Source organism: Bubalus bubalis, chromosome 6, assembly GCF_019923935.1.
Source record: "Bubalus bubalis isolate 160015118507 breed Murrah chromosome 6, NDDB_SH_1, whole genome shotgun sequence".
In the NCBI taxonomy this organism is placed as follows: domain Eukaryota; kingdom Metazoa; phylum Chordata; class Mammalia; order Artiodactyla; family Bovidae; genus Bubalus; species Bubalus bubalis.
In genome coordinates this window covers 76,722,019-76,866,197 of record NC_059162.1, presented here as the reverse complement: position 1 = coordinate 76,866,197, position 144,179 = coordinate 76,722,019, and the positions used below count along the sequence as shown (strand labels likewise).

The window sequence follows — 144,179 nt, the reverse complement described above, 5'->3', positions numbered from 1 at the left end:
ATAATGAAGGACAGGGAGGCCTGGTATGCTGCAGTTCATGGGGTCATAGAGAGTCAGACATGACTTTGTGACTGAACAACAACAAAAAGAGGTATGCTCATGAACAGGGGGAAAAATCTGGTGTGGTGAAGAGTGAGACGAAAACAAGCAGGCAGAGTGAAGCTTGGGGTGAAGCTAACACCTAAAGCACACATTTCCAAGGTCTGCACACTTTCTACATGTGAAAGGTAGCATGGAAGCTGGGTTGTTAATGTAAAGAGAGACACTTGATCAGTTACACAATCAATTCCACTCTCCGTGAGATAAAAACAAAGTAAGAACGTGGGCTCTGGAGCTGGACTTCTCAGATTCACCTTGACTCCGGTCTTACTAGCTTTGGGACCTTGAGTAAATCACCGTGTGCTTCAGCCCTCTTGCCTATAAACAGGATAATAACAATAATATTCTAGAATACCTACCACATGGTATTGGGAAGATTAGAAAAGTTGATGTTTATAAAGCACCTAAAACAGTATACAGTAGCTAGCTGTATATGTTATATGAGCATTTGCCAAACAGACAGGCTGAAAGAGTTGCTCAGAGAAAACACTGCTTTTCCTAGCAGTGTCTCTCAGTGGTGTGGGATTGAGTTACCTAGGTTAGAGGCTCAGGGGAAATTCAGCATTCATTAACCCCAACCTGCTTGTACTAGAGTGCAGGAGACTGTAACCAGAGAGTGGAAATCTAGTGGCCAAATTTGCATAGCTAAGCCAAGTCACTGGCTCCTGTCTGCTGCTCTTACCAACACTCCACGACTAGAGCTGGCCTAGGGAGGAGATGCAAAGGATGGGCCTACAGTCTCTGCACCCAGCATGTCTCCAGGTTCCAAGATCCTGCCTTCCCCCAACGGTCTTCTTACTTTCCAAACACCTGTTTCTCTGTAAGTACAGAAAGCAAAGAATGAAGGAAATCAAGTGAAAGTGATTCATAAACTCAAACACTCAAGGAACATACAAATTCAAAATGGATTTCCTTTAAATACATCTCTAACTTTGGGTAGGAGGAGGAATGGCTAGGTAGAGGATAAAGGCTTTGGGAAGGATTTAAAATGTAATTGTCTGAGCTGGAAAAGTTCCACCACTTTCTGGTGAGACTGCACAGAAAGCTAAAGAGCCTCCATGCCTCTTTTTTTCCCTCATCTGTACCACAAGGATGATAATCATTGCTCATGGGATTGCTGTGAAGACTAAATGAAACAACATAATGTGTCCAGCACCATGCCTGGCACAGAGTCAGGAGCCAATAAATATGATCAGGTATTAGCAACCTACCAAAAGAGAGAGATTTTTCCTTTACTCTCCGAAAACAGGAGGCTATGTGTTATTCTACCCTAGAAAGATGTTATTTTGGTGTCTTTCTCCTCCACGAATCCAATTATCTAGTGGAGGGGAATGGGGGGTGGGGTGGGGGGACGGGCATGGACCTTGGAAAGAAAGGATTTGAAAGCCTAGTCACTGTCACTCTAGGCCCATGAGAAGCAGCACAAGGCAGCTTGGATGTGGCATTGAACCCAACTCAGTCACTCACTGTAGTGAGTTCTTGAGCGTGTTCTCTTCCCTCTCTGACCCTTAGACAAATATCTGTTCACTGTCCAGAATGTAATACCCATCACGGTTTGCTACTGCTAGAGTGCTGATTACTAAATAAGAAACTCTGAAAAACTGAACAAGAAATCTAGGAAGATAGGATGAATCTCCCACTGGTGACAGTTCAGAAAGACTGGCAGCAAAGGACTTTGCAAGATGCATGCTTATAAACACATTCTCCTTTTACAAGGAACATTATGAAAGTCTATACAGTTCAGTCATAATAAGAAATATTGGAAAACTAAAAAAAAAATATATATATATATATATACCCTTAAAAATTCAATAACTCAATAGCTCCACTCTACTCAAACCTGTCTTGGGACAGAAAAGGCTTGTATAATTGCAGATTTTAATTTTCAAAGGTACTGTGACCTGTATATGTGTGGGTGGCAGCTGCTGAGAGTTGCAGGCTCTTCGCACACACACAGGGTTGTGGGTGGCCAGACGGCTATTGTCTGAGAAGCAAGACGAGACTAGGGGCATCAACCATGAGCCAGCTAGTGCCTCTAATATGTCATTCAACACCCCCTGCTCTGTGTTAGGGAACCCTTTTCCCCCCTCCTGCATTCTTGCCACTCCACAAAACAGGAATCTCTGCCCTCTTTGGGGTATTGGAAGTGTCAACTACAAACTGGCACTTGCCAAGAGCATCTGCTGGTAACTGAACAACAACATGGAGAAGGCAATGGCACCCCACTCCAGTACTCTTGCCTGGAAAATCCCATGGATAGAGAAGCCTGGTAGGCTGCAGTCCACGGGGTCGCGAAGAGTCGGGCCCTGTGCTCCGGCAGCTGTTGACCTTCAACACCCCCTGAGGGAGTTCAGGGTGGAGTGAAGCACTCTGTGCTCCAGGGAATCTGGTGGAACAGGTCTTTAGATAGTTAGATATTTTCAGGAACTGATTTCATAATCCTAATCCTTACATCTCTTCATATCTAAAGTGAAGTGAAGTCACTCAGTCATGTCCGACTCTTCAGGACCCCATGGACTGCAGCCTACCAGGCTCCTCCGTCCATGCGATTTTCCAGGCAAGAGTACTGGAGTGGGGTGCCATTGCCTTCTCTGGTTCATATCTAGGAAAGCATTAAATCCCTTCATGGTGACATCAGCTCCATGAGACTAGTAGAAAACCTGTGAAGTAAGTGCTTGATTGCACTGAACTCCCCCTTCACCAAAATCCTATATAATGACCTTCCCCCACTCTTTGGAGCAGTTTCTCAGAGCTATCTGAGGTGCTGTCTCCCGGGCTGCAGTCCTCATTGTGCCCCAATAAAATTTACCTTGCAACCCTCCATTGTGCATCTTTTTTAGTCGACAGAAGTTAGCTTGCGCCCATCTTCCTCCCCCTCCTTTACTTCTTCCCGGGGTGAGGGGCTGGGGGAGGACCTCTCTTTTTGGTGAAGCTGGACTCTCTGTTAGGCTGGCTGCATGTTAGATACAGACTTTTTTTTTTTACTTCTGCTTTCCTGTAGGAAGGAAGAACAGTTGGATCCGAGTCCACAGTCGAGGGGGATGTGTCCTCCAGAATTCATTGGTTCAAGGTAAGTTGCCCACTCTCGTGTGTCTGAGCTATATTCCCATTTCTACCCACATGCAGGTTCAGACTCGGTCAGGGTCATGCCATTTTGAAGGTCACTTGGTTGTAGGTCCAGCTGAAGTGCTCCAACATGAGTACCAATAAAGTTGCTCTTTTCATCTCTGTGCTGTGCTTAGTCCCTCAGTCATGTCCAGCTCTCTGAGACCCCATGGATGGTAGCCCGTCAGGCTCCTCTGTCCATTGGGGATTCTCCAAGCAAGAATAATAGAGTGGGTAGCTATTCCCTTCTCCAGGAGATCTTCCCAACCCAGGGATTGAACCCAGGTCTCCTACATTTCAGGTGGGTTCTTTACTGTCTGAGCCATCAGAGAAGCCCAAGAATTCTGGATTGGGTATCCTATCCCTTTCTAGGGGAACTTCCCCACTCAGGAACTGAGCTGGGATCTCCTGCATTGCAGGTGGACTCTTTACCAGCTGACTGACTATAAATATGACTATTTTTAAATTGTTCCATAACCAGGTAAGTCCTCCTACCCAAAAGAGCTGGAAAGAGCCTCAAAATGATATGGCTCAAGACTCTATTGCCCACCTAAAAAAACTCTAGAACTCAAAGTCCTCCTGTCAGCTTGCCCTCCCAGACTCCACTGAGGCTGGCAGCATAAAGACGTGTGCTCAGTCCCTGGCTTGGCCCTGCCACCTGAAGCACTGCCTTAGCCCTGCAGAGCTGGGTGAGCCTATCCTGCATAGGACCTCACTATGTCTCAGCATCCTTCACGAAATTGTTCTGTGCTTATTCTTTTCACTCACTCAGAAGCACCGGAGTCTTCCTTCTCTTGGCCCTGCTCAGACCCCTTTGCGTTGCTGTGAAACTGTCACCAGGGTCTCAGGGTGTGACACTGTTCTGGATCTGACCCCTGTGAATTGGAACCTGCATGAAGGTCTCCTGCTCTGCTATCCGGTGAACTTTCTGCCCACACCAGGTGAGTGCTTGCTGTGAATTATAGTTGGACTTTCTCTTAATAGTGGAATCTATTAAGTTGAACAATAGTGTTATCTCATCGTGTGATTCAGAGATGGTTGCCAGGGAAACCACTGGGAATATGTTTAATTTGTAAATCCTATAATTGCCCTAAATTAGAGTAATTCGTGCTCTTGCTTCAAATGCATTTGGACTGAACCAGCTAGGAAGCAGGTGAGGAAGAGAGATTGCTCACAGGTGAGCTCCCATGGCAATCTGTTCATACTCCTTATATACTGGTTTTTCCTCCCCTTTGCTGAAAAAGGTACAGGGATTAGAGAGGAGGCCAGCAGGTGTCCTTCCAGCGGACTCAGAAAACTAGAAAACCCAAGAAGGGGTCTCTCCCTCCTTATGTATTCAGGTGGTCATAGCAGAGGGACTGGGGGCAACACTGGTAGCAATGGAGAGAGATAAGAGAACATCTGCAAAGACTTACTTTAAAATGGATTCGGAGGCCTAACACTATCGTTCAAAGGGGGCTGCTAACTCCAAGTAAAGAGAATCAAACTACTCGGAAAGTTTTATCTTCAGCAAAAACAGGGTGGTCTAAATGAAAGACCCTGGTGTTAAGACTTGGAAGAGGTCCTGGCATTCTCCCTGCCCAGCCTCTTCTTGATCCACATCTGTATTCAGAGAGTGACCCACACTTTGCTCTTGAACACTTCCAATTGATGAGGCACTCACTCCTTGCCAAGACAGCCAGTTTAGTTTTTAAACAGCCCTGATTGTTAGGAAATCTGCCTTATATTGAGTCAAAAAAGGGGTGCGGGATGGGTGGCACACTCCCTGATTGATGCAGTCGACTGGCTAAGCTCCCAGAGGCTTGTTTATAAGCTCAGAAGCATCCTTCCTCTGTCACAGATGCTCATCACCAACAAGCCACACTGGCACTGGGGCCCAGGAGAATCCATACAGCTGGGGACTCCTACCTTCAGATGGAGGGGAGCAGCAGCAGGGACAAAAACAGAATGTTCCTTGATACAGTGCTTGATTAAGAACAAAGCGAACAGCCACTCTCTCTAGGGCCTAGCGATGTTTATCTCATCATGATAAAAAACCAAAATCAAAGCACAGACCCTGATGCCCGGCGTAAATGTCATGAAACTCTTCTCTATACAATAGCAGGATCAATAGAGGATGACTCAGCGCTTCAGATGTCACTAAGTCTGGGTGGATCATCGTGCTCTCTTCTGGAAACACTATAGTTCTGTGAACATGGCTGACGGTGACATTAGCTCGTGGCTGCTGTATCCCAGTGGTGACTCATGCTGGAGTCTGCAGTCACTGAGAACCCCCCAGCTGCATCTCCTTTGTTGGTGCAACATTACATAGCCCCCACCCCAGCTCTCTTGGGACCGTGGATGTCCAGGGCTTCTAGATCCTTGTCTGTACCTGTTGTCAAGTTTATGAGTTCACCTTCAGCATTTTAAAATTCAGGATCACAGGGATAGTCTCCTGGCTCTTTGGCACCTCTCCTGGTTTTCTAGTTCCCAGGAGATCACTGCCTGTGGATAATTGATCTCATCAGCATGTTCCTATTCTCCTCAGCTCTAATTTATCCAGACCAGTGTGTTTAATGAAATTAAATGTCTAATCTGCCCTTTATCAGTGTCTAGTCTAATTCCTTGACCAAAAAGTTGGAGGGGCTGAGGGGTCCTGCTCCTTCTCTGATCTATTGAAGCATCATACTTTATCTGATAATATTTATCTTACCCATGTGAGAGATAATGGTTTAGGATTTTGGAAAAAGACTTCCAACATGAGTGTTTTGTATTTTGCATAGCCCTTTCACATTATTTAGTACCGATTGTTTTTGTGCTAATTGTTTTAACAACTTCCGGGTCTATAAAAAAGGACACATGTTAAATTATTACTCACTCTTATGGAAAGTCTAGTTTTCTGTGTCACAAATTCATAACCAAGGTTTGCCTCACTGGAGAGAAAGAACCCAGGTAGAAGTAACTGGTCATGAATGGCAACTTTGCAAATTTCAAACTATGGAATGATGGCAGATATCCCTGTCAAAGGAGCCCTGGGCTCTCTAGAAAGTCCAAATCCCAGATAAGAAAGAATCCTAGTTTTCTCTCAGAATTCTGTTCAAGAATTACTAAGAAACTAGCTACAATGTAAAACTGGGAAATTATACTCATTAGAATGTGGGGGGTGTAGGTAACCTCAGACTTAAGAGCAAGGAGTTGGAATATATCTGATTTAGGAAGCAGGGGTGGGAAAACAGGACTGGGTTCCGAGGCTACATCTATGGGAAATCTATCAGTAGTACACATAGGAAGTCAGAGGAATGCACAGACATTCAGTAGGAAAGAGGGAAAGGATCCTTCTATAAACTGTGTGTGTGGCTTTTCCACCTCAGTTGTGCATCTTTGGTTAACACCTTACTGCTCAGAGTCTCAGGTTCCTCATCTTTTAAAAGGAGTCTTCAGTTCAGTTCAGTCGCTCAGTCGTGTCCAACGCTTTGTGACCCCATGAATCGCAGCATGCCAGGCCTCCCTGTCCATCACCAACTCCCGGAGTTCACTCAGACTCACGTCCATAGAGTCAGTGATGCCATCCAGCCATCTCATCCTCTGTCGTCCCCTTCTCCTCCTGCCCCCAATCCCTCCCAGTGTCAGAGTCTTTTCCAGTGAGTCAACTCTTCACATGAGGTGGCCAAAGTACTGGAGTTTCAGCTTCAGCATCATTTCTTTCAAAGAAATCCCAGTCCCCTATAATGAAAAGGACATATTTTTTGGGTGTTAGTTCTAAAAGGTCTTGTAGGTCTTCATAGAACCGTTCAACTTCAGCTTCTTCAGCGTTACTGGTTGGGGTATAGACTTGGATTAATGTGATATTGAATGGTTTGTCTTAGAAACGAACAGAGATCATTCTGTCGCTTTTGAGATTGTATCCAAGTACTGCATTTCGGGCTCTTTTGTTGACCATGATGGCTACTCCATTTCTTCTGAGGGATCCCTGCCCGCAGCAGTAGATATAATGGTCATCTGAGTTAAGTTCACCCATTCCAGTCCATTTTAGTTTGCTGATTCCTAGAATGTCGACATTCACTCTTGCCATCTCTTGTTTGACCACTTCCAATTTGCCTTGATTCATGGACCTGACATTCCAGGTTCCTATGCAGTATTGCTCTTTACAGCATCGGATCTTGCTTCTATCACCAGTCACAGCCACAGCTGGGTATTGTTTTTGCTTTGGCTCCATCCCTTCATTCTTTCTGGAGTTATTTCTCCACTGATCTCCAGTAGCATATTGGGCACCTACTGACCTGGGGAGTTCCTCTTTCAGTATCCTATCATTTTGCCTTTTCATACTGTTCATGGGGTTCTCAAGGCAAGAACACTGAAGTGGTTTGCCATTCCCTTCTCCAGTGGACCACATTCTGTCAGATCTCTCCACCATGACCCGCCCGTCTTGGGTTGCCCAACGGGGATGGCTTAGTTTTATTGAGTTAGACAAGGCTGTGGTCCTAGTGTGATTAGATTGACTAGTTTTCTGTGAGTATGGTTTCAGTGTGTCTGCCCTCTGATGCCCTCTTGCAACACCTACCATCTTACTTGGGTTTCTCTTACCTTGGGCGTGGGGTATCTCTTCATGGCTGCTCCAGCAAAGCACAGCCGCTGCTCCTTACCTTGGACTAGGTGTATTTCCTCACCGCCGCCCTTCCTGACCTTTAGCGTGGGATAGCTTCTCTAGGCCCTCCTGCGCCTGCGCAGCCACGGCTCCTTGGACGTGGGGTTGGTCCTCCCGGCTGCCGCCCCTGTCCTCAGGCTGTGGTAGCTCCTCTCTGCTGCCGCCCCTGACCTCGGACATGGGGTAGCTCCTCCTGGAGGTGACTGGTTATCCATAAAAGAAAACTTGAAAGGTAATCCTAATTCTCATATACAAAAGTTAATTTCCAACAGATTAAAATTTTAAATATGCAAAAAGTTTTTAAAAGAAATTTCAAATACCTTTGTAACCTTGCAATTTATTTAAATGATTTCTTTAAAAGGACACAAAAACTACCAACAAAAAATGAAAATATTGACTGGACTTCCCTGGTGGTCTAGTGGTTAGACTCTGTGCTCCCAGTGAAGGAGGCCTGGGTTCGATTTCTGGTCAGGGAACTGGATCCCATATACTACAGCTAAGACCTGGCATAACCAAATAAATACAAGAAGTAAATTAAAAAAAAAAGAAAACACTGATAATACATCTACATTAATACTATCAAAAGACACCATAAAGTGAAAATACTAAGATAATTGTAAGAGATATAACTAACAAGGAATTAATATTCAGATTGCATGTTTTTTAATTCTACAAATTAGGACAACCTAATGAAAGTGGGAACAGAACAGGAACAAATAAGCATTTCACAGAAGAGGAAGCACAAATGACAAATAAACATGAAATTATGTTTAATTTCATTAGTAATCAGGGTAATGAAAACTAAGACCAAGAAGATACTATATTACACACATTAGACTGAGAAAATTAGGATAATAGCTGGTGTTTATGAGAATGTGGTTTAATAGGAACTTTCACATACTGCCAGTAGCACTGAAATTTATACAATCACTTTGCAAAACAATTTGGTGCCGCATAGAAGTTGAAAATCTGACTCTATGACCTATCCACTTCATTCCTATACCTCAGGACATTTGCCCACGTGCACTGGGAGACTTGTGTGAGAACGTGAAAATGAATGAACTACAGCTATTTGCATCTACTCAAATAAATCTCACAAACATAGCTTTTAATTTTTTAAAAATGTAACTCACCTAAGGTATGATCTTTTCGTAACATTCCAAAACGAGCAAGATGAAACAATACCTTGTTTAAATATTCGTAAGAATGTGATAAAATATGAAAATAAGGCAAAGGAGCAGTAAACACCCCAAGTCACGCATGGTCTTCTCAGGCTAAGTGGTGGACCTGATGCTGGGTTCACCTCCTTGACAATCATAGGGGTGGGGGGAACCCTGGGCGCTCCTTGCTGGGCGGGGTAGGGGGGCTGTGCCACGGTCAGTAGCCTACACTCACTCTTCAGAGGAGCCCAACCAAGAACTTGGCGGGAGACCGTGGCGCTGTGCTCAGCAGCCTTTGAATGAGACTGGGACCCTTGCCTCTAACGCCAGGACGCTGGCTCAGTTGTCATTTGGAAATGATTCAACCCTTCTGAGGGGGCCTTTGAAACACGCAGGGGAAAGTTTCTGGTTGTCACAGTGACAGGAGACCCCAAAGGCTGCGGTGGCCCTGATGAGACACACCTGCTGCCCCATCCTTGGCGCCCTCGCATCTCTCTGTACCCCTTTGCTTGTGTCTCCGCTCCTGCCGGGCCAGGAAACTGCGGGACAAGTCTCCGCCCAAACCCCTCTGGGCAGAGGGCTGCGGGTCCTAACTTTAGGAGCTTTAGGGCTGCAGACACTGTTCTCACTTCTTTCGTGCTGGGAATTGAGTCCTCCTCGCAGTTAAGATTTCGTTGAATTCGGCTGCGAGGACAGGTACAGACCCCTTGCTCGCTAGTCCGTGAGCCCAGGAGCTGAAAACCGGCTTGCTCCAGTTCTGGCTGCATTCTTAGAACAGCTCTGCGTTCAGGGCTCTGTCGGCCTGTGCTAAGCTGAGCAGCGCCCTCCCCGGGACACCCTGGGAACATACACAGCGGCTGCTCTGAGAAAATGTCAACACCCACGGCTGTCACTTTAGAGGATCTGACCACCGCCAGCTCACGAGGGTGTCTTTGTGAACACCGGATGGAGGAGGCCCTCTAGGAGAAGGCAGTCCCATGCCAGGGTGCACAGCTTGATGGGGAGCGAGAACTGCTCCCTTGGTCAGGCACTCTGGCGCAGTGCACAAGCTGTACAACCGTACCTAGTGGCCGAACCCAGTGGCTCCTTATAAATCTGTTAACCCACCCTTGGCCTCACTCAAGAGGAGCCTTTCTGTGACTGCCTAGTCGTTGCTGGAACCAGACTCCAGTTCTAAAGAGATGGGTCCAGGTGTCCAGCCCCCATGGCCTGACATTTAAGGCTTTTTACACTCCGCTTCCAGTCTGCTTTTCTATCCACTGCGTATCAGACCATCTTCTAGGCAGGCTACTCTAGTCACAGCTTTCCAAATAATGCTTGCGGAAGTTCATCGTCACACTCACACACTCTTCCTTTATCCTGCCCTATTAACCACCCACTTGAAGACTCAGCTCATTCCCACTTCTCTGAGAGGCCCTCTGGGATGGCCTCAGCTCAGGAATCACTGAGGAGCACCCAGTGTACTTCCTATTGGTCTCTGGCTACACAGCTCATGTACTGAGAGCTGGGGCTTCCTAAGAAGATTAAGTTTCTCAAAGGTGAGAAGCTGTTGAAGAGACTAAACCCCTATTTAAGAACCTCCATGCTCCCCTAGTTAAGAACCTCACTGGAAGGTATTATTCTTTGTGAAATAAGCAGACAAAGAAAGACAAAGACTGCATATTTCCACTTATATGTGGAATCTAAAATTAATAATAATAAAACAAATGAGCAAATACAACAAAACAGAAATAGACTCACAGATAGAACAAACTAGTGATTACCAGTAGGAAGTGGGATGAAGGAAGGGAGTGAGATGGGAGTAGGGGATTAAGAAGCACAGACTACTGTGTATAAAATAAGCTTCAAGGATATATTGTACAGCACAGGAAATGTAACCAATATTTTATGATAACTTAAAGTGGAGTATGGGGCTTCCCTGGTGGCTCAGAGGTTAATCATCTGCCTGCAGTGTGGGAGACCCAGGTTCGATCCCTGGGTTGGGAAGATCCCCTGGAAAAGGAAATGGCAACTCACTCCAGTATTCTTGCCTAGAGAATCCCATGGAGGGAGGAGCCTGGTAGGCTACCGTCCATGGGGTTGCAAAGAGTCTAACATGACTGAGCGACTTCACTTTCACTTTAAAAAGGAGTATAATCCATAAAAAATACTAAATCACTATTGTACACTTGAAACAAATATAATATCATGAGTCAACTATACTTCTATACAAAAAAAATAAGAATCTGAGTACTTGCCATGGTAACAAATAGCTTCTCCTGTTCTCTCGGATCAAACAAACAAACAAATACACACACACTTGAAGAACAAGGAATTTGGCTTCCTGCCCAGATTGGTAATGAGAACATCAGGACAAGATTGAAGCCGAATCCTTGATCTTGGTTTAATAATTTGCCCATGAACTTTGCCTGGGCTACTTTGGTCCTATCTCAAAGAAAATGCTTCATTCTGGAGATAATGGGCCACCTGTAGCCCATACCCCCAAGTGCCAGAGCGGGATGCCCTCTCTCTCCATGAAGACCATGGAGCTCATGCTTAAAGACCATGTGAGCTGAAGCTCCCATAACAAGAAAAGCAGCCATGCCTCGCAGGTGGGGGCCTCACCTAGATGCTGAGTCAGACTTATAAGCTTAAGAAAGAGATGCTTTGGATGCTTTTCAAAATTTTTGGTGAGTGCAGCAATCTCAGCCCACTGAAAAACTCAAATCCATCACAGTTCAGCACAGTACATGTTTCAGAAGATGCCTGGAAAAGAGCATCTTTGCTGAGTTTCCCTAGTAATGACATCATTCCACAGGTGTGACTGAGCCCCTGTGTGATCCAGGCTCAGCTCCCGGTTCTGGAGATATTGCTGGGAACAAAACAGATGGAACTCTTTGCTCTCCTGAGCTTCCTCTCCAGCCCAGTGCTCGGCTCACTTTTCACACACTCCAAGCGCTTCAGCAAGTGTTAAGTCTATGAAAGGGAGGTCACGGGAGCCCTCTGGGGTAGTGAACACAGCACACACCTTTAAGAAGTATCTCCTCAAACCCCAACTGTTCCAAGTCCGTGGAACCAGTAGCATCCGCAGGACCTGGAGCCTGATAGAAATGCAGACTCTCAGGCTCCTCCCGAGATCTTCTGAGTCAGAAACAGCACATAAGCTTCCAGGTGAACCATGTGCAGAGGAAGGTCTGGAAAGTACTGCAGTAGAACATGTCCCACACAGACAAGAGTAGGTGGTCAAAAAAGTGTGAGGAACAGCCCACCTTATCCTCCCTTGCAAACTCAAAGCTGGCATGTGAAAAATGCAGATGTCTTCGGAAAAGGAACTTGCTTAAAATGCCAAGGTTCCTCAAACTTCCTTGAGAGCCCAGCGAAGACTCAGCACCTGTAAACATTCACTGGAACTAGCATCCTCTGAAACACACCTTGGGAAAAATCATAATGGCTCTCTGACAGTCATGGTGCCAACTCTCTTGGTTTAAACAGTTCCAGATGGAATGAGCCCAGAGAATAATAATTGACAGCTTTGCTGGGCCACAAATTTGAGTCATGTCCACTGCTGGGGCTCTGGGCAAAAGTCTCAGCTCTGCAGGGCTTTTGGAGGGGTGGAGGGGACCCAGGGATTGCTCATTCATGTGGTTGGGTTGGTCTCTGCTTACAACTGAGTCAGTGACAAACTCATGAGGCAATAAAAATATTGCATCTCAGTGAATTCTGGCTACCACATACTCACCACCATGGTGAGAGAGAAGCTGAATAGTTGGTTAACTTGCAGTGTGATGATGTACACAGAAAACACTGCATTCAACATGGAACATGTCGTTTGGAGAAACTCAGGAGCCAACATATGCATTCTTTGTTTGTCATTTAGGAAACTGGAAAAGGGTCTGGGGTGCATTATACCCACAGATGTCAAGACTCCATGATGTTGATGATCACAGCTAACATTTATGGAGCGTTTCTGACATGCCAAGCCTGACCTAACTTACCTTTCCCTACAACAACACAGTGAGATAAACAGTATGATCATTTTACACATGAGGAAACAGTGGCACGGAGCTGGGTTCCTCACTTCAATCCCTTTTATGCTGGATGTGCTGTCTGAGATCTAGGTGACAGGACCAAACCAGCCAGAGGATGAAGTGGCCCTTGTGTCCCCTCCATCCTCCCAGTCAGCTCCCAAGAGCAGAGCTCCTTCCCCAGACCACCAGCCAGGCAGTGGCCATGACTCAAATTCATGCCTCAGTAAAACTTCCAGTTACCATGCTATGGTCTTCCTACTGGAAAAGTGTCAACCAAGAAAGGTGCACCTCCTTTGGGAAAATGTCTCTCCTGTCTGCAATTTGGGGGTGCCCCTTCAGGTGTGAGGTAGCCCTCAGCGGCAGGTGCAGGCTGCAGCAGCCTCACCAGTGGGCCGGGGCTGGGAGAGGATGCTGGTTTGCCTGGTTCTGCATTTCTGTCATGCCCCAGGCAGTGTCGATGCTGCTGCGGCCAACCTGGAGGGCAGGGCCATGGGTGTGGACCACAGGTAGGACTGAGCTTCCTTCTGTAAGGCTCTGGCGTCCAGCTACCACCTGGCCTCTGGCAGGCCTCTTCCCATGGACCTCAGTCCCTTCTCTTTAGTGTTCAGAATAGTGATACCCTCCCCTCGCACCCCCACATAAAGCTACTGAGAATTTCTCACCAAGTATGTATGACAGTTCCTGGCAGCTCCTGTTTCAACTCACTGACTGCTTCTCATGAGGTCCTTTCTGGGGCTCCCTTGAGCCTTTGGCTGCTCCAAGCTGGTGGATCTGGATCACGTGAGAGCTGGCCCCATCACCCCTCTCTCAGGGACATGCAGATCTGCTGCTTTCAGATCATGTGACAGAAGCCCAGAAATGAGGATGAAACCTCTGTTCTGTGTTCAGACAAAACCCAGTGATGAACTGTTTTTGCTTTTTCGGATGACACTGGGGCCTAGAGGTCAGTCAGTCAGTTTATGATGTTCTCCTCACTTTGGGACACAGAATAGGGTGGTGGTAATGGAGCCATCCAGGCACAGCCGTGAGAGTTGGCTGTGTGACCCAGGACAAATGACTTAACCTCTCTGAGCTTCAGCATGTTGCTCTCTAAGTGATGTGAATGAAGATGTGTCATGGGGCTGCTGTGAGGTGCTGGCACAGAAGTGCTTCCTAAAGAGTAGCTAGTATAATGCTGTTAACTAGATGGTTATAAGAGGGGATTCTAGGGTATACAATATCAGATACTTTTAAAATTTGCTTTTAAAAACATCAAATTTCTTAAGATATTTTTAAAAAATGAAATTTAGCAATATGTCCTTTCTCTATAAAGCTGACATTTTATGAGGTTGGGCACACATGATAAAAAGAAAATTAGCAAGCAGAAATCTAAGGCTTATAAAATGTGAAGACTCCCTCACTTGTTCTGGGCCCTGCTGCTCTCCACCCTCCCTCCAGCATCTGACTGCTGCTTTCCCTGGAGCCTGGCAGGCTCTCCACCTTCCAGTCAAGAGATGCCAGCTCTTCCCTGGAGCTGACCTGAAGCCCTCTTGCTGTAAGCTGTCCCTGTGCCCCAGAGATCCAGGCTAAGCAGGGAAGAACTTTCAGTTTCATCATTAAGCTCCAGGTTGCCTCCTGCCCTTCGTGCTGAACTGGAGATGCAGGACTCACAAGGACCTTGAGACAGAAGCCTGGAGCAACAGGTCAGAGATTCCGCCCCTCCAGTGGCTTCCTCTCATCTGAAGATCAGCTTAGGAGAAGGAGAACAAGGACAACATTTGTCATGGCCTGCTGTGAGCATGCACCCACCATGTATTAATCTGCCTATAACTATGTGGGATAAGAGACTGGCTTAGGGCCACACAGAGGCTAAGATAGATGAGTGGCTGAACCAAACAAGTAGGTCAGAGTTTGCCTTTCCATTTCATGTCAGTGTCTGCACAGTATTTGGGACAGGGAGAGAAATGAATCTGCTAGAAATGACAGTAAAGGCAGTGAAGGGACTTGGTTAAGAACAGACTCCAGAGAAAAAATGAATTAAACCTGGCTCAGTTATTTCCCAGCTGTTTGTGCTTAATTGCTCAGTCGTGTCCAGCTCTTTGTGACTCCATGGACTGCAGCCTGCCAGGCTCCTCTGTCCAAGGGGATTCTCTAGGCAAGAATACTGGAGTTGGTTGCCATACCCTTCTCCAGGGTCCCAGCTGTCTTACCTCAGGGAAATCGTTAACCTCTCTTGCGTATCAATTTATTCAGCTTTAAAATGACTGAAATACATACTTATTTCTTAGGATTGATTTTAGGATTAAAAAGAATTGATAAATATCAAAGAATTAAAATACTACCTCTCAAAAGAAATAAAATAAAATAAAATACTACCTCTCACATACATAGCAAGAACTCTATAAATGTTAGATGTTATCATTGTTGTTATTGAATTAAATTCCACTAAGATAGGAATACCTGTACATTTTGGTCACTGGTCCGCTTCCCAGGTGGCTCAGTGGTAAAGAATTCACCTGCAATGAAGCAAATGCAGGTTCAATCCCTGGGTTGAGAAGATGTCCTGGAGAAGGAAAAGGCAACCCACTTTAGTATGCTTGCCTGGGAAATCCCACAGACAGAGGAGCCTGGCAGGCTACAGTCCATGGGGTCACAAAAGAGTTAGACACAACTTAGCGACTGAACATCAACTGTGGCTGGTACTTAGGTGCTCCATAAATATTTGGGGCAGGGAGTAAATAAATATCATTACTACAATCAGTTAAATGGCCATCATTAAGAAATCTAAAAACAATAAATGCTGGAGAGGGTGTGGAGAAAAGGGAAGCTTCTTACATTGTTGGTGGGAGTGTAAATTGAGACAGCCACTATGGAGAACAGTATGGAGGTTCCTTAAAAGACCAAAAATAGAACTACCATATGACCCAGCAATTTCACTCCTGGGCACAAACTCAGAGAAAACCATAATTCAGAAACATACATGTACCCAAGTGTTCACTGAAGCATCAGCATTATTTACAATAGCCGGGACATGGAAGCAACCTAAATGTCCAGTGACAGAGTAATGGAGAAAGAAGATGTATAATACATATATACAATGGAGTACTACTCAGTCATAAAAAGGAACAAAACAGTGCCATTTACAGAGTTGTGGATGGACCTAGAGACTCAGAGTGAAAAACTCAGAAAGAGAAAAATACATATTGTATATTGTTTACATGTGGCATCTAGAAAAATGATATAGATGAATTTATTTGCAAAGCAGAAATAGACACACAGATGTAGGAAAGAAGAGCATGGATACCAAGGGGGCAACACAGGGTGGGATGAAGTGGGAGATTGGGATTGACATATATACACTGCTATGTATAAAATAGCAGGGCTTCCCTGGTGGCTCAGAGGTTAAAGCGTCTGCCTGCAATGCAGGAGACCCAGGTTTGATCCCTGAGTTGGGAAGATCCCCTGGAAAAGGAAATGGCAACCCACTCCAGTATTCTTGCCTGGAGAATCCCATGGAGGGAGGAGCCTGGTAGGCTACAATCCACGGGGTCGCAAAGAGTCAGACACAACTGAGCTACTTCACTTTCACTTTCATGTATAAATTAGATCACTAATAAGAACCTACTGTATAGCACATGGAACTCAACTCATACTTTGTGGTAACCTAAATGGGAAGAAAATCCAAAAAGAAGGGATATATGTATATATACGGAGAAGGCAATGGCACCCCACTCCAGTACTCTTGCCTGGAAAATCCCATGGATGGGGGAGCCTGGTGGGCTGCTGTCTATGGGGTCACACAGAGTCAGACACGACTGAAGTGACTTAGCAGCATGTATATATAGCTGATTCACTTTGCTGTACAGTAGAAACTAACACAACTTTGTAAAGCAACTATGAAGTGAAAGTGTTAATTACTTAGTTGTGCCCAACTTTTTGTGACCCCATGGCCTATAGCCCACCAGGCTCCTCTGTCCATGCAATTCTTCAGGCAAGAGTACTGGAGTGGGTAGCCATTCTCTTCTCCAGGGGATCCTCCTGACCCAGGGATTGAACCTGGGTTTACTGCATTGCAGGTGCATTCTTTACCATCTGAGCCATTGGCAAAGCAACTATACACTTAAACTTAAAAAAAAACCAAAAAACAAAAAACTTATTTTATAATGCAGACATTATTTATTTTAACCAGCAGAGGGCAGCAAGTAGCTGTGAGTGACAATTCTGGACAAGGGTGATTTTAAATGTTAATTTTGAAGGCTAACAGGACTCTCCTTTCCTGAGGCAGTTGGTGGGTTGAAAGTTTGCTATTGCACCTATATGAGTGATCCCTACCCCTCCCACTTACCTTTATGCAGGTTAGGATGATTGGCAGAGATTCCAACTCGCAACAAACCTTGGCTCAATTTTTCTCACAGGGCCAACTTATTTTCAATTTCCTTCTTACTTTCGTTCTTCTTTCCCTCCTCCCTTCTCTTTCTCTAATTATCTCTCTCTCTCTCACTCACATACACACACACAGACACACACAGACACACACACTTTCCAAAGCATCAAGCTAGTGTGCTGTACATATTGCCCAAATTTATCTACAACTGTACCAAGCACTCCAAACCAAGAAGTCTACAGTGGATATTCTTCCCAACCAATTAATGTTGCTAGATATAGTATAATCGAACATCTGATCTTATAAAACTTGAACCAGAGAGGTATTGTAACTTGATCAAGGACACATAGCAATTAGTTGCAAAGTTAGAGCACCAACCAGGACATTCTGCTCTGTTTATCCCACCAGACCATCACTCCCCTCCCCTTCTACCCACAGAGGAGGCTCAAGTGGTCGCCATTTATTGGTCCAATCAATGTGGCTAATAGTTTCTGATCCTGGATGCTATTCCCCTGAGCTCTGCATCAGAGGAGCTGATGGCTTTCCAGTGCATCCCTTGGGAGGCCTAGGCACTGGGGACAGTCAGCAACCACTACCTACTTGTTCCTCAGTAAACTCGACCCCTGCCCACAGCTCTCCCACTTCCTCCATGACCCTGTGAGAGTCTACCTTCCCTATATGGCAGGGCCCACACCAGCAAAGTCAAGGTGAAGACTGGGGAGCCCCTAGGCAGCAGAGCACAGAGGGCTCTACTTCTCCAAGGCAGCTTCTGGCATGACTGGAGGCTGGAAGGGCTCCCACGCTTCAGCCTCAGGGCTGCCCCAGAGTCTCAGCTCAGGGGTGGCCCCAAACCACAGCCCCACCCCCACGCCTCCCCTCAGCTCGCTTAAGAGGGTCTTTCCCAATCATTTTCCAAAAAACTTCAGAAAAAAGTATTTGAGATTCCTCCTGAAAAACAAATTCCATATGAATTTAATGAAAGAAAACTTCAAAAGAAAATTTAGAAAAATAGACAAAAATATGGATGACCTAATGTATTAGATTAGGAAGATTTCCTTCAGCATTACAGAAAATGTAGATTATATAAAGGAAAGGATTTACAGATTTGATTACATAAAATTTAAAAGCTCCATGGCCCCAAGAAACATCAAAAACAAAGTTAAAAGCAAGTAGTAAATTGGGGAAAGTTTGGCTACATGTATGAGAGACAAAGGATGAATATCCTAAAGCAGAATATCAGTGGAAGACAGATGAAGAATCTGAACCGATAACCTAAAAACATAAACTCACAGTAATGTGTTCAATGTCACTGGCCATGCAATAAATATGCAACTTTTTGCATCTTGAAGTGGCAAATGTCAAAACTGCATAGTATCAGTGAGGACGTGAAGCCACAGGCCCCATTCTGCTGGTGGCATGTTTCTGGGGGCCACGGTAAATGCTTTTCTTGATAGCTTTTATCAGCACCACTGTATTTATTTATTATCTATTGCCTCCTCACCACGTCCCCCTCCCAGTCAATACACATCTTAGTGACAGAGACACGGCTTACTGGTCTGTCCCAAGGACTTAGGACAGCACTGGCACATAATAAGGTGTTTGATATGCACTTAACGAATGAATAATTGAACTTCTGCCCAGTAATTCTACCATTAGGAACTGCTCTTAAGCAACCATCAGAGATCTACAACAAGACTTATATCCAAGGATGTTCAATTCAGCATATAATAGTCAGACTTTGCAAATCATTTAGATGTCCAAAGTAGGGGCTTAATAAACAAATGATGACATATTCTTATCAGAGACTACAATAATAAAGTCATTAAAATCATGTTATAGGTGATGAAAAAAGGAAAAGAGTTTCTAGATATAGTCAATGGCAAAAAAGGAAGGTTACATAATACTGCTTTCTAGAGAATTTCTGGAGAAATTCTCTAGAAATCTTCCATATATAATACCATTGTAACATGCAAAATGCATGGTAAATATTATATACACATGTATATTTGATATATACATATATACATGATATATACATGCATATCACAAGTTGTGTAAGAACACTGATATTTTAGTATTTATCTCTAACACTTGGTATGATCAATGAAAAGTTTACCTTTTATTCCTTACTCTTACGCATCTCTCCAAGGTTTTTAAAACAAACCTGTTTTGATTTGGGGATCAGCTACGCACACAGTGTAGCACCTGTATTCTTCAAGTTGACCCTGGCTCCAGGTAGCTAACAGCTCAGGGGTGACCCTGCACCAACAGAGGGCAGGTGCCGCCTAGACTCTGCCTCCTTGCTCAATAGGGCTGCCCCTCACCCTCAGGGCCTTCCCAGTCTCCCACCTTCTCTTCGTCTCCTCTGGTGGCCTTCCAAACCTGCACATGAATTCTTGACTCAGAAGCTGCCTTTAGGGTAACCCAGCCAAAACACACATACGTGATTTAAAACTCTTGCCCATTCCTAGAAACAACTGCCTTTGTGAAGCATTTCACAAAGGAAGCGTCTTTACATCAGATGCCCAGTTCTCCTGTGTCTTGACTGGCTTCCAGCCTTTCATGCTGCCCGTGAAGTTTCCATCGAGTCAGCATGTGAGGAACGACCGCCAAGCACGTGCAAGGAAGGACCTCATGTGTTGGCCACTCCTGTTCATGGCTCACTTTCAGTCTCTTGGTGTCCCTGAACTGAGACGAGTTCATCATGGGAGTGAAGACCATCCTGACCTTGACTTAGCTCGATGAAAAAGGTTGCTGGGTATAGCAGCCACTTGAGGGAGCTCAGAGCCTCGAAGGAGCTCAGGAGAATAATGAGCAGGATCGAAGGGGCTTCCTAATCAATAAATGCCGGGGGTCTATTTGCACTAGCACCTGCCCCCGCTCAGGCTGCCATGCTGCCATGCCTTCGCATCCACCCACAGCGGACCTGGCCCTGCATTGCTGTAAGATGTCATTAACACAAGCCTCCGTTACAGTTCTTACAGTCAGGGCTAGTGAGGACTTCAGAGATCACCAAGTTCAAGGGGAATAGGGTACAGGCAGTCGTCTGGAAGGTGCCAGAGCAAAGTCATATGCAAAGCTATGACAAGAACTCACTAAAAAAGCAATAATTATCATGGAGCCCCTACAAACTCCCCCATATGAAGGTTTGACTTTTGTCCTAAGAATTTGCTCAGTGATAGCCGTCATCCTCCCTTTGGCCAGAAGAGGGCAGACACTTGCCATCGATGAAAATGGAGAGTGGGCAGCTATTTTCTTCCTCTGGAATAACATTTCCCAATAAGGTCATTCTGCTCTAATGAGAGCTGTAGCTCAAAACAAAATTCTTGATTCTTCTGCTGCAAGTAAGCTACTTAAGAGGCAGGTTCAGAGACTGAAGATCTCTTCTTGGTTCCAATTTTGTCATTTCCCCTCTCTGAACCTCACTTCTTTATTATGTAAAGCAGTCACTATGTGACCGTGAAGAGGCTGCATGTGTGCTAAGTCACTCCAGTCCTGTTCGACCCCATGGACCACAGACCACCAGGCTCCTCTGTCCATGGGATTCTCCGGGCTAGAATACTGGAGTGGGTTGCCATGCCCTCCTCCAGGGGATCTTCCCGACCCAAGGATCGAACCCAGGTCTCTTATGTCTCCTGCATTGGCAGGCAGGTTCTTTACCACTAGCGCCATCTGAGAAGCCCCGTGACTATGAAGAGGAGATATTAAAGGAAACATATGTAAATTATAAAGTTCCATATTACAAAACACCAACACATGAAAAAAGGAGTTTAACAGTAATGGGATGTATATGTGTGTGTGTTTGTATTTGTGTATGAGTGTGTGTAGACAGAGAGAGTGTGACAAAGAGGTCCAAGCTGAGGGAGGCAGTTCTCCAGCAGTTGAAACCAACACATTCTGCACCTAGAAAGGACTTAACTACTTTTATTTATATGTCAAATTGTGTGTATTTTAAAAGTTAAAGATGTGCTTTACCCATTGAATCTGTGTTTGGGAAAAGTGAAATTCATGTGTGTAAATTCCTATAATTTAGCTGAATACAATATTTTTGGTGATACAGGCATACCTTGGAGATACTGCAGGCTGGTTCCAGACCACTGGGATAAAGTGAATACCACAATAAAAGGAGTCACATGGTTGTTTTGGTTTCCCAATGCATATAAAAGTTATGTCTACACATGCTGTAGTCTATTCAGTGTGCAACAGCATCACGTCTAAATAACAATGCACATACCTCAGTAAAAAATATTTTATTGTGAAAATAAAAAATGCTAACCATCATCTGACAGAGGGTTTCCATAAAGCTTCAATTTGAAAAAAAAAAAAAAAAAAAAAGGCAGTATCTGCAAAGTGTGATAAAACGAGGTATACCTGTATTAATTTTTAAAACTGTGTTTTAGAGGTTGAATGTTTATGAGAAGCAAAGAAGTGGATAATTTTCAAATCTAGGGCCATTTTCTTAGTATCTTGAACCCTAGTAGAAGTATTATTTTTCCACTAATCTGTGCCAGCTAGAGCAACGCTGCAGTCTGATAATCATATGCTAGAACAGTGAGGAATTAGAATGCAGTTAACAGGGCACTGAGGCAAGGGTCTGGAAAACACATCTGGAGGAGGGACTGGGGAGCCGAGACATGAGCCTGGAGGAGAAAAGTCCTGGCTAGGACAGGACTTGTGGGAGGAAGTACAGTCAGAACAAAAAGGCAAAGTCACAAAGAGGGTCTGGTCTCCATACACAAGCGTCTTCTCAATCTCTGAAGCCAAAAGCCTGGTCATTGCGACAGGAGGCTCCCAGACAATAGGTGGTTCAAGGAGTGCCCAGAAGATCACTCTGACATGAGGAGAAAAGAAAGGCATTTCTGACACAGTCTCAGAAACCAAGTCATCCCTGTACAACTTAATCAGTCACAAAGCAAAGTGTGATGGGGTGAGAGCAAGCAGCCAAAGTCAGAAGGATGCCCATGGCATGAAAGGATGATGGGACCTTCTATGAGTGAGGCATAGACTCATGAGAGTCAGGCTGCATCCACACTTAAGCCTAATTTACTGTATTAACATATCCTGATGCTGAATGGCTGTGAAAGGAGCAGGGTGTGATTGAATCAAAGGAAGGAGGCGTCCACAGCAGTTAGAGAGACTAGGATGAGCTGGTGCATTCACTGGTTCACCACCAACCCTCCCCAGCTGAATTCCCACATTGTGTTAGGCACTTCCCAGGGAGCTGTGTATATTTCCTTAGAAGTACAGGGATGATCCCTCAGGCTTTATCGTGGTTGAGATGTTACTTCTTTCAAGTGCACTCATTCCTCTGTACTTTTATCGTTTGTCCACAAAAAAAAAAAAAAAAAAAAACCCTTTGTACTTCCTCTCTTAGCCTCCATGGTTACTCAACAATAGCAAGGTAGAATGTGTCCGGAATGATGGAGACACAAGACACGGCGAACTCCTCACTATAAAAGATTGCATAGGAATTGTCATTCATTGAGACACCCCAGTGTGGCCAGGCAGCCTCTCAGAACTTGATCTGTTTGAAAGAGTTGACAATATAGAGTTTCTGGAACTGCTAAGATGAGGATGAGACCAATAACCTCCCTTCTAACATTTTTGTAGACTTTCTCAAAGTACCTGCAGGGATCCCAGGGGTGCGACTTCCAACAGCTCTCAGGCATCAGAATTGAGGCATCCTCTCGGTTCTGAGAAATGATTAGAATTACCTAGAGGTTGTGAAAGAAACTATTTATTTCATTATTATAGACATTTTCTTCCCCTAAGAGGAAAATGCAGGATTAACACCTGGTGAACCCAATAAGTTAATATAAAGCTGACTGTTTTCTATGGGAAATACCAATTGTATTTTACCTGTTTGTTGCATAAATGGCAAGTTTTCTTATTTTTAAAAAGCAGACAGTTGGGGAATTTTAAACTTATTACACTTATTATCATATTCTTCAAAACTACTTAAAATTTTTAAGACAATTAGTAAAACATATACATGACCAACAATTAATTTTTGCTCTGGGTTGATAGTCCTATTAAAGGCTTTTTCTCACCTCTTGAAGCATTTCTTGAACTTTCCGCTGATTGAAAACAAATGTATACTACCTGCATTGTTGAAACCGAGAAATTCTTCAGGATAACTCCAGGCTCATTTCATGTTCAAGGGGAAAAGAGAAAACAGAACACGCAGAGGGACAGGTTGCCAACTTCTCTTCTTTTGACCTCAAGTTTCTCCTCCAGCATCCATTGGTTACTTCTCTCCTGTCTCTGGATAAAAGTGACCTTTCACTCTGTCAAAACTAACTCATCAGCTTGTGTCCTTTATCCCAAGTCTCTGACCTTCTTGGGGTGTAAGCTACTTCATCATCATCTTGACTTCATGGCTGACTCTCACCCTCAATGTCTACAAATCCAGTCCCATTTTCTCCCCAGACTCTGGTTTCTCCTGGAGCCACCATCCTACCTCTTATCTTCCCATCACGAGCACTCACTACAATTATTCTACGTCTAATTGCTGCACTTGCCATGAGGTCCCACATATCAATGCCAAATCCAACATGCCTTATTCAATCTTTAAACACTGTTGAGTTTCTCAGGGTATCTAACTTCCCCCCCTTGAATCTGGTTCTTTCTTTGGCTTCTTTGATACTTTGCATGGCTGTGAGTCACCTACCTCAGTTTCTTTCTGCCACCTCTTGAATATGGCTGTGTCTGGTTCACCATAGTTATGTGATGTTTTGATGCTCTGCCAAGCTCAATGTCATTCTCAGTGATAGCTGCAAAGCCTCCTTCCCTGACTGGTCTGCTTCTCCTCTTGCTTCTGTTAGCTTGTCATTTCTTCCAGAAGACAGCTTTGAAAACCCAGCCCAAGCAAATCCAAACTTCTCATCTGGCCCACTGTAGTACATGTTTTCTGACTGTGTGCCAGCTCAAAATGGACTCTCCATTCTTCAGAAACTGACCCCAATCCACAGGGTAATCTGCTAGCGGCCACTGGACTTGGTTTCCTGATCACAGTTGATCAGCAAGGGGCAGCCGCTTGCCTGAGACTGAGCCACTCACGTACCTCCCCTACTTCGGAAGCTAGAGAGACAGACAGCTAGTAAATGGTACTGTTCTAGTGGAAAGGTCCATGAATTACTGGTATTGGTGCTCTTGGAAAGTTCTGCTAAAGTTTCTCGTTTAGGTAAGCTTGCTAGACTTGACTTCTAGTATGGATACAGACCCTTAGGTGATAGACTCACTGATGCTGCCCCTCCAGGAATCCTTAAAGGGCCATACCATTCTCTCTCCTCAAAGGGCTTGACATTTGACTCTGCTGTTGCTTTTCATGTCCACATTCAGAATGCCCAAACCTTGCCACTTCTATCTCCAAAACTAATCTGATCTTCTCCATGTCCTCTACTATTGCCCTGTTTTCAGCCTTTGTGATCTTTTTCCTGGGCTTGTCCAGCCTCTCTGTTGCAGTAATTCTGATCATATCACATCTCCACATAAAACCCTAGGCTGAGTCTGATAACTCTTCCCACAGCATTAAGGACCCTTCTCATTTTGGCTCACAGACGCATGGGGCTTACCTTCTGCTATTTCCACTCCTTCTATATGCCAGCCAGGCCTGATGACCAGCTTTATCTAAGCATTCTCCATTCTTCACTTCCTCTATGATTTTTGTCCTGCTGTTCCCTTTGTCCTTCAACCCTGGTAAAATCTTACTTCTTCTTCAAGATCTATCTCAGGCCCTTTTCTCATCTCCTTGGAGAAATTCTGCCTCCATCCTCTGGGGCACGAGATTACTTGTTGTATTTTAACTTTGTCTTCCCTTTCAGACTGTGAGACAAGGGCTACATTTAAAGCCTGGCACCACAGTGATCAATCAGAAGTGGATGCTGAGTGCACTGGATCAGACACCATCAAATGTTTACCAGGACAGGAAAAGGCCTGAGAGAACAGCCAAAACCAAAATATTTCCTCCCATCACTATTTACCACAGCTTTAGCCAAAACCAGGGAAAAGAAAGGATAGAGAAGGAATGCTGAGTAGGCAAATTAAGTGGATTGTGTCCCAAACCTCCAGGCATCAATGTCTGAAAAACAGGACACTCATGAAATTGTCTTTAGACTCCAGAAAGAACATATTTACACGGTTTTAGAGTTTAAAATGCATTTCCATACACATTAACTGATCTAATTTGCACTGCCACCCCATGAAGCAGTTAAAAGTTCATGAATGGCAGTTTGTATGTGAGGGAACAGCCAGGTCAGGTGGCTTCAACAAGGTCACACTATGTAATAAATGTCAGACCTCTGCTAGGAAACACTGCCTTCTAACCTCCCACCCGCTATTCTTTCTCTGCTGTATTACGTTGCCTTTCCAATGGCAGAGTTAAAGTACAATGACACAGTCTACTTGGGGAACTGGGCATAGTAGGGGAGTCATAGTCTACTTCTAAATCATTTAACTTCCCCCCAACACACACGCTTTTTGCCACACATGCCATCCAGTGGAGGTTAACCATGCAGTGCAGAAAATGTTACCCTATTTCCAGAAATATATACTGCCCCCAGAACTTTGATGGCAAAATATTTTAATTTTTCATAAAGCTATTTCCCCCCACCCCATAGACACAACTCAAAAAAAAGAATCTGCATGCATGTGTTCCGGCTGAGCAGGAGGACGAGGTGTGCATATACGTACATGCATATACATACAGGTTTATTTAAATGATCAGATCTACACTTGTGGAGGCTGTTTGAAGCATCTTATCAAAAGAAAACACATTTTAAGCAAGAGGTTAAAAAAGTTTTTTAGACCCAAAGGCCATTTAATACAATAAATCCTACTTGGATAGTTTAGCAAACATTTTTTTTTTAAACCCACATCCAACAGACTGGTTAGTATTGGATACACAGATTTGGTTTCAAAGCTGAAATGCCCCTGGTGTAATAGATCTTCTCATGAAATTCGGTTATTTTATATTATGCCTTAAAAAATAGGGACACATATCAATTGACAACTTAAATATTAACTCAATAGGCTACCTGGTGATATAAATAGGGAAAAAAGTGGTCATGGATTAGGAGTGAGAAGACTATGACACCAGCCCATCTTGGATTGCAAAGAATGTTAAATTCTATCCTAGAACCTAAAACAAGAAAAAAAAAAAGAGTCAAATATTCCACTCCATATAGACCCCATCTGGCCCAAACCATTCCCCAAGGAGTGCACCCCCAACACATGAGGTTTACTAACCACCTGCTACAGATGTTACTATGTCACTAATTAACAATGATCACAGAAAATGTGTCATACCAGAGGTTTTGTTATCATACACAACACATTAGTGGCTGTAGGAGTCTTTCTCCAAGAACTACTTGTCAGAAGGCAAGCTGACAAATGTCCGCACCACTGGTCCAAGAAACCACAGCTAAGAGACAGAGCATTCGTTGGCATGTGGAGCTCTCTGGCACGCTCCCCGTTCTAGTAAAAACGGCTGGGATGTGGCGGGCAGTCCCAGTCGGGTGCTGAATCCTCCTACTCCTGGGCCTCCTTGCGGGTTAACTTGTAGATCTCAGTGGGCCCGTCCACGTGGGTGATTGTGGTGGTGAGCTGGAGTTCTTCCCCACTGTGTACACCCAGATCACCTGAAACAGGGATTTTGGTGTTAGATGTGATCAAGGAGGAAGGAGAAAGCAGGGATTCGCCTCACTAACAGCTGCCCAACCAGACCTCTTTCACATTCTGAGCCTAGAGAGAAAACTATGGCACAGATACCTAAAACTGGGGCTGACTCCCACCCTTTGCACTCGGACTTGGCAGTAATTTCTTTACATTTTTGTCTTCCAAAAAAGATTTTAATAACAGATGAGTCAGCTTAGTGCTTATATTATTCATAGTAATTATTAACATTTAATGAGAGCTTACTTTTTGTCTAGCGCTATTCTCAACACTTTATATATGATCTTTGTCAAATGCTTCATGCTGTTTCTGCATCTATTGAGATGATCATGTGGTTTTGCCCTCTGAGGCAGGCACTCTGGGCTTGCCAAGCTTTATAGGTGAGGAAGCTGGGAGGGAGGCCAGGAAGAGGTGCAGACACATGATGGAGGCAGGAAGGAAGGTCTGATTCCAAGACCACATACACATTTGCTGTGAATAATTTACAAAGCAGCTATGCCATGTGAAGGCAAAGAAAACCTGCCTATATTTACCAAAAGATTGGATAGGGTACTACATGTAATGCCTTTAGGAATAATTAGGGGGTTTCTCCACCAAGGAAAAAAGTACCAGAAATGTGCTCTGAATTTTCTGCTGCCTCCAGGATTCTACACAACACCAGTGTTTTGGAGTCATCTCCAGTGAACACAGGTATTCCTCTGCTAAAATGGCATAATGTGGCCTCTTTTCAACTATCAGGAGAAAAATAAGTTTCTGTGTTAAACCCTTAAAGTCTGCTACCTGCCATGAGACATTTAAGTGAATATATAACTGCACGCATGCTTAGTTGCTTCAGTCATGTCTGACTCTTTGCAACACCATGGACTGTACTCCGCCAGGCTCCTCTGTCCATGGGATTTCCCAGGCAAGAATACTGGAGTGGGATGTCATTTCCTTTTCTGTGAATATATAACCGGCGAAGGGAAAACGAAAAAACCCACACCCAATGCTTCTCAGTTAGACTGTGTATGGGGTGCATGTATATAGTCATATTTGCAGAGAGGGGGACTGGAGAACAAAAGGTTATGGTTATACCTGGGATTTTTATACTTACACATGTACACATATGATTTCATAGTTTTGAGGATTAAAATTTTTCCTAGTTCAAAGCATGGAATTAAATACACAAGCTCTGTTTTCCATTGGGATTCCATACCTTTACTCAGAAGAAAGCTCTAGTCTGACCCTCAGGACTAACATCTTGTCACTAGTTTAGGACCTGCGGCGCATCCATGAATCTGAAGGCCTTAGGATCCCAGGGACCACCCACTCACTGGCCCTGCAGGCTGCCTGGCTGGTGCCCTTCATGAGTGCCACATGGTGTTAGGTTTTCACTGTAGACCCTCGAAGGCTGTGGAACTACATCAGTCTTACGAAGTGCTGGCATGGCAGCTCTCTACCCAGGAGAATCCTTCGTCCTAGAAGGAGGGTCATTACTGTTGCAGAGACAGCTAATGGCAATTTGGGGCTGTACTAGCAAGTAGCCCACCACCTTCCTCTTTAGTATAGTGGTGAGTATCCCCACCTGTCACGTGGGAGACCAGGGTTCGATTCCCTGATGGGGAGGCAACATGCCCTTTTGGGCTTCCCTGATAGCTCAGCTGGTAAAGAATCTGCCTGTAATGCGAGATACTCCGGTTTGATTCCTGGGTCAGGAAGTTCTCCTGCAGAAGGGATAGGCTACCCACTTCAGTATTCCTGGACTTCCCTCGTGGCTCAGACGGTAAAGAATCTGCCTGCAATGCGGAAGACCTGGGTTCGAACCTTGGGTTGGGACAATCCCCTGGAGGACGACATGGCAACCCACTCTAGTATTCTTGCTTGGAGAATCCCCATGGACAGAGGAGCCTGGTGGGCTACAGTCCACAGGGTTGCAGAGTTGGACATGACTGACTTAGCACAGTATAGCAAGTATCCCATCAAAGGACAGGGGTGTCAATTCAGCCTCCAACACTCCTGACCCTTGGCACAGCATTAATAAGTGGAAAGTCTGCCTAAAGGTTTTACACAGAGCTGCCTGGGGCCATGTAGAGCCTTTCCCAGGTCACTAACTTGTTTTCTCACTGCTGCAACTTCTGGCTCACTCCTCATTCAAGAATAGGTATAAACCTCATATTTCTTGCTCAAAGCTAGTTCTGGATTTGCATATCTGGCTGAACCACCAAAACTTCAAAGCAGATTCCATGATCTGCATGTCTGAAAGTCATCAAAATTTCAAAGAGAGTCCTGACCACCCGAGCAGACCCATTAACAGCTCCAAGTGTTTACCTAAGAAATCCCTTTCATTGAAGACTTCTTGGAAATAGACATAGAGTGTAATTCTACTTCAGTTTTGAACCAAAGGTGCCAAGTATTTAAGCTTAAAATGTGATTCCAATTAGCAGGTCCTAGAAAATGTGTCTAACCCTACAGATTACATCACATGAAGGAACAAAATTACTTGTTGTTGTTTTTTTTTTAACAAATATTGTCCTATGTTGACTCTATTCTAAACACTTTATAAATATTAATGCATTTAATCCTCATTACCAACCCTTTGATAGAGGTACTATTTCATCATCCTCATTCTTTTGAAGAAGAAACTGAGGCAGAGAGAGGTCAAGTAACTTTCCCGAGGCCCAAGTTGATAACAGGATGTGGGGTTGGAACTGGAGAAATGAGGCTCCAGAATCCAGGTTCCTCAACCTTAAGCTATGCTGACTCTGAAATATTCAAGTTTCCAACTGCCATTGAGACTGCGGGTGAAGTATGAGTCCCCGTGCGATGCATTACCATCATAAATATATACATACAACAACTTGGATGAATTGTTCAGCATATTAATTTTGCTTTTGCATCTGATGAAAGAGAATTTATAGCACACAACATCAGTGTGTTGATAGTAAAGAGAGCTATTATTTATGAGTATTTACCGTATACACAATTAGGGGCTTAGCATGCCCAGTATTTCCTACTAAGATGTGAAGACACCGAGGCTCAAATAGGCAATGAATTTCTATAATGTGATCAGGCTTGCTCCCGGCAGAGCTGGAATGACAGCCCAGATCAATGGGATTCTGGCTAGCAAAATCTATGATCATGCATGGTTTTACTGTACCATGAAGGCCAACATTTTCCCCTTAGGGAACGGATGGGAATATGGCAGTGACATAGGAGTGGGGATCCCATCAAACTCCCTCTTCTGCCAAGGTCTCACTCCATCTGTTACCCTGCCTCTCTCAGCTTCTGCTGCTCAGCACACAAACATGCTTGAAGTCTTTTCCCTTCCAAGACAAAAAAAAAAAGCCCTTCCAAAAATGTGATATGTTGTTTATTAGGAAGGAAGGGCAAAATAAATGGAAAAGAATAAATTATGAAAGGAAAAAAAAAGAATTCTTTAGTTTGCAGTAAGTCTCTTTCCCTAGTTATGATGTCAATTCATCTCAGCTAATCAAGAATAAGATGAAGGCTTATTTTGAACCATTGTGAAATGAGACCAATCTCTGGCATTGAATGTAATCTCAAAGGACTATCAGTGGATCCATATCACATCCACGGATATGCAGCTGCTGCTGGATTTTAACTGCCTGGAATGCATACTGGGGATGTAGAAAGCTACACAAAATGCACTCTAATGATATAATAATGAGCACAGCTTCCTAAGATTGGCAGCATTCTAATGACAATCATTTGTATATCTCTGGATACTTTAGTCAAAAGAAGGGGAACTTCTAATTGAATTTCAAGGCTGTTTCACAAATTTGGGAGAGAGCCACCATTTTCTAATATTAATAAGGGCTACCTAATTCTGTCCTCACAAGCACTAGGGTAAATTAACACCTCATTATGCAGATGTGGAAGCCAGACAACTCTTACACCATGAGTTCATATTTATTTCTTGAGGTCACAGTATATATTGGAGTCAGGATTCCAAACCATCTGTGTCCTCTTCGAGACTTTATGTTCTTTCTCTAACACCCCTGCCTTTTCTGTGGAATTTTTTCCCACAACAAATCTCCTCCTATTCACCTTCAAAGCTAAGCTCAAATGATAATGATGTCCCCGGTTCATAGCAAAATGAAAAAAATCAAGGCACGAGTAATGTTTGTAAAGCGAAATTATTTCCATATCAAAGGACTGTTGTTTACTCTTAAGATTACATTCTTTCTGCATTTTGGGTGTTAACAAACTGGTGAATGGTGGGTTTTCTAAATCTTTAAAAAAAATTTTTTTTTCTCTTTTTTTAAAGAATGTAAATCACCAGGACAGTATCTGGTATGTAGTTAAGTGATCATTAAAATACCCACTGAGATGTCCTAGCATGGGCTGGTCCAGCTGCTCCCTGCTCTGCCTGGTTTCTCGTCCCACACCCTAAAACTGGTGTTCCCCACCAGGGTTTAGGGACAAACATGCAGCTAGAAAACAGGTGTGCTTTGGGAGGACTCAGCCTTTGTGATCCCTTCTGGGCAATAAGGCAGAGTGAGATCTTGGTGACACAGGGTTCAGGAACCCTGGGTCCAGCCATCTCTCAATTCCTTTCAACCATCAAGACAGTTTATAACAGGCTTGAAGTGTGCCATTTCCTGTCTCCAGACACTCAGCACCAGGCCTCTCTAAGAAGGGAACACATAAAGCCTAGACATTTTGCGTGCAATCTTAGCATGATGGCTGGAATCATATGCCATCCCTATTCATTTGTTGAAGTCCTATTTCCCAGTACCTCAGGATGTGAGTATTTAGACACAAGGTCTTTAAGGAGGTGACTAGTTTAAAATGAAGTCGCTGGGGTGAACCCTAATCCAATGTAACCATAATGCTATGATTTTTCCAGTAGTCATGTACAGATGTGAGAGTTGGACCATAAAGAAGGCTGAGCATCCAAGAGAACTGATGCTTTCGAACTGTGGTACTGGAGAAGACTCCTGGGAGTCCCTTGTACAGCAAGGTGATCAAATCAGTTAATCCAAAAGGAAATCAACCCTGAATTGGAAGGAGTGATGCTGAAGCTGAAGCTCCAACACTTTGCCACCTGATGTGAAGAGCCAACTCATCGGTAAAGACCCTGATGATGGCAAAGATTGAGGGCAGGAAGAGAAGGAGGTGACAAAGGATGAGATGGTGGGGTGGTATCATCGACTCAGTGGACATGAGTTTGAGCAAACTCTAGATGATGAAGGACAGGGAAGCCTGGCGAGCTGTAGTCCATGGGATCACAGAGTCGAACACAACTTAGCAACTGAACAACTTCTCATGAGAAAAAGAAATTAGGATATAGACACACACGGGGGGAGAACATGTGAAGACACAGGATGTCAAGCCCCACTTCAGAATCTGAGTCCAGTCCAGGGGCAAGGCCCAGTCCATCACTGCTCACAGACATCAAGGGGAAGCCAGGGAAACCATGGGTGTGAGCATATTATCTAACACACAAGCAGGGGAAAGATTGCAATAAAAAGCAGCCACTGTTTAAGCCTCACAACTCAGACCAAACATTTACTGAGGCAACAAAGGCCAAAGCCACCTTTTCCTGTGAAACAAGCAGCTGGAGACCTCAGGGGCCTCCAGAAGCTAAACTGACACCAAGCGGTAGCTCCGAAGGCATGGGGCCCGGGCTTGCTGCTGTGGCTTCCAAAAGAAAGGGTGTGTCGGACAGAAGCCATTCAGTACAAACAGAAATAGAAAGGAACCTGTCGGCAACTAGTGTCTCCTGTTCCCTATGTCATCCAGTCAGGAATTCCATTTCTTACTTTTTCTCTAAAACCTTCTGACAAGAATTTCGTAGACGAAATAACACAGAAATGAAACCTAGTATTGAGAATTGTCTGACTTCCTAAGCAGCTCCAACTTTTTTCTCTACATGAACCAGTAACTGAGGGAATCTGGTCAGTGCGTCCTGTGGGCAGGGCATCGATGTCGCGCCCCTGGGGTATGAAGCCTTCTCTCCAGGCTAAGGGTTACCACCAGCCTGTGCTGGAGTTCATTTCTGCCTGGGAAGACATCAGCAATGAGTCACAGAGCAGTTATGGAAACAGGTAAAAGGAAGAGCAGGCTTCTCAGGTGGTGCTAGTGGTAAAGAATTTGCCTGACATGCAGGAGATGCAAGAGATGCAGGTTCGATCCCTGGGTTGGGAAGATCCCCTGGAGAGGGCACGGCAACCCACTCCAGTATTCTTGCCTTGGAAATCCCATGGACAGAGAAGCCTGGTGGGATGCAGTCCAGTGGGTTGCAAAGGGTCGGACATGACAGAAGCAGCATTAGCATGCACACATGCAAAAGGAAGAGCTTTAATGAAAACCCAGGAGCAGCAGAGCAGGAAATGCGAATGGTCCCTGAAAGAGAATCTAAAGTATCTTTGCTAGATTAAAAAAAAAGTGTATTACGTTGACTGCGTATATGTATATATGCATCCTTATACAGACTAAATGATTGTCTGTAAACAGATGAACACATTGATCGTCTCGCATATACAGACTGATCTGAATGTGTTTATTATACCAACACTGTAGCTACAGTGGATCAACCAGCAGTTTGGAACCCAGAACACCACACCCCTGCCGCACCAATCAGCCGCTGACACATGAAAACATTCTGGCTCGGACAGTTTGGCTGGAGCTGTCCTGCCACGTCCCGGGTTTCAAGAGGCAGAAGAGGAAGTCCCATCTCCCAGACCGGGCTACTGGTTCTGTGAGAGCAAGGACTGTGTCTTTATCACTCATCCTCTCAAACCCCACACAGTGCTAAGCACTACGGCACCCACTGCTTCATTTCTATGGGTCACTTTCCAAGCCACACAATAAAGAGAAACAGAATTAAGTGAGAGAAAATGTGCTTTGGAAACCGACCCTTTCTCAAACCTGTCTCCCATTTCGCTTCTCTCCGCCATTCCTTGACGGAACGAGAGAAGCAAAAATCCAAGCTCTCTACTTTCACTTTCTTCCTACCCACTCCCCCTCCACATACACATACTTCTTGGCATCTCTTTCCATCTCCCAAACAAAATGCTTCTTAATGTCTCTTTTTCTTTCCTTAGCCTCCCTGGCTTCCGCTGCATCAGAAACTGCTTACCAAGTTCCTGGAAATGAGCTTTTTTCCAGTGGTCCACCCAGGATCCATCTCACGAAGGCAAGAAGAACACAACACACCTGGGATTCATTCTCCATAGCAAGAAATCCGAATTCTTGGCTCTGGACCTTAAAAGCTAGAGCGGGGAGGGAGTCCAAGCCATTTAAAAATAAAAACTTTCCACAAGAAAGGGAAAGAAGGCTGGGGGGAGGAGGAGGAACGCCATCCAGAGACTCAGAGAATTTAAAAATACAGTGTATCCCTCTGAGAGTTCATTTTCTAGGTTTCCACGTACTATTCCAAATTAGCTCTTTCCAAGGAGCTTCAAAATCTTGGTAAATGCTCCATAATTCCTGTGATACAGTGTGTGGTCTGGCATCGGATGAGGAGATGAAAAGAGAGCACAGAAGGAAAATGATCAGAGAACCCAACTTGGACAAGCCCTTTCCAGACACAGCACTGCCCAGGGACGCGAGAAGCACAGAAAGCCACCAGGGGCTCACTGACTGCTGCAGAGTCACAGCGGGTCGTATCATCACCACAGAGATGCTGAATTGTGTGACTATCGCGTTTATGATCAGAACAGGATCCCCGAAGAGTCTGCTGCTGGGCTGCTTGAATGATCTTCAACCAGGGCCCTACTGGCATGTTGGGCAGGACCACTCTTTACAATAAGGGACTGTTTTCCTCAATGTTGGACATAGAGCACCCCTAGAACGTGGCCTCTACATGCAGGCAGCACAACCCAGTCGTAAACGACAATCCAGAACAACCATGTCTGTTTCTGAACACCTCTTGGCATGGGATTCGGGGAATATGACCTCCTGTGGAGAATAGCTTTGAGCTTTCTGTGAAATTGCAGATCTGTGTGTTGTGTGGTCTTCAACAGCAACAAATCTACTGGGGAACAAATCAAGTACTTTCCTCAACTGTAAGGCTTGAAGCCTAGGACGGTGGCTGTTATCCTGGATGAGAAGTCCTCATGGGAGCCACCTAGCACCTGGCTCACAGGTCAAGCATCCAGTGTCACTAGGTAGAAGGCAGTAATCCTGCCCCTGTAGGCTTGGCCGCAGCTCTGGCCTCGCATGTGCCTGAAAGTGCTGGGCTTGGGTAAATTCTTACCAGTGTTTGGAAAACCCTTACATGTGACAGAATCACCCCCTGGATGGCCACTATATGAAACGAGGTGCTCTTCTGCCCCTTCCCTGCTAATAGGAAGGAAAACAATCACAAAACTTTATGTTCCCAGAAGACTTTAAGAGATCATCTACAGGTGGGAAAAATGGTGCACGGGGAGGGCAAGCAGTTTGACAAGTCACACAACAAAAACAAGCAGAACAGTTTACATCCAAAAACTGCTGCAGCATACCCGTAACTTTTACCTGCTAGGATTATCATTCCAACATCCCGGGAAGTCCAGCTACTGCTATAGGTGGTACTTCCCTGGAAGGCAGGAACTCCACCTTCTAGGTTCCTGCTTAATACTCTCAAGTCAAGGACAGGTCCATATGGTTTCTGTCACAGTCCAACAGGATGGCCATGAAATGAAACCAAGATTTTTGTTAACAAGTCCAGAACCTCTTCCTCTGGTATTTTAGAAGGCCATGGAGAGAGAACTGTGGTGCTGGAGAAGACTCTTGAGAGTCCCTTGGACAGCAAGGAGATCAAACCAATCAATCCTAAAGGAAATCAACCCTGAATATTTATTGGAAGGACTGATGTTGAAGCTGCAATACTTTGGCCACCTGATTTGAAGAGCTGACTCATTGGAAAAGACCCTGATGCTGAGAAAGAGTGAAAGCAAAAGGAGAAAGGGGTGGCAGAGGATAAGATGGTTAGAGAGCATCACTGACTCAATGGGCATAATTTGAGCAAACTCTGAGAGATAGAGGGGGACAGAGGAGCCGGGCATGCTGCAGTTCATGGGTCACGAAGGGTCAGATGTGACTTAGCGACTGAACAACAGCAACAACAGAGAGACCACATGCTCCCAATCACCATGCATATGGAAAACACAGAGTGCTGGCAGTAGAAAGGAAGCTGGAGCCTACCCAGCTCACATTCTTTCTAGAAGGGAAGTCACTCAGACCAAGAGGTGGGCAGGTGAGATAGGTGAGCCAATGGTCTTTACACTTGCCCAGGACCTATAGCCAGAGATACTGAGTATGACAGGAAGTCATGGAGTAGGAAGGAAGAGAACCCTGGTGTCTAGGATGCTTTGGTATAGAGTCAGGTGTAGTACTGCAGACCGTGGGTGAGACCATTCCACTACCCTTGACCCTCAGCACAGATGCCCTCTTCTTCCTGCCCTCTCTCTCATGTCATCACAGCCCTGTCTCAAGATCACTGGCCCATCTGTGAAATAAGAAAGCTAATCTAGAACTCTTATTTCTAAAGCATTAATGTAGGACTTCCCTGGTGGTCCAATGGTTAAGAATCCTCCTGCCAATGAAGAGGACACGAGCTTGTTCTTTAGAACATCAAAAAGATAGCCTGGAAAAAGGTTGCAGGGCCAAATGACTTAAGAATTTGGCAATGCTGTTACCCCTACCCATTTTAAAAGACTTCACAGTACAAATTAGTGTGCTAAAGGCATTAATATATCCTACAGTAAATCACAATAATGATGATTAAAAACCCAATGATTCTCAAACTTATTTGACCACTAAAACCTACCAGCATCCCATGGCAACAACATTCTATTGAATATAATTTGCCACACGCCAACTAGAGTGATTAGGAGGAAACATTTTGAATAGACTCAAAAGATGAATAGGGTTTTGTCAGGCCCAGATGGAGGTGGGATATGTCTGGGGAATAGGCATATGGCCAGGGCTTTAGTGGCTCAGACAATGCCAATGCAGGAGACCTGGGTTCAGTCTCTGGGTTGGGATGATGCCCTGGAGAAGCGAATGGCAACCCACTCCAATTCCATGGACACAGGGCCTGGCAGGCTGTATAGTCCATAGGGTCACAAAGAGTTGGACATGACTGAGCGACTAACACTGTCACTTCAGGGTAAAGCAGGTATGAAAAAACAGAAGAATAAAGGTGGAGCCAAACAATGTAGGCTGAAGTATGCAAAGAAAAAGGAGCTATCAGATGCGTTGCTTACCAGGCCCTCTTCCATGGTACTAGCACAGGCCCAGGCAGCAGTGTTCATTTCCCTCTGCCATGGCTGCTAGACAAGTGCCAGGCAAGCCCCTCCCTTCCCTTGGGTCTCAGTTTCCTCGTCTGTAGAACTGCTAGACTAAGTTCTCCAAGGCTCCTCGCAGCATCAGCACCACAGATAGCACATACTAGCACTTAAGGGGAGGAAGGCGATGGGGACAGGAGCGTGGCCATTGGTTTGGACAAGTCCACAGGCTTACAGGAGAATGAGCAGGGAAAAAATGAAGCCAGCTCCGCTTCAACTCAGGGCCCAGTCCCCATCCACCCAGTATCTCAGATTGTGGTTCTCAAACTAGAAGAATAAGTTTGGCACACTTTCCAATAGTCGACTTTGTTCAAATAATTGAGGAAAGCAAATTTAATTTTTGTAGTAAGACTGGGAGATATTGTAAACTAGAATGTAATATTCCCAATGCATTTTAAATATTTTTTAAAATGAGGATTCATAGAAATATCAGTCCTGTATTGGCTTTTTGTCTTATGGCCCCAGAGTCCCTAGAGGTGCTTGTTCACTCTTGGAGAAAACATTTGATTAGGGAACCTGGAGCTTTTGCTGCCTAAGTCTTGAAGAGTCAGAAGCCTACTTATCCTGAATAAAGCTATGCCAAAGAACTCACCGTTGGATTGGTCTTCCCCATAGTTCTTATGGGATGGTGCGTACAAGAACATCAAAGCAAAGACATACAGGTTCCACATGCCATAGATGCCAGTGAAAAAGGCACTGTTCACTTGGACCGTGACACCACCCCACTTCCAATGGCCTTCAGTCACCTATGGGAAAAAGGGGTGACATTCAATTGGAACCAAAAAGAAACAAGTCCAATGTAACAATCACCTAACACAAACACCAAGTCTCTCCCATATTTGGAAAAGTGAAGGGCCATGTAAGATTCCATTTTTTTAAAGGTTTTCTTTTTAAAAATTTTGGCTGTGGTTGGGCTTCATTGCTCCACATGGGCTTTCTCTAGTTGCAGTGAATGGAGGCTAATCTCTGTTGCAGTGTGCATGCTTCTCAATGTGGTGGCTTCTCTTGTTGCAGAGCACAGGTTCTAGGTGCATGGGCTTCAGCAGTTGTAGCACACAGGCTCATTAGTTGCGGCGCACGGACTCGAGAGCACCCGCTCGGTAGTTGTGCAGCACGGGCTTAGCTGCTCTGCAGCACGTGGAATCTTCCTAGACCAGGGACTGAACTGGTGTCCCTTACACTGCAAAGTGGATTCTTAACCACTGGACCACCAAGAAAGCCCCAAGATTCCATTTTTCAATCTGAATCATACTAGGATGAATTAAGATTAACTGAGGGTTTCCTATGTTGGGCACAAAGTCAGTGGTTCTCATCTTGCCTGCACATCAGCATCACCTGGAGAGTACCTCCTAAAACAGTAGTACATTGTTACACCTAATTTAATGAACCTGCATTTGCGTCTAACACTTCTCCAGTTATAGTTCCTCCCCTACTATCCACCTTCCACCTTCTGCAAGGTGGATGTAAACACCTTGTAGGCAAGACCAGTTCTGGTTTGTTTTCTGCCATATCTTCAGGACCTGATGTACCACAGCATTCATTAAATAAACAAATGGTCCTTGGACTGAGTAGCTTTCCTGGGTGGAGCAGTGTAGAGAAGCAGAAAGACACAGGCTCGAAGTCAGAAACCTGGCTTCAAATCCAGGCTCTCCCACTCCCTTTCTGTTTAATGTAAGAGAAGTAAGATTAAGACTCTAAACTTCAGTTTTCTTAGGTACAAAACAAAAACTTGCAGGGGTAACCACTAAGGAGAATTAGGTAAAAATATTTTTAGGAATTTCCTAGCCCACAGAAAACATTCAATAAATCTTATTTTATAATGTTACGTATGTAAGCCACTCACGAAGGTAATTATGAAGTTTTCATATGCTTTACAATTTGGCAAGAATGTTTTGAGGCTGGTTTTGTCTATGTTGATGACATGGTAATTGTTTTGAGAGCTATCTGATGACATTTGGATTGCCCTAAGAACTGTCAAGAAAACTGTGGAGCAGAGGAACTAAAAATTTGTGCTGGTTTTGAGATCAATGAAATGATTTTGACTACTGCCTGCTACAGGAAATCTTGAAAGTAAAAGTCGCTCAGTTGTGTCTGACTCTTTGTGACCCCATGAACTATACAGTCCATGGAATTCTCCAGGCCAGAATACTCAAGTGGATAGCTTTTCCCTTCTCGAGGGGATCTTCCCAACCCAGGGATTGAACTGGGGTCTTCCCCATTGCAGGCGGATTCTTTACCAGCTGAGCCACAAGGGAAGCCCACAGGAAACCTTAAATGGGAATAAAAGAAAGTGTTAGACAGCTGTTTCTGTGATAGCTTAATAAGGCTGGATTACATAATCCATCTCTAGGAGCCCCTCCTTCTAGCAGCTAAAGTATAAGATGGCAAGCTATCTCTAAATGTTAATGACTTATACAAGTAGGTTGCTTTCACCTCCTGTTTATGAGGCTGTGGGTCTATATTCATTTGGTACCCTCCATATAACTCATATGACTTACAGGGCCACCAGGAAGAATAAAGCTATAAGGGCAGGTATTTCCTTCTGGAAGACCTGGAATGTCAGTTAACCAGGTTAATGAATTATAGACTTATCACTTATTTACTTAGAGTTTGACCTTGGTCATACATAATTTTTCATTTTTGTGATTCATAAACAAACCACCATCACTAAGCTATTTCCTTTGGGAAATAATTCGCTATATGACATGCTCAGGGAAGTGTTAGCAAAAAAGGATTTCATTAGTGATTTTAGAATAATGTACCAGCATTCAAGCTATTCAGGACTGCTTCTTAGAAACATCACCAAATGTCACTCTTCTTACTTTTAAGTACAGTAATTCCATGTGTATGGAAGATCTCATTTAGCCTTAATAACAGCTCTATGAGGTAGGCAGGTAACATCTCAACTCATGGGTAAACTGTGACACAGAGAGAATCTTGCCCAAGACTATTCAGCTAGAAAGTTGTGGCTCTGGCCCACCAAAGAAGGTGGGTGTTCCTAATTACTATACAACACAAGAGTAGGAATATTATCTTAAATAGGATGAGTCTCTCACTTAGAGAGACTAAGAGACCTGACTATTATGTCAGGTCAAATTTCCTTTGAAATTCACTTAATTGGGCATTATGCATATATTTATACAGTGTATATATATAGAGAGTATATGTGCATTATATATATACTATATATATAGTTTGTATATTTAAATCTGTATAAAATATATATGCACTGTATATCTCAGATGTAGTAATGTTTGGTATATAACTGCATATACATGCAAAATACAATTTTACAGTAAAACCACTGAAATGAAATGCTTATGAGGGACACGCTGGAGCCAAGACTGGCTGAAGAAACGGTGGATCCATGCCCCTTGCCCATGCCTGCTTCAGGACATGTGCACTTGTTTAGAATGGAGTTGCAGAATTACCCATACTCTTTAATTTGTAATCTCTAAATGCGTTATTTCCTGCTGAGGGCAAAGAGTTGAATTTGCATAACTGGACTGTATACATAACGTCACTCTACTGTTAGGAGACCCCATTGTGCTTTCCTCTCTCCTCTCTCAATTATTCATGCTTGAGACATCCTGAGCTCTGAGTACATTCCCACTAATACATACCACAATGAGCAGCCTCAACAGAGCAGGCCTTGTGAGTCCAAATCTTATGAATGCTAAGGCAAAGAGGTGACAGTCACGCTCTTTAAACTTTCGAGAGAAGAATCAGGTAGCCCCAACCACAAAAAGAAAAAGGAAAATAATCTCCCCTCTACCTAAAGTCTTATTTCTAAAAGTCCCCGTTTTTCCTGATTTCACATTTGAACAATTTACTTTTGTGTGAAACCACCCAATTATACCCCTGTAGCCAAGTGAAGGTCAAATCCCTTTACACCCAGTAGTCTTGACAACCAGCATTCCACTTCACAACAAGATTTCCAGATCCCAGACACAGGCTCTCTTACTGGAAACATTTCCTCTATAAGTAACAGAATGAAGTGATGACATGCCCAACCCCCCCCCTCCCACCACCCCCCGCCAAAAAACAAACCTGCAGACTGGCTCTCTGGGAGTTTGCTGCATATGACTTGACCTGAATGTCAGGTACCTGGAGTCCCCTTCATGAAGGTCAGTGACCTTCTCTCCTGCACTGCACTTCTGTTCCCTACTGCCTGCCACCTCTAAATGGAACGCCTCTTTCTTTTCCAGAGTGAAGGGGCTAAAATACCAGACTGTGATGTGCCATCGCCCGGTTGCTATGACTGAGGCCATTAAAATGGCAGGCATTAAAAGACTGCACCTCAGTACCCAGCTACAAAGCCTCAAGGTCACCGCATTCCACAGCTTCCATCAGCCTTTCATTCCTGGCCTCAGAGCTTCAATATCCTGGCGAGATCCCCTCGCATTATATTTCATGGGGCTTAAATGCAAGCTCTCCCAGCAAGTCTGAGAGTATAATGGGAGTTTTTAATACATTCCTTTTACCTAAGGCTGGGATCTATTTCAAAAAGTTACCCAATAGGTTTCCTTTCAGGTGAGCTCATTGCTGAGACATTCCAAAATGACATTAAAAAATAAATCCTCTGATGACTGTATTAATACAGTACCTGGGACACTGAGAGTTATGCCTGAAAACGTCTTAGATATCTAAAAATAAACCTTAAAAAAAAAAAAACCAACCCAGCAGGAGGACTGTAAGGAGCTAATGGAATCCAAAAGACCTCATTGCTACCCTCTTCGAGTTGAAATCCACTCCAGGCTGACTGTGGACTGTTGCAGCAGATAGAAAAAGCCAGCCACAGGCTGGAGCCCTGCTAGAAAATACCAGGGCAGTAGAATATCAATCTTTTTCTAAAAGACACAAAGTCTGCAACTTGGAAGACTGGCCTCCTTTGCTTCAAAAAGGTGCACTAATTAAATATGTACAAGATAAATTTGGGCAACACGTAGCCACCTTAAAGACCAGCACAAAGTCCCTCTTGACTTCAGGTGGGAGGGACTCTGCAGAAAGCAAGTGGGGTGGGGTAGGGCTGTGGGGGATGACTTCAGCTTTCTAAAGTTGCAGACAGACTTTCCTGGCAGTCCAGTGGTTAAGACTGCGCTTCCACTACAGGGAGCATGGGTTCAATCCCTGGCTGGGAAACTAAGATCCTGCATGCCACACAACACAGCCAAAAATAAATAAATAAGAAAATAAAGTGGTAGAAATACGTTCTGGGAGGAAAAGTGCCCTTTCTTTTTGTCTCCCTGAGAACGTATCTTGGTAATACCTTTTAATCCTCAGCTACCTTCCTCAAGGTTCTGTTTCTCCAAGAGTGCGTCCTGCTCTCTCAGCCTTGCAGAACTAGCTGTATTATGTGTCACAGTGCGTTACTGAGGGACTGGAGGACTAGAAAGCTTTTTGGTCACATGAGGGAATCAACCAAGGGATAAACCTGGCCTCAGACACCCTTGTTGGAGCCTCAGCTGGTTGAATAAAAAACTTATTCAGAATTTGAAATATTTTTACCGCATTTGGAGTGGAAAGTGAAGTTTCCAAAGTTTTATAAACAGTCTGATACAAACACAGCACTGTTATAGGTCAAAGCAAAGGTGGTGAACAGAACTTCCTAAGATATGTATGCGTATTTATTTTTTTCTACTCACTTCAGCCTTCAGCAGCAGCACTAGCTCTGCTGAGACATAGCCAACAGGGCTCTAGGGCTTAGAGGCACCCTTGAGTATCCCTGGATAGAATTCAAGGGGTCCATGAACTAGAGTGAGAAAAAATTATATCTTTATTCTCACCAGTCTCTAACTGAAAGGCTACCATTTCTTTCCATTGTGAATGTAAAAAATAAATTCCCATAGTATTAGCACCACCTGCAATTTTGTCTCCAATAGAAATCATATTTTCATATCAATTATACTACAGATCTGAAATATCTGTAAAAGTATAATTGCAAATATATACCATCTATCTGTATGATTCCCTTTTAAATCCAAGTATTCTGTTTACTTAAAAACACTCAAAGAAGAGGCTTTTGGATGTTTAGAAGGCCATGGCCTTCACCCAAGTTTGCCTAAGGGGTCCAGAACACACAAAAAGCTTAGGAGCCCCTCTCCTAAAAGGAAGCTTGCTAGCTGAATGGGGCAAGTCTTGTCGTAAGGCTATACCTGCATTACTAACATTCTTAATTTTAGCCAAATATAGGGATGACAGAGCAATTGGCAAAGAAAATCAGAAAGATCGGATTCTGGTCCCTAACTTACTGGACATCCTTTGACACAACATTCACCCTTGTTGCTATTCATGCTCACAGTGTGCCAGGCAGTCCACAGATCCCTTTATAAGCATTACTTCATATGATCCCTACAGCCACCTATTTCAGGTGGTACTGTTACATCCATTTTATGGATAAGAAAATTAATCCTTGGAATTGTTAAGTAATCCATTCACAGCTCACCCAGTGGAAGATAGCATAAATGGGAAATGTCTCTAAGGCCATTAAATTTCATATTCTAGCAAACTGGGATATCCTACCTACCCAAAAGACTTGTGTGAAGCTCAAAAGAATGATAGATACCTAAGCTTCCCTGGTGGCTCAGATGGTAAAGAATTTGCCTGAATTCGGGAGACCTGGGTTCAATACCTGGGTTGGGAAGATCCCCTGGAAGAGGGCTTGGCAATCCACTCCAATATTCTTGCCTGGAGAATCCCCATGGACAGAGGAGCCTGGTGGGCTACAGTCCATGGGGTTGCAAAGAGCCGGACCAACTGAGCGACTAAGCACAGCACATGATTTCAACAGTACTTTCCACTTTCCAAAACAAGTTACCGATATTTAAAAATCATTATCATGACTGAGATTTTCAAGTATAGCAAAGTTTTGAGTTTTGGAAATAACTAGCAAAAGGATCGGAGAAGGCAATGGCACCCCACTCCAGTACTCTTGCCTGGAAAATCCCATGGACGGAGGAGCCTGGTGGGCTACAGCCCATGGGGTCGCACAGAGTCAGACACGACTGAGCGACTTCACTTTCACTCTTCACTTTCATGCACTGGAGAAGGAAATGGCAACCCACTCCAGTGTTCTTGCCTGGAGAATCCCAGGGATGGGGGAGCCTGGTGGGCTGCCGTCTATGGGATCGCACAGAGTGGGACATGACTGAAGCGACTCAGCAGCAGCAGCAAAAGGATAAAGCTCTATAAAGGGGACTTTTGAAATATATTTCATGTTGTAAACGGCAATATAATTATTATAAAGAATGGCTGATGGACTGTAAAAGGATCTATGTTAATGCTAGATAAGGATCAAATCAAATTAATACTTGCTCCTTGTTATTCTGCTACGGAGCTTGATAAGTTATTCTCTAAAGTGAATGAAACAAGTGCCCTTCAATCTAGCAGCAGGCTTTTATTTAATAACTTTTTCCTCCTATGAGACTGCACTGAAAGGAAAATTCAGTCTACCTCTGGAAAAGTGATAACAAGTCCCAGATCAGAGCAGCCTAAAACAAATAGCTTGATGAGCTGCCCAGCATAACAACTTCTTCACTCCTTTCACAGTAGCTCTACAGAATTTGCTGTAAAGTAGAGGCACCTTTTCAGGACATTCTCATTCTGACCTCTTTGGGTCCACTTACCTGACTAACAATGAAGAAGATGACAGTCATGGCAGCACAGGCCAAGGTGATAAGCATGAGGAACTTGAACCTGAAAATTAGCCCCTATTAGGAAAGAAAGAAAGAGCAGTTTTAACACTCTACCACCAATCCTTTTCTCAAAATATAAACCTATCAAAAGCTAATTTTAAAGAAATCTGTAAAACCAATCCCTAAGAGTGACAGTAAAATAATTTCACATAGTAACATTTCTCCTGCAGAGGTGAATGTGGCTGAAAAATTTATTGGGCCAAATATCTCCTAGCTTCTTATCTCTCATGAAACAGTGATACCAGAGCCTGGGAAATTACATTCACAGCACGTCATGAGGCTGCTAATTTCCCTGCTAAGCTGGTTATGCTTCTCTGCAAGGGTTCAAAGTTACCAAATCCAAGTTTTCTGCGGTTGTAATAAAATTCTGCTCCAGTGAACAAAAAGAAATGTGCATATTAATCAACATGAAGTGGATTTGGTTGCATTTTCTCATGTGTCATTCCAGTTCGAGACATGGGCAAAGCTTCTGAAAATACCCCCGCTTTCCTGAGAGGAGTACTGAGGGAACCTGTGTTTCCGGGAGAGAGGCCTCTTATTCAGGGGCTCTTATTTTTGCTGTCTATGAAAACCCTGTAGTTCTGCAGTTTCTGTTTCTCTTTTCACAAAGGAATGAGGCCCATGCCTCCAAGGAAGTGGCATGAGCCCAAGGGATCCTTGAAAAATTAAGAATGTGTTGCCTGCATCAGAGATGTCAGTCTGTCTAGCGTGTCTCTTGAATAGGGGCATGATCTGTAAACAAAGATCACTGAACTCTATGTGAGCACCTGCTGAATATTTTAGGGAAAAGTTGGCTAACTGAAATCAGATCACCTGGGCTGAATCCTACTCTAAAGGCTGATTCTCAGCAGGAGAATTTTAAATAAAGCCTCACTCCAAGCCAAATCCCAATTCTGCTATAGTCAGGTCTCCTATCTAGTTCGCACCCACATTCCATTCCAAAGCTGAAGAACCTGCTGAACAAGTTTACTCTTTATTGAGGATAGAAAGACATTTATACCACAGAAAACTCTAAGACCTAGATAAGCCAGAAAGCCAGATGCCTCTTAGAGCAGGATTTAGCCTTTTATTTTGCCCAGACAGCCTATAACACATGCGAATCTCTGTGTATTTGAAATAGAGGCTTCCATATCCCCCACATGTCCAGGCATAGTGGGGCGGGTGTGTGCGTGTGTGTTCTTATCAAGCAGGGGCCAGTGAGCACCAGTTCCTCAGTGTGAGTCCAGAGATGTGCTGTTCCTGGTGAATCTGAAGTTCTTGCTTCGTCGCAAAAGAATTCAGACAAGTGATAGATAAGAAGTGAACTTATTTAGAGAGGAATACTCTTCAGACCGAGTGTGGGCTATCTCAGTAAGTGAGAAAAACTTGGGAGAAACACAATCCACAGAGTGTGCTCCATTTCATAGGCTTGAGAGTCCCCAAATAGGGCATGGTTAGCTTTTATGGGTTGAGTAATTTCATAAGCTGATGAGTGGGAGGATTATTCCAATTATTTTGGGGAAAGGGTGGAGATTTCCAGGAATTGGGCCACCGCCCACTTTTTTGTCTTTTATGGTTAGCCTCAGAACTGCCCTGGTTCTAGTGGCTGTATTACTTAATGTGCTAACGTATTACAATGAGCACATAATGAGGCTCATACCGGTCTTGGACACTGTTACTTCTAAGTTCTTGTCATGTTCTATGGCCATATCATTCTTTTAAAAGGCTGTGCCCTGCCCCTTTCCCTTCTGTTTCATTCCCCTCTCAGTAGTTTTACACTCATATTCTTATGGGAAGCAGAGGGGCAACTGCCTTCTGTAACTGCTTCAAGGCTGAGTAGGGGTGTCGACCCTGCCTGTCAGGGAGTAAAAATCTCTGAGTGCCTGATCTAGGGGTTGCAGGGGCAGGAGAGAGTCTTGTTTTAAATTGGTTGGGCTGGAATCCTCATGTAGCCATCATCTTGATGTGGAACTGTTGTAACAGCTTCCATAGACTTTATATGAATCTCCTTGATGATGAAGCACTTTTTGTAACAGCAACAGAGTACAAAAGTATCTATAAATGATAAAAGACTTAAAACCACAAGGTTAAACATCTGATTACAGTTTAATCAATAATGAAACTTGGTTACAGTAACCAGAATTACAAATGATTATATTTAAGTTAACATATCAAATAATCCTAGTCAAATATCTCTCTTTGAGATACCTCAGGGACCCACTAAAGTATCCCAAAGTTAGCTGGAAATCAAAAGAACTTTAATTAAAATTCAATATTTGGGAAGCTTGTCAAAAAGTTTTAAAACACTTGATCAAATAAGATCTAAGTCACTGTGAGACCACATTTGTACCTTAACCAAAATGACAATAAAAGATTTTAAAGGCAAAGAAATTTTAAATCTGTTACCATAGGCAATTCAACATTTTAAGAAAACTTGTCCTTTTAACAAAGAGAAAGCCCAAATTCAGGTTCTGCACGAACTTACTTTTTAAATTAATTTACTCAATTACATGTATTCCAAACTTAGTCAATTCTGGCCACGCAATTTCCCTTTTCTCAGGGTCCAGTTTCCATAAACCCTCCATCACTGTCCCTATCCATCACTTTATTTTTTTCCATCTAGAAACAACTGGAAGACAGACTTACTTTCTTTTCCTTTAATAAAATGCAATCCCACTGCTCATAACTTTTTTACTGAAAACACACAACCCACTTTCCTTAAAAGCTTTTTTTCACATCGAGTTAATTTTCTTGTTGACAAATTTGTGAAAGACAAAATGAGATCTTTTTTGACCTCTAATAAATCTAGGTACAATAAAGGTATTATATTTAATGTTGATGACACTAAACACATGTCTATATCAATCAAATCAATAAGTTTAGGCACCTCCAATCCCAGATATCTGTTTAGTACAGAAAATCTTACAGATGACATGAACCTGAACTCTGTTCTGGCCAGTTTTCTGAGTGTTTGTATTACTATAAGCACTTAATTTCCTTTTGGCAATACCATACATCTACAACACAGATACATACAAACACGCAAACACAGAGACCTCATAGTTCCTATTTCAAAATTTCAGCCCTGAGTCGGTTACAAAAATGTAAAATCCATCAGTTACAAGGGGTTGGATTCAAACGGGGCTTCTGGCAGCTGGAACAAATCAAGGTCACTTATCTAGATAGCTAAACCCTTTCTTTCTGGTCTTTACAGAGAAGATACTTAGTATTTCCATTTATCCTTGACTAGTCAGTTCTAAATTACCTTACCCCCTTTTAAAAAAATTTGCATTTAAAAAAGATGGCAGAGATAAGGGTTCCTGAAGACCACCAGGTAGGATTTGATGTATTACAGGGAGATTGGCATAGCACCAAAAGTCTGTATTTAATGAATTTTTAGATTAGGGGTTGGAGGCCTCATCGAACCTCTGATTTTATGGGGTACTGGTGCCCGGAAGGGAAGTGATTAGTTTCCTTTGAGGTGAGTTTTATAGGAGTGACAAATTTTGCCTTCCCTGGAATTTCCTATGGAAATCAGATTCTGAGGGAATATTTTGGATTGGATCATCCATGTCTTATATAATACACAGTCCAGTCAAAAACACTCCTTCACTTTGGTCTTCAGAGAAAGAATTACCCCTAAAGCTAAGAGAAAATCACTTCCCAATAATGGGTTAGGGGTATTCAGGCATGACAAGAAACTTGAAAGTTTTGAGTCAAGTGCAAGTTAAAAGGGTGATAAAATATTTTAGTTTTAGCTTTCCTTCTGCAACAGAGCAGGTTTCAGGGGCAAGGGACCCAGTGTGAGAAGTCTGCACAGAGTTAGTGTTTCCCATGTCCGCTAGAAATTGGACAAGCTCACCTGCTACAATGGTCACCTGTAGCACCTCCCATGTGATGATGACTGTCTTCTCCGAACGCTTGGGAGGTCCCAGGTCCTGTCAATCAACCACTGCCATGACTAGCATGGGGGAATTTCCTCACTTCCTTCAGAGCTGGGGGCAATCCCCTCCTCCAGTGACCCATCTTATAAACTGGGCACGGCAGCTAGGGTGGAGGCTGGGACATGTTTCCACGGCATTCCTTGATCTAGTGTTTAGGGTTCCCAGAGCTAAAACATGCTCCCTTTCTGGTGGGAGTCTTCTGGGAGTACTTCTGGAGTAACCAGGAGGTGGATTAGGTCTTGTCATGACAGCTGCCAAAAGCCTGGCTTGTTGTCCTTCCTTAAGTCATGCATTTCTTCTTTTCCTCCTCAGCGTGCTCCTTATTGTTAAAAACACTGAAGGCTGGGTCTATAAGAAGATTGAGAGGGGTCTGGGGCCCCTTAAGTTTCTGAAGCTTCTGACAGATGTCAGGGGCTGACTGACTAATGAAGTAGGTTGCAAATAATCAAGTCTGAAATAGGGCTGGATTTTCATCTTGGACTTGGGTGATCTATTTAACCTTATCATAGTTAACAGGTTTAATTATGCATCATTTCATCCCTTTAATGAGGCAAAGGATCCCTACCAGCATAACCAGCCTGGCCTGGCTGATAGTCCCAAATGGGATCCATTAGAGGCACGGCTGTCAGGCCAACAGGGCATCGATGTGGTTGGGCAATGTGTAATTTATCAGCATATTTTTGAGCCTGTGCCCCAATACGGGCCTTTTCCTCACTGATGCAGCAGTGGGAAAGGATAAAATTTAAAGGAAAGAGTCAGTACCTGGAATTCTTCAGTAAACCAGCTAGAGTCCTCTGAGAGTCTGCCTAAGCAGGTGAGGCACTGGTTAAGGTCAGACAAGGAATAAGGTGTGTGGACTCTGGGTAATTCCCTGAGGCATACCTACTATTTTCTGAAGGGGGCAAGGAGGCTTTGGCTGCATTTGTGTGTGGAAATGCAAAGACGCTTTGCATTGTGTGTGGTGGAAGGGCAAAGACGCTTAACAGGCAGGGGAGAGGCTGAAGTTGGTGGAAGAGTGTTGGGACTTGGGTCTTCTCTCTGGGGCTCCTGTTCTACCACGGGTGCAGTGGGCTTTTGTGTAGTCCGAATAGGTCCCTGTCGGCAAGGTTCCCTAACATGGAAATTGAATAGCTCTGGGTTTTCTCTTAGGGCCATAAAAGCCTGTATAAGGAATTTCTATTCATTTTCCCTGACTTTTGCAAAAAGATGTCTAACTGTAGGGTGGTACTATGGCTAAAGCTCCCATTTTCTGGCCAGGCCTCATCATCCTGAAGTTTATAATGGGGCCAGGCTTCATTACAAAAACAAATGAGCTCTTTTGTTTTAAAGAATCTAGAGGGCTTCCCTGGTGGCTCAGTGGTAGAGAATCTACCTGCTAATCCAGGAGATGCAGGTTCGATCCCTGGTCTGAGAAGATCGCACATGCCGCTGAGCAACTAAGCCCGAGCACCACAACTACTAAAGCCTGTCTCTAGAGTCCAGGAACTACAGCTGCTGAGCCCATATGCCACAACCAGTGAAGCCTGCATGCCATAGAGCCCCGTGTTCCAACAACAAGAGAACCCGCTGCAATGAGAAGCCCTAGTACCACAACTAGAGAATAGCTCCTGCTCACTGCAACTAGAGAAAAGCCCACATGGCAACAAAGGCCCAGGACAGTCAAAAATAAATAAATAAAATCACTTCTTAGAAAAAGAATCTAGAGAAAACAGGTCCCAGTGACTCAAAATGCACTGCAGGGGTGAGTTCTTGGGGATGGAGGAGGTGTTCCCCATCATTTCTTCAGGGAGAGAATGCTCCTATACCAGAGAGGAACACTTTCACTACAAGATCCCATGAGGGCTCTCTGAGAGTGGACTGGTTCCAAGTGCTCCTGACCACCTATCCTGTCCACTTTATCCACGACAAGTTAGCTACTCCCTGCTATGGCAGTAGTGGGGCCCATGTCCTATCCTGACATCCATGGTACCCAGCTTGAGTGACCTTCCTGAAGGCTTCTCTATAGATTCTATAGATTAATCCCTGTGTTCCAGGTGATGCTGCTTTTGGAAGGACATCCTCATGGTTCTGCCTATGAGCTCAGTCGCTAAGTTGTGTCTGACTCTTTGTGACCCCGTGGACTGTAGCCCGCCAGGCTCCTCTGTCCATGGGATTTCCCAGGCAAGAATACTGGAGTGAGTTGCCATTTCCTCCTCCAGGGGATCTTCCCAACCCAGGGGTCGAACCTGCGTCTGCTGTATTGGCAGACAGGTTCTTTAGTACTGCACCACCAGGGAAGCCCCTTCATTATTCTAAGACCTATTTAAGTCCTAGCCTTTTTCTCTTAAGGGTGGTTAAGTTTTGGAAAACAGGCAGTGGCCATTAAGGGAGATGGTGTGTGAAAAAGAAAAAGATAAACCTCTTTCCCCTTCCTTTTTGAGGCCAGCATCCCTGGGGCTTCAGTGCCATCCTCCTCCTGTGCCTTCCCACACATGCTCTGGTCAGCAGACAGTGGGCTGGGTGCAGGCACAGACATGGCAGCAGAGGTGGAGACATTTTGACTGTAGGTAGGGGGAGAGAGGACCCCAGGACACTGGAAGGACATTCCCAATCACAGGACCCAAGCACAGCAAATGCAGGTCATTGCTGCATCATGCCACCCCAGAGGCATAGCCATGTGTGCAACAACCAATCTCAAGTCCTCTGCCTTGCCCTACAAGGGCAGGGTGGGGTCAGGCGGACCCTAGAGGAGGCCGGCCAACACCAGGAGGGTGAGGGCTACCACCAAGTGGAACAGGACCAACCCCCGCCCTTCCAACACCCAGGGGTAAAAGGCACAAATGACCTACTATTTGAGGGAGCTCCCAACGGAACTGCAGCCCATGGTACAAACTCTTAGGCTGTGTTCATATTTTTACACAACTGCACTTGTTAACAGTTACTTATATGGTAGATAAGGTAAACCCAAATAGCAAACATCGTATGGCTCGATTCCCATCCTGTGAGGATGGCTGGAGACTTTCCCTGATGTGCCCTGTGCATATATAACAGTAAGAAGTGGAAGACCAAGTGGCAAGGTTTGAAAATGCCTGGCAGATCTCTCTTTCCCCATTTCCAGCAGAGTAAGGCAGCACCTCTCAAGTGCAAGGGAGGTGAGAGGCTAAGTCTAAAAGGCGACAGAGTAAGAAAGCAAAAGAGAGAGAGTAAGGGAGAGAGTGGGCAAGAAACGGCAGGAAGTAAGGTAGTGCCTCTTGAGTGGCATGGAGGCCAGAGGCTGAGTTTTACCCAATCCTCCTGGCTTGCTTCACCAATATGTTGCTGATGAATTTGAGGTTCTTTCTTTGCCTCAAAAGATTTCAGAGACAAAGTGATAGACAAGAAATGGATTTATTTAGAGAAAAACACACTCCACAGACACAGTGTGGGCCATGTCAGAAGGGGAGAGGTGCTGAAATATGGTGTGGTTAGTTTTTATGGACTAGGTAAATTCATAAGCTAGAGAGTGGGAGGATTATTCCAATTATTTGGGGGAAGGTGTAAGGATTTCCAGGAATTGGGCCACCACCCACTTTTTGGTCTTTTATGGGTTAGCCTCAGAACTGTCATGGTGCTGGTGGGTATGTCATTTAGCTTATACTGCTGCTGCTGCTGCTAAGTCACTTCAGTTGCGTCCGACTCTGTGTGACCCCATAGACGGCAGCCCACTAGGCTCCTCTGTCCCTGGGATTCTCCAGGCAAGAATACTGGAGTGGGTTGCCATTTCCTTCTCCAATGCATGAAAGTGAAAAGTGAAAGTGAAGTCGCTCAGTCGTGCCCAACTCTTAGTGACCCCATGGACTGCAGCCCACCAGGCTCTTTCGTCCATGGGATTAATGAGGCTCAAGGTCTACTGGAAGCCAAATATTCTGCCATCTTGGACGTAGTTGATTCTAACAGTTTTAGTCATGTCCTATGGCCATACCATTCTTTTACCATTCTGCCCTCTTCCCTGTTTCCTGCTCACCTCATAGTGTAGCCGCCGGACTTTGCTCATGGCTGGCAGGCTTGACTGCTTCCCGCTGATGTTCCGAAAAACCTGAAAGACCATGAAGCACAGAAACAGGAAGTAGAGGCAGAGGCAGATCCCAGCCACTATGATGAAGGCCATCTGATGGTGTCCAGTCAAGGAAATGGTCAGCTTGCCAAGGATTCAAGCACTTCACTCAAGGGTGACACTCTATGTCTCCAAATATGTAGGCAATTTTCAGGAGAATAAAATATTAAAACCTGGCATTCTAATATCAACATTAGAGAGGTTTCTTGACATAAAAGTACCAATGAGTGAAGAATGTTCCAAATAGCTTTCTAAGCTGGATAACACGAGAGACAGAACCTTGTTTTAGATATATAGACTCTAGGGTCCACCCTAGACCTACTAAATCAGAATCTGCCTTTAACAAGGTCCTAGGGAGAGTCATATGCACAGTAAGTTTGAAAAGCACTAAAGTATTGGATACTGGTTGTAAAATATTGATCAAGTAGAAAGCTGCATTAAAATCACCACGAAAGTAAAGATACAGGTGCCCAGGTCCCACTGCACATCTACAGAATCAGGTTTTCCAAGGGCTAGGAAACTAAGTATAATCATGTTTGCGAACCATTGGCCTAGTATCCAGATTTTTATAAGGAGGTTGAGGTGCCCTGGAATTTGGAGGGCATGGAGTGGGGGTTGGATGCAGTAGCAGCAACTACGCTATAACGGATGCTGAGCATGAGGCTGAAAGTATTGAAGTGAAACCTTCAAGATGAAGTTCTGTGGCAATCTTCTCTCAACACAAGAAAAATCTTGTCAGACGGAATGGGGAGCGAAGGACATATGGCCAAGGTGGGAGTTGAGGGTGGGGCAATATACTCTGAGGTTGATCTTCAAAACTTAATCTGACTATTAGCAAGGCTTGGGGTGGAGTGATCTGACTTGGGAGGCAAATGACCAGACTCCAACTTTTTTCTGCTATAACTCCAGGCCAAGTAGCATATTTTAAGAAAAAAATTAAACAAGGATGAACTCAGCATTTATATTTCACTAAAGTGAAAGTGTTAGTCACTCAGTTGTGTCCAACTCTGAGACCTCATGGATTGTAGCCTGCCAAGCTTTTCTGTCCATGGAATTCTCCTGGGAAGAATGAGGGGTTGAAGCAGACTAAGGATCACAAATAGTCCTCAGGTGGTACAGCTAACTTTTTTTGGTGGTGGGATGGCAGAAATGAGGAGCTCAATTCTCTCATCTTTAAAGCAATTATACTTTTGATCTAGTTTACTCACAAAGTTCTTGCGATACTAAGAAGCCAATATAAAGACCATGGCCAGACAAAGCTTATTTATCAGCATCTGACAAGATATTCTCCATCAAGAAAGAATACAACTCAAGCCTTTCTCTCCTCTCCCTAGGACAGTCTTTTTTTCCTGAAGCACTTAACATATTATAGAGGAAGACAAAATGTTTAAATCCAGCATCCTAAAAGGGATAAGCTAAGATTGTCGCTTCTGCTTCATGAAGATGACTCAGAGAGTTTATGCCAACCAACCAGAAGCCTGGGTGACTCTTCTGGAACTAATCACCTTAGCCTTATCTCCACTTGGTCTTGGAAATGAATAGCAGCAGCATGGGATGCCAGCACACCAAGGTCACTGTAAGAAGTCTGGCACACAGACGACGTCAGTAACGGGGGCCCTGAGATGAACCTCCGTGGCTGCAGGGAAAAACCAGTCATGCTTCAGTCTGTGGTAAACAAGTACATAATAGAGCATTTAGACAGGCAGCGGCAAGACTAGCCACTCCGATCCCTCGGCTGTGTGGGCTTGCTGCAACCTCCTTGTTTTGCCTGCTCTCACCCAGGCTTGAAAGCGAGCATTAATTCTCCTCATTATTTGCCTTAATTGTGCTGTTATCATTGGTCTGAAGATCAAAGCCCCGGCTGAGTACACATGGAGAGCATCAGTGAGACTTAGAAAATGATCTTGGGGACCAGGCGGCTATGGGAAGAAATAAAACCCTGAGCCCATCAAGGAAGGATACAGCCAGTTCTGTTCCGACATCTGTAGTCCAGATACTGTAGAAGGGATTCGTGAGTTGTACCCCTCTACAAAGAGAAATGAGACGGAAAGGCAAGACACAATTAATACAGAGGCAAAGGGGAGCTTTCCTTTCTATACACTCTCAGCTTTTCAGCCAGAGGGGTGGTGTCTGTATTCAGACTAAGTCGCAGAGGATGTAGAGAGAAACAAAGTTTGAAGAATACGATTAGCTCAAATATTTTGTGTCTCTAAAGAGCTCTGTCTCTTAATCCCAGTGCTAACCTGAGGATGTGGTCATGTCCACGCTTTCATCCTACCTGCTCCCAATCACCTCCTCCGCCTTTTCAGATACTTTTTCTATAGAGCTGAGAGTGAACCTGGTGACATGCATTTCCGTCCAGAGTTCCACAGGCCCCCTGCTTACCTCTCACACATGTCAAATATGAAAAGGCAGAAAGAGCCAACAGCAATTGGTCCGACTTGCTTCCAGTACCCTGCTATATGATTCCGCTCATGCTGGTCCTGAGGAAAACCAAGTTGAGAAATGAGAAAAAGATAGGGGAAAGCAAAGCAGTTCTACAGGTGAGTTAGTCATCCAACAATCCTTGCTGCCTATCTGCTGTGCATCAAATCATGATATAGATTAAAACAACAACAGCAGCAGCACAGTGCTAACAAATGGAAAACACTTCTGTCAATTGCACATAGTTTTTGATTTTTTTAAAAATTTACATCACAGAGTCTTATCAATTCTTTCTCAACATCTTCCAGAAATTATCTAAATAACTGATCCATTTGTTCTTTTGCTTTCATAAATACTTTGACCTAATCACCAGATCACTGACCCTCACCTCTTAATAAGGTCTTCAGCTAAGAAAAAAAGATGTTGGGAGTAGCGGTTTGGGACTTCAAAGGGGACGAAGGCAACTCACATGGAGATAGAAAAGCAAACGTTTGGTAAACAAATGTTTGCTGGGCCATGCTGAGACAATAAGACAGGGCGTAAACTGATCTTTAAGGCCCTGCCTTGAGTTTTCCACCACCACCCAGCCCATATGCCTTGCAGATATCTCTGGTGATAGCTCTATTCAGGGAAAGGGTCATCTACCAAAATTCTTTTAGGCAGTTAAGGGGAAGGTCAGAGTTTCTTCCCTTTTTTTTTTTTTTTTTTTTTTTTTTTTTTTTTTTACTCTACTGGGTTTTTATTTCTGCTGGGCCTTTGCTCAGTTGCAGCAAGCAGAGGCCACTCTCTAGTTGTGATGTGTGGGCTTCTTACTGCGGCGGCTTCTCTTTGGCAGAGCATGGGCTCTAGGGCACGAGGGCTTCAGTAGTTGCGGCATGTGGGCTCAGTAGTTGTATCTCCCGGGCTCTAGAGCACAGGCTCAATAGTTGTGGCACACAGGCTCAGTTGTTCCAAGGCACACGCAGAAACTGAACATCCCACATCAGAAATTGAACCCATGTCTGCTGCACTGGCAAGCTGATTCTTCACTACTAAGTCACCAGGGAAGCCCTCTTCCAGTCTTTTGAACCTTGATTGTTTTCAGCTAGAAATAATTCATGCACCAAAGAGATATTTTGATTTGTGGTAGCAAATTTTGCTCCCTTACATACCTTAGGGAGTAGAAGTTCTGTGATCCACAAAAGAACCCTTTCAGATTTAAATTGCCATGTGACTTATCACCAGTCTTTTTTAAGGTGGGGTAGTTCCCAGAGGGCAAAATAAAGACTCGAAAGCATTAAAATATGTCAAGTGTAAGAGGTTTCTTTCAGTTAGGAGAACAGACAGTCCCCTCCATTCCCATCCATGCTGACGAGGGCTTGTGGTCAGTGCCGCTGCTGGAGGACCCCCAGTGCCACCCAGCTGTAAGACAAAGCCTCTTTTTCCTCTCACTGCTCTCCTGGAAGGGCTGCAAGGCTTCAGAAGCCATATAATGGAATTTAAAATAGTCCGTGCTACTACGAGGCTCATGTGCCTAACCCACGGACCAGGCTCCAGCTGGCATATCATCCTAGCCACAGCGTGACGGCCGCACCATTCTTATTTTTATCCACGGTATCATCAATCCCTCTATTTGGTGTCTGTGCAAACTGACACCAGAGAGGTCAGCATTTCTGGGTAACAGGGGTTATTAGGCCACCTGAACTCACTGCCAGCTGGAAAGTGCCTGGCCCACATTCTCTGGTGGTTACCTTGGTCCTGGGGACAAGCAGAGCTGGAGTCAAAGGGCAAGAAATGTTGATAATCATTGACGTTTGCGCATCTACTTTATGCTAAATATTTACTCACATTATCTCATCTAAACCTCACAAAAACCCTACACTAATATTAGCCTTTAAAACCCATTTTATAGACGAGGAACCTGAGTTTGAGAGCAATTAAGTCACGTGCCAGCTAGCTTATAAGTGGTAACGCACGTACCATCATGTGCTCACCACAGAAGATGATCCAGAAGGAGAGAAGCATTGCGTAGAAGATGCCCTGTCGGATATCACCAAACAAGAGCATCCAGGTCCAGTCAAACCCAATGGAAAACCACTCCACTGGGATGTTGATAAAAGTCATGGAAATCCCAAGGGCAAAGATGACTCTGATGGTGAGAAAACATGAGGAAAACTATTTTATTTACCTGGAAGGCAAAACATTTTTTATTTAAAAATCAAAACTCAGTTTTGGGAAATGAAATGCTCCATATTGACACTGAAGCCATGTGATCCGTTTCTTTGCTCTCATTGTAATGTGTATCTACATGCAGAAGCTAAGTGTCTTCTTTCATTGGCACGACTGCAGAATGAAGGACTGTTACATTAATCCTTCTACACAGTAATTGAACCTAACCTGAATGCTCTGAACTTTATCTTGGTGCCACCTCAGATCAAGTGCTTCCTAAATGTTTTCACCCTCCCTTGCCTTCTTAAACAGACCTCATTGAATATACCAATAATTATCCTCTCTTACCTATTCAGGGTATCATTAACCTGATCATTAAGAACACTCATTATTATGATATTCTCAGCAACTATGAATCATACAAGCATTTTAATTTCAATAACATGTGACTTCAAATGATATGAAATACAAATTATTTTAGCTGCTTGTTTCATTTTTATTTTGCTTTTCTCCCATTAATTGCCACTTCCCTATCAAAATTTCATTTATGTTGTTACTGATTTATCCATACTTTCATTCATACCCATGTGTTATTAAACACAAATCATGTATCAGGCATTTTGTTAGGGCCATGGATACCTAAATGGATAGGACCAGTTCTTTCCTTTATGGATATTCAGTAGCTGAACCATATAAAGTGTAATAAGCAATATGATAGACGAGTACAACAGATTGCTACCAGGACTTCTTACTTTGACAGAGACAGAAATTAAGCTGAGTTGTAAATCAAGGTTAGGGAGGTGGAAGGGCATTCCAAACAGAGGGAAGAGCCTGGATGAAGCCTAGAAGAGTCTGAAGCATTTGGGGATCTGACTATGGAACATATCAGGAAATGATAGGCCATGAGACCAGAGAAATATATATAAAAAGGCTGAGCTGGTAAAGAAACTTGCATACCTTATTAGAGAATTTGATATTTATCCTGAAAGGACTGAGGATCCAATAAGAAGGTTAAAAAATGGAGCAGCATCATTTCATTCATTCATTCAACAAATTCATATTTATTGAGTTCCTACTGTGTGCCAGTCACTATTCTAGATGCTGGGGACACATGAGTAAACAAAGTAGGCGATGATCCTGCTCTAGTGATGCTTGTATTCAGAGGGGGTGAGCAGAGGGGTAGACAGGGAATGATAATAAATAGAGAATAAGTATTATGAAGAAGTATAAAAAAAGCCAAGTGGGAGAATGGAGTGTGATGGGAGGCAATTTAAATAAGGTAGATGGGGGAAAGCCTATAAGACAGAAATTATACTAGGGCTGAAGGAAATGAGTCATTGAGCCACAAAGATATCTGGGAAGAAGCATTTCAGATGAAGAGGACAGCAAGTGCAAAGGCCCTAAAGAGAGTGCATGCTGGTCATGTCTGAGCACCATCAAGGTGGATGGCCCATGGTGAAGAGAACAGGAGATAAAATTAGAGGTGGTGAAGAGCCGGATCACCGAGGGTTTATAGGCTAGAGTAAAGGAAATGAAAAGCCAACAGAGAGCTTTGAACAGAGCAGTGAAGTGATCTAATTTCTACTTAAAAGAAAAAGCCTGGCTGCTGTGTGAATAGACTGCAGGAAATAAAATGATGGAAATAAGAGGTGCAGTTAAGAGGCTATTTCAATAATCCAGGTGAGAAATAAGAAATCAGGGTTAGATCAGGGTGGTAGATATGGAAATGGTGAGAATTTCCTGGCATGTTGGAAGGGGGTGTGAATAAAAGTGGAGTAAAGGATGCCTCCTACATATCTGATCAACTGCTCCTAAGCAGCTGAAAGGACAGAGTTGCTATTTTCTAAGATGAAGATGTCCCAAAGAGCAGCAAGTTTGAAGTGGGAGGAAAACAAGTGTTTTTCTTTGTATGTGGTACATTTCTATGTAAATGAAGGTGTTAATGGATGGAATACTAGGGTCCAGAGTTGGGAGTAGCTGAAGTTGACCATGTACACGAAGAGCATCAGAGTACAGAAGGTTTTTAAGACCACAAGACTAGATGAGATCACTGGGGAAACAAACGTAGCTAGGAAAGAGAAGAAGTTCAAATGTGGCAGGAAGGGGAACCCCTTCCAGGGCCCGAAACTGGGCTCTTGTCTAACACTTGGAAATGAATTATCCGAGGAGACACATGTGCTGGCAAAGAAAGAGATGTATCTCCTCGGACAATTCATTTCTGAGTGCTAGATAAGAGCCCAGTTTTGGGCCCTGGAAAGGGTCCCCCTTTCTGCAACACAAAGACAGAGCCTCAGCTCCAAAGCTTAAGAGGTTGGAAAGATCACTGGAAACAGCCATGGAGACTGAGTGACAGTCAGCAAAAGAGAGAATAACAGTGAGAATGTGGAGGAGGCTCTATGAAAAAAAAAAAGGGACTGATCAGCTACACCAAATGCTGACACTTCAATTCAGTTCAGTTGCTCAGTCTGTCCAACTCTTTGTGACCCCATGGACTGCAGCACACCAGGACTCCCTGTCCATCACCAACTCGTGGAGCTTGCTCAAACTCATGTCCATCGACTCAGTGATGCCATCCAACCATATCATCCTCTGTCATCCTCTTCTCCTCTCGCCTTCAATTCTTCCCAGCATCAGGGTCTTTTCCAAGGAGTCAGTTCTTACCATCAGGTGGCCAAAGTACTGGAGCTTCAGCATCAGTCCTTCCAAAGAAGATTCAGGACTGATTTCCTTTAGGATGGACTGGTTGGATCTCCTTACAGTCCAAGGGACTCTCAAGAGTCTTCTCCAACACCACAGTTCAAAAGCATCTATTCTTCGGTGCTCAACTTTCTTTATAATTCTACTCTCACATTCTGCAAGGAGATCCAACCAGTCCATTCTAAAGGAGATCAGCCCTGGGTGTTCTTTGGAAGGAATGATGCTAAAGCTGAAACTCCAGTACTTTGGCCACCTCATGTGAAGAGTTGACTCATTGGAAAAGACTCTGATGCTGGGAGGGATTGGGGGCAGGAGGAGAAGGGGACGACAGAGGATAAGATGGCTGGATGGCATCACCGACTCAATGGACGTGAGTTTGAGTGAACTCCAGGAGTTGGTGATGGACAGGGGGGCCTGGTGTGCTGCAATTCATGGGGTCACAACGAGTTGGACATGACTGAGTGACTGAACTGAACTGGAGAAACCACAGCTTTGACTAGACAGACCCTTGTTGGCAAAGTAATGTCTCTGCTTTTTAATATGCTGTCTAGGTTGGTCATATCTTTTCTTCCAAGAAGTAAGCATCTTTTATTTTCATGACTGCAGTCACCATCTGCAGTGATTTTGGAGCCCCAAAAAATAAAGTTGGTCACTGGTTCCATTGTTTCCCCATCTACTTTTGAAGTGATGGGACCGGATACCATGATCTTCGTTTTCTGAATGTTGACTTTTAAGCCAACTTTTTCCACTCTCCTCTTTCACTTTCATTAAGAGGCTCTTTAGTTCTTCTTTGCTTTCTGCCATCTGTGTATTTGAGGTTATTGATATTTCTCCCAGCAATCTTGATTCCAGCTTGTGCTTCATCCAGCCCAGCATTTCACATGATGTACTCTGCATATAAGTTAAATAAGCAGGGTGACAGTATACAGCCTTGACATACTCCTTTTCCTATCTGGAACCAGTCTGTTGTTCCATGTCCAGTTCTAGCTGTTGCTTCCTCACCTGCATACAGATTTCTCAGGTGGCAGGTAAGGTGGTCTGGTATTCCTATTTCTTTAAGAATTTTCTACAGTTTGCTGTGATCTACAAAGTCAAAGGTTTTAGCATAGTCAATAAAGCATAAGTAGATGTTTTTCTGGAATTCTCTTGCTTTTGCGATGATCCAATGGATGTTGGCCATTTGATCTCTGGTTCCTCTGCCTTTTCTAAATCCAGTTTGAACATCTGGAAGTTCACAGTTCATGTACTGTTAAAGCCTGGCTTGGAGAATTTTGAGCACTACTTTGCTAGCGTGTGAGACGAGCAATTGTGCAGTAGTTTGAACATTCTTTGGCTTTGCCTTTCTTTGGGATTGGAATGAAAACTGACCTTTTCCAGTCCTGTGGCCACTGCTGAGTTTTCCAAATTTGCTGGCATACTGAGTGCAGCACTTTCACAGCATCATCTTTTAGGATTTGAAATAGCTGAACTGGAATTCCATCACCTCCACTAGCTTTGTTCGTAGTGATTGCTTCCTAAGGCCCACTTGACTTTGCATTCCAGGATGTCTGGCGCTGGGTGAGTGATCACACCACCGTGGTTATCTGGGTCATAAAGATCTTTTTTGTATAGCTCTTCTGTGTATTCTTGCCACTTCTTCTTAATATCTTCTGCTTCTGTTAAGTCCATACCATTTCTGTACTTTATTGAGCCCATCTTTGCATGAAATGCTCCCTTCATATCTCTAAGTTTCTTGAAGAGATGTCTAGTATTTCCCATTCTGTTGTTTTCCTCCACTTCTTTGCATTGATCACTGATGAAGGCTTTCTTATCTCTCCTTCCTATTGTCTGGAACTCTTCAACCAGACGGGTATATCTTTCCTTTTCTCCTTTGCCTTTCACTTCTCTTCTTTTCTCAGCTACTTGTAAGGCCTCCTCAGACAACCATTTTGCCTTTTTGCACTTCTTTTTCTTAGGGATGATCTTGATCCCTGCCTCCTGTACAATGTCATGAACCTCCGTCCATAATTCTTCAGGCACTCTGTCTATCAGATCTATTCCCTTGAATCTATTTGTCACTTTCACTGTATAATCATAAGGGATTTGATTTAGGTCATATAGTGGATGTGACCTAAATGCTGACAACGAGTCAAGAAAAGTGAGGACTGAGGACTGGATTTGGAAGGTGGGGGTCACTGGTGATCCTATTAAGAACAATTTTAATAAGGGGTAGAAGGGGCTCAAGAAAAAAACGGGAGAAGATATATACACAAGATTTTTGAGGAATTTTGTTGTAAAGATCAGCTGAAAAATGATGCAGTAGCTTTGAGGGGAAGTACAAAGAGTTCTAACTATGAATGGGGATGGAAGAGTGTATTTGTATATTAATGGGAATAATCCAACAGAAAGCAAAAAGTCAATAATGTAGGAGAGAAAAGGGCTATCTCTACAGGAAAATCATCCTTGCTGAGAGCTGCTGAGAGTGGTTGGGATTAGTGAGCAACAATGCAGTTCATCCACTGTATCAGAGAAATGTATCTGATGCAGAACATGAAAGAGCAAAGATAGAACAGAGAGCTGGAAATATGAGAGCAGTAGAACCCTTAGGATTTAACAATCATTTGCATGTAAAAGCTGAAGGAGAAAAAGGAGTCAAATCTCCAGTCCAAAGAACACACGGACCACTTGAGCTAGACTCCCAGCAACAGGTACACGGCAGGCTGTGCCAGTGTTTCTTAAGAGTGCTGCAAAATCAGCTCTTACTTTTCTAGGAGGACTGGGGGTCGAGACATCATGGTGATCCTCCTCCAATACCACACCATGATGATGAAGATGCTGGGTGTAAGGAAGGTCTTCATGGCAAACCACACCTTGGTGAAGCCTCCATTCTGGTGAATTCCCTAGATAGAGACCAATCATAATTTTTAAGGTCAATATATCTTGGTGTTATTTTCTACCAGCAGATGCATTTTGAAGAGCAGTAAGTGGAGATCTTTATTGCTGAACTTTCAAGATCAAGAGCTTTAACATTCACAGCAGGTAACATCCTCACACTCTCCTCAACCCCTCCTCAGGCACTGTATAAAACTAAATCAAAAGGCATGAAGATAGCCTCACTCTATCCTAAGGGAATGATTAGGAACATGATCAAAGATTTTTCTCCAAGGTTTTCACTGAAAAATTGGAGCTATCTTAGATGCCCCAAATGACAGCACTGGCATAATGTGTTAAAGTGAATACATACTGTGGAAGCTAGGCAGTACCGCAACGTATGTTTACATTATATTTATAATATACCATTACATTTAAAAAAGCAAAGAATGGAAGAGTCAGTTGAATATGATCCCCTCCCTTTTTTTAAGAGAAGGATTGAGCTCAGTCTCTCAGTTGTGTTTCTTTGTGACCCCATGGACTGTAGCCCACTGGGCTCTTCTGTCCATGGAATTTTCCAGGCAAGAATACTGGAGTGAGTTGCCATTTCCTTCTCTAGAAGGGAACAATTTAAAATATATATATATACATACACACACACACACGCACACACACATGCACCCACCACACACACACACACACATACATTACACACACACACTATACACACATAGAAAAAAATCAAGAAGGAGATAATAGCAAAACCTCGAAATGGTTATTTCTCAAGATGGCAGGATATTACAGATAACTTTCATGTTCTATGATGTTTATTTGCGCTTGTAATTTTCTACAATAAATATGCAGTTGCTTTTTAGATTAAAAAAAACCTAAATTAGGTTTAAAAAATCTACTCCATGTTTTACTTTTTTCCCTACTAAAGAGATAAAATGGTAAGAACCTATACCACAACTGTGATCAATCAGATTCACTTACCACCAGCCGAATATCCTTTATCTCTCCAATCCCAACGTTGATTTTCTTCTTCTCATTCACAGGCAGCCGGATATTTAGAAGGTAATACTTATGAGCCACGGACCCAATTTCCATGAAAGGAAGGACATCACATTCATAGTAACGGCCCTCATGTTCTAGGGTCTGGAAGAAGAGTAGAGGGTTTGAGGCAAGGGCACCATTTCCAATAAACTGTGTCTGAATTGTCTTGCCTTTGACTCATATCACCAATTCTAAAAAGCTAAGGCTTAAATGTATACTTCAGAGGTACACATAATAGGGTACATGGGTTTATATAAGCTGCCACCCTCCCTCCCCAAAATAAAACCCAGCCACATTTGAGGTGGAACCAGAAATCTCAGGTAATGAGCAGGGGTTTCTTCTATTTCATCACCTTTCTCAGCTCTGCAATCCTTATTACAGCCTCACATCAGACTAGCCTGGTCTATAAGGGCTATAAAAACTTTTAATTTGCAGCATACTATCAGATACTGTATAGCTTTGTGGAACAGTCAACTCCTTAAATGTTCAGGAGGAAGTCCTATGTCCATCACATTCTTGTATCATGATCACTTATTTACATAGTTTTGACCTGTAGGAGATGCTACAAAAAGCAGGAAATACCTACTTTTTATTGATTTGACCAAAAAAATAGAAGAAGCAACTCAAAGAGCCTTGGAATTTGGGGAAGATTCAAAGGGATGAGGGGAATAATGAGATTAGGTTGATAGAGATAACCACTTGGAATTTTCTGCCTTTAAATCTTTCTAACTGCCCAAGAGACAAAATGGCAGAAGGGAGCAGAAATTAAATAAACATTTAACACAGTTTCTAGGAAGTCCTTTTTACCCTTTAAAGCTGGCTTAAAACTCAGTTTTAAAAAATCTAAGATCATGGCATCAGTCCTATCACTTCATGGAAAATAGAAGGGGAAAAGGTGGAAGCAGTGACAGATCTCCTCCTCTCAGGCTCTAAAATCACTGTGGATGGTGACTGCAGCCATGAATTAGAAGACGATTGCTTCTGTGCAGGAAAGTCATGACAAACCTAGACAGTGTGTTAAAAAGCAAAGACACCACTTTGCTGACAAAAATCTATATAGTCAAGGATACAGACTTTCTAGTGGTCATGTGTGGATGTGGGAGTTGGACCACAAAGAAGGCAGAGCACTGAAAAACTGTGGTGCTGGAGAAGACTCTCAAGAGTCCCTTGGACTGCAAGAAGATCAAACCAGTCAATCGTAAAGGAATCAACCCTGAATATTCATTGGAAGGACTGATGCTGAAGCTGAAGCTCCAATACTTTGGCCACCTGATGTGAACAGTTGACTCACTGGAAAAGACCCTGATGCTGGGAAACATTGAAGGCAGAAGGAGAAGAGGGCAACAAAGGATGAGATGGTTGGATGGCATCACCGATTCAGTGAACATGAACGTGGGCAAACTCCAGGAGATGGCAAGGGACAGGGAAGCCTGGCATGCTGCAGTCCATGGGGTCACAGAGTTGGACACTTGGCAACTGAACAACTACAGCTAGGAAGGCCTCCTGGACTTCCTGCCAAGCAGTTTAAGAGGTACCAGCCAGCACATGGCAGTGGGAGATTGGTGAGTAGGGGCACAGCTTGCTTTTGAAAGTGAAATTCTGTTCCAACTCCACAGGGCACAAGGCTTTGTGGCCTAGCTGAGGGGTGGGGGAAGCTCTCAAGTATGGGCATGGAGAAGCAGGAGCTTCAGCAACTGAGGATTCTTTCCCAATGAGCCAGACAAGTGTCTGCCTTCATGCTGGGTTTGTATTCCAGCTTTAATGTTTGCCTGGTACCTTCTGATGAAGTGATGGAGGGATGGAATTTGGTATTCCTAAGCTTGAATTCTCAGGGCCTCCAAAAGTTTTTGTAAATCTTCAGAGCAAAAAGTCCAGAGGAGAAAGGAAGATAAGAAGGAGTCTGTTCCTCTGTGATCCTGGGGGTGGGGATGCGGGAGCGGTTTACTAGACAGTCAGAGCTCAAGAGTGCAATAAACAGGCCTTCGTACAGGGACAGAAGACACAAATGACAAAACCAGAGGTAGAGCAGGTACAGATCTGGCTTACATGTTTCCACTCTTTCCTTTCCTACTCATGGTAGATATCATTGATCAATCATGATCGTTTTTCATTTTCTAAGATCTTAGGGGCTCTTATCAGAATGACCAGTTGATTAGACATGGCATTTGAAGTTTTAAAAATTCTTCTGTATAAAGAATCCTTCTTTTCCAAAACTCAGCTGCAAGTTGGATAAGTCTTCCTGTATAGATCTTTCTCTCCCCTCTGCTCCCTTCTCTTCTACTTATAAATCAAAGCAGGAAGGACTCTGCAAAATTGCTGAAAATACAGTATAGGCTCTAATTCAGCCTCAGATGAAGCTGAACTAAGGAGGCTGATTACTTGCTCTTGTAACAGCAAAAAGTGGATATTCTGATGTGTTTCCAATAAGCTAATTTACAGAAATTGAGAGTTTGAAGGCAACAAAACTTATTTAGTCTAATGCCACCGTCTTCATTACGTGTCTCACCCAAGGTCCCAAAAGTCATGGCAGAATTGGGTTGAGGACATGAGTCTTGCAAGTCCAGCCTCCAGCTCTGATAGGGAGGAGGACACGTGAATGCAGCAGAAAGAAAGGAATGCTGTGGCCTTAGACACGCCTGCAGGCAGGCATTGTGCTATGGTAAGGAGGGCACTGAACTTCAAGCCAAGAGGTTCAAATTCTAGTCCTGACCTCACCCCTTACTGGGTAGCTGGGGAAGGTCACCCACCTCATTTGGTCTCACTTTCTTTCTAAGTAAAGCATGCATGCATATTTAGTCGCTCAGTCATGTCCAACTCTTTGCAATTCCATGGATTGTAGCCTGCCAGGCTCCTCTCTCCATGGGATTCTCCAGGCAAGAATACTGGAGTGAGTAGCTATTCCCTTCTCCAGGGGATCTTCCTGACCCAGGGATCAAATCTGAATTTCCTGTTTTGCAGGCAGATTCTTTACCATCTGAGCCACCAGGGAAGCCCCCTAAGTAAAGCAAGGTTTATTTATGTGATCTCTTGAGATCCTTCTAATGCCCCTTCATGGGTCTTCCACTCCCTTGTCTTCCACTCCCTTGTCCCTACACAGAGGGTAACACCACCACATGAGACAAATTTACTTAAATCCAACAGATCAGAGACGCACACAGGGTCCTGGGATCCTGGCCTGTCCTACCTGTCTCAGACAAATTCACCATATCCTGCTGGGGACTTTTCTTTATGCACTGAGGTTCTGCCTCTGCCAGTATTTAGGGCATTTAGAAAGAAAGATTTCTTGCTCGCTCCCCCTCCTTTTCCTTTCCCCAGCCCCCTCAGCCCTCCCCTAAATCCAGCATGAGACTGGCTAATTAGGACAAATTACAGCAGGTGGCAACTTGACTTTTTTTTTTTTTTAAACTTCACAATCCACCAGGGACTAGAAAGCTTTAAAGCAATTTCTCATTTAATCTTCAGACTCAAGTCTAAATTTCACTGCAATCAAAAAGCATAGATTTGATGATTCATTTCCTTCACACTTTTCAAGGTTTAGTATCTTTCTTGAAAGGGATCAACACATCCTAAAGATAATCAAGCAACTGTCATTAAGAAGCAGTTGCAGGCTTCTTAACAACCTCCCCTGACTCTGCTTCCCAGTGCCCTCTAAGAGTTTAAGTAAGGTGAGAAATGACTTTTCCCTTTTTCTGAGAATGAAATTCCATATGCAAAACTTTATATCCTATAGCTTTAAACATCCAACCAGTCTTACCCTTGAATGATGCAATCAACTTGCAGCAACAGTTAGAAAGGTTTTAATTAATTTCCTCCACTGCATACAAAGATCTAGAAATATTACATATCTCTCTTCTGCTACCTCCAGTTCCTCTCTACCATTCCTTTTCACCTATAGATTACCCCCAAGGGCCTACTCAACGGAGAAGGCGATGGCACCCAACTCCGGTACTCTTGCCTGGAGAATCCCATGGACAGAGGAGACTGGTAGGCTGCAGTCCATGGGGTCGCTAAGAGTCGGACACGACTGAGCGACTTCACTTTCACTTTTCACTTTCATGCATTGGAGAAGGAAATGGCAACCCACTCCAGTGTTCTTGCCTGGAGAATCCCAGGGACGGAGGAGCCTGGTGGGCTGCCGTCTATGGGGTCACACAGAGTCGGACACGACTGAAGTGACTTAGCAGCAGCAGCAAGGGCCTACTCAAAACAATTCTGGATGAATTTGGGGCGGGGGGGGGAACCCTACATTTGATCATTAAGGAAAGGATCTACTGAAGTCACTTTCAAACTTTATCAAGCTTAAGAGAAGGAAATGAAATCCTATTAAAACACAGGTTCCTTGGTTCTGTGTGAATTTTGATTCGTGTTTGGGGTGTGACCTGAAAATCTGCATTTCCTACAAGCTACCAGATGATGCTGATGCTGTTAATTCTTAGGCCATACTTTCCATAGCTGTGGTCTAGGAACCGTAGGGAAAGAGAGACTTAACAAACACCAGGCGCCCCAAAAGATGCTTACGTGTAGGGCGCATGGTTGGCCCATGAGCGTTTTAGTTAATATGTTTTGTCCTGGTGGCCCATCTGGTGAAACATGCCCCAGACTAGATTCAAGTGGTAAGATTCGTTCTGTTATCTAGTCCTTACAGAGATTCCACAGGCAGGTATTAATTATTATTTCATTTGGTAAAGGAGAAACTGAAGCTTGAGCAGATAAAGCAAGCTAGCCTGAGGGAATGCAGTCAGTAAATGAAATGGTCTGGAATTGAAGCCAAGTTATTTGTTGTTTGCTGTTTATTCACTTGGTCATGTCCGACTCTTTTGGGACCTCATAGACTGTAGCCTGCCAGGCTCCTCCATCCATGGGATTTCCCAGGCAAGAATACTGGAGTGGGTTGCCATTTCCTTTTTCAGGAGATCTTTCTGACCTAGGGATTGAACCCGCATCTCCTGCATTATAGGCAGATTCTTTACCACTGAGCCACTGGGGAATATTTTGCTCCAAATCCAGGCCTTTAACCAATGGTAATGAACCTGCACAGCCCCATTTTAGTCCTCTTCAGGGCAGGATGGGGGCATGGTTCTCAGAGGTTTCAATCTGTCATCCTTACCATTCCACAGGAAAACCCAACTTTGCAGTTGTAAGCAAAAGTGAAGAACTAAATCGATCAACAGAGCAAGTACTACAAAGTAGCCAAATTCTTCAGCAGCAACTGATCTGAAGATGTCAAGTGATAAACGACATAATCAGGAATGTGCTTCAGTGCAGTTTGGCCTCTCCTCCATTTCATGCAAAGAAAATAAGATTATTTCTGTCCATGAAGGGACATCAGAGGTCACCTAGCTGGTGGTGCTCCCTGTCAACACTCTTGAGGAATGTGAGTAACCATGAGTAACAGTAACTACATTTCAGAAACTCCATTTCAACTTCAGAGACTTTGGCAGGTGGGGGAGGGTGCATGGGACAGAATCTTGGGGAGGCATGTTTGAGGGCAGCACTTGGCACTGGAAAAGGGCACCCAGTAATTCTGATTTGGTCCTTATACAGTCAAATCCCACTGGCCTCTGAGGGCCACTGAGTCCATCCCTGTATTTTAATTCCTCAAGATTCTGAGGCCTTTGTCCAAGAGAAAGTGTCTCCCTACACTCATTGAGTGTAGGGAGGATAGGGACATTCTTCCCTCTGGGTGGTTAAACAAATCTTCCTGGAAGAACCAAGAAAGGTGAGTCCTACAGATGTGCAAAAAGACTGAGGTCACAAAGGAAACTAGATTCCTCCCTCAGGCCCTTCTTTTTGTCTATGATGTTTGTTCCCTGGGATTGTTAGTCTTCACACCTGCACACTGATTTTGGCAACAGAGATGCCTAAGAAACAGAGAGCAGACCCACGCATTGATCCAATATGAACAGATTTACCCACCTAAAATTAACTAAGCAACATTCTTCAAACACTTTTAGCTAATTAACAAAAGAACAAAGAGCTTATTTTTATGAAGGTATTTTAGAGGAACAACTAAATCACTTCAAACAAACATTCCTCCTTCTGTTCTTTGATCCTTTGCAGGAACGTGAAATATCTAAATTGCCCTCTTCTAGGACAAAGGATGGTGACTACTAATCATTGTGGGTCATGTATGCTTAGGAACAAGGGCTCTGTCTGAGCAAATGTTCCCACATACCTGGAAACCAAATAAAAACCCCATCAACTAGGACATCAAGGTACCCTACCTTGGGGGAGGTGAAGGTACATTTGAGTTTCCGGGGCACTCTCTCATGGGCCATTTCAGTCCACTCAGCAAACATATCATCACGGTAAGCCAGAGAAACATCCATGGAAACTTCTGCATTTTCTCCTGCAAGAGAAAGGATGCACAATCAGAAATGGCTTCTGGAAAGATACTTTGAAAACAGTTTAAAAACTCTTATAGGATCCACCATGGAAACCAACAAGACAAAAGAGATGTATCAGTTCCTGCTGCTGCTGCTAAGTCGCTTCAGTCGTGTCCGACTCTGTGCGACCCCATAGACGGCAGCCCACCAGGCTCCCCCGTTCCTGGGATTCTCCAGGCAAGAATACTGGAGTGGGTTGCCATTTCCTTCTCCAATGCATGAAAGTGAAAAGTGAAAGTGAAGTCACTCAGTCATGTCCGACTCTTAGCGACCCCATGGACTGCAGCCCACCAGGCTCCTCCATCCATGGGATTTTCCAGGCAAGAGTACTGGAGTGGGGTGCCATTGCCTTCTCCAGTATCAGTTCCTATCAAGCACCAAACCTGACTTTCCAAATCTGAAGACTTAAAAGTCACAGGATGAATGTCTGAGCTGGATGCTGGGTCCCCTCCCATCACCAACTGCTCTGCTAAGGAGTCAAAGAGCTCCCACTGAAATTCCTCTAGAGATGGCGGTCTCATTCTCTCTGAGCCAGTTCCAAATGGTCAGGTTCTGACTCAACATGTATCCTCCTTAACTTATACCACTTGTCCTGCTACTACTGCTAAGTCACTTCAGTTGTGTCCGACTGTGTGCAACCCCATAGACAGCAGCCCACCAGGCTCTCCTGTCCCTGGGATTCTCCAGGCAAGAACACTAGAGTGGGTTGCCATTTCCTTCTCCAATGCATGAAAGTGAGAAGTGAAAGTGAAGTCTCTCAGTTGTGTCCGACTCTTAGTGACCCCATGGACTGCAGCCTACCAGGCTCCTCCACCACTGGTCCTACATCCCCCCATATGAGTCCCATGGCACATGAGGTCATTTTTCCACAAAAGTGCCTTAGCACTTGAAACCTACAACTCATCTGTTCTCTCCTCTCTGATCAAAATGACCAAGATTTTTCGCCACCTCTCAGATAAATGACAAGTACCTTGGGTGCTTTCTTCAGGAACACTCTAGTCTGAAAGATCCTTTCTAAAATTCCCCCAAGAAGTTCTCAAATGCAGGCTCTCCTGCTTCTCTAAGACTCAAAACTCTTCAGAGTGTGGACAAAGTTAATTTAAGATGTGAAGGATTTCTCTAAATTTAAGACTTATATATAGACAAGAATATTAAAATAAGTTCATAATTATACAAATGAACATTCACACATATACTTCTGTATCAATAAGGACCATGAATGGGTTTAACTCATCACAGAACTCATTAAAGAGATTAGTTTGATAAAAATTACATCTATCCATTTGGTCTGTTTTATACTCTGTTGAGCAAGTTTCAGAATAGAGGAGTCTTAATGGGGTAAAAAAGCACAACTACATTTCTCAAATGACCATGGTGAGTCAGCTCCCACTGGGGTTATGAGACTGGGCTCAGTTCTGGGTCCTGGAACCTCAACTCCAGGTCACAAGGGAAACAGGTAAGAATAGCTGCTGTCTAGAAAATTGGGGCTTTACTATCCACTGACCCAGTGTGGCTTGAAGACAATTTGACAGTGCAGTAAATTCCTAGTTCCCTGAGGAAATCTAGGAAGAGAAAGGAATAATGCAGGAAAGAAGAGATCTGAGGCCATTCTGATATAGACAAAACTCTCGATGAACATCAGTGCCCACTCTTTTATTAGTACCATTTAAATCTTCAATCTCTAGTAATGAACTATTGGAGAGAAAAAGTTAAAAAAAAAATCCCACTTAAAATGATATCAAAAAGAGTAAAAAAACCTAGGAATAAACTTAACCAAGAAATAAAATAAAATACCTATACTCTGCAAACTATGAAATACTGATGCAAGAAACTAAAGATGATACAATGAAATGGAGAGATCTCCCATGCTCTTGTAATGGAATAATTAACACTGTTAAAATGGCCATGCTACCCAAAGCTATCTACAGATGGAATGCAGTACCTACGAAAATACCCATGCCCTTTTTCACAGAACTAAAACAAATAATCCTAAAATTTATATGGGACCACTGAAGACCCCTAACTGCCAAAGCAATCTTGAGAAAAAATAAAGCTGGAGGTATCACCTTCCCAGATTTCAGACTATACCACAAAGCTACAGTAATCAAAAGTGTGGTATTGACACAAAATAGACACGATCAACAGAGCAGAATAGTGAACCCAGAAATAAACCCATGCACCTATGGTCAATTAATCTATGACAAAGGAAGCAAGAATATACAATGTAGAAAAGATAGTCTCTTCAATAAGCAGTGCTGGAGAAACTTGGACAGCTACATGTAAAAGAATGAGATTACAACATTCCCTCAAACTATATACAAAAATAAACTCAAAATGTATTAAAGACCTAAATGTAGGACATGACACTATAAAGAAGAGAATATAAGCAGGCTGCTCTTTGACTTAAATCACAGCAGTATTTTTTTTGGATCGGTCTCCTAAGGCAAAAACATAAAAGCAAAAGTAAACAAACTGAAACCTAATTAAACTTTAAAGCTTTTGCATAGCAAAGGAAAGCAATAATAAAACAAGAAGACAACCTATGGAACGGAGAAAATATTTACAAATGATGCAACCAACAAGGGGTTAATAGTCAAACTATAAAAACAGGTCCTACAACTCAACATTTAAAAAAAACAAATAACCCAGTCAAAAAATGGGCAGAAGACCTGAAGATATTTTTCCTAAGATATTCAGATGGCACATGAAAAGATGCTCAACATTGCTAATTATTAGAGAAACACAAGTCAAAGCACAATGAAGTATTACCTACACCTGTCAGAATGGCTAGCACCAAAAAGTCTACAGATAACAAGTGGTGGTGAGGATGTAGAGAAAAATGAACCCTGTATTCTGTTGTTGGGAATGTAAATTGGTGTAGCCGCCATGGAAAAGAACATGGAGATTCTTCCAAAAAATAAAAACAGAACCGTATGACCCAGCAATTCCACTCCTGGGTATATATCCAGAAAAACCAAAAACACTGATTCAAAAAGATGCATATACTCTAATGTTCATAGCAGCAATAGTTTCAACACAAGATATAGAAGCAACCCAAGTGTCCGTCAACAAACGAGCGGATAAAGAAGATGTGGTATAAGAAGGAGATTCAAGAGGGAGGGGACATATGTATACCTATGGCTGATTCATGTTGAGGCTTGACAGAAAACAACAAAATTCTGTAAAGCAATTATCCTTCAACTAAAAAATAAATAAGTAAATAAATAAGATGTGGTACAAATTACACACACACAGTGGAATACAGTCATAAAAAAGAATGAAATTCTGCCATTTGCAGCAATGTGGATGGACCTAGAGAATATTATGCTTAGTGAAATAAGTCAGGGAAAGACATATACTCTATGTTATTACTATATGTGGAATCTAAAATAATACAAACAAATGTATATGGCAAAACAGAAGTAAATATTAAAAAAAAAAAAACTAGTGGTTACCTGTAGGGAGAGGAAATGGGGAGGGGCATGTCAGGGGTATGATATTAAGAGATACAAACTACTATGTATAAAACAAACAACAAGGACATATTGCATAGCACAGAGGACTGTAGCCATTTTCTTAAAATAACTGTTAATAGAGTATAACATGTAAAAAAGAAAACCTGAATCTCTATGCTATATAGGGCTTCCCTGGTGGCTCAGATGATAAAACATCTGCCTGCAATGCGGGAGACCCAGGTTCGATTCCTGGGTCAGGAAGATCCCCTGGAGAAGGAAATGGCAATCCACTCCAACACTCTTGCCTGGAAAATCCCATGGACGGAGGAGCCTGATAGGCTACAGTCCATGGGGTCACAAAGAGTCGGACACGACTGAGCAACTTCAATTCACTTCACTTCACTATGCTACATATCTGAAACTAATATAATACTGTAAATCAACTATACTTCAATGAAAAAATAATGAACGATAATAAATCCTCAAATATGGTGAATTGGCCACCTGTGTTTTCTCATCTCACTCCTGAAATTCCACACACACACACACACACACAAAAAGCAGGAAAGGAAAATAAAAGCCATTAAATCACAAGGGGGGAAAATGGTAGTGACATGAGCAGATCAGAGATTGCAACAATTTTTTTGAAGATGAAAAACAGATGAAGTAGGATTTTCTGGCAGCCACAAAGATGGGCACAGCTGAAACTCCACAGAAGGGATATTTTGGAAAAGCAAGCCAATGTGTCCAATAGACCCCCGAGCCACTCACAACTGGAAAGTACCAGGTGTTGCATAAGACAGGAAAGGCAAGACGCTGACAACAGAGAAGTGGGGTCAAAGTCTATACACAGAATCACTGGAACCCCAGTTCTCATCCATCTTCTCAGCTCCACACAGTCCAGGAGGAGACTCTGGACTTGAGGACACCAGGCTGTGCAGAGACCCAGGGCTGAGAATGCAGAATAATAAGAGTCTGTATAAGAAACTGTGGGATGCCTGGCTTGGCAGAAGCAATAATCAGAGTTTGTATATCCTCTTGGTTAGGAGCCAGAATGACTACAACTGCTCCTTGCTTGGCAGCCTCAGTGGTCCAAAGAAAGAACTGGCCAGAGCTTCCATGTGTGAGTTGAGTATTAGGCACCATTTTACCTCCTTTTCACTTCTAACCCTGGGATTAGGAATTGGGACTGTCAACTCTGTTGAAAAGGCATTTCCACAGAACTCAATAGTATAGATATGGACAGTATAAAGGAAGTTATCAGTTCTTATGTTGAGCTCCTTGGAGGGCCAGGGTACAGGGAAGCACTGGCCTTAGATACAACACGGCAGGAGCGGTCCTGAATCTCGGCCCCAGACTTTTAAAGGGTCCTTCTCCAGGGACTTCAGTGCTGGCACAGTGGTTAAGAATCTGCCTTGCAATGAAAGGGGACATGGGTTTGATCCCTTGTCAGGGAACTAAGATTCCATGTGCTGCAGGACAACTGAGCCCACACACAGCAACTAGAGAGTCACATGGCACAACTAGAGAAGCCTGCAAACGGCAACTATTAAACCCATGCACTGCAACAAAAGAAGTCCACACGCTGCAGTCAAGAGCATGCATACCACACTGAAGGCCCAGCGCAACAAAAAGTAAATAAATGAATGAAAGTCTCTCAGTTGTGTCCGACTCTTTGCGACTCCATGGACTGTAGCCCATCAGGCTCCTCTGTCTACGCTGATTCTTGAGGCAAGAATACTGAAGTGGGTTGCCATGCCCTCCTCCCGCATTGCAGGCAGATTCTTTACCATCTGAGCCACCAGGGAAGCCCAGTGTAAATAAATAAATATATATATAATTAAAAAATAAATAAAGGGTCCTACTCTGTCTGCCTTTTCCCAGCTGTTCACTTCTTCTTCAGATGAGACGACCCTGAAGTGAAAGGGACATGCTCACCAAGAGCCTAACCTCTCCACCAATTTATAGAACATGGCCCAGGAATTCAGGAATCCAGAATACATACTCAGACAGCTCTGAGTCTATTTCCACATCCTGGGGAGGAGGACAACTTCCCCAGATCTGGTCTCCCAAAGGGAACTCCACAACCACTTGTGTACCTTTGGGCTCACAAGTGATCAAAGGGCTGCTGTTTTTGAGGACATGGACAGAGATTGAGCTTGGAGGGTGGGGTGTCCACATATGAACATATTCTTTGTGTGGGAGTCAGGGATGGGAAGAAAGGACACTGAGAAGCCCATACTCCCTGGTCCGTCCCATTTTTGACACAGAATTCCAAGGAGTCTAAGAATCCTAAATTTAAACTCAGACTTCCAGTTCATCATGAAGGTAGATTAGTTACATTTGGGTGATAGGACTTATTTGGCTCAACAATTTGTTGCTGTGATTTATTACTTTAAAATTTGTAGACATATGGCAGCCATGCCTTCATAGGTACTCTTGCCCTGGGCCCCACAAATGTTAGGGGTGGACCTTACAGAGCAGGTGCCTCAGGGAGAGAAAGGGCCAGACACACTTGCCTCCTGGCCTTCTTCCTATTTTAAGAGTTATTGCTACCTGTTGGGAATCTCCAAACTGTTTTAAAATATGCTGTTAAAAACAAAAATTTTAAAGACTGTTTTCATGTACAATTACTCCCTATTAGGCCCTCATGACTTCCATGCTTTCATTTAAATGACTTCACTAAACAACTGTATAAAGTGGGCATGGGTATTTCCTTTTGATTAGTAAGTAAACCAAGGCCCTCAGATATGGAGTGACTTGCCTGAAGTTATATTGTTGTTGGTAATATGAGAAAGAGAACTATTTTGAAGCTTTCTTAAAAGACAACCATCTTTTTTGTATTGCTTAAAGAAAACTGGGTAACTTGTGATGAAAGAAGGCCGTCAAATGAGTCACAAAATATGAACAGGTACATCTTTAATAAAAACAAGGCTCCATGAGAACACTGTACTCTTTTATCCTCACACCCATCCTATGAGTAAGAAGTCAGCTAGAAAAATTGCCCAAGAATAGCAAGTGGTAGAGCTGGGCCTTACACCTCAGTCTGGTTCCCCTAGACCCAACCATGCTCTACTATCTTTGTTGGCAGAAACAGAATTCAAAAGAAACCTAATAGTTGAATCAAGCACATTGCATGCAGAGGCCACTTAACTCTAACCAAACACAACTTTCTAGGGGAGAGAAACATGCAGTGCTCCCAGGAGACCACTAGGAACATGGCTGCAATTCTCTAATCTGAGCACTGAGGAGAGGAACTGCCAGAACCTACAGAGCACCACTTCAGAAAACTGACTGGATAAGTGTAAAGGGACCCATCCTGCCTGGAGCTGGAAGCCCAGGGACGCCTGTGTTCCGATCATGGATCTGGCCCTAACTTGGTGTGTGATCAGGGATGGGAGAGCCCTATGTATGCGGGCTGCTGCTGCTAAGTTGCTTCAGTCGTGTCTGCTTTCAACTCCAACCCTCAAGAGACAGCACAGGTTATCTTTCCAGACCTGCTGCTTCAAGAGAAGCCAGATTCAGATGGTTATGCTGCTGCTGCTGCTGCTAAATCTCTTCAGTCGTGTCCGACTCCATGCGACCCCATAGATGGCAGCCCACCAGGCTAGTCTGTCCCTGGGATTCTCCAGGCAAGAATACTGGAGTGGGCTTCCACTTCTTTCTCCTCAGATGGTTATATATCTCTCAATTTTTGAATGTTAATAACCAACTCACTAAAAACAAAACGAAGGGACTTCCCTGCCAGTCTGGCAGTTAAGCATTTGCCTTGTCTTGCAGGGGATGCAGTTTTAATCCCTAGTTAGGAACTAAGATCCCACATGCAGGGAAGCAACTAAGGCTGCTAGCTGTAACTAGAGATCCTGCACGGCCTGGAGCCCATGTTCTACAACTAGAGAGTCCGCGCACCACAACAAAAGATCCTGCGTGACGCAACGAAGACCCCACGTGCCACATCGAAGACTCAATGCCTCCAAACAAAAAATAATAAATATCTTAAAAACAAAAAAACACCAAAAGGAAACAAAATCTCTCCACAGGTCAGCTAAGAAAACATCATTCTTTGGGGTGAAGGGAGACACTTTTCATACTGCCCCACACCACTATTCTTTTCTTCCCATTTTACCACCAAGTGAAGTTCTTCCTAAACTTTTCTATTTTGTTCATGACATTTACCACAGGCTCTGCCTAATCCTCATGGATCACCTCCCTACTTTCTGTGCTGTCTGGGGCAGATGTTATCATTTCTGTTCATAAGGCAGAGAAGCCAAGACTCAGCTTCCCCTAGAAACATCAGACAAGCTTCTAGAGCTTCATGGCCTGTGGTTCTTATACAGGGAGAATGGTCAGTTCAAGTGACCTGCTAGCCCCCCTCACAGGGCTCTGTGATCTCCCCCCACCCATGGACACTCATAGTTTCTTCACCCTGTTGGAATAGGACTTGCCTCCTAGGATGCTGGGGCTTCCCAGGTAGTGCTAGTAGTAAAGAACCCACTGGCCAACACGGGAGACACAAGAGACATGGGTTCCATCCCTAGCTTGGGAAGATCCCTTGGAGGAGGGCACAGCAATTCTTTCCAGCATTCTTGCCTGAAGAATCCCACGGACAAAGCAGCCTGGATGGCTACACTCCATAGAGTCGCACAGAGTCGGACATGACTGAAGTGACTGAGCACACTCCTAGGACTTTGTGATCTTTAAATCAGTTACTACACAAAAAATTCTTAGATCAGTGTTGAAAGCATGATGGGTTTAGCTATTGTTTTTATCATTTCATAAGGGATATGAAAGTAAGTCTTGTATCTACTTTAATTCAAAATAGTTACCGGGTTTCAGACACATGAACCTCCCACTATGAACCCATATCCAAACCTGGAGCACAAAACTCAGACACAGGAAAACACTGGGCAGAGGACCCAGCAAAGCTGTGAACTCAGCCACGAGAACCACTTTCTCTTCTGTCTCCAATGGATCGGAAACAAAGCTCAGCTTTAATGACTATGTTGCAGGTAATAAAACACGGGTCTCATGACTCCTACGGTACTGTTTGGGCAATACTCCCCTCCCCCACCTCCACAGAGAGAATGAAAGTGAAGCATTCAATTTGAACTCCTTGGGAGAATGGCAGGAAGGCCAAGACTACCTCTGGCTCCCAGAAAACCTTCTCTATAAGACAAGAATGCTGGTTACACCAGTTCTATGGGGTGAAGCTGTAAAGTATCCGCATAGGGCATTTATAAATTTGAGATGCATGACTTTCCACACCTAAATGAGACCAGCAGCTTTTTGTCCTGCGGGCTGTCTGAGCCTCACATTTCTCAAATGACTTTGGAGATACATTTTGTTTGCACGGAAAATCCATTCTCAATACTGGGAAGGGAGGTGTGGAAAGGCACAGCTGGGATTTCCACCCTGTTACGGAAGCAGTGCTCTGACATGAGGAACCTGCACTGCAGGGTTCTGTGGGAGCAGACCCAGACCGAGTACCCTCACAGGCAGAAAGATCTGTGCCTTCCCACACTGGGATACACAGACCAGGCATATCCTTAAGAAGCATTTATCTCTGCACGAGTTAAACCATCCTGCCCTTCATGGGAAAGTGTTTGCCAATCAGTTTTGTGAAGACAAGTGGAAAGCCAGAAAGGTGAGCAACTCCTCAGCATAAGCCAAAAATGATGGGGGAGGGGGACAAAGAGCTAGGAAACAGCGTGAGCACCCCAAGAAACCTAGGGCAGCTGCTTAATGTCAGAAGGCCCCTGGGAGGAGGCGCTGAAGTTAGGAAAGATGAACCTTCTTCGAGGAATTCATCAGAACGCTTCTTACCTTACACTTGTGGAAATAGGCATTTGCCAGTCAGGATATTACAAAGAGTGTGGGGGCCAAACAGATCCACTTTTCAATTTTATCTTTATGTCTTCTTAGCTAAATGACTTTTGATTAAGTGTTTCTACCTCTGCAATATAGAAACAGTGGGACCTACTTCCCAAGGCTGTTGACAGAGTCACTTGGCATATAAACACTTAAAAATCCTATTTCTTTTCTATCCAGTCCCATAATGATTAGGTGATATTACTGATCAGTTTGGGGGAAGGCAAGTTACATTAAGAGAAAATAAAGAATTATTTTATGGTTGTCAAAAGCTTTTCAGTACCCTGAGAAACCTTGATTTCCCTGGACCCTTGCCCTGGGAAAAAATTAGAGATTTCAAAATGCTCACACACATTCCCACATTACATAGGGGAGCTGCCAGTCACCAGGTTTGTTTGGGTAACCTCAGAAGGAGGCCGTGCAGACCAGCCTCCTCCCAGCCTCCTGCAGACATATAATCTGGGGTTATTTATGCCAGCGTTCTTTCCCTGATCAAAAACTCCCTGACCTGGCTTGTATTTTCTTGACGCTTTCAATTAAGGAAATAACAAAACCAACCCTGTCCTATATCCATGGTTAGGTCTGGCAAAAATGGACTCAGCTAATTATAAATTTGGTCCTGGCTGTTTTTTTAAGATGCCCTACAGGCCTGGGTGTGAGGTAGTTATAAAATGAATGAGTACAATTATTTCACAAACCAGACTAACAGTTGAGTTCACCTGTCTCACTTTTACCCCATAGCGTCAAGCATTTGCATTGTGGAGAAATATTTCTCACATGTAAAACATTTTTCTAAGCATTGTCAGAATGATCCCTTGCTATATTCTGAAGCAGTATCTCCTAACTGAAGTAACTTGTCTATGAAAATATGACTAGGACATTGTGGAATGTTCCTCACATCAGGCCCTTTGCAAAGTGACATCTTTTCAGTTATAAAATATCCACTTAGCCTTACTGCATCCTACTGAACTGCTTAAAGGATATACATTTCGAAAAGTAGCTGGGGCATCAAATGTTTTGTAAACAAATGAATTGGTAGGACAACAGAATATAGAAAAACCACATCCTGGTGTTCACTGAGTTATAGAGTAGTTCTTTTCCCTTCCTTATTTTATTTAAGCTTCTTGGCTGCATAGCATACAAGATCTTAGTTCCCCAACCAGGGAATGAACCCAAGCCGCCTGCAGTGGAGACGTGGAGTCTTAACCACCGACCACCAGGGAAATCCCACTCCTTCCCCTTCCAACTCAGCACACTCATTCTGAGGGGTCTCATCTCTTCCTGGAGCATCAGTCACCTCTCAAGTTCAGATTTCCCTCCTGAGTTTCAAATCTGCCTGCCCACTTTCCACTGGATGGATGGCTCTATTTCCACGGTTCACAAAAGAAAGCCAAACCACCAAATTCAGTCCATTCTCTGAGCTCATCAAGTCTTATAGATTTATCTCCCTCTCTGTCCTCACCACCACTCTCCACTTGTTCAAAGTGAAAGTGTTAGTCACTCGGTCATGTCCGACTCTTTGCAACCTATGGACTGTAGCCTGCCAGACTCCTCTGTCCATGGAATTCTCCAGGCAAGAATACTGGAATGGGTAGCCATTCCCTTCTCCAGGGGATCTTCCAGACCCAGGGATCAAAGCTGGGTATCTCACACTGCAGGCAAATTCTTTACCGTTTGAACCACCAGGGAAGCCCTTATTCAAGGCTACCATCATCTCAGGTCTAGATGACTCACTCAAACACATGCCCCTTGTATGTTTTTCATAGATGACTTCTAAAATACTTTCAATGCCTTTACATTGCCCTCAGTCTAGTCTTGAAATTCCTTAAAGGCATACAAGACTAAGACCTGGCTCCTGGTTAGCATCAGGATCTCATCTCACAACCCCTTTCCTATCCCTGCCCGCTACACTGGTCACCTTAGCCTGCCATCCCACTTCCAGCCTTGAAGATGGGTAAGAGTTCAGGCTCCAGAGAGAGGCAGCCTGGGATCAAGGACCACCTTCGCCACTTGGTGCCTGTGCAATGGTTGGCAAGTCACTGAACTTCTCTACAAAGCGGGGGATGACAGTGTGTCCATCTCCTATGGTTGTGAGGATTAAATGTGCTAGTCACTGGCATACAGTAAGTACTCAGCAAATGCTGACTGCTTTTTTAAGGCTTCCCTGATATTTTGGAAGGACTGATGCTAAAGCTGAAACTCCAATACTTTTGGCCACCTCACGTGAAGAGTTGACTCATTGGAAAAGACTGATGCTGGGAGGGATTGGGGGCAGGAGGAGAAGGGGACGACAGAGAATGAGGTGGCTGGATGGCATCACCGACTTGATGAACATGAGTTTGAGTGAACTCTGGGAGTTGGTGATGGACAGGGAGGCTTGGCGTGCTGCAATTCATGGGGTCACAAAGAGTCGGACACGACTGAGCGACTGAACTGAACTGATAACTCAGTTGGTAAAGAATCCGCCTGCAATGCAGGAGACCCTGGCTCAATTTCTGGGTCGGGAAGATCCCCTGGAGAAGGGATAGGCTACCCATTCCAGTATTCTTGGGCTTCCCTTGTGGCTCAGCTGGTAAAGAATCCGCCTGCGACATGGGAGACCTGGGCTCGATCCCTGGGTTGGGAAAATCCTCTGGGAAAGGGAAAGGCTACCCACTCCAGTATTCTGGCCTGGAGAATTCCATGGACTGTATAGTCCATGAGTTTGCAAAGAGTCAGACACAACTGAGAAACTTTTACTCTTCAGTTGCACTAAAAGTTATCTACACTTACTACACTTGGGGCCCCCGCTAGCACACTGGGTTTTTACTAGGAGCCTTCTTTGAGAGGGTATAGTACAAAAGAGCTTTTCCTCTGGGCTGCAGACAGTACTCTGAAGATAGTGCTTGGCATCCCCCCTCATGCCAGAATAACACTTGCTCATCTTCTAAAATTCTATAGACTCATTCCCACCTTCCCTCGCCCACTGAAACAGAGGGAGGGCTTCTCCTCTTGCTCCTGCAGCACCCTGTGTGTCGCTGTAACACGTATCCTACTGCAGCTCAGCTACTGACTACTTCCCTGTATCGCCTTCCCTGCCCACCTCCCACTTTGAGAGGTTCTGAGAGCCAAGGAGGCCTCTGTCTTGTTCATAGCTACATCACTCATGTCTTTACAAATCATCATTAAATACCTGCCAAATTAATGAGTGAATACAATTCTTTCTCCAAATAGCCTTAAATTCCAACATTCTCTCTGTCACTCCATCATTTCTATACCACTTGTGTGTAGTCTACAGTCTGCTACTTTGGGGGCATTCACTTTATTTCCCCTACAACCTGCTTCCTTTCTCCCACCCCCACACATATGTGTACACACACACACACACACACACTCAGATAAAAAGGATGTTCTTCAAATTTGGCCAAGGGTACCATCAAGGAGCAATACACCTGCTCTCCAGGACTGGGTGGAAACAGAGTGAGCCGGAGGGGGTCACCATTCCCTTTCTCCTGCTTTATCTGAATTACAATATGGAGCTGCAATAGTGTTCTGCTTGAGAGGGCTAGTAGGGGTAAAGGAGGAGACGACTCCTGAGAGTCTGTCGCACTTGCAAGGAGATCAAACCAGTCAATTCAAATGGAAATCAACCCTGAATACTCATTGGAAGGACTGATGCTGAAGCTCCATTACTTTGACCACCTGATGCAAAGACTCAACTCATTGGAAAACACCCTGATTCTGGGAAAAGATTGAAGGCAAAAAGAAGAAGGTGACAGAGGATGTGATGGTTAGATAGCATCACTGACTCAATGGACATGAATTTGAGCAAACTCTAGGACATAGTGAAGGACAGGGAAGCCTGGCGTGTTGCAGTCCACGGGGTCACAAAGACTCAGACACGACTTAGCAACTGACCAACAACAATCATGCTTGTCCACATCTACAGAGATAAGAGAATAGATTGAACTAGTGGTAAGACTTCAGAGAAGAAAAATCTACAGCAACCATTTGGGTATGACATGTTAGGTCTCTGATAATCTACTCAAGCCTACTTTTCCGGGACATAAAAGTCCATCAGGAACTGAGAAATCATAACAGCTGATGCTGCCACCAAGATGGAATAATATACTTCTGAAACCTCTAATGCTAGTTGGACCATCCAATCCATGTTTTCCTCCATCAAATATATTTAAGCACCTACTAGTAGTCCCTTGGACTGCAAGGAGATCCAACCAGTCCATTCTGAAGGAGATCAGCCCTGGGATTTCTTTGGAAGGAATGATGCTAAAGCTGAAACTCCAGTACTTTGGCCACCTCATGCAAAGAGTTGACTCATTGGAAAAGACTCTGATGCGGGGAGGGATTGGGAGCAGGAGAAGAAGGGGACGACAGAGGATGAGATGGCTGGATGGCATCACTGACTCGATGGACGTGAGTCTGAGTGAACTCCGGGAGTTGGTGATGGACAGGGAGGTCTGGCATGCTGCGATTCATGGGGTCGCAAAGAGTCAGACACAACTGAGTGACTGAACTGAACTGAGTTTCAAGGCAGAGTCATTGCCCTCAATTGTTCACAGTAAGGTAAGGAAGGCAATTGTTTTTCATGACTTAGTTGCTAAGTCATGCCTGACTCTTTGTGACCCCATGGATTATAGCCTGCCAGGTTCCTCTGTCCTAGGGATTTCTCAGACAAGAATACTGGAATGGGTTGCCATTTCCTTCTCCAGGGGATATTCTCAACTCAGGGATCGAACCAGCATTTCCTACATTGGTAGGTGGATTCTTTACTAATTCTTTACTAATGAGCCACCAGGGAAGGAACATTACCCCATGTGGGTAGTGCATTTGAAACAGATATATTCAGTCAGTCCTCTGTATCCACAGATGCAGAACCTGCAGAAATGGAAGGCTGACTGTACTATACCACATAAAGGTGCAGTATATAAAGGATGTGGGCATCCGTGAATTTTGACATTCACAGGGGTCCTGAAACTAATCCCCTAGGGATATCAAGGGACCGCTGTAGTCAGCATAAGCTGTCAAGAGTACTCACTAGGGGGCTGAGAAACACTGCACAGAATATACAATCTTCTGGAGTATCTCATCTAAAAGAAATGATGTTTAACTGTTGACTCACAGGATGAGTAAGAGTTCACTAGGTAAGGAAGCAGGAGAAGAAATTATAGGCAGAGGGAACCACAGGGCTAAAGAGTCATGGGAGCACAAAATAGCACAGTGTAGTCAGAGAAATCAACTCATTCACTATGGCAGGGAATGGGAGATGGAGTAAAGAAAACAGATAAGGTTGGGATGAGGCAGCATCTGCTGAGAAAGAGAAGACATGTGCTCTGAACATTGCAGCATCTTATTTAGAAGGATGTTTAAGCAAAGAGATCTGGCAGCTGTGTGAAAGGCAGACTGGGAATGGGGCGGGGATGGGGGCGGAGGGGGTAGAGAGATCTTGAAAAAATTGAGGCCTGCTGCACTTACACAGCTCTCAGTATGTTTAAGATTATTGACTCTCATAGTCAATGTCACCAGAAGGATCTTCCCTGTTTTCCAAGGAACCTGAACTCAACAATGAACCAATCATTTCCTGACAAAGCTAGAGATATCAGAACCATCCAAGTTGGCAAGTGTTAAAACACCGGAGAGCAAATGTGGCAACAGCTCTTTCCTATTTGACCATAATCAACATAAATGTGGGGTGAAAACAAGCCTGACAGCCAGGGGAGGGAAACGCACAGTGGGCTGCTTTGCTGTCTCCCCAGGACGCCGTCAGAGCACAGAGCGTTTAGAAGAACAGCTGACGTGATGCTTATGAAAATCTACCTGCCCTCCCCCCTCCCCACCAAATGCAATTAGAGAAGAGGGCTCCGTTCACCCTGAATCTAAAAATAGATGATGGCAGAGTTCACAGACTGACAGCTGCATTCTCATACAGTAACTAGGAGAGGAAAGGGATGGCTAATTTAACTTAACAACCCCCAAAACAAACAGTGCGGAAGTAGTCCAGGATAAAGAGAAAACACAAAGGTCAGTTCTTCAAAGGGCTAGAAGAGGAATGGGGTCACTCCATGGTAGTTTATTAGTCCTCCGAAAACCCTGCTTGAAACTGGGGAAGCAGTGTGCCCAGATCTGCCCAGAGTCCTTCAGACAGGAGCTCTGATGGATGAAGATGCAGAAGAAGCTCAAGCAAGATCAGGCAGGAGGGCCAGGACTTGCCCTCTTCTTCCTACATCACCTGGATACCTAAAAGCTAAGAAAGTCACATTTTCTAGATAAGAGCTCTTCCCCACCATCCCTTCCTCCCACTCGATCTTCCTCTAAATCACACTCTGCCTAGCCTGGAGCAGGGAAAAAAAAAAAAAAATTATCCAGGAAATAAACATGGATCATTAAGGGAAAGAAACCAGGTATCTCAGAGGAGTCAACCATTTCAGTTTTCCTCTCCTCGGTTCCAAAATGTTTCAGTTTTATTCTACAGTCTGCCGGCCTAGGGAGAGGATTACGATTGGGCTTCAAAAGAAACAAGGACATGCTTGTGAATGGGAAGCGGACCCTCTCCGAGGCTCTCCCACAGATTTGTGCTGGCTCCCGGGGGGCTGCCAGCCAGCTAAATGTCAGATCTCTACACCCAGCATTCCCGTGCCACACTACCTCCATCCCCCTGGTGACTAAGCTGTTTCAGCAGCTGTGTTATTGCTGGAGTCAGGCCAGTGTTATTCGCACAGAATATTTGTTTCATGTGGCTTAGGTGGGGATGGGGACTTCCCTGGTGGCTCAGACGATAAAGAATCTGCCTGCGATGCAGGAAACCTGGGTTCGATCCCTGGGTTGGGAAGATCCCCTGGAGGAGGGCATGGCAACCCACTCCGGTATTCTTGCCTGGAGAATCCCCATGGACAGAGGAGCCTGGTGGGCTACAGTTCATGGGGTCACAAAGAGTCAGACACAACTGAGCAACCAAGCACACAGGTGGGGTTCTCATTTGCAGATGAGGTCCTCCCCTTGATCATCAGTGAGGGCATTCCCTGAGCTCCAGGAAGCAATGGGACAATGTGGGGGAGCTGCTCAGGCTTCCAGGAGATAGACAGACTCAATACCACAGAGAGGGTAGAGAAGGCATCTATGTCTGTGAGAGTAAAGGATAACCAAAAACCAGAGCTCTGGGTCGTGGCCCAAAGACCTTTACCCACTCCTTCCTCAGTAAGAGCCACTGATGCTCAGAGCAGGTTCCTTCTGCTCTTCCTCCCCAGGCACCTCTCTCAGTCTCTCCTTTGAAAGACTCTTTCCTTTCCGGTAATGTTGGCACTCCCCCTGCCCCACCCCATCTCGGTCAATCTTTCCATGCGTCTATCTCCCCCAAACGCCTCTGAATAGCACTGAGCCTGGGCAGTGTCCTCCTGAGTGCTTGTCCCTCAGCCCCTGGCCCTTCCCTCTCTCACTGGGTGGCTTACCATCATTTACACTCATCTCACTCCTGCAGCAAGTTAGGCCCATTGACTTGTTCATCCCCTCCAACCCCCAACATCTCTATCTAGCCTCTTTCCCAGCATGGTGGGTAAGGCAGGCATTCCTTACCAACTGCTGAACAAGCCAACCCAACTCCCTCCCATTGAGGACTGATGGAACACAGGCCCAGGCATGGCACTTGTTAGCTTTCTTATCTGTGGGCAGGACCACTTTCTACTTCTGGTCCATTCCAGGCTGCATCCTCCTAAGAGCCCCGCTAGCCTGCTGTTCCTCCTAAGTTGTTCTCACCAACAACAATCAAGTTACATTTTCGGATGGTGAAGAGATCACAGAAATGTGTTTTCTTGTAAAGGAGGTCTTGTATTTTTAAAAGAACAAAGATTCTCTAAAGCTCTCATTTTTGAATGCCTATTATGTGTAGATATTTTCAGCCACACCTAGATGCCAGCCAGATATAGAAGATTATCTGTAATCTCAAAATGAGGAAACCGAGGCATGTGGTCTCTGTGTCAGTGTGGGAGGGAGGCAAACTGAACGGGGTTTGCCTGACATCATCACTCCAGGCCTCTCCCATTACGTCATGAGTTAGGAGATGAGACCTGTTTCTTGCTCTGGGAAAGTCACTAATTACCTGTACAATTGGAATAAGTCACTTTACACATTGTATTCTTTCATTAAATACTAAAGTTGAACATAGGATGACTAAGGTCCCTCTAGTTCTAACATCTCTTGAACACAGAAAATGGAAACACCACCAGATGTGTAACTGCCTTGTACCTTTGCAGCGCGGTGTTAAAAACAAAGAACAGTAAAACAATCCCTGCCTTCAGGGCACTTGCAATGGAGCTGGCGTGACCAGGGATAGAAACTTGATGTTGACTAACATCAAGAGTTAAACAGAAACAAATGTAAAAATTCCAGAGTACATGGCAGTCCTGGAGAAAAAACAATGTCATAACTATAAAATGACAAGAGGACATTTCAACAATGGTTTCTTCCCCCCCATAAAAATACCTTTGTGCTGTCGCCAGGACAAGCCAGCTACCTAAAGGGATCCCGTCCGTTTCACCGGAAAGCTTTGTTTCCGACAAGTTTCGTAAAGGAAAAAGTAGGCTAGCAAAAGCTTTTTATTTCCAACCCACCTTTTCCTCATTCCCATGAATGAGGAGGGGATAAGAGTGACAGCAGGCAGCCAGGGAGAAAAATAATATGGCTGGTGGGTCCTGACCTCTTGGATTCCTGCCGACAGACAAGCCCGAGAGGCAACATTTAATTGTGAAAAAACCAGCCTTGCTCGCCTCTTATCTTTTTCCTCTGTGACTTAAAACCCACAATTACTGGCAACCCCTAGATTCCGAGTTACTCAGCTGGTGGTGGCAGCGATGGCTGTGTCTGTGGCTGAAAAGCAAAAGGGGAGTTAAATTTTACCTGCCTCGGAAGCCAGCCTTGTGCGAACACAGCCCTAACCCAGCTTTATGACTTCTCCCATTAAAAAGTTCACAGATGCCCTCCTATTGGGAAGACCACCATGTGAGAAGTCCAGATTGGGGGAAAAAAAATCGATTTCCAGCTGCTGTATAATTCAAAGGACAAGCTACAAGTCTCAAATCCTGAATTCCACATTTCATTTCAGTACTAAATATGTGATTTTTCAATTCTTTTTCTTAAGGATCAAACTCCAAATTTATTAGCCCAGTCATCAAGGCAACTCACCAATCAGCCTCTTTCTTTTAGGAGCTTATCTTTTCTCTCCAATATGAAATTCTTTTAACAAGGGCATTTACCATCTTCTGCATACAACATGTCATTTCACAGTATTTCATGGTGGAAAAACAGGGTTCTTAGTCCTGCCTTCCTCAGCTGCAACCCAGATGACTTTGGAGAAGTCACATAACTTCTATAATCTCTATCTGCAGACTTCTAAGAGGTTTTCTCCCACATACCTTTGCTCCCTTCTTGAATTATTACTCTATTCCCAAATATTTTAATTTACATATTCATGTTTACAGTCAAATATAATTAAATCATCCCTTGTGCACATAATCTCCTAAGGGTGCTGAGAATTTCCCACATCTTCTATTTCAGGGTGTTCTCCAGTTGCTTCACTGGTAATCAACATGCAACTGGGCACTCAAGGGGGTCTACCTATACCATGAGGGCAGAACTCTTTCCTTGAGATTCATGAACCTCAGAATCCCACAGGTGACCTTCAGGTCTTCAGTTGAAATATGAATATAAACTATCTCTATGGGGTTTGTGCACATTTTTCTCTCAAGGTCAAGGTTCTTAATCCAAAGTTAAGAACTGCTGTCCTTTAGTGAAAGGCCTGTGGCTAGCATCTGTTCAGGTCCTTGTTTTACACACTGGGTCCCGCTGCTGCCCTTTCTGGGCTACTATGTTCTCTTCAGAACTTACATTTCTTCTCTCTGCTCAAGTCCAGTAACTCACCTTTATTTAACATTTATTCTGTATACTTCCTATGTAAAAACCTCATATGTATTACTGTTTCATCCTTAAAACAATCCTAATAAGCGTGGTACTACTATTATTTCCATTTTATAGATAAAGAAAATGAAGTAGAAGGAAATTCAGAAACTTACTTGCCAAAGGTATCACATAAATCCATTAAGTGACAGGTCCAGTTTTTGGCCCAATACTCTGGCTTCAGAACAAAATAAGGCTGCCCTTGGATTGCCTTCTTGCCAACAGATAGTAGAGAGTCACAGATTCCACCATCTCTCATTAAGACTCCACCCTTCAAGGCTCAATTAAAGAACTGTATTCACAGTGAGTTAATCATTTCCCCCTCCTGTGTTCGTGGAATATTCTGGGCACTTAGCACTGAACACACTAGTGTGATTTTTTTGTTTCTTTCTCTCCTAACTAGACAGTGAGCTCCTAACTAATTCTTTTGAGTACATCTCAAGTATTTACTGTTCTTGGGGCTGTGCTAAGTATGGGGACACAAAGATGAACAAGATACAGTCCCTGCCCTCAAAATTCAGTCTTTCAGGATAGACAGAAGTAAACAAAGAAGGATCATGAGGTTTTTTGAAATTGTATTATGAAAGATAAGGATTTATCTTTATACCTTAATTTCTGAGTTAAAAATGCCAGCACACAGTAAAAGCCCAATAAATGACCACTAAATGAATGCAGGACTTTGGAAAGGGGGCCTCAGAAGCTGGGCTGTTAAATTTAAAAGATCCACCATCCCTTTATGAAAAGCTCTTTGAGGTTATTTATATACTGACTCACCTAAAAACTGCTTCCTGAGTTGGTGTCTATGATACATTTTTTAATGTCAGACTAAAAATACACTTCCAGTACACCAACCCTGTCTGCCTACCCAAGGACTAGAAATGAATACAAGGTAACACGTAACAAAATGAAAGACAAGAAAACTCACTCAACACTAAGTTTACCCACTAACATAAGGGCATCTTCTAAACAGCATCTTCTAAAATGGTTCACTCTTGAGGGTCTTTGAAGTAACTGAAGGGATACTCATGAGATTTTTATAGTCTAAGAACCTTAAGTGACTCATGGACTTTCAGCAAAAGAGACATAGAGTGGACGGGACCTTAAGGGTCATCTCATATGATTTCCCACTCAGATCAGGAAGCCTCTCCAGGGCACTATCGATGGATCCATGTCATAGACTCAGTGGGATCAAGGCACTCAATTCCCAAGATCACTTATGCTTATAACCCCTCTATTTCTCAGCTAGGAGACTTTGGACAAATCATTTAACTTCTCTCATCCTCAGTTTCCTCTCATTCCATACGGGAGAACTGTTGAGATGATCAGATGAAATAAAAATAAAGTTGTCATACTCAGAGATAATTTGTTTGCAAGTAACTGGATTTTACACACACTAGCTTAAGTAGAAATTAGCAGGAAGGATACAAAGGTATCTTGAGAAGCTCAAGTGCCGACAAGCTTGAGGAACCAGAACCAGGAAGAGAAAACTGTCAGGGAGAGATTCATCACTTGTAGTCGATTGTAATTATACCCCATGGTTCTTCATCTCCACTTTTCTCTTTGTATCCGGTTTTCCCACTCTGCCAACCAACTTTCTCTGCTTCTCCAGGCATGAGACGAATAATGGCTGCCCAGGCAGCCCTCAGGACTTTTCAGTTTAAATGCCAATGAAGGTGAGCCTAGAAATAGTGAACCCCAATTTCTTATAAGACAGAATCTGATTGTTCCCCCTTGGGGCAAGGGCCCATCCTAACCCAATCAGCTATGACTGATGGACTGATTATGTGGCCAGGTGCCCATTCAGAAGGTATGATGGAAGTCCACGCTCTGAGGGAGGAGAAATAGACAAGTTCTGTAAGAAAATGATATGAAGCCAAAGCAAATGGCTGGCAACAGAGACAACCACCAGCATCTCTAATACAAAAGTACTTTGTAAAGAAATCAACACTAAATGCAAGTTATCACTGTGGTCATCATTATGATTGCCCCCTCAACCAGCTCCTGCTTGATTGCTACCAATGACAGGCCGCTCACTACCTGGAGAGACAGCCTTTTCATTGCTCAACATTTTCATCTATTAAACCTTTTCTACATGGCAGCAATTTTTTAAAAAGACACTAAATTCTTCTATCTTCCCCTAGCCCTTACATTTAAAGAACATATAATCTTGTCTGTTAGGTCAGGCCTGGGCTTTCCCTTGTGGTCATAATATGAATAACCAGTAAGACAGCAAAGATAGATTCAGTGGACAAATATCTTAAGGAACAACCTAAACCAGAACAATTAAAAAACCAGAACCTCCTCTTCCTTCAAAGAATTACTACCTCTCCTACTAATACCATGAGCACTAATTTACTAAAGCAAAAGAAGAACCGGAACCATTTTTAGCATCAGTGTGTAGATAGTACGAAGCTATTGAGAAAAGTGTTTTTTTCCATTGTAGAGTCCCTGGCACTTTAAGTAAAATTCTGCTTTGTATAACAAAGGATTTTCTTTCTCCATCTAACTTTCTTTTGCTTTCAGAAGTATCATTCAGAAAATAATTTTACTTCTTATTTTCTTAGGTCACCCCAAATAAAGGTATGATTTTCCATAAAATAACCTCACATTAGCTATGTGATGACTGACTGGCATTTAAATACTGACAATACCCAAAATTAGAAGAGGAGGTAAAAAGGCACAAAATGTCTTATATATAGTGGGGCGCCATCAAAGAATCTGCTGCTTGTGGTGGCTTTGCTGCTCACATTTTTCATTGATGTTACAGGCTTTTATTTTAGTAACCAGGATATACTTGTTATGGATGCAAAGAGAATCTCCTCATTTATATTCTAAACTCAGAGCAGGAAATGAGACACGTGGGTGATCTGCAGCTGTGGCACTATAAACAGGACCAGCCTACCTCCTAGTCTAGATTCTAGACAGCACTACATTTCCTGAACTTGAACTTGGGAGATTGAAAAAAAGAAAATATACCATTTTAGAATGACCAGAGCATTCTATCCAAGAATCTTAAGAGGCCTCTGTCTGATAGAAGCCTCACTGATCTGTATATTTAGTCTACACAGTTGATATACAACCAGGAGATCCTGCTCTGTCTCCAGCCAGCTGTGCTACAGTGGGCAAGTACTGTAAGGTTCCCGCATCTCATAAATTAGTCCTTTAACATTTGGGGGCTCATTTGAAAATCTGACAAAAGCCTCAAAACCTCTTATTCCCAAAACGCACATAAGTAAACAGGACTAAAATTTCACACAGTATCAGGGGCTCATATGGTCCTTGAAGTCTACCCATGGAGTCCTGTTTAAATTATTAGACCAATAGCATTCTAACCGTTCTTCCAGTGCTCAAAGTCTGCAATCACACAGTGGATGTTTAGTAACAATTACTACAAATTATTCAACACCATGGATGAGTGTTTTGCTAAGACTAGAGACCAATCCAACACAATCTACTTTCTAATGCTAAATTGACCAATAAGTCAATGGATGACTAGAAGAAAGTGGGAGGGATCTCATATAACAAACTATATGTATGCTCAGTCGTGTCGGACCCTTTGCAACCCCATGGACCATAGACCGCCAGGCTCCTCTGTTCATGAGATTATCGAGGCAAAAATACTGGAGTGGGTTGCCATTTCCTCTTTCAGTGGGTCTTCCCAACCCAGGAATTGAACCCGCGTCTCCTATGTCTCCAGCATCAGCAGACGGATTCTTTACCACTGAGCCACCTGGGAAGCCATAGCAAACTAGCAACATTAAAAAAATAAATAAAGTCTTGGGAAGGTTTTGAAAGAGTCCAACTCTGTTTCTTGATTGGATTTTTTCACTTGGAAATATGTAACACAAAACCATTAAGCCAGAAAGTATAGAGATCCAGACAGCTTTATAGGGATGCTGTCCAAGTCATGGGCTTACACATATCACACCCCAATAAGACAAAGGCAAAGGTTCTCACCCTCCTGCCAATATAAACATGTTCACAATGGTTAATTTCAATTGTTCCTGAAGATTCCCTCAAAGGGAAAGATAATCCATGAATGAACATAAACAAACATGATGTCTTTAATATTCACTATCCTGGGTTATAATCAACAAAATACGGTCCTCTCCTGTGATTTTAGTTTCCTTCTATTTTAAGTCAGGTAAGTTACGTAAGATGGAGTTATTATACTTGTAAATTCTAGGTTCTAGCCTTGGTTTGAAGAGGAAACACAACTCTTTAAGAAAGAGGACTGGCCACGTAAATTCATCTTGAATATTGACAATCTCTCTAGCTTTATTCACCACCTCAAACCCCACTCCATTTAAGGCTGCTGCATCTTTCTGGTGTGTTTTGAGCTTTCTCAGCTTATCTTCTTTTGAGGGGGTAGGGAGAGAGAATGGGAAAATTTTGAAGTTTTTATTTCTTCCCCCATTGACGCTGGGGTAGGTAAAGAAATTTACAAAGGAACTTTAAAACTCTTGGTGTCACTAGCCTGTAATAAAAACTATCCACTCAGAAATGCTTCTTTATGAGACTGTAACTTAGTCATAAACCAAAGAAGTCTCTTTTAGGGAAGGTGGGGGAATGGGAGTGGGAGGGTAGAATTAGATTTCTTCTCAGTGACTTGCTTCAACATAGTTTGTTAAAGAGGATTAGCTGATGAAGCATGGAATTCCTGTTGTGTGGACACCATATTACCAATGGTCTGCTCCATCACACCAGTTACAGTTTTATGGTGTAGAGAGTCCTCTGCTCCATTAAGCTCTCTTAGTAGACTCTTCCCAAGAGGCATCCGAAAATACAGAATTAAGAACCACAGCTCTTGCTGATGGTCAACAATAAGATCACAAAAGGATTCCATCTTTTCCCTTCTATAAATCCGCTCCAATCATTTTAGATAAAGTGACAGTTCATTTTTTACAGTCAGTAGATTATTCCTTTCGGAGAAGGCAATGGCACCCCACTCCAGTACTCTTGCCTAGAAAATCCCATGGACAGGAGCCTGGTAGGCTGCAGTCCATGGGGTCGCTAGAGTCGGACACGACTGAGCGACTTCACTTTCACTTTTCACTTTCATGCACTGGAGAAGGAAATGGCAACCCACTCCAGTGTTCTTGCCTAGAGAATCCCAGGGACGGGGAAGCCTGGTGGGCTGCCATCTATGGGGTCGCACAGAGTCGGAACAACGGAAGCGACTTAGCAGCAGCAGCAGCAGCAGCAGCAGCAGCAGTAGATTGTTCCTTTATTCTAATTATCTTCATCTGGTGTCTACCTAACATTCTATAACAGCTACACAAATGAAAGAGTACAATCATTTCATAAAAAGTTAGGCAATTTTCTCCCAGGACACTCAGACATCTACCTTGAAAAATGATTGGGTAATAATGTTGTTCTATATTTTTACTAGAAATATTTCAAAGAAATATTTTCAGTTTGAGAAAAGAAAAATCACTTGTTAGAGAAATAATTTGATCATTTCATGTAGTCTTTTGCAAAAGTGAAACAAGTTAAGACTTAGTGCTCAGTTGCAGAGTACAGCATAGGGCTCAAGGCAAGACATAATGACTTCATTACCTAAGAACAGAATACCCTGGCTTTCCCCATTTATCAGTACTTCTTCAGACTAAGAGTTTTTTAGACATCTGAAAATCCTAGATTTACTGCTAAAGATAGATCAATCCATCCTGATGCTTCCTGCCAATGAATTTCAGTGCTTCTATTTCAAGAGAAAATTTGAAAGCTGGGTAGACACATGTTGAAAAAATAAATAAATACCTTTTTCTTTGGTCTCAGAACCCAAGTTCCTCAAAAGAAGCCCCATAGAGAGTCTGAGGTTATGCTAAGTATATGACTTGCAGTCGTAATCAGTAGAGTGATATTACGTTACAAGTGAGTACCATTTCGGCCATCCCAAACCTGTATTTTAAAAATATCTATGTAAATTGAGTGATTGATAAAACACTATAAAAAGAAAGGTATACATCCACTCTAGATGATATTTTCAAATAAAATAATTTGTTGTTACAGAACTATCTAAGCCCATCACATAGATAAACATTCGTTTTTTCCAACAATTAACCATCCAGACACCAGGTGTTTAGGCTGACTTTTTTCTGACATTTTTTACTCTACTCACACTCCCTCCATTTTCAAACTCTCCAGAGCAAAAACTGAAGTCCTCTGTCCTTTTTGGCTCTAAAGAAGCCCCATGTTTGTGCCCTGACAAACACATTAATCCCATGCCTCTGAAATGTTTAGGTAAAAGTCAACCACTGACCCAAACACAGATTTCAACAGACAGGTCTACTGTCTGTTGAAACAGACAGAATCCGTATAGTCATCCCTCATTATCCACGGGAGATTGGTTCCAGGACCACCCCCACCCCCAAATCCCCACCTAGTGGATACCAAAAGTTATGAATGCTCAAGTCACCTATACAGAACAGTTCAGTAGGCCCTCAGCATCCACAGATGAGACACAGAGAGCCACCTTGAGTTGGCATTTACTGAACAGTCCAATTTCCCATGTGACGTCAGTAGAAAAGAATCTGCCTGCTAATGCAGGAGACACAGGAGACGAGGGTTCTATCCCTGATCAGGAAGATCCCCTGGAGGAGAAAATGGCAACCCATTCCAGTATTCTCTCCTGGGAAATTCCGTGGACAGTGGAGTCTGGCAGGCTACAGTGAGTGGGATTGCAAACAGTCGGACATGACTAAGAAACTAAACAGCAGCAACAACCAGTTTCCAAGTATCTAGAAGTCTCTAGATTCTCTTTGACTGGCTTTCCCTTCCCAGTTCTTGCAGACTATTGTTTTAAAAATGAAAGTTGCTCAGTCATGTCTTTGCGACCCAATGGACTATATAGTCCATGGAATTCTCTAGGCCAGAATAACGGAGTGGGCAGCCTTTCCCTTCTCCAGGGGATCTTCCCAACCCAGGTCTCTTGCATTGCAGGTGGATTCTTTACCATCTGAGCCACAAGCGAAGCCCAAGAATACTGGAGTGGATAGCCTATCCCTTCTCTAGCAGATCTTCCTGACCCAGGAATCAAACCAAGGTCTTCTGCATTGCAGGAGGTTTCTTTACCAACTGAGCTATCAGGAAAGCCCTTTTAAAACTATCACCATTTACAAGTTGAACTGGTTACTACTTTTCATACTTAGCAATGAATGAAGTAGTAGGTTATTTAAATGTTTGTTTTTAAAAGATCAAAGTAGGGGGACTTCCTCGGGGACCCAGTGGTTAACACCATGTGCTTCCAAATGCAGGGATACAGGGGTTGCAGGTTCAATCCCTGGTCAGAGAATTAAGATCCCAAATGCAGTGCTGTACAGCACAGCAAATAAATATTTTTTAAAAAAATGCAAGTAGGAATTCTGTTTAAAATTGCTCTTTCGAGTATACTTATTTTGCATAACAAACATGGAATATCTTTCTCAAATAAAATATACACATTCTCTAAACACTTTTATTACTATAAATTACTCTATAATATCATTATTTCCCCCTCCAAAGACATAGAGATTCGCTAATAGCTCAGTTGGTAAAGAATCCGCCTGCAATGCAGGAGACCCTACTTCCATTCCTGGGTCAGGAAGATCCCCTGGAGAAGGGATAGGCTACCCATTCCAGTATTCTTGGGCTTCCCTTGTGGCTCAGCTGGCAAAGAATGCTCCTGCAATGTGGGAGACCTGGGTTCAATCCCTGAGTTGGGAAAATCCCCTGGAGAAGGGAAAGGGTACCCACTCCAGTATTCTGGCCTGGAGAATTCCATGGACTATAAAGTCCATGGGGTCACAAAGAGTCAGACATGACTGAACGACTTGCACGTTCACTTTCACTTTCAAGACATGAGTCTGATGAAATCTTGGAATTGATGAAACAATGACCAGTTTTTAAAGTGAATGTCAATGCTTATTCAGTTTCTGAGGGATAGTCAAGATCTCAAATTCTAGCCAAAACCTGTATCATCTTAAATTGAAAGTTTAAAAGGAATAAACAATTTAGCTCCAAGTGACTGTCATGTAAAATATATAGTCCTTTGATTATTTTGTCTGCTCAAAGACCCTTAAAAGATACATGAAAACTCTGCATGTGTGTATAAAATCCTAACTTTAATAGTCCAAGTGTGAAATCACTTATTATTTGAAATCTGAAACTCATTTCATAGACTGCCTAGGAAAGCTTAAAGAAAAAACAGGATTGGTCCTGACGCTTCCTTCCATTTGAGGTAATATTGCTAGCACTGAATCTTTAATAAACAGAAAGGCATGTACATATAATAGGATCTTATTAACCACATTCCCAATCTTTTTTCTTCTGCCCCACATACTGCTATCAGAAAGGCATTCAAACAATGATAAAATGTAAAAAGTAGACAGGAGGTTGCACATACTCTTTAATATAAGGACCGGGGGGAAACCTAGACCTACTGTGTCCCATAAATATTATGATATGCATATGTCTATATAACTCAGCAATGCCATACCATCCCTCTTTAACTGATTTCCTCTTTAATGTCCATTAGCAAACAGTAAAGAAAATGGACTTAAGAATATTCTCATGAACCCAACATATAACATTTTCAAATTAAAGTCAACAGGCCCCAGCACAGCTACTGCTCAAAATAAGAATTTTTTGATCAATTTGGTTTTCTTGATGGTTCCAGTTTATTTATTGAAGCAACTGTTCGTTGTCCATCTTATTAGAATTTTAGTGTGTCCCTATATTAAGTACAGATTGTCATGTTATAAGAAATTAAAGGATGTTGTTTAAGAATTTTTAGTCCACTTTTTCTAGATGAAGATAAAATGTATTTTGGAACCTGAAGATGTACTTGGGGGGGAAAAAAAAACATACAATGCATTCACATTTCATTTACATATAGCAGTGTTTTAGTTAAAGCCTCATCAACACAGATATTTTTGATGTTTAAATTTAATATATGATGGGAAGTAATTCCTCTGTGAAGTTATTCAGATATGTAATAGGTTCTGACCACCAATTAGGATGGAGGGTGGAATTTCCCACACATCCAATAATTCTGACACCACTATCTACCCAGAGATAACATCAGATTCCACAGGTAAAGGGCTCGGCCTTACAAAACTGTCCCTCTCTTCAGATGCCAGTCGCAAGCTCGGTTGAGGCTTCAACCGTCTGATAAGACTGTAGAGCAGACCAACAGCTTGACTGCAACCTCAGAAGAGTCAGCCAGAGACTCCCAAGTTAATCTGTGCCCAGATTCCTGACCCAGAGAAACAGGGAGATGATACATGTTTATTGATTTATGCTGCTAAATTTTAGGATAATTTGTTACCCAGCACTAATACAGCCAATATAGAGCAATTATTTAATTTCTATTACAGAGTAAATCATTTCCTTTACCCTTGGAGTTAGGAGTCTGTCTGGGAACATTATATGGAAATACACAACAGGCAACCAGCCCAGATAACAGAGTACTGTGTCCTTGACCTTCACATCAGAACATAAATCAGTTAATCTACCCATGTCAGCTTCCCATGGCTCCTCTAATGATGCTAATTCTCCTTTTCTTGAATACATTCTGGGAACTAGGAATACAAAAACCCAAACCTTAAGGTATACACATTAGTTTTAGTCTCCGTTTTTAACCTCATAGCAAATTTCCCTTCCTGAAGCTCAAACATACTGTATACTCCTCTCATTATAGCACTTAGCTTTCTTAATCATATGTTTAAGTATCTGTTTCTCAACCATTTCTTCCCTACTGCTTTCTTCAATCTTGTATCTTCTGTATCTAGTACTTAACACATGGTTGAAACTTAGTAAGTTTAAATGAATAAATGCATTACACAAGCGATGAATGAGCAAGCAAGTCAATAGGCAAGAGAGTAGGGGCAATAGGAAGTACCACTTGAATGTGTCAGGTTGTTATTAATATGAAGGTCCAAGTGCACATCAACCACTCCTTCTAGCTAAAATGCTCTTCCAGGGACTTCTCTGGTGGTTCAGTGGCTAGGACACTGCACTCCCAATGCAGGTTTGATCCCTGATCAGGGAACTAAATCCCGCATGCTGCAAATAAAGATCTGCATGCTGCAACAAAGATTGAAGACCCCACATCCCACAACTAAGACATAGCATAGCAAAAAAAAAAAAAAAAAAAAAAATCCAAAATAAATAAATAAACTAAATTAAAAGAAAATCATCTTCCACTTGCACCCACCCTCATCTCCAATTCCTTGTCAGAATTTTCACTCGCTAATACTCACCTCAAAGATCTATCTGCTCACCTTTACACACACACAAGTGCACACATGTGTGTATGTGTGTATGCTGAGGCAGACTTCCCTTTCTCTGCTCTAAAGCCTTCTCTTCATACTCCCACAGCCCCTGGGTATACCTTGGACACTGTACTGTAATGACTGACTATTTGCCTGGCATCTCCACTGTAAGCCCCTTGAAGGACAGTGTCTTCATATGTATCTACATGTCCAGCCATCAGTTCAGTGTGTGGTAGCAGTGGGTACTCAAAAGCAGTCTGAATTAATGAGTAAAAGAGTGAATGAATTAGGGGTAGAATTACATTTTGAAAAATGATCTCAGCATAATCTGTTCCAGATAAAATGTCAATCAGGCATATATACTGTTCTAACTCCTAAGGGGAGTAAAATTAATATAATTATGTATCACAATAATTTCTGATACAAGAATATTAGAATTTAAAAAAGTGCTCTAATCCATGGACAGATTCCCTATACTATCCCCAGATGTCACAAGTGAATCTGCCTCTCAAAAATCACCAATCTCCCCCTCACAAAATGCTGATATACCTCATGCCCTCAGAGAATTGAATCACAACTGAGCAAACTAGAAAAATAACCTGATTTTATGGGAAAATGGGAGCTCCTGGGTTGGTGCTCCCATTTTGACAGGTATATTTTTCTTAGGCAATGGCTTAATTTAAAGCCTCACCAGAAAAGACATTTGGAAACATGGGACCTTTCAGAAATTCTCAAATCACTCCACTGGGGTGAGCTCCCTTGTGGCACTAAGGCAATGGAACTTGGCTAGAGCAGGGCTCCTAAGCCAGGCTGCCTGGCTTTGAATTCCAGCTCTTCCACTCTCTGGCTTTCTGACTTTGGGCAACCTCACTGATGCCTGAGTTATCTCTCTGGAAAGTGAAATAAGACCCACCTTTAGGAACTGGTAGGAAGATAAAATGGGTTAATTCAGGTAGAGTACTCAGAAACGCATCTAGTAAGTAGAAAGTAGTCAATAATTGTCACCAGTAACGCTATTATTTCACTCCTATTATACCTGGCTCTGAAAAGCCTGAAGAAATTCCCCAAGACAGGAGAGGGGTAGGGAGAGTGCACTTACTGATTTGGTTGTTCAGCTTGAATGCAATGTCCAGCTGCAGGATAAATAGCATGAACTGGAACCAAGGACTCATCTCCATGGAAGGGAGGGGGATGTGGACAGAAAACACAATGTCATTCGCTTCAATTTCCCTTGGAATTGCTTCCTCGATGTCTCGGATCTTGTCACATTGGTTGGGTCCCCAAGGCATTAACCATTTTGCCTTGTGATGGTTTTTACGGACATCCACACATTTCACTGACATGTAGGATACTGCCGTTGTGGGTCCTGGAGCTGAAAAGAGAATGTTTTTCTGTTTTAGAAGAATCATCCATGTAAGTGCCTAATTCAGCCTAACATTCTTTCCACTACTGTCCTCTCTCCATTTTTCACACTGCCTTCCATAACTTAGGCTCATTAATACCAAGTGTTAGTCCCTCAGTTGTATCCAGCTCTTCGCGACTCCCATGGACTATAGTCCGTCAGGCTCCTCTCTCCATGAAATTCTCCAGGCAAGATTTCCTTTCTCCAGGGGATCTTCCCGATTCAGGAATAGAGCCTGGCCTCTGGGTTGCAGGCATATTCTTTACTGTCCGAGCCACCAGGGAAGCCTATTAATACGAAGTGAGTAAAAGTTGCTCAGTCGTGTCCGACTCTTTGTGACCCCATGGACTATACACTCCATGGAATTCTCTAGGCCAGAATACTGGAGTGGGTAGCCTTTCCTTTCTCCAGGGGATCTTCCCAACCCAGGGATCAAACGCAGGTCTCCCGCATTGCAGGCAGATTCTGTACCAGCTGAGCCACCAGGGAAGCCCAAAAATACTGGGGTGGGTAGCCTATCCCTTCTCCAGCAGATCTTCCCGGCCCAGGAATCAAATCAGGGTCTCCTGCATTGCAGGCGGATTCTTTATCAACTGAGCTACCTGGAAGCCCTATTAATACCAAGAGATCACCCAAATCCAGGTGAGGATCCTTCAGTGATCTCTAGAGGTGTCATAAAGTATACCCGAGAGCCTTCTCATTGTATTCTTTCAATAAATAACTGGTGATTGAAAACATGTGTAGCCAGTTTTGTTCGGTTACCTCCTCACACCAAATAAATGTCACAATAATCAACTATGCTTCACTTTCACCTGCCTGAAGGCTTGGAGGGCACTGGGGCTTCACAGAACAGTGCCTAAAGTCAGGAAACCTGGGGTCTGAGGCATGGTTGAATGACTTACTCTCAGGTAATTTGGAATAAATTGGTTAAACAAAATATATCGCTTCAGGATCCTCATCTGAGAAATAAGCTGGCTGGCTTCTAAAATTCAATCAAGAGACACTGATGTATAGAACAGTCTTTTGGACTCTGTGGGAGAGGGAGAGGGTGGGATGATTTGGGAGAATGGTATTGAAACATGTATAATATCATATATGAAACGAGTCGCCAGTCCAGGTTCGATACACGATACTGGATGCTTGGGGCTGGTGCACTGGGACGACCCAGAGGGATGGTAAGGGGAGGGGGGCGCGGAGGAGGGTTCAGGATGGGGAACACATGTATACCTGTGGCAGATTCATTTTGATATATGGCAAAACCAATACAATATTTTAAAGTTAAAAAATAAAATAAAATTCAATCAAGATGGTTGGTTTTTGAGGCTTTTCTACACTCTGAAATTTTACAACGCTTCTTTTGATTGAGAGAAAGAATTATTTTGACTTTGGGATCCCATTGAAGGTACCTATCAGAGACTGGGAACCCAAACACCCACTTGATACTTGAAGGATATACTAAAATATGATCCCTGCATTTTGAGAGGGATCATTTAATTTGATAGAACATTAATAACACAATTTTGTAATTATAAAATGGCCATATCACTATAAAAGAAAATTTGCAAAATACAGAAATGTTGAAGTTCAAAACAACATTTACCCAAAATCCCACTTGAGAGAAGGAACCACTGCTGTAAAAATATCAAAATATTAGGTTTTTTTCTATCAGTGTATACTTAGATAAAAATTCAGAGAGGAATTAATTTGCGTAACTTTAAAATACACACTAATATTAACGTATGTTTTTATAAAATAGGGTCATACCATACATAGTTCTGTAGTGTTTTCTTTTCTCTTCACTTAGCAAAGCAAAGTAGCACAGTGGTAAATAACACACCCTGTGGAGCCAACCCGCCTGGTTGTCATTTCTGGTCATGTCACCATTAATTCAAGCTAGCAAAGTTAGGGGTGAATTTCTAAACCTGTGTGCGTATTACTTTTACTATCTCTTAAATGGCAATCATAGTAGTAACTAACTCTGAGTCACTATATACATTAAACAAGTTAACATATGAAAAGCATTCACAACAGTGCTTGAAAGTACATGAAAAAATACAAAATTTTAGCTGTTACATGTAAGTATTTTCTATATAATTAAAAATTTTCCTCTAGTGGTTGCAAAATAATCATGTGATATACCAATTTAATTTACTTACACCCGAGCCCCTTGGTCCAAAAAGTTTGTAAATAAGAATAATTCTTTGCCTAATATGTTTTGTTAGTAATTTACCTCAGCTCTTCCAGCTGCTGCCTTAATTTGTTTATGGCATATTTTAATACTACAGAGAAGTTCCAGATTTCATATATAATCTCTCCTTTATATTTTTTCCACTCTTCTGTATATAGAGAGATTTTCTAATTTCCAGATTCAGTAGTCACCCTTTATTACTTTCTATTATTTTTAACAATTTCATTTTTTTAAATCGCTTAGCTGAGCCACTTGAAATTTGGTTTGCTACAAGGGATGAGGTGAAAATCTATTTTTATTTTTCTAAATCTTTAAATTATTCCTTACTAAACCAATGCTTCTCTTTTGTTGATTTTTGACAGCACCTTTGTCTTATGTTTACCAATAGATTTTTTCTGGATAAACTACTCTATTCCATGTACTGTACTTTTTTCTCTTTTTCCATGTATTGAGCTTTAAATTCATGGCCCAACCAACATGATTTTAAATCATGTAAATGGATGGTTTATATCAATATCTGATAGAGTAAAACCCCTCCCCTCCCCCACCTAATATTTGTATTTTTTGCTGGATTTGACTGAAATTATATTAACTCTATAAACTAATGTGGACAAAGTCAGCCTCCTTTCCCAACACTTAGTTTTTCCAGCCAAGAACACAGATTACTTCTCTAATAAATGAGTCCATTTTGATATCTCTGAAAATGTTCATTGTTTTCTTCATGTAGATCCTTCTATTACAATATATTTTTAAATCTATTTATAAAACTTTTCTCTGAAAGTAGTGAAAGGAAAACAAATTATGGTTTATGTTCATGGTTTAAATATGTTTAATTTGGTACATACGATACTTGACCTACTGTGCTTTCAGACACTTAACGAACAGAAATCATCTCTTATTTGGAAGAGATCAAATAGCAACTAGAGGAATATGTAAAGTAAGAGAAAAAAATCATTTATGACTAAAGAGTGTGTATTATTTATTTTTAATACTTTGCCCTACTTCTAATACTCAAATACACACTTTTCTATCCCTAAATATCCATCCTAATGGTAAATTTTGAGTAGTAAAACATTACATTCCCAGAAAGTTGGGATAATGCCTACTAAAACTTATCAGAAAACATAGCAGTGCTGAACTCTAGCTGTAAGTCCTTCAATGCAGTATCCTGAATACTGCAACACAGAGCCGTCACTAATTCAAACCAGAGAAGTTTTTCTTTAAAATTCAAAATGTAACATGAAGACATTTTATACCTAATCCATCTGAAATCAGACATCTTACTTTTTATTAGAAATATGAATCGATCAAACTTTGGTCATCTTGACTCAGCTCAATAGCCCACCGACATTATAAAGACCAAGTGGCACATTTAACTAAACTCCTTTTAATGTGGTTAGAGTTATAAACAGGGAGACAAAAGTCATGAATTCTATTTTTGGCTAACATACTCAAACTGACTATTTGCTGCAGAAAATAGTTACTACATTTTAAAACTTCTATTCTTCCAAAATGAACCTAACCTTTTTTCTTTTTTTTTAATCCTTTTGAAAAACAAGTCACTCTCTTCTTAGACCAAAATGAAAAATAACTATCTGAGTTTCTAGTTAACCTCCAAACCCACATTCCAAACTTTAATAACAGAGAAGCTGAACACTTTACGGGCACAAAGGCTGCATTTTTAATGGACATGGTGAACGCCTGCCTTTGTAGCAGCCTGAATTATTTTCATTCTTTCATTAGTCTAGTGTTTCTTGCATAGAGAAAAATATCCCAGGAATACTAATATTTTCATAAGCATCAGAACTTGGAGAAGCCACAAGTGCATCCCAAGCTATATGAGAATCACAAGTATTTTTCTCCACTTGAATAAATCTAGTCTAAAAAAAGCTTCAGCATAACTTTAAAAACCTGAAGATAATTCAACATTTTCCATTTCTAGGAGTGCTCAAAAGGCAAAACACTTGTTTGAGAAAGTAAACAGACATTCTGATAGTTAAACAGAATAATGTTTCCTGAATAATATATTTACAGTCAAGACAACTTCCTACTCCAGCTAAAAGTGAATTTCAAAGTGTTTCTTAAGTAGAAAGCATATCAATGTAAACCAAAAACAAAGCCTGCAGCTACCAGCTGGCCGCCTACTGTAGCAGGTGTTTTCATCAGCTATGGCCAAACTTGTGACTACGCAGGTCCCCAAACAGTGTTTAAAAATCAAAAGAACTCTGATTTCTGTCTTTAAATTGTTTTAGAATTGTGAAAGATTTTATCGTAAGAGAAAAGAATGAGATGGGAGAAGCTGAAATTATCTGTAACCTTTGAACAAGCCACAGTTGACTAACCAACAGTTATACATAAGGAAGGCCTCAGTTAGTCACAGCGTGGTTTTAGGGATTAATAGTTTGTGTATTTAAGAAGGGGGCTGGATGGATTCAGGTCAACAAACTGAGTCATGTTTGCTCAGGTGAAAGCTAAAAATAACCACTCCTCAGTATTCCTAGGATGGTAATGTAATATCACCCAGCTGCCTTGGCACACATTTTAAATGTCCCCTCTACCCATCCGTATAGCATTTAGTTGAAAACAAGTGGCCTAAAGCTACTTCCACATCAGTACAATTTAGTAGAGCAATCAGGCCCAAAATGAATATGCCCAGGCACTATGGACTGGTTAGTTTATGTGGGTTAATACCACTCTCACAGGAAGGCACCAAAGCTACTCTTTGAAAATACCTTCACAAGCTACTCTTTGAAAACACCACCCCATTTTAAGTCCAGTCCTCTTTACCATGTCAAACATAAGCTGTATTTTCTATTTTTTAAATCTGTATTTCAACACAGTACTTTTGGCCTCCACCTCTCCACTATAATGGAGAACTGTGAAATCTGACACTATACAACCTTTCAAGTGATAGGAAATCAATAAGACTTCTAATTCAAGACTGTGGAAAACTGAACAAACACAACTTGAAGCCTCTTTGAAAAGTTGGTGACCTTTCAGTGACATATATTACTAAGGGTCATATTGCATTCACCAAATATGTCTTGAGTACCTGCTATACATGAAGTACTTAAGTGAACCTAATAGACACCGGCAACGTGGAATGTAAAACTAATGGGGGAAACAGACAATACATAAATAATTACAGGAAAAAGTAATTATAGCTGTGGTGATACTATATTTACCCCAACATTACCTGAGAAAGGGCAATAGTTGGATATTTGGAAGGTAGGAGAAATGAATTCACTAGAATGAGACAGAAATTCCAGTCATCATTACAATGTAACCTTGAAGAAAAACTCAAGTGAACAATGACTAAACCTGTACTTCTTTTGGAAGAATATTCATTGACTCCAGTCAGCTTCCTGTTATGGCATCTCAAATGGCTGTCCAGTTTACAAATTGCCATCTGGCCAACCACTACCGCTATCATGCTCAAAGTTGACTCAACATCAAATCATTAGCCCCTACTCCCGCCAAACCCTATAATTAGAGAGTTAGACAGAGATACAAGACTTGGTTGCCTCCTAGAAAAGTTAAAATAAAATTAAAACAACATGCTGACATGACACATGGTCTCCATTTAAGCCAACACAGACTATTTATTTCTTTGCTTTATTACAAATAAAGAAGATTCCTTTAGCAATTATCTAGAAGTATTACTATTATGTGGGCACTGTGCTACCTAAAGATAGAGACAAATGACAGCCCCAGAGCCTGAGTTGCTCATACAGTCGAGTGTGGGAGGCTGAGTAGTTGGCAGAGAAGTACATCCTGATTGAAACGTGCCCTTACAGATGTTTGCACAGGATACATCATTTGTGAAGAGGGCTGGGAGAGCTGCTTGCCTGAGGCCTGGACTTCAACTTCAAAGAGAGCAGGTGTTCATTAGCCGGTGGAAAAGGGGACAGGAGTGGGGAAACACTGAAGAAGAGCTTGTGCTGGGTCAGAAGATATCTAGAAAATCACAGTGCAGCCTTCCCTATGTGTCCACTAAGAATTGCTTCCACAACCCCCACAGATACTAAATTCTGAGGACGCTCAAGTCCCTTGTATAAAATGACATAGTATGGTCAGTCCTCCTGATCAGCAGACCAATCTCTGGTTGATCTGCAGATACTGAAGGCTAATTGTATGGTCTGTGTTTGAGGATTAAATTTAAAAACTGATCATTTAATAAGTGAAAATGCTGGACCACACCAGCCTTGTTACAGCCCTTGGCTTTTTCTGACCAGTGGTACAGTTCTCTCGAGGGCCTTGGCTTCTGCTCCCAAGAGTCTCAGCTTCACTTACACAGCAACATAAAGAAGAGACCCACAAACAACAGAATTTTTACTTGAGGAGGGTGGGAATCTTTCCCTCTAAGACATGCTGATATCTTGTAGGTAGCTACAAGGTAGCTTGAACAGGGTGCCCCAGAGAGCTTTGCAGTCTCCATTATCAGGAACAGCCTTCACTGAATGAGAGGAAGACTGTCTTCATTGCAACCAAAATGATATTTCAAGATTAATCTGCTTTGGGTTTCAAGGTGAAGGAATATGGAAACTAGACCAGTTAAAGGGATAATTCATGTTTATAAGCATTAATAACCAGAACCCCTCAAAGTGAAAAAGTAACGATTTTAATTAAAAATAGTCAACCATTTCAGAAATATTTTAGAGAATTTTTATAATAGCATCCAGCTAACAAAAATGAAAAAACAAACAAAAACAAAAACCATACACACTGATTTAAAAACACAATCATTTCATGATGTCTGTATGTCAAATCATTATGCTATACACCTTAAACTTATACAGTGCTGTATGTCAACTACATCTCAATAAAGCTGGACAAAACTTTTTTTAATAAAAACACACAGACAACTGCTACAGATACTTTCTACCGACTCAAGGGGGAGGCTGATTTAACTCTCGAAATCTAGTCTTAATTCAAAATCTGCTGTCATGATCTCTGTACCTCTATAAACATGAATAATTGATTTATCAATTTTTTTATAATCCCATTCTTTTTGTTCTCCAAAAGATTTTGGTTTACTAGTGAATATTAAACTTTTACTTTTAAAAAGGAGTTGAAGCTGATTTAAAAGGATGGAATTAATGTTTGGGGCATTAAAATTACTTGGTGTATGTCTGTATGTTAAAAGTATAGAATAAATGCAACAGCTGGATAACTTAAGCCCCCACAACTTTCACCTGGCACAATGCTAAATGGCTCAATATCCATTCTACTTTGTAATATAAAGAAAACTTCCACTGCCGGGCTATGAATGGTATGTATAAGACATTTATAAAAGATTATATACTCAAATTGTTTCTAAGCTTTGCTTATCTGAATATCTATGCTTGCCTAAATGAGAATTTATAAGAAATGCATTAGGCATTTAAGAGCATTGGACAATTCCTGGGTTTGCTTAGAATTCTTTGATTCCCTCCCACGAAAGGGCATGAGGGAAAGAGGTACATAAGTGGCAGAAACCAAGGAGACCAGATGAATATGTTACTTATACAACTACAATTTTTATTCAAAGCCCCCCCCCAAAAAAAACCCACTTATTTAACATAAAGGAATCTAGCTAAATTTAGAAATTAGCGTTTAAATGTATTAAATAGAGTTCCCTCAGAGACTGTACCTATCTTTCTCAAATTCAGAAACCTCCTACATTAATTCTAGTTAAAAAAGATACATGTGGCATATACCATGGGGCCATAGTAGCCATATCATATTATCTGGTCTAGTTGTGAGGTTTCAGACACTAGCAATTCCTTGAGCTGATTCTAGTTACTCTTCCCACCAGGTCAGTTTCTAAAAAAGATTTCTTAGTATCTACCACAACATGTACCTCAGTTTTAGAATGTTTCATAATAATGACCACTTCAAAATTTTCAGCCAAAGAAAGTGTAAATACTTGTGTTAAACTGGCTTAGTGCTTCGGAATTAACTGACTCAGTCTGTTAATTCCTTTACTGAAATTGCTCTGAAGTTATAATGGTCAGACACTCTACCTCTGCCACTGACTTTGAAGATAAAATTCTCCTATATTTCAACCAGACCAATTAAATCTTACTAGATTACTAAGTGAAATATTATTTTACAATTCAATTTCAATTATTGGAGAACTGAGAGTGGATGTGCAGGGCCAAGATCTGGGGAAGTAATTTTCAGAATTACCCTAGCTATGCCCTAGTGCGTGTAATGGGGTACACTAAGTGATACGTAATTCATTCTTGCCAGCAGTTTTCAGTAAGCAGTAATTAATTATGCTAACATCTGTTCTAGGAAAGCTAAATTTTTAAACATAGCAGAACAATCCTCTACACTAACCTGCCACTACCAACACACACACACACACCCCCCCCCCCCCACATAGCAGCGCTGACCGCAAAGTGGTTTGTACTGTACACACACTTCAAGCACGTATTTTAAAACAGCTCCCTGCAACATAAACTTATAAATAAATGACATTTCAACAACAAAGTTTCATAAATTGTAGCAAACACTTGGTGCAATTCATTCTTTCTTTTAAAAAATATTGAAAAGTAGTATACGTTTATATCTTAGGATGAGAGGATTTTAAATGCTTAGCCGGCAACCTCAATTGTTCTGGAGCCAAAGATGTAACAGCTTTGAAGAATAGAAGAATTACTCTACATTTGTCAGAATCTACACAGCAAACATGAAGCACCACTTGGCTTCCTTTATTTGCCTGGCTTGGATCCCGTGGAACTGAGGAGTGTTGGAACCAAGAGGAAAAAAAAATTAGAGTGCTTTGGGAAACTGAGCCAAATTCTTACATAGTATTTGAAATGCTGTGGTAAACATGAAGTTTCTTTAAGCTCAAGATTAGTGCCAGTTTTCTTTTTTTTTTTCAAATAATAAAATGCACATAAAGAGCCCTGCCAGAGGTTTAGCACATAAAATCTGCCAACCATGAGACATGCTAATTGGGGGAGCAATCCTGAATTCAGGTTAAAAAACTGACCCTCAACTTTGCTGTCTGGCAACAAAGAGCGATTAAATTAAGAAGCTTGACAAGAGTATATCAAATCACCATTTCTAACCTCTAGCTCTGAAAAATACCTACAATTACTGTTTCTCCATCACTTTAGAAATACTCAGAACACTATAAACTAAACACACATGAAGTGAACAAAAAAGGCCTCCAAAGAAAAACCAAATGGCTCATCTGTTGATGCTATTGCTCATCACTCGGCAAACCAGTCATCTGGGCTGAATTTTTGACTTTGTGCCAGTGTGTCAAAATCAGCCATTATTCAGCCAAAAGGCTGTGGAATGCAGCCAAGACCACCTATGGAAAGTGAATTATAGCATCTTATAATTTACTACCTTGGCTATGATCTCATAAACCCAGCATGGAGGGCAAACCACCTCTTGTGTGGGAAATCTCTCAGAGTCCCTATAGAGGCCCCCAAAGCTGCTCTGGCAGAGTATGGGATGGGGAAGACACCAAGTTAGCCAGCTGGCTCTACAAGCCGGTGAGCTTGCCACTAGCACATCTGTCGGGTGACACTCTAGGGTTAGAAAACCCTCAAATTAAATCTTCTAGGAGAAACAGCTGCTGTGTTCTGAAGTCTGTATTACACTCTATAATAATCTCACACTTTTATTACCTATAATTATTATCAGACATGTATTTTTATAAATTACAGATATTCTACTTTTACCAATATTATCAATGTTAAAAATAAATGAACATTAACTAATATGTGACTTGCACACTGCATTTTACAAAGTGCTTTCAGACACTTGGATTATTAAACAGGTCAAGTTGTCATTATAATGGTCCCCGCTGTATATGCATTAGATTGGTGGTTTTCTCCCACAAGTGACACAGCTGGGACTGGAACCCTGGTCTTCACATTTGCTGCTCCTTCTAATACACCACATTGCCTCGATTGCCAGTTTATTTATTAGCCCTCACTACTTATTAGTACCTGAGAGGTGACTTGCAGAGCAGAATGATGGCTAAGGACGACTGAACAGGACCATAAGGAGCTCCGCAGACAAGGCACTACCTAGCACTACTGACAGCTTATCTGGAAAGACTACAGGCAGCAACAGACGGCCTCCACCAAGTTCCACAAAAGGGTGATGGAATAACAGGCTCCCAAAATGCACTGAACTCACTTGAAACTAATTGTACTAGAGTTTCGGTTCTAACCTCAAATTCTGGGCCAGCAGTCTGGGATATTTCATCTAGAGAAGATCCAACTCAAGGAACACATGATGAAGTTGCCATGGAAGAGTCTGTGACAGACCTCGTAGGCAGGATAAGGGCCAAGGATACAAATGAGAGGCAGAGGCTGAATTCAGAGCAACTGAAGGAAGAGTTCATTGACAATTTGGGTAGACAGACAATGGCACAACTTGACTCAGGAAAGGGCGAGCTCTCCACCACATCCATGGAAACGTTCAGGAAATAACTGAATAGATAAGAGCCTGAACTAAGTAAGTTTTTCTCAGTGACAAAATAGTAAAATCACAATGTATTAATACATGCAGGATATTAGGGAATGGAGACCTTAGGGTCCAATAAAGAGGTCATGGAGTTTACTGATTTATTTTTCTCCATATTCTAACCCATTTAGGAAATGAACAAAAGTACAGGACATGCTAAAGGGTCAAAAATTCAGTGTTGGACACTACAAGTTGAGGCTAAGGTCAAGCAAAGTCTGTTAATGACTTTATTTGGAATTTCACAAATGCTAAGAATAATCATTTCCCCTTCCCTGACTACTCAAGAAAAACTGGACTTTATACTCTGTGAATTCCTTAGAACTGGAGGTAGAGGTACCTGTTAAGGATAAACTGAAATTTTAATGGTCACATTCTTAGGAATTGGGTTTTTTAAAACACTGAAATAACAAAAAATTGAGTAAAGTCACTATAGGACTTCTCTACTTGGTCCAGTGGTTAAGAATCCACCTGCCAATGCAGGGGACACAGGTTTGAACCCTGGAGGGGTTCACAGGAAGATCCCAGATGCCACAGAGCAACTAAGCCCTGTGCCACAACTACTGAAGCCCATGAGCCCCAGAGCCCATGCTCTGCAACAAGAGAAGCCACTGCAATGAGAAGCCAGAGTACCACAACAAAGAGTAGCTCCTGCTCCCTGCAAAAAGAGAAAGCTAATGTGCAGGAAGAAAGACCCAGCACAATCAAAAAAAAAAAAAGGTAAAGTCACTAAATACAGGTTAAATATTTTAATATTTTCATCAGATCCAGGTGTTAGCTCAAGTGCCATCTCCTTCATTCAATTTGTTAAATACCTATAACATGCCAGCATCTAAGGCCTCCACCAATTTCCCATCAGCAACAAATGATCCTTACACAACCTCTGATGCCAATATCACCTGTGTCTCTGTTAGAGCCTTTTACTTTATTTGTAAACATAGCTTCTGAACCCTACAAAATTATAAGTTCCACTGGGGAGGGACCAAGTCTTATATAGCATCAAGCATAGAGATTGAATATATAGGTCCTCCAAACCTGAAGTGAACTATTTACATCGAAGAGTCTTTATTTCATGATAAACACATTGTTATGCTTGATTTATCTAACAAGCTTTTATCAAACACCCATTAGATCATTTAAATATGTCCTTGGTGTATCACATCCATGGCCCACCTATACCAAAGTACAATTAAGACTAGCATAGAGAGAGTTTGGGAAGAAGCCACGGCTGCCTTCCATGATGCCAACCTCACAATGTTACACGTGCTCATTTCCACTGAGCACGTGATGGTTCATGCAGATCCTCGTTAACCTATATATGAAATGAATACTGAATTTTGAGGACCAAAATGAACTTGTCCTAAACTGAAACATGCACACCCTGATCCACAGGGAAAAAAAAAAAGTAAATTCACACATCAAAAGAAGGTGTATAAGAAACAGCAGACAAGCAAAAAATATGCTAATTTTTGAAAAATTTCTTCCAAAGGGTTTGCAGCCAATATTAAAATTATAGAAGCATGTTTAGATACCACTCTTTAGCATATTTCCTGGAAACTAAAGTTCACAAAGGTAAGACAGTTATTTACCCTGCCAACACTGCCCTGAAGAGATCAAGGCCTGCACAATGGAAAGAAAATTGGAGACAAAATGAGATAAAATATTCACATCTTAGACTGAAAGAATCCACCTGCCACGGCAGGAGACACAGGAGATGTGGGTTCAATCCCTGGGTCAGGAAGATCCTCTGGAGAAGGAAATAGCAACCCACTCCAGTATTCTTGCCTGTACATTTCAAGCACTTCCTTTTAAAGGCATCAAATCCTACTTTTGAGACCAAATCTACAAAACAGCTCAGACAGAAACCTGCTGCCTGTATGATCTATTTATCTAGCGGCTCTAAATGAGTTTTTCTTTCTGGTCCAATGAATTACATATCAAAGTTCTCAAAAGAGTAGCAAAGAAAAGCAGTGGAAGACTTGACATTGAAAGAACTGTGGAGCACAGGATAATACAGAAGTCTTGAGATGACACATGGAGCTTCTGAATGGTGACAGGCAAATGCAATTGTGACCGGAGTGAAGACCTAGTTAGGGAAAAAACTATGAGGGAATGGGAGTGAGAGAGAGAAGTTAAGGATGTCCAAGTTCCTTGCATGGGCAATACCATTTGCTAGGAGAGGGCTCAAAAGAAATTGAGTGATATGTCCTATGACAGTCAGACTACATAGAAGCTGGAGTATCAAGCTTATTAAATTAAAGAGCTCAGTTTATATGAAGTGGGGGGTGTTACAGCTAAAAGGTCAAATACACAAATAACTAAGATTTGAAAGAGTAGTTAGAATTATTCTAGGTGGTTCCAATGTTGCAAGTTCAAAGGAAGAAAATCTGAAAGCAATAAAAATCAGACAGTCTAAAGTTGACCTAACCAGTTGAAGACAAAAAATTGCCAACACTTGTGTGAGTAGGAATGCTCCTGTTACTAACACTTGGTAAATGCAAAGAGTACAAAGGATGAGGCGGCTTCCCTGGCGGTCCAGTGGTTAAGAATCCACCCTGCAGAGTTGACCTAACCAGCTGAAGACAAACAATTGCCAACACTTGTGTGAGTAGGAATGCTCCTGTTACTAACACTTGGTAAATGCAAAGAGTACAGAGGATGAGGCAGCTTCCCTGGTGGTCTAGTGGTTAAGAATCCATCCTGCAAGCAGGGGACACTGGTTCAATCTCTGGTCTGGGAAGATCCCATATGTCACGGAGCAACTAAGCCCATATGCCACAACTACTGAGCCCACATGCAGCAACTACAGAAGTCTGGTCGCCTAGAGCCTGTGCTCCCCAACAAGAGAAGCCATCACACTGAGAAGCCCCTGCTCACTGCAACTAGAGAAAGCCCATGTGCAGCAATATAGATCTACCACAGCCAAAAAATAAACTAAATCTTAAAAAAAAAAAAAAAAAAAATTGCAGAGGACATCTGAGCACTGGATGGGGATGAAAAGACTGCCTTAAGGCCTCCATCATTACATTCTATGAGCACTTTTCATATGTTCAGAGTTTCAACTCTGGCCACAAATTGGCTTGCTACTCCTGAATTATTACAAGTTGGAGGATAAGAATCTTGGTGGAATAAATTATCCCAGGGATGGGAATTGTGGCTTTCTAGTGCTAGATATACCACTAAGCAGACAAACTATTCGACCAAGCTTGAGCCCCCAGTTCTCTCAACTGTAAAAGGCAGTGTTTTTGCTGCTGCTGCTGCTGCTGGTGCTAAGTCGCTTCAGTTGTGTCCGACTCTGTGCGACCCCATAGACGGCAGCCCACTAGGCTCCTCTGTCCCTGGGATTCTCCAGGCAAGAATACTGGAGTGGGTTGCCATTTCCTTCTCCAATGCATGAAAGTGAAAAGTGAAAGTGAAGTCGCTCAGTCGTGCCCGACTCTTAGTGACCCCATGGACTGGAGCCTACCAGGCTCCTCTGTCCATGGGATTTTCCAGGCAAGAGTAGTGGAGTGGGGTGCCATTGCCTTCTCCAGTTTTTACTGCTAGACACTCCTAACTTAGAAATGTTTCAACTCTAAAGATGATTTATATATTTTATGTTATGGTGAAAGTCATTCTTTTCAAGGTTGAAACATACCCTTTTAAATTAGAATCAATGTATAAGCTGATACTATAGGCTGCCATGCCTTACCCATCTAGCCCCTTCTCTGATTTGCCTTGTTATTTTCACATCTGATAGAGGAAAAGACTGTAATCTCCTACACTTTGTGTTGCCTATTGAGGCCAAAATAGGCTCTAGGTGTTTTCTATATTCCAACAACTGGCGATATCAACAAACTATTCCAGAAAGTAAGGCCAAGATAGAGCCAACTGTATATGTAAAATTTCATTCTGATGAATTCATCACAATGAAATATACTGCATAATATATACTATGGGAAGGTGGTCCAATCTACTCATAATGAAAACATTTAGGGAAAAAAACAAAAAACTCCATTCCAGCTTCTAGCTGATGGCCCATACACTCACAGTATAACACAACACAAAGACATTCCAATACAATGAAATAATCTGGAGTATGTCCAACCTCTATTTTTCAGGATGATAGAGATAGGCTCAACAGAGCTGAGTCTATTATTCAGAAGAAATGGAAATCGTGGCAAACACTGCTCTAAGCCAAGAGATCATGGGCAAAATTTGCTAACAAGACATCAATTCATAACATTCATTCCGATTTTCATTTAAACTGCTGGGTTCTTAATATATTTCAAAATTTATTCAGATTACCCTTTATGAAAAAAAGTTCCATAAGAGAAAACAATTACTGTGCAGCAAGGGAAATGTTTTCACTGGAAAGATTTTTTAGATTATTGTAGGCATCTACAAAAACAGAATAAGAAAAATTAAAAGCGAGGGCTCTAGACTCAGAAAAACTTGGGATCAAATTCCAGCTCTATTACTTACTAGCAATTTAGCTAGGCTATTTACTGAATAGCCTTACAAAATGCCAGTTTCTCCTTTGAAAAGTTTGCTGAGAGAACCCATCTCGTAAGTTTGTTGTAAAGATAAAAATAATTAATAAAAAGAGTCGATTACACATAGTACCTCGCACATAGCGAGGTCTTAATGAGTGTTAACTACTGATAGTAAGGATGCTGCTAGCAGATGGTGAAGAATCTGATGGGAGATGGCAACATCCTCCTTGCTGTCTATCCTGTCTCTCCCTCCTCCCTCCAGGGATGTGTTTATCTAAACATTCAAAGAACTAAAAGGTCTGCATCTTGGGTCATTAAAAACAGAGGGTCTCAACAGTCAGAGAGGATACTATCAGAATTTTGACTTGAACATCTAAGATGTCTTTCCCTAAGAAATACCCCAGGGATATCCTGAGTAGCATGTTGTTTGAATACAGAACTAGCTCTTAATTTTCTCCTCAGCAAAATGAGATTTTAACATCTCTTTTCACATTTTCATAAATTATTAGAAAATAACTATAGCCAAGAGTATTAATGCAGGCCTTCCCTCCTCCTCCCTGCAGATAAAGACAATGCTGGTCTTGCTTGCTCTGCTGCATGCCCTCACCTGGTCCCCAACAAGCATCCCACTATTGCTGCTAAATGGATTCTTTGAGTTTTCATAACACACAATCAAGAGAAAAGGGACAAGTATAAGAGAAGGGCTTGGATTATGGAGAATTTTAAATGAGGAGGTTTTAGGGGTATTTTGGAAGAGAGAGGTTAGAAGCATCAAAGAAAAGGGGGATTTCCAGAAGCAGTGCTACTGATTATGTCTTCTTTACTGTGTTTCACAGTATGAATAGAGAATTTAAGTTATTATACTATTTTAAATTCATTTTTGGTGGATTGCCCATTTCTCTGACAGAATCACTCCCTCAAGATGGATCAGTTAGGTCAGTCATGTCTTTAAATAGGGGCAACATTAAAAAAAAAAAAAAAGATAACAGGTGCAAAAACTTCATACAAACCTTTGGCAGGACTTTGAATTAGCACATAACACATGACATTGGGAAGATGGAAAGGACTGACATTTTAGAAAGGCAAGTTAGGGGCTGACCATATGAGGTTTGAGCTACAGCTATGCTAGATCATCATTTTATTTCAATATCTTGTTCAAAGTCTAAGCTCTTTACAATCAGAGAGCTGCACATGCCTATTTCCTCTTAATATTGCTGGCTACCCTGTACCCTTCCCTCCACTCCAGAATTTCTCCACCTCAGCACTATTGACATTTTGGGCTTGATAAATTTTGTGGGGCTGGCTGTTCTGTGCACTATAGGGTATTTGGCAGGAGCCCTGGCTTCTGTTTACTAGTTGCCAGTAGCATCTTCTCTCCTCTCGAATGTAGTGAAAATCAAAAATGTCTCTAGACATTGCCAAATATCCTCTGGGGAGGTGGAGATTGTGGGGGGTGGGGGGGCAAAAATTAATCCTAGTTGAGAACTCTTGTTTTATCCCAATCCCTCAGACTTAGAAGAAAAATTCATACCCTGGTAAGTAACTTGTGACACTCCCTTTTCAGAGGTTACAACTCAGGGATTCCGGGCCCTCAAATATCCATAAGCATCATAGTTGCCTACATGCTGGACTGGCTGCATTTGCATCAGATTGTCATCTACAAATTAAAAATGATTATAAAAGTTACCAGTCATTGAGTATTTCTTACGTGCCAGGAAGTAGAACAGAGGATTTAACTGGGTTGATTTTCATTCTTATACAGCAGTAAATGGTAAATATCATTATCTCCAAATTTAGAGATGAGTAAAATGAGGCTCTGAAAATGTAAATAATTCAACCAAGGTCACAGCCAATAAATGGTTGAGCTGGAGTTTAAACCTAAATCCATCCAGGCCCAGAGTCTCTATCTTAGGTCACCCTGTTTCTCCTAACGAGAAAAACCAATGCACACATATATGGGAGGTACATTTGGCATAAGTTACATGAGCTAAAATGGGGAGGTCAGTGCATAGATTGTTATAGAACTCAGTGTTCTCTGAACTAAGCTGATCACCAGTAATAGAGATGTGTTTGTTCTAAGGATACTAATAAGTTGCTTTTTGATTTATGGATTTCCTGCTGAAAACAGGAAAATGGTGGTTTCCTGTAAGTAGAAACAAGCAGTATCTGGTTGCCATGGTAGCAGAAGTAAACTTAATCTTGACTGAGAATACAGTCACCATATAGAAACAAGTATGGTAAGGAATCTTATCAGAAAAGGGTGTTTTCACCTGGAAAAGAGAAAGTCAAAAGAGAGAAATGATATAGTCATCTTATGGAAAAAACCCAAATGAAGTTTTCAGCCAACCCAATATTTGAACTTTTTGGCCCACTCAATATTTGAAAAGTCACCATCTAACAAAAGGGAAGCAGCACATGTTCTAGGTTATTCTAAAAGGAAAATCCAGGACTCATGAGTGAAAATTACAATGAATTATAATACAATCTGGTAAGGGAAGCCAGTTTTTCACTGAATTGTAGGAAAGAACATTTAACCATCATAGTGTTTCAACTAGACTGAAAAATTAAACAATTTTAATTGTCCATTGAGCAACTGTCACTGGAATGGAAAAATGCTGGCAGGGAGGTTGTCTCTGTTGGGGAGGTCCCAGTGTGGGTAAGGTTAGACTCAACATATTCTCAGGCCCCTTATAAAACAACAATCTCTGTTTTTCTAAAGCATTGGGAAATTTCAGATTCCAGTGAAAACAGAGGGTGGGAAAACTGGAGGTCTCCATTAGGCGAAGAGCACCAGCAGTAGCTCATTGCCATAATAGGAAAGGCAGACTCCAATCTTGCCTGGGAAGGAAATATCATTTAGGTGAAATAGGTTAAGAGAGGAAAGCCTTGTGGGGGACTTTTTTCTGTTCTGAATAGATGAACATGGGATAGTGCAGCAGGGTTTTTTTAACAAAAGGACTGTTTTCCACTCCTAAGATACACTGTAACGCATCTTCCTTGGAATTTTCAGCCACCTCTCACTATCTGATTTCAAAAATCCATTCAGTATTTTAAAGAAAACAGAAAAAACATCCAGGTAAGGAAAAGGCTCTGAGAGTCCCTTGGACTGAAATCAAGCCTAAAAGAAATCAACCCTGAATATTCATCGGAAGGACAGATGCTGAAGCCGAAGCTCCAATACTTTAGCCACTTGATGCGAAGAGCCAACTCACTGGAAAAGACCTTGATGCTGGGAAAGATTGAGGGCAGGAGAAGGTACGACAGAGGATGATATGGCTGGATAGCATCACCAACTCAATGGACATGAGTCTGAGCAAACTCTGGGAGACAGTGAAACACAAGGAAGCCTGGTGTGCTGCAGGCCATGAGGTCGCAAAGAGTTGAAAACGACTTAGTGACTGAATGACAACAAAGGAGCAACTAGAAGAATAGTTCATTAGCTTTCTTCTAAATGCTAATACTGCCTTTGGCTTCACTGTCTTTGATATGTCTCAATGAACAATTCATCACCAGATTCAGGGAATGGATAGGACAGAGCTAACCTCAAACTTTCCACTTGGAAAACCAGCCACACTGTAAATTTGTTGGACTTGTCTTGGAAAATGAAACTGTTACAAAGCCAACTTCTGCTAAGGCACACAACCTCCCTTGTAAAAGGGAAGAGGTGCTAAAATAATAACAGGTTAAAAAAAAAAATACTGATTCATCTTACCATATTAAATATGAATAAGACTACGAGAATTCTCCCTATCTCTTCATCTCCAGGACACACAAAGCATTTACATTCTCATTATTTTGTACCCATTAAGTGGGGAGCAAAGATTATTATCCCCCTTTGATTTCTAAGAAAGGGACTACAGAAAGATTAAACAAGTAAGTTGTCCAAGTTGCTCAGTAAATCGAGATGTTTGAAGCTGTCCATTCAGTATTTGCTTAGTATTACAAAGTGACTGAATCCTAACTCACCGAAATTCCTAAAGCTTCTCTCTTCCCCATTTCCAAACATGGGTGAAATTTTCTGCGAAGCACAAAGCTGCGACCAGGTTGATCGTGGACAAGGAGATCCTATCAGGTCAGCACCATGTCTGCAAGAAGCCTGACTTGGTTTTCCAACCAGAATCCACCCACTACTTTATCAAGTGAAGTTGATTCTGCCTGGCCATGTCTGGGAAATTTTTAACTCCTTGATTAGCTATTAACAATTGGTTTCACTCAGACGAGACAGAGGACAAAATAATAGTGGTTTTAAAAAATGCCTCCACCATTCTGATTACAAAGGAGGCATGATTAACGAAGTTCCCTTTGTGTCCAAGCTCCATTCTGAGAGCCAGAGAAAGAGCTTTCCACCCCCCTGTTTTGATTGCTGAGTCTTTTCCTACTTGTCTCATCACCCACACAATCTGTTCATAGCCCGAAGAGACAATCCAGCCAGTCTGTGGAGAGTTCCTAAAACATTTATGTCGTGAAAGCAGACAGGATGAACAGGACCTCATCTCACAAAGGATGACGGGACATTCAGCAAAAGAGTTCACAAAGGGAAATACAGACGGGAGGCTCTAGGCTGAATGGATTTGCCCACAATGACTAACACAATGCCTGTCCTTATGGGTATTTGTAAACCTTCTAGTCAATTTACAGCCACCCTCAGGTTTCGTCCCCCAAACCACTGCTTTTAGAAAGCACAGTTTTTAAAGAAAATATAATTATCGAGTTAAAGAGGTCCAAATCGGTGCTTTCAGGATCATTCAGTCTCTCTAGACCTTTAAACATGAAAACAGCAAATAAGACAAAGATTCTTAGCTCAAAGTTCCAGCTCAACCATGTCAGTGGGGCAAGATATGCATATAAAACAGAGCATTGCCTAGCACATAGTAAGTGCTCAATGAATACTACCTAACATTTTTACCAGATCCTGCTGTTTTATTAACGATATTTTTATATATGTCCTGCCTGTGTACTCAGCTAAAGCAGGGCCACCTTATCTTTCTTTGGTACATTTCAGAAGATAAATTGCCTGCCTTCATACACATCTTCTTCTTTACAGATGTAGAGATCTGTGGCAATTACAGACAAGATGCTAAACCTAGTCTCACAGCTGGTGAGAAGTAGGTTCCTTGAGATCTCAACTCATTAACTTCATGCTTTCTTTCCATGACAAGATAGATGAACAGATTATCATGATTTATGCCTCTTGATGTATCTAAACAGATTTCTAATCTGTCAAAGACTCTGAGGACTTACTTTAATGCCCTTGACACAAAGAAAAGAAATGAGTGGTAAAGGCCAACATATTTGGCTTTGAGAAAAATATGCCTGTTTTTATTTGCCATGGGAAAGCATTACTAGCTCTACTTAGCAAATAATCAAAGGCAAGAGGAAGCATAAGGGATTAAATGATACGTCTAGGGAGGCAAATGGGCCAGATTTCTCTGATACGCTGCTCATAGCTTTTTCTATTAAGTTTATTCTTAATTCAGTACCTTGAATGATATGACTCTTGTCTTGAATTATGCACATCAAATTGTGCTTTCAATGACCACCCATACCACAAAGGCCCAGGTCAAACTCCCTAATTCTTCAAAAAAATTCCTTTGATCTAAAAAATACTTAGAACACTTAGTCTATTTCACTCACTTTGACCTTAACAAATATCTTTATTTTATCACTCTTGCCTCTCCAGTCAATTTTAAGTTGCCTGAAGGCAAGATCCATGTGTGCATTCCTTCTACAGCCCATGACTAATCCAGCTCAGGGACTGTAGTAACATGTACCAGCTCATTGTTTGTTCTGCCTCACAGACTTCTGGATGTCCCAAAGAAACTTCGAGTCATCAAAATACCTACTCAAGTTTCCCAACCATTCCTCTCAAATACTAGTCTACTTGGGTAGTCATTAAAGTTTCTCCTGTGCCTTCAAGAACCTCATTTTAGCTGCTGGGACATCCTCTTGCCGTTCATTTCACACACACACATCCAGCTCAGCAGGAGTACATGTTGCAATGAGCTTTGCTTCAGAGCCAACAGCCTGGCCAAGTTCCAAGAATTGTCACTAATGATCTTTACCAGCCAGTTGGTGCTCCAACAGTGGTGCCACACACACACACACACACACACACACACACACACACACACACACCATTTCAACTACTGCTCTAGTTGGAAGAGCTGTGCCTAACAGAGGTTGGTTCCATGCCTAATTTTATTTTTTAATTGCTACTGAAGGCCTATTCCACCAGACATGAGCAAACTCTCCAAATACGCTTTCTATGATAGAGTAGTGGTCTCCATTAATCTACTTTTAACTAAAGGCATAGTAAGTGTATTAGTCTGGGGTCTTTTGGTTGCAAAAGAAAGGAAACCCTGCATCAAGCTGCTTTAGCAAAAATTAAATTAATCAATAAATTAGTAACGAGATGATGAAAAATGTCCAGACACAGAGTGGTCTTTAGATAGCGATTATTTTGAGAAATCAAATTATATCAACAGATCTCATTTCTTTACAGTCACTGAATTCTAGCTTATATTTTGCTAGCTTCATTTTCAGGATTCGTGGGAAGGACTCCAACAGTTCCAGGTTCATGTTATCTGAGTTCAAGTTCAATATTAAACAGAGAGGACATCTCCTCCTGGTAGCTTCCACAACAAGTCTCAGACTTCATTCTGATTAGACTAAATTGAGCCACATGCCCCTGTGGCTTGGTCACATCCCATCACTGAAGTCAGAGGTGAATAGTCTCAAACCTCATGGTCTGAGATTGAGAAAGGGGAGGTACCACAAAGGAAGTGCAGAATCCTGCTATCAACGGAATTATGCTGAACCATTCTCCCTAGTAAGTCTTTCCTCTTTCCCTAATAATCTCTAAGAAGTTGTACTACAAAAATGGTCAGCTTTGAAAATAGCATACTAAAGAAAGGAAACAGACAGACAAGTCACAAAGGAGTATAAATAGCCAATAAGCATATGGAAATAGGTCCACTCTCACTAGTAACCAAAGAAATGTAAATTAATAGAAGCAATATTCTTGGCACATTGGCAAAATTGCTAAAAAAAAAAAAAAATAAAAGTAATGCCCAGTACTGGCCAAGATTCAGGGATTGGAACACTCCCATGATTGACTTATGAGGTATACAGGTGTTTATTATTGATTTCAAAGGGCAAGCGGAGATTATCAAAATCTTTTAAAATGAGCATGATTTTTTTTTTTGGCCATGTGGTATGTGGAATCTTAGTTCCCTGACTAGGGATCAAAGTGCAAAGTCTTAACTCCTGTACTCCCAGGCAAATTCCTTTTCTTTGTCTTAATTTTTTGCCATGATTTTTTACCTCAGACAAATTCACAGACGTGAAATTGCTAAAAAAAATAATTAAGGGTATGAATAAAAATTTAACTACAAGGGAGATTTTCCCAGTATTGCTATTATATAGCCCCCAAAGAGGAAATATCATTAATGTCCGACAGTAGGAGATTAGATAATATAATTATGATAATCCATTCTATAGGCTATCATACCAACACCAGAAATGGCCTTTCAATGCGTATTTGTTGGCATGACTTGAAGGGAGAAAGGCACTCCAAGGAAGAGTTACTACAGTGGGTAACCATACAGCATCATTTACTAGCTAAGATTAGTAAATTAGTTTCACTCTTATCTCAAGGTGCTCCATGGCTCCTTCTGTAAGATTTTCCATAGGGTTCTAAAGACTGAGATTCTGCTCAGGGAAAGGTCAAAACACCTGGACACCTTCAACGGGTACAATCTGTTGTTCCTTCAAAGATACTTTTTACATATTTGCTTAACAATTAAGAGAGCAGCTGAGTGTTACATGGGGAAATTAAAGACGATGAACCACAGATGGCATGAACTTGTCCTAAAAGATAGTTCTGAAAGTAATGTTTGGTTAACATACAGCAACTTCTACAAAATCTAATTTCTATATTAAAAAAAAAAAAGCTATTTTCCCATTCTTTATCCTATCATCATGTAGCAATTACTTTTCAAATCCTCAGAGTAATTCCATGACAAATAGATCTCACCAAATCAATCCCTCTCAAACAAAACCAACTACAAACACAGCTATTCTCCATTTCAGTTTCCATAACTTAAAAATGTGAATATTCCTGGTAGACTGGCCTGTCTCAGAGTGTTGTTGGTAAGATCAAATGCGATAACTCCTATGAAAGTATGAAGGATAAAAGCACTGTATAAATACAAGGTATTAGGAGTATGAAGTCATCAGAGGTTTAACATGCACTTAACAAAGCATCTCTGAGCCCCTATCTAGTCATTGGCTCTGCATAGCCTTCACATTCTCTTCCCACAGTCGTTTCTGAAAACCAGACATTGGTCTGCAGTTTCCTTGCAACAAAGGACAGGGCCCTCTCTACTTTCAAATTGGAAGAGGGATTATAAAAGTGTGGTGTTCCATGCTGTTGAAACTTAAGATAATTAAGTAATGGAGAGAAATGTCAAAGATAATGCAAAAAGCAGACAGACATGTCTGGTTTAGACTGAAGCCTGAAATGGAAAAAGGCAGCAGCATAAATGAGTAGAGGGTTAAGGGTTTTCATACTATCTCATTCAAGCCACAGAAATTAACAATCCTAAAAGATATAAACTTTTGAGAGTTTGAGAGTCAGAATTCTTTGAGAACTAGCAGCCAGTACTACTCTTAGTAATTTACTGATATTTTATAGCACTTCAAGTATCTTCCCAAAGGAAAGCAAAAAAAAAAGTTGTTTTTTGGTAAGGCTGTGCCTCTATACTATAGACAGTGTTTTTTCTACACTCCCTTTATCATTTTTGAAGAATGATAAAAGTTTAAATAAAAAATGGATGGGTCAATAATAAGGATATTGAAGTTCTCAAATGCCCTTCTTTTTAAACCCCACCCCAATTACATCCCTCCCTTGAGGATATTTACAATCCTGTATGACACATGCTCTGTACCTTCTTGGTTCAAGGAAAACACACCTACAGCATTTCAAATTAACTACTGACCCTTACTCTCACACTATAAACAAACCCTTTTCAAAATCTCAATTGCATTGTGTCCACATTGATTAAAGCTTGAAGCCTGGTGACCTCATGTGGTGTTAACTTCTCCCATGCACCAACAGCATTCTGCCTTTCTACTCAATTACCCCCTTTGGTGCCAGAGGATCGCTACCCAATGAACATACACAATGGACTTCTGCTTCATTACACTAACCAACAGCAGGATAGAAATAAGCAGAAGAGGAATAAACAAGCTAATTTATCATGAAGACAGAGCAAGCTTTCACCAGTCGCGCCATGGAAAACTTCAGTGGTTAACAGGAATATCAATAGTCTGGAGGTTATGTTTATGATCTTACAGATTGCAGACAGAGCCAAATGGACCCTCAGTGATTAAAGAATTTTGTAGATTAGCAGGTGTGAACACATGCACACAAAAACCATGCCTTAAAACTCTGGAGTCCTACATAAAACCTACCAAATAATTATTTGGGGAAGCACAACCCAGGGCTTTGGATAATGTGGACTGACACCCTGGTAATTTGCCCCAAGTGTTCGACCTAACTTGGGGGCCCCTCTTATTCATCTTTGACGAGGTGGTCAGGAGGGACCCAGCCTCTTTGTGAGAGGGGTCTGGATGCCCCCCCCTTCATTAGGCATGGCAAGGACACAGCAGCTGATTGAATTAACAACTTTGGAGGGCTTCAGTCCCAGTTCCCAGACATTAGCACCATCATCCAGAACAAATTAAAAGTCTCACAGCAATTAAGCAGATTTTGAAAATGAATTTCCCATGGTTCAATGGTTCAACAAGCAATCTTGAGTTAAGTATTAGAGAGGAGTTTTAGAAGGAGAGGAGGAACTGACTGCTGAATTTCCAAAGAAAGCACATAATTGGTAGAGGCATAAACAATAAACTTCTGAGCCTCTGCTAACTAGGCTTTTACATTTCTTTTATATAAAATTGGAAATAGTCACAGAAGTGTGAAAGAATAAAAAATTAACATGGAACTGTATTAAATGGTGGAGTTTAGGAGGATTCTTTTCCTTTTTTCTTTGCTTTTAATTCCTTTAACATCATTGTATTCTTGTTGAAAACAAATAAAATTAGGAGGCAACAAAAATGCATCTTTCTAGTCACTAGAGTTTAATTTCACACAAGCAATCTAAACATGACTCTAGAACCACCTACTTCTCCCTGGACCAGTGTATCCAGGTTCAGAGGAGGTAGAAAACCTTTTATGAACTCTGAGAAACTTCACACTGGGAGCTCATTCTTGGATTAAAAGAATAAGACTAATAATAAAATAACACACAGCACAGTCTATGTGCTTACTGTTTGCAAGTTACTATACACACAGTTTTCATTTCACAAATTATTTCATATAACCCTCACAGCAATGTTATAAAACAAGCGCTATTACTCCTATTTTACCCAAGAGATAGATGAGGAAACTAACTCAGAGTTTAAATAATTTTTCAAGATCACATAGCCAACAAGGGGTATGTGCCTTGTTAAGAACTAGGATTTCTATTCAGTCCTTCCAAACCCTTGCTTAACATTTAAAATAGCAAACTCCCATTTCCAGTGTGGCTTTACCTAGCCTTTCTAGTAGTAGATAGGTTCATGGTGCCTGAACACACATACACAAATGCCATTATTTTAGAGGGGAAGGCCTGAATGATGATGTGTGATGACCCAACCAAGGAGGAATTCCTGTGGCCTCTTCCAAGCCTCCGTTTTCTCTTCATCACTCCCCTACCTCTCTCCCGACTCTTGTGCCAGCCTGTGTCCCCTCCCCAACACTCCCACCTCTCCCAAAGGTAGGTTTGGCTAAGAGAAGTCCAAGCCCAGCTTTTGTGTGGCTTCTCCCTGATTTTTGCTTCCTTTTCTTTCAGTTTACATCTCCTTCTCAAATCTCTGTTCCCACATCTCCACCTAGCTCCACTGGAAAGTCAATAAGCCCAGGTTCCTGTTTGCCTGCAGGCACATATTCTGCACAGCGTGTTTCAGTACTGTTCAGGAACCTGGAAGAATGTGTGGATGAATTCATTCCCATCCACCAGACCGACAAGCTGAACACAATGGAATGCAGAGGTGGTTATTTGAATGTCTCGTGCTTTCTTGTCAAGGGCAGTTATAAAAGTTGACATCATAAATACGTTACTGATCTCTAAGAAGAACCATAAATACATCTGCAAAATTTTAGAAAGGAAACTTTGAAAGATGCATTTTCCATCTTTAAAAGTTTTTAAAATTAAGCAAATCATATATTTAAAAAAAAAAAAACAGCCCTCATGGAACAGAAGAAACAGATTTACTTCTTAAAGAAATCACAAAATTCTATTATGGTTCACATTCTCACGTGAATATTCAAAATTCATGCACAAGGTGTGCTCCCTTTTTCCAAGCAAACTTTATCAACTACTATGGATTGTTCAGTTGCTACGTCACGTCTGACTCTTTGAGACCCCTTGGACTATTGCATGCCTGGCTCCACTGGCCTTCATTATCTTCTGGAGTTTGCTCAAACTCACGTCCATTTTGGTCGGTGATGCTATCTAATCATCTCATCCTCCATCACCAGATTCCCCTTTTGCTTTCAATCTTTCCCAGCATCAATCATGGTCTTTTCCAATGAGTCAGCTCTTCACATCAGGTGGCCAAAGTACTAGAACTTTAGCTTCAGCATCAGTCCTTTCAATGCATATTCAAGGTTGATTTCCTTTAGGACTGACTGGTTTCATCTCCTTGCAGTCCAAGGGACTCTCAAGAGTCTTCTCCAGTACCACGATTCAAAAGCATCAGTTCTTTGACCAACCAGTATGGATAGCCACATTTGATTTTCTGCCTTTATGGCCAAATAAAGACCAAATACATAAATCAGACCTAGTAGTATAATCAGTGTAACAGTAGACATAGGTAACATTCATAGGTAATGTTTCTCCTAGCAGTCTGGAATTTTGGTTCAAACCTTTTCTCCTTGCAACTTCTCTGGGCCCTAGTTTCTACAACTAGAGAAGAGCCTTAGTTCCTACAACTAGCATCGAGGACCCAGCACAGCCAAAAATGGACAAATAAAATTAATATATATATTTTTTTAGTTAGAAAAGACTAGCCCAGAAGAGTGTTACAAATTTTAGGGCTGATCTTAAAGTTGAATTATTTTGACTGCCTCTGTAACAGGTCCAAAATGCAAGCTGTTTATTTCTTCAAATAGTATTACTGAGCATCTATACCATACCACCCTGTGGTAGTCATGGAAAATAAAGGTGCGCAAGATAGATGACATATTGTCATGTAGCTTATAGTCTTATAGGAATTATATTTTAACTTTACTTTTTCTTTATAATTCCTTATGATACACCATTGTAACTCTAGCTAAAATTTCAGTAGTTAATATTTTATAAGGGAAAGATCATTTTTTTCCTTGAAGCTTGACTTTCAAACGTCTTTGTCATTTACGTTCTATCTAGAAGCAAAAACATTTCCCAATGGACAATGACTTCAATTTTTTAATGTAAAACAGATGAACAACTGGGATTTGCTATGCAGCAAGCATGGATGGAATCTCTCTTCCACGCATTGAGTGACAGTCATTTAAAACTCAAGCTACCTGGGCTCATCTATGCTACAAAGAGCCACAAGTACTGGCAAGCATTTTAAAAGGCAAAATTTAAGATTAAAATTAAATCTTAATGAAAACTATCACTAACTGGATCAAAAAGTTAATTGCTCTAGTTCACCAAATGTGTGGATGACACGCTTCTTGAACTGTTGGCTTGCTTGGATTATGCTAAATGGGAAAGTGATCAAGCAGGGTTGCTGGGGTTCTAATTTTATGTAATCCACTAAGAGGCAGAAATAAGCTGCCATGAGCCTAACTAGATGTGGGATGACTTAAAAAAAAAAAAAAAAACTTTAACAAGTTAATTTTGTCAACTTCTAATTCAGGGAAATGGCTAATGTATATTGATAAATCGAGCATATACGTGCAGGTAACTTATCTCATTTAAACCCACAACCACCTATGAAGGAGACATTTTTAGATGAGAAAGTTGAGGTTCATAACATGCATATGGTTTGTCCAAGTTGGATAATGAACCAGACCACACACACTGATCAATCCTAAAACCGCATGCCATTAGTTAGAAAATCTGATTATTTGAATGCAAGGATCAGTAAGTCTATCATTGAACAGAAACATATGAAAAACTTTGAGCTAACACCATGCTAGTTTTTAGTGCAACAATTTCCTAGGAATCTTATAAGCACCCCAAGTCATTGAAGACAACTTTCAAATTTCCGTACCAGTGCTGCATGGCAGGGCGAGTTACTCTAACATGAGATGCACAGAGAGTCAGTGGCTTCCCTGGACAGACTTGGTATCAATAACCAACCACATCCTAAACACATGCTAAACCAGCATGCTAAACACATCCTGACCTGGAAATGTGATCTTCTCAAATATATACTAGTGCTGATTTTGTTTAAATACCAAGCCTACTGCTCATCTTTCTCCCAAACTATATTTTCTCTCTGTCTTTTTTAACAGGTAGGTGGGGTGGAGAAGAAGGGACATGAAAGAATTTCCTGATATTTATAAAAGAAAAAAGAAAATGCTAATTGAACGGTGACTTTAGTATACTTTTCATTTAAAAATCTTGGGTGTTTACAAATTATCCTGTTTCTTTCTCTTTCGTCACCTATTATCCAGAAACAGCATGTTCTCATAGAGCAGAACTCTGTTCCGTTTGGGCATGTTCAAAGACCAATGCCAGCCAAGGGTTTAACACGGGCTGGCTCATGAGCATGCAAATGCTGTACAGTTAGGAGGAAGGGTGCCTGAAAGGATGCCCAAGGCCCTGGGGTTGCCGGACACAGTCAAGTCCCCCCCCACCCTATCCACCTCCACCTCACAGTTTTGCAGAAGCTGATCTCTTCTAAGTACAGGTGTGTTCTTTTAAGTGACAGCAAGGCCCCTGGTGCAATCTTTCCAAAGCTTCAGTTAAAATCTTATCTACAACTTCCCATAGCCCAGGCACGCAGGAGCTAAAGTCAGAGCCCATTTCACACAAGCCAGGACTAGCTCAACAGACCAGAGAAAAGAAAGGAATGTGGGGATGTGTCTTTTCTCTACTTGAGGCATTCCATTTTCAGGCAAATTACAACCTAAATGAGAGCAGATAAAATACATAAGAACCTGTAGTAAAAGGAACAGGAAAAAAAAAGACCTGATCTGCCTTGACAGAGGGCTGAGTTTCACAAATATGGAACTCAACTTTTTGGTTGTGATCACCTGAAGACCAGCATGCTAAACACAGACTTAAAAAAAATAATAATAAAATTAATTATAGTTAAATCAGAGGACGCAAAAAACAGTGCTTTGTGACTCTGCTTAATATCAACAAAAATAAAAGAATTTACCCTGTAATACTTGTACCTCTGAAATCACAAAAATATGCTTGTCAGTCACAATGGCCTAAGGCCTTCAACATTTTAAGCCCTATTTTGGCAATCTGAATTTTCAATTTGCAATTACCTTCAGAGTGAAGAAATGGCAGAAACAAAGCATGAGCAATTTTGTTGTTTCTTTGGTATGTAAAACAGATCCAAAAAATATAGGGCATGTCACTTCCCCTAAACTCACTACAATTTCAGAATTATATCTGCCACAAACACCCTCTGAAAGCACAAAAGTTAGTCACAAAATTTTAGACAAGAAGCTTCAGACTGATGAAGTCTTAAAACATGAGAATGGCACTTTGGTCGGACTGGTAAGGACCATAGTACACGTATTTTTTTTTTTTTTTAAATTTTAAATTTACAGTTTCTTAGGCAAGACAAAGGGGATATACAACACTCTCAGAAAGGAAGGAATTTAGCTTGTTTTTAAGTATGTAGTATTCTTTAAAATCCACATAGAACAGCTTAATATTCCACACAATCCTATTGCTTCATAAGAAATTAGCTAAGAATATTAAGTACACAAAAGCAAGCAGGAGAGGACAGTAAAGTTATTACTATTTTATTTTCAAGGAACAGAAAAGTCAACAGAGCTTTAAGAACCACAAACTGGAATTTGCTGCCCAATACTCGAAGTTCTACGATAGAAATCTGATGATTTTCATCCTGCAACTCGGGAGGAGATACATGCTTGGAGTGCTGACTGTTATTAGAATCTGAGTCTAAACCAAGACTCTAATTGTGTAAACTGAGCCTCCTCCCTTTCTTGGAACTCTGGTCCCTCCTCAAAGGAAGTGGGACAAGATGATCTCCAAGGCCCTTTCAACTTTGCAATTTAATAGCAGAGAGTCCCACAGCTCCCATTGAGCCCAAATAATACCAAAGTGGACAGATATTGTGGATCCAAAAAGCTGCACCCATGGTAAGCGTTAAGATCACACAGATTGAGAGTGGAATCAATTAACATGCGCCAGCCTATAACGTAATGAGGCCACTGCAGTGGGGGTGGGAGAGGGTTCTAGTGTGAAATGATTTGCCTATATCCAGACACCACACAACCTTGGGAATGCTCCCTTTCTCTTCCTGTGTCCTCCTATTACCTACCACCTGCCTACATCTCTTTGCTGCCAGTGAGTTTCTATGGCAAATCGTCCCAGCTATTGTAGACTTAGAAAATGGCATAACCAAGTTCTATTAAAATTGTGTATAAAGCAAAAGTAATAGACCTGGAGCAAAATGTGCATGTTTTAGGATAACAACTTAGACTCCTATTCTTTTTCACTAGTTATCTGCAACAATATTATTATAAATCTACCATCTTGGGAAGGCGCCTTATGAGACATAACAATTATAATGGGAATCCATGTTAGAAAGTAGTTGAACTCTGTATGCACTTTCAAACCCAAAATGAGTAATGCTTTGGGTTATTTCACTTCCCTCTGTCTAAATTGATCCATGAATCTGGAGGTGTTTGACAATGTGGTGGTGACTCAAGAAAGAAAAAGAACAGAAAATAAACGACCTCAAGGCTACATTTTTCCAAATCTAAGAGCAGAGAGGTACAGAGAAAGAAAAGTAGGAGAGACGGATACAGGGTTAAGCAGATGTTTTCAGCAAAAAGTCTTCTGAGAATTACATCTCTGGTGGCCCTGGCTCCATGAGAACCCAGAGGGTGCCTTGTCCTCGGGAACGTGGCTTCCTCACTACAATCATCCATGAAATAGGAGGCTCTGCCCCATATCACAGTTGAGGGCTGGCGTCAAGAAGCTTCTGTAACTTATTTGAAATCATGGAGACCACAGATGGTCTGCTGAGTTACAGTCAAGTTCATCTCACCGACATGATGCTGCCCTGACACCAGGCTCTCTCTCTGGGAGGAGCTTAGCCCAAAATTAAAAGCAGCAGTTAACTGGCCCCTAGCCAGCTCTCATGAGCTTAACCTTATTAATCTAGGGCTGGAGGGATAGGGAGCAGGGAGTGGGGATGGACTGCATTATTTAACGATTGGTTACCTTCTTCCTAAAGAAAAATCATAATGCCTTGCCAAAGCAAATGTAATAACTTGGCCTCTTCTTTCAATCACTTCTGCTTTCTTGGAAATGTGTATTTGTGGATAAAGCCTCTGAGTTAATCCAGGGAATTAACTGGAAGATTAAGAAGGCCCTATAATTCCTGTGGGTCAGTGAAAAAAAAAAAAAAACACCCTTTACCAAGGAATATTAAAAGAATAGAGTAGGAAGAAAAAAGAGGGAGCAGAAATTGCACTTGGTGGTCCAGGATTTAAACAGGCTTTGAAGACAGAAACACTAGCTCAATTTGGGAAAAGTGTGTGGCATCAGAAGTAGATTCTGGAAATCCAGGCATAAGCTATGACCCAACGAGTATTCTCATGTATTTGTAGTTATTGTCTAGTCACTAAGTGGAGTCTGACTCTTTTGTGACCTCCTGGACTGTAGCCCACCAGGCTCCTCTGTTCATGGGATTTTCCAGGCAAGAATACTGGTATGGGTTAGCATTTCCTACTCTCAGGGATCTACCCAACTCAGGGATTGAACCCGTGTCTCCTGCTTGGCAGGTAGATTCTTTACCACAAAGCCACCTGGGAAGCCCTCTCATATGTTTACAGAGGCCTTAATTTTTCTTTCCTGAGTCCGTATCCTACCCCTATCTCTTTTCTCCACATCCACATTCACCTCTCTTGTATTCAACAGTGATATTCAGGACCTACGGTGTATGCTAAGTCTAGTTGGCCTTCAGGTCAGAACTTAAACGAGTTTTTGATTCCAACTGTCAGTCACTGTTGGCTATGTGCAATAATTTCTTTTGGCCGGGGGAGCTGGGATGTAATTATCTCAGGCTCAGCCTTCCCCAGCATGGCTTGCAAGCACTGGTCAACATTTACAATAGCTGTTGAAAAAGGTTAGTAAGTTTTTGTTGTCGTTGTTCAGTCACTAAGTTGTGTTCGACTCTGCGACCCCATGGACTGCAGCACACCAGGCTCCTCTGTCCTCTACCATCTCCCTGAGTTTGCTCAAACTCACGCCCATTGAGTTGGTGATGCCATCTGACCACCTCATCATCTGTTGCTCCCTTCTTCTGCTCTCAAGCTTTCCCAGCATAATATATTTTAGGAATTGGGATTATTTGTACAGAAAGTAGTCAGGTCAGTGAATAGTACCCAGGCAGTAGGGAGCATGTGGTCTGGGAAAGGGGTAAAATCAGAACAAGCCAGTCTGAACTGTCGCCTTCTATTGAATTTGTGTAGAATGTTTCATCACACTTGATTCTTTGTTTCCAGTAGAAACTGAAGGAACAATAGAAGGAGAGTGACATTAGACTTGAGAGCATGGCTTGATTGAGTTCAGGATCATGGACTTGAATGCCAGGCCTCTTACTATCTCTATTAAACCCAAAAAGATCCTGATGTGATTAAGTGAGAACTGAACTTACTTCAGAACTCATCTGAACTCTGGAGAAAGTACCTGCTGCTCTAGGTTGTTATGTTGACTAAATAAATCAACACATCATGTAAAATGTTTTCTATAGTCACCCAGTAAATCTTCAAAAAGACAACAAATCGTAATTGGCCAAATCCTTCACTACTGGTCAGATGACACTAATTATTGCTTTTGCTCTTCTACAAAATTTACTTGTATGTGGAACATGGTGGGGGAGGAAGGGATGGAGGGGAGGGAGCTGCTAAGTCACTTCAGTCGTGTCCGACTCTGTGCAACCCCATAGACAGCAGGCCACTAGGCTCCCCCATCCCTGGGATTCTCCAGGCAAGAACACTGGAGTGGGTTGCCAATTCCTTCTCCAATGCATGAAAGTGAAAAGTGAAAGTGAAGTCGCTCAGTCGTGTCTGACTCTTAGCGACCCAATGGACTACAGCCTACCAGGCTCCTCTGTCCATGGGATTTTCTAGGCAAGAGTACTGGAGTGGGTTGCCATTGAGCTAGTATTAAAGGGCTAAAGAACCTTAGGGTTTTGTGTATTCTAAAACAACAGTCCCCAATGTTTTTGGCATCAGGAACCAGTTTTCATGTTAGACAATTTTTTATCAGAGCCAGGTGGGAGGGGATGGTTTTGGGGTGACTCAAGCACATTAAACTTACTGTGCACTTTATTTCTGTTATTATTACATCTGTTCCAACTAAGATCATCAGGCATTAGATCCCAGAAGTTGGGGACCCCTGTTCTAAAACATATCAGCTGTTCTTTTTCTATTTATCAATCCTTTTAGATTAGCCCTGTAAGGAAAAGGGAAAAATGCAAAACATTTCACTATCAAGTCTGAGAACTTCAGTGCCTCAAGATCCTCCTCTCGATTCCCATCCCTGACTGGACACTCTTTCTGGGAACCATCCACATATGGCACACCTGTCTGTTCTACTGCACCATCATTAATACCACCTCCAAGAAAACACAAGACCAATGAAACAGACATGATCATTTCATGTCTCGATGCTCTCTGTCTCCCATCATCTCTTAGAGCCTTTATCAAAACTGAGAGCAGTAAATCTTTCAATAGAGAAAATCTATCAGCATTTTTTCCAAAGAACAAAATGTACCTATTCAAGGTATCAGCATGCAAGTCTCTGGTTTGAAACGCCCTCATTATTAGGCATGGGTGTATATATAAACAAAAATCATCCTTTGGGGAAACTGAATTTTCAACTTCCAGTATGAAGCTCTTCTTTCAACTGCTCTGCTATCACTGCCAAACCACACCCTCTAAAATCTCTACAACCTCAGTTGACTTATTCTCTCCTCTTCCTTTGAAAAAGCCTGCTGCTGCTGCTGCTAAGTCACTTCAGTCGTGTCCGACTCTGTGCAACCCCATAGACGGCAGCCCACCAGGCTCCCTCGTCCTGGGATTCTCCAGGCAAGAACACTGGAGTGGGTTGCCATTTCCTTCTCCAATGCATGAAAGTGAAAAGTGAAAGTGAAGTCACTCAGTCATGTCCGATCCTCAGCGATGCCATGGACTGCAGCCCTCCAGGCTCCTCCGTCCATGGGATTTTCCAGGCAAGAGTACTGGAGTGGGTTGCCATTAAAAGCCTAGACCTCTTTAACTGTTTAAATATGTTAAAGCCACTAACTAGAGAAAATAAAATAGAGTAATTTTCCTTAAGGTAGTAGAACTCAAACACCTTGTGGCTAATGAACTTGGCTGCTCAGCCATCTAGATGATTCACAGAATTACAGAGACTGGTTAGAACCTGAAGGAATTGGATGGACTGGCATATGTAGACTTCCCAGAAGTTGTCCTCCTTTAGCTTGGCAAGGCTCTGCTTTATTAAGTACAGCTATAAGTACATTTCACTTATCATCAGATATTTTTTTTTTTCCTTTAACATGTTACCCAATGGTTAAAAATGGGAATTATTTGCATTTGCAGTCTTATTCATCATGCCTACATTCAAATCATTTCTATTCAGCCCTGGAAGTCAAGGCTTTGGCAGGTGGGCACAGGAGCACCTAACGGTTGATTATTTTGGATTGACTGGAATCCAATCCCAGCTTTAACCCTGACTAGCTATTAATACGGAGAAGGCAATGGCACCCTTGCCTGGAAAATCCCATGGACAGAGGAGCCTGATAGGCTGTAGTCCATGGGTTCCCAAAGAGTCGGACACGACCGAGTGACTTCACTTTCACTTTTCACTTTCATGCATTGGAGAAGGAAATGGCAACCCACTCCAGTGTTCTTGCCTGGAGAATCCCAGGGATGGGGGAGCCTGGTGGGCTGCTGTCTATGGGGTCGCAAAGAGTCGGACACAACTGAAGCGACTTAGCAGCAGCAGCTATTAATAGGCAGCCTTGACCAATTTTACTAGAGCTTTCTGTATCTCAGTTTACTTACGTGTAAAATGAGTACAACTGCATCAATGTGGCTAGCTTTGTGTGGATCAAATTAAATAAGGCCTGGTACACAGTGCACTTTAAAACACATTAAATTATCTATATAGTTAATATATTTATTTCAAGAAGAAATATAAATATAGCTATTTGATTTCATAATTAACAAGGCTTCTCATTTCACATACTCTCAAATTCTCCATAAATGAGTGAGAACTATCATCATATTAGAAACCTCATTGTAGGAAATCTTTAGCTAGTGAATCTGGATTAAGAGGGACTCTTTTCTACCTCTGGCTCCCCTATGTTACTCAGGCTTCAAATCCGGTCTTTTCTAAGCACCAGTCAGCATTGTAGTCCTATCCTAGGTACACATTAGAATCTAACCAATATTTTGCACACTAGGCAGGTACCATTCATGAACTCTCAGCAAAGGACTTTCATACAATTTCAAGTTCTAAATCTCCATAGAAACATCTTTATGAGGAAGATAAAGTTAGAATCTTTCCTTGGTCTACATGGATTAAAAAAAAAAAAAATCTTTTTAAAGGCCACATTATTGCAAAATGTCAACCAGCTAGCAAAGACTTTGAGTCTAGCTCTGGGTTCCAGGCAGGGAACTTGAAAATCTTACAAAGCCACACTATTATCTCAAGGAAATGTTTCTTACTCTGAAAAAGAAAAAGGGAAAGATTCCAATCAAAGGCTAGACAGGCTGTACTAAATGATTAGATGAAAGCATGATTAGAGATTGTTAGCACTAGCATTGATTTTGTTGCAATAACCAAGGAGACAGCTTAGTTTTTTAAAAGTTAAATAATGTAATTTCAATCTACAAAAGATTTTCCATTCTTTACAAAAGAATTTCTGAAGTTGCACAGTACTTCTACCAACATATTAAATACTCTGGTAGTTAACCAAAAAAAAAAAAAAAAAAGACATAGCTTAGTCAAATATGAAGTGTTACAAAATAAAAAGCAGAATCAAATACAGAAAAATGGGGAGTAACATCAACCAAAAGTCAGTTCATTAGTTCTTTTCTCAACAGATACCCACTCAGGACTGCCAAGTATTACATTATTAATATATGCTAAAATAAATACCACAACAAGCTTAAAACCTAATACACTGAGAAACAAACCCTTATACACTTTGTATAACTGTAATTTTATTTAATTTCTTAAAATCCTGCCACTTTTCAATAAATGACAGTAGCAGAAACAAAAACTATTTGTATGAATGGACCATAATCAAAACCATTCACAGTACCTATTCAAACTATAATAGCATAAAAACATGGGAGAAAACTGATAATAAATGTGTATATATGTACGTACATCATACACATATACACACATAATATTCTCAGCAATAAAAAACAATGAAAGATTGTTCACATACTAAACCTCTGAAAGAAAGTAATCTTTCCTAAAGAAATAATAATGGTCAGTTTGTTGATATTTATTTGGGTTTAAGTTTGGAATATTCCCACTTATGGGTACACTTAAAACAATGCAATAATTTTCTATTCATCCAATCCTGATCTTTTATACTCTTACCAGTCTCTAGAACAGGTGGGAATGCTGACCTGCTTTTCCAACCATTATGTCCCCCAGACATGACTAATTTGAAGCTGAGCAAATTACACATAATAGACCAGGGAATCAAGTTCACGATTTTTAGTCGGCTGCACTCTTATTTCAGGGAACATGGTCTCCTTCCCCTCCCCTCTTCCACCACCCTGCAGCTGCTTCTCCAGGAACAAAATTCACCAAACGTGAAATCAAAGGAAAATTATTTTTTAAATTTTCTGCAGGCTTATTTTTAAGAAGGCTAAAGATTAAGCTATATCTTTAAAAATATTTTCTTTTCCTTCAGGGGTTCTTACATTTTTAAATGAATTCTAAATACAAAATAAATTATCCACTTAGGAAACCTTCTCAATACCTAAGAAAATAATCAAATGCATGATTTTATAAAGGCTCAAAGTTTGTACAAAAGCATGGCATGGCATAATTCAGTGAATTCTTAAGTATCTCAAATTCTACCATATAACATATTGCTTTCCTGAGCCTTCTTGCAAAATCCCATTAACGGTTTAGACCCTGGCACAAAACAAACAACAAGTACAAAAACAAACAAACCAAAATAAAAAACCTCGGTTCTAAGAAGGTTGTTGGAGTAGGGGAAGATCCCTCTTATTTCCTTTTTACCTAGTGTTTAAATTTCCCCCCATCAATTCTAGAAATCTATAACCAAACACCGGTCTGAATGTCACATAAAACTCTCGAAGGCACTGAGAAATTAATACAATTTCATAACTGAAAGGAATCTTAAACTCATCAACCTACCAATGAGAAGATTGAAGCCTGTCAGTTAACTGAAAAGGTGCCTCCTCACCAACTTAGGTGCATGGTTTGTCAATACTGTTTGGAGGGGGGTGGTTGTTTTTGTTTTGCGAATATGTATGTGGTGTACTTACACCCTTACAATAAGGAGCTTTGCCATTCAGCTCCTCCCCTTTCTAGGCAGTCATGTTTCCTTTCATCTAGGACAACAGTGATCAAAAAGGAACATTATACCAAAATACCAAGGCCAATTCAAAGTGAAAATTTCACTTTCTCACTTGGCCTCTGCAAATGAATTAGAAAGACACTGCATAAGCAAGACACCTGACTTCCTACCATCAATAGGGTTGAGCAGTGAAAGAGCTCTCCTTTTACTGGGGAGGGTGGAAGCAAAGGTTTCTGGACTTAGACTTTCCACTGCCCCTTTAGCTACTGATTCCACTCGTCGCTTTCTTGAAGTTCCATCCTTTGCTTAGTTTCCTGCCTTCCAGTTTGCTGGGGAAACATATCACTTACCTTTTGTTGATATTTATTTCCCATATTTGGGTCTTCGAGCATACCTAAGTTCTTAGATTTAACAGCACCCCCCCCCCAAAAAAATCACTAAGTGGTTGAGATAAAGGCTAAGCCACTATTCAAAGTGTTTACAATGAAATGGATCTGATCTTTTCAGCCTTCAGGCCAGAACTAGGGACACAGTCTTAGCAACTGAGGAAGGAGGAAAGGCAAGAGGTAAACTTACACAACTTTCCCCAAGAAGTGTTATACAGAGATAGATAGTTGTCTTGTTCAAGGAAAGCTGGGACTAAACCAGTTCATTTATTGAGGGAAATCTAGACCTGTCACTAACTTTTTGAGATTGTCACCAGGTGCGGTCATTAATCAAGTTCTATTGGAAAAACAACCCTTGACACAGCTTACTCCAAACAAACTTCTCTTTGAACATACAACCTTTCTGAACCTATGGTAACTCCAGCAGCCACTCGCGACTGCCCTTGGACCTTCTCCTCCATATTAAGATTCCAGAAATGATGCCAGTTCCAGAAGGACTCTAAGAAACCTACAACAGTGGATAATGGGCTAGATAAGCTTTAGAAAAGGAAAAAGAAACACACACCAACAAATACCAGGGTACTATGTGTAATGGTTCGCTGCTTGTGCAAAAACCTCAAAGAGGATGAAGGTCAGACAGGGATAATAGGCCAATTTAATTCTGAAAGCACAAGGTGCAAGAAATTTTAATTATGGTCTGCCACTGAAATCACACAAGATCCAATGGCATCTAACTGCAACTGCTCATCAAGGGAGACAAGAGGTATAATTGTAACCGCTGCATAATCACTGTGAGGGCACAGGAAAGGCTGCCTTCAGCTCCCAGTAGAGAATGTATTAAGTGCCTTGAAAAATCCAATACAGGGAAACATGGAGATTGCACTTAGCTAAACAGGAGCTCAGGGGATTGGGGCGGGGTCGGGGAGCGGGGGGTGGGTAGGATTTCAAGAATAAAAAAATTAAGCTGTTTGACCCAAACTGAAATATGAGCTTGGAAAACTCGGAACCTCTTTCTGCTTTGTGGATACATACACAGAGAAAGGCATGTTCTCCTCTAGAAATTTCTCTCCTTGATAAAGCTTCACCCACTCTCCTTTGTTTAAACTGTTAGCTTGAATGTTACAGTGATTTACAGAACCAGACTCCCCTTTCATTCGTTCCCATCCAACCCAAGCCTGGAGACAAAACGCCACGCACACGACTCGGGGTGCCCAAGCCTGGGCAGTTCTCACAACCATGACGACACCCGCACCACGCGAGCTCTGGAAAAGAGACGCGCGCAGAAAGCCCCTCCGTGGACTCTCCACTCCGCAAAGTTTTACAAATCTGCGAAATAAGGAAGCCAAGCCTTGCATCCGCACCCGCGGCGAAGTTGGCGCTGAAGTTTGCGCCGGGACGTCCTGCATCTCGAGGGGGAGGGGAAAGCGACTGTGCGGAGGGGCGGGAGGATGGAGATGAGACGGAGACACGGAGAGAAGAAGGGAGTTTTCTGAGTGGAAGGTCCATGAAACCATCTTCTTCTCCCGGAAGCCTGTTTAGCTCGAGAGGTTCGGGCGATACACGCCAGGGGAGGTCTCCCAGGGGGAAGCTGTCACCTGCGGGGGGCTGTGGCGGGGGCCGCCCTCCGAGGCGCCAGGGCAAGACCTGGGGCTCCAGATTCACAGGCTCTTGGGGCTCTAAAAAATGGGGGATGGGAGATTCCCCAGAGGCCAAAAGCAACACCTTTTTGATACGCGTTTTCCCCTGACCTCTCCAACTTCCCGCGGCGCTGGCCGAAGACTTTCTCCCACCGAACCTCACCCCATCCAAGCTCCCAGCCCAGGCTCGGACTTTGCCAACGGCCACGGCTGGGGGTGGCTTGGGGATACGGCGAGGAAGCAGAGGGCACGAAGGTCAGGACCCCAAATGCAAACTCTCAACCCCCAGCTGAGACAACCAAAAGCGTTTACACATGCAGAGATCACAGCCCAGTAACAGGGCTCGGGGTTGCGCCGGGCGCAGTTCTCCGACTCTTCAGTTCCTAATAAAGTCGATTACGTTGCCCTCCCGGAGCTGATTGGGAGGGAACCGAGAGGAAAAGGGGGGAACGCGGGAAAAAGCCGGGGGCAGCAGCAATCAAGTTTGTAACCCAGCGCTTCCTCGCGCGATCCGTCGCCATGCTTAAGATTCCCACCCCCGCCACCCCCCTCTTTCCTTTCAAGTGGATACTGAAACTAGGCCAAAACTTTTTCCCCTCCTTTTCTCTTAGCCACTAGACTGGATTGTGCCCCACGGAGCCCCATGGAGCTCTGCTTTCTTAAGCACAATAGCCGGACTAATTAGATCATAGAAGCAAGGCAGTGATACTGTAACAAGTAGCCCGAGAGGCAAAGAGGGAAGGGGCCCGAAAAGAGAGAAAGGGGGAAAAGTTTGCAGCTCTCACACTTACCAATCAAGCCTCCCACCAGAAAGGCGATGATTTGGAACACAAGCAGAATCCCACCAACAATGCACAGCTTCTTGGTGCTCATGTTTTCTATAATTGCCCCAGCCATTTTTGCGCCCCCCTTTTTCTTTCCTCCTTGAAATAAATGTTTTAGGGTGTGCTTTTTGCTCCCTCCCCTCTCACGCTCCCTTCTCCCTCGCCTCCTTTCCAGGCGCTGCAAAACTTCAGGGGTACGGGAGCGCGGTGAGGATGGGACCGGGACGAAAGGCGCCCGCACGGATTCCCCCGGCTCAGCCGGCTCGGGCTCCCCCAATGCCCGGAGCTGTGATTGTGGCCGCTCCGCCGCCTGTGGACGCTTAAAGGAGCAGGGAAGCGATCACATGACGCCGCCTCCCTCCCTTTCTTCCTCCCTCCCTCTCGCGCTTCCTCCCTCCCTCCCTCCCTCCCTCTCTTCCTCTCCCCCTTGCCCGCCTGTGCGGGGCTCCGAGCTCCGGCGGGTGCCGGTGTCCCGGTCCCGGGTCTGGTAGGCAGCCTGTCCCGCCAGGAACTGGTATCGTTGAGGGGGTTGATGTTGTTGTTTAGTGGGTTCCCCCTACTCCGCTTCCCACACGTTTCCTCTTTTGGTGCGAGATTTAAATCACCCGTGGGCAGCTTTGCAGACCTTTAACTTACGCGTTGACTTTAGGAAATGGTCCCCGCCCCCAACTGCTAGAACTCTCTTTAGGAAAGAGGAGAATTTTTTAAAGGGACCTAATAGATGCTTAAGTCAAAGCACGGAGATGAGGAATAAAGTCTCAGCTGGGCTTCCTTCTGCCAGATCCCAGCCTCGTTATTGGGCAAATACCCAGCAAAATATCCCCGCTGCACCCCTTGAAGAACTCTGCGCTCCAGCCAAATCAGGCCACTGTTCATTACCACATTATCCCCCCAACTCCATAGGTTTCCAGAGCCTTAACTCTGGCTCTTGCCCTAAAAGAATATAGTTTACCCCATCGGAGTTTTTTAAGTCTCATTTAAAAACCAACTCATCTGAAAAATCTTGTGTATTTTCTAAACCACCTCCTTTTGATATCTTCAGGCAGTAAGCCCTTACAATTCCTGTGTTTACGTTCTTACCTCCTATTGCAAGGACTTGTGTGTACACGTTTGTCTCCACCATTGAGCTGTAAATTCCTGGGGATAGGGACCGAGTGCTATTCATCTTTGTACCCCCCGTGGTGCTTAACAAAATTCTAACTCTAGTAGGTCCTCAGTAAACTTTTGTGGAATGAATAAATAAGTGAATATGAAAGCAAACCCACAGTGTGCATTTCAAAAGCCTGGGACCTTATTTGACTTAGTGGGAACACATATTAAGTTACAATGTTTGTCTTTTTTTTTTTTTTTTTGGTAAGGATATATTTATATTTATGCTTAACTTTCAGGCGGAAAGGCAAGTGGGACCCTAGAGATTTCCTGCTCCATCAAGCCTAAATTCCTGGGCCTGGTTGTTCCACATTTCATAAACTGGCCACTTGGCCAGTATAACTCACACTGCCCAATAGACCCTTGGTTTGGTAACACCCTATTCCCACACATACACCGTTTCCACCACCCACCACCCCTTACACACCTAGTTTCTTGATACTCCCCTCCAGCTGCACCCTCTTCATGCCAAGGGAATATCCCAAGTCCTGTCTACTCCTCTTCTCTGTTTCTGATTTTTCATTGCCCTTATAGAAGATGCCATGCAGGTTACACTTAATAGAAGTGTTCATTTCTACCCTCCAGCTAGACTAGACACTCCTTAAGGACAGGTGCCAAACTATATATATATATACACACACACACACAATTTATATATTCCATCTCCTTGAAGTCTAACAGTTTTTAACAGTTCTGGGATACAGTTGCTATTTATTCTTTCCTTTAACCCTT

General features: G+C 42.4%; 1 protein-coding gene and 1 non-coding gene across 3 annotated transcripts; one reads left to right on the top strand and one right to left on the bottom strand.

Annotated features, from left to right (window-relative positions):
- Positions 1–26,146: 26,146 nt before the first annotated feature.
- On the bottom strand, positions 26,147–142,631 carry WLS (Wnt ligand secretion mediator). Of its 2 annotated transcripts, XM_025288490.3 has the most exons (12): positions 142,266–142,630; positions 101,172–101,444; positions 70,393–70,517; positions 64,109–64,270; positions 63,008–63,144; positions 57,380–57,548; positions 55,382–55,479; positions 54,959–55,022; positions 52,907–53,050; positions 44,933–45,016; positions 37,900–38,053; positions 26,147–26,996 (listed from the first exon to the last, which is right to left on the bottom strand). In XM_025288490.3, the coding sequence occupies exons 1-12, from the start codon at positions 142,369–142,371 to the stop codon at positions 26,887–26,889; spliced, it is 1,626 nt and encodes a 541-aa protein (XP_025144275.1). In that variant the 5' UTR covers positions 142,372–142,630; the 3' UTR covers positions 26,147–26,886. The 2 variants fall into 2 exon arrangements, with proteins under 2 accessions (XP_025144275.1, XP_044800803.1); XM_044944868.2 differs by lacking the exon at positions 101,172–101,444 and having other exon boundaries at positions 142,266–142,631.
- On the top strand, positions 28,564–28,635 carry TRNAD-GUC. The gene has a single exon. It is a non-coding gene; the product is annotated as a tRNA-Asp (tRNA).
- Positions 142,632–144,179: the final 1,548 nt, after the last annotated feature.

Coding starts and splice junctions, on each gene's coding strand:
- WLS (XM_025288490.3), bottom strand. CDS start 142,371: ATGGCTGGGGCAATTATAGAAAACATGAGCACCAAGAAGCTGTGCATT. Junction 63,145..64,108: donor TAAAGGATATTCGGCTGGTG/GTAAGTGAATCT, acceptor GTCTCTATCTAG/GGAATTCACCAGAATGGAGG. Junction 26,997..37,899: donor TGGGGAAGACCAATCCAACG/GTGAGTTCTTTG, acceptor TCCCTGTTTCAG/GTGATCTGGGTGTACACAGT.